The 142,369-nt window shown below is 41.2% G+C and overlaps 10 protein-coding genes, 1 long non-coding RNA gene and 1 other non-coding gene across 14 annotated transcripts; 3 read left to right on the plus strand and 9 right to left on the minus strand.

Moving 5' to 3' along the window:
- Positions 1-18,157: 18,157 nt before the first annotated feature.
- On the minus strand, positions 18,158-22,854 carry LOC121199719. Its single transcript, XR_005896460.1, has 3 exons — positions 22,750-22,854; positions 21,253-21,359; positions 18,158-20,674 (listed from the first exon to the last, which is right to left on the minus strand). It is a non-coding gene; the product is annotated as an uncharacterized LOC121199719 (long non-coding RNA).
- A 2,408-nt stretch (positions 22,855-25,262) lies between these two features.
- LOC121200057 (alpha-1-antitrypsin homolog) lies at positions 25,263-28,032 on the minus strand. The gene is made up of 5 exons (XM_041065110.1): positions 27,871-28,032; positions 26,999-27,623; positions 26,459-26,729; positions 26,041-26,188; positions 25,263-25,881 (listed from the first exon to the last, which is right to left on the minus strand). The coding sequence occupies exons 2-5, from the start codon at positions 27,612-27,614 to the stop codon at positions 25,690-25,692; spliced, it is 1,227 nt and encodes a 408-aa protein (XP_040921044.1). The 5' UTR covers positions 27,615-27,623; positions 27,871-28,032; the 3' UTR covers positions 25,263-25,689.
- Positions 28,033-31,998: 3,966 nt separating this feature from the next.
- LOC121199332 (alpha-1-antiproteinase F-like) lies at positions 31,999-35,100 on the minus strand. The gene is made up of 4 exons (XM_041063905.1): positions 34,129-35,100; positions 33,477-33,744; positions 32,655-32,802; positions 31,999-32,441 (listed from the first exon to the last, which is right to left on the minus strand). Exons 1-4 carry the CDS (start codon positions 34,883-34,885, stop codon positions 32,253-32,255), a joined length of 1,362 nt encoding a protein of 453 aa, XP_040919839.1. The 5' UTR covers positions 34,886-35,100; the 3' UTR covers positions 31,999-32,252.
- Positions 35,101-35,141: 41 nt separating this feature from the next.
- On the minus strand, positions 35,142-43,203 carry clmnb (calmin b). Of its 3 annotated transcripts, none has more exons than XM_041063903.1 (11): positions 41,580-41,587; positions 41,378-41,457; positions 40,827-40,888; positions 40,640-40,735; positions 40,375-40,458; positions 40,170-40,262; positions 39,820-40,046; positions 39,465-39,658; positions 39,005-39,087; positions 36,988-38,558; positions 35,142-36,250 (listed from the first exon to the last, which is right to left on the minus strand). In XM_041063903.1, the coding sequence occupies exons 2-11, from the start codon at positions 41,454-41,456 to the stop codon at positions 36,124-36,126; spliced, it is 2,616 nt and encodes an 871-aa protein (XP_040919837.1). In that variant the 5' UTR covers position 41,457; positions 41,580-41,587; the 3' UTR covers positions 35,142-36,123. The 3 variants fall into 3 exon arrangements, with proteins under 3 accessions (XP_040919837.1, XP_040919836.1, XP_040919838.1); XM_041063904.1 differs by having other exon boundaries at positions 35,143-36,250; positions 41,378-41,450; positions 41,580-43,203; XM_041063902.1 differs by having other exon boundaries at positions 41,378-43,203.
- On the minus strand, positions 42,921-43,196 carry LOC121200134. The gene has a single exon (XR_005896502.1).
- A 120-nt stretch (positions 43,204-43,323) lies between the features above and the next one.
- Positions 43,324-44,325, minus strand: prkrip1 (PRKR interacting protein 1). The gene has a single exon (XM_041063906.1). It carries the CDS (start codon positions 44,262-44,264, stop codon positions 43,695-43,697), a length of 570 nt encoding a protein of 189 aa, XP_040919840.1. The 5' UTR covers positions 44,265-44,325; the 3' UTR covers positions 43,324-43,694.
- A 243-nt stretch (positions 44,326-44,568) lies between these two features.
- Positions 44,569-48,399, plus strand: glrx5 (glutaredoxin 5 homolog (S. cerevisiae)). Its single transcript, XM_041063907.1, has 2 exons — positions 44,569-44,988; positions 46,218-48,399. The coding sequence occupies exons 1-2, from the start codon at positions 44,691-44,693 to the stop codon at positions 46,388-46,390; spliced, it is 471 nt and encodes a 156-aa protein (XP_040919841.1). The 5' UTR covers positions 44,569-44,690; the 3' UTR covers positions 46,391-48,399.
- An 801-nt stretch (positions 48,400-49,200) lies between these two features.
- Positions 49,201-57,262, minus strand: ints9 (integrator complex subunit 9). The gene is made up of 17 exons (XM_041064316.1): positions 57,239-57,262; positions 56,673-56,800; positions 56,511-56,571; positions 56,282-56,344; positions 55,726-55,865; positions 55,461-55,547; positions 55,168-55,288; positions 54,253-54,387; positions 53,458-53,569; positions 53,044-53,224; positions 52,571-52,631; positions 52,039-52,210; positions 51,825-51,949; positions 50,723-50,890; positions 50,327-50,425; positions 50,078-50,215; positions 49,201-49,612 (listed from the first exon to the last, which is right to left on the minus strand). Exons 1-17 carry the CDS (start codon positions 57,245-57,247, stop codon positions 49,436-49,438), a joined length of 1,977 nt encoding a protein of 658 aa, XP_040920250.1. The 5' UTR covers positions 57,248-57,262; the 3' UTR covers positions 49,201-49,435.
- A 327-nt stretch (positions 57,263-57,589) lies between these two features.
- On the plus strand, positions 57,590-63,422 carry pla2g7 (phospholipase A2, group VII (platelet-activating factor acetylhydrolase, plasma)). Its single transcript, XM_041064317.1, has 11 exons — positions 57,590-58,135; positions 58,663-58,790; positions 59,383-59,533; positions 59,698-59,791; positions 59,874-59,942; positions 60,994-61,165; positions 61,529-61,642; positions 61,998-62,089; positions 62,291-62,461; positions 62,574-62,722; positions 62,833-63,422. The coding sequence occupies exons 1-11, from the start codon at positions 58,072-58,074 to the stop codon at positions 62,931-62,933; spliced, it is 1,305 nt and encodes a 434-aa protein (XP_040920251.1). The 5' UTR covers positions 57,590-58,071; the 3' UTR covers positions 62,934-63,422.
- A 548-nt stretch (positions 63,423-63,970) lies between these two features.
- On the minus strand, positions 63,971-74,567 carry tdrd6 (tudor domain containing 6). Its single transcript, XM_041065013.1, has 15 exons — positions 68,861-74,567; positions 68,595-68,665; positions 68,385-68,465; positions 68,185-68,224; positions 67,700-67,773; positions 67,481-67,535; positions 67,070-67,137; positions 66,924-66,969; positions 66,730-66,806; positions 66,252-66,306; positions 66,013-66,056; positions 65,861-65,924; positions 65,557-65,624; positions 64,948-65,005; positions 63,971-64,428 (listed from the first exon to the last, which is right to left on the minus strand). Exons 1-15 carry the CDS (start codon positions 74,565-74,567, stop codon positions 64,337-64,339), a joined length of 6,600 nt encoding a protein of 2,199 aa, XP_040920947.1. The 3' UTR covers positions 63,971-64,336.
- A 4,085-nt stretch (positions 74,568-78,652) lies between these two features.
- sf3b6 (splicing factor 3b, subunit 6) lies at positions 78,653-80,995 on the plus strand. Its single transcript, XM_041063756.1, has 4 exons — positions 78,653-78,789; positions 79,447-79,565; positions 80,147-80,285; positions 80,479-80,995. The coding sequence occupies exons 1-4, from the start codon at positions 78,760-78,762 to the stop codon at positions 80,566-80,568; spliced, it is 378 nt and encodes a 125-aa protein (XP_040919690.1). The 5' UTR covers positions 78,653-78,759; the 3' UTR covers positions 80,569-80,995.
- Positions 80,996-83,113: 2,118 nt separating this feature from the next.
- Positions 83,114-111,214, minus strand: vsnl1a (visinin-like 1a). The gene is made up of 5 exons (XM_041064957.1): positions 111,083-111,214; positions 110,954-111,015; positions 102,897-103,063; positions 85,225-85,440; positions 83,114-84,398 (listed from the first exon to the last, which is right to left on the minus strand). Exons 3-5 carry the CDS (start codon positions 103,056-103,058, stop codon positions 84,201-84,203), a joined length of 576 nt encoding a protein of 191 aa, XP_040920891.1. The 5' UTR covers positions 103,059-103,063; positions 110,954-111,015; positions 111,083-111,214; the 3' UTR covers positions 83,114-84,200.
- Positions 111,215-142,369: the final 31,155 nt, after the last annotated feature.

The raw sequence follows: 142,369 nt of genomic DNA on the forward strand, positions 1-142,369 counted from the left end.
TGATACAAAGAAAGCAAAACACAGGAATGGACAACGGCTTATTTTCCAATGGGGATGCGGGATCACTTTTCAAAATCCAATTTTACTCACTAAAATCTCTCCAAACAGTATCCTCTGACTGTCCAGCAGCCAAAATCCAGAGAAGCTCTGAGCTGATATAAATGCAGATAAACTCATCTACGTCGCCTTCAGTTATTATCTGTAATAATTCTTAGAACAGACGTTTTTCCAGCCTGAGGAGACGACCTGCAGACACTGAACAGGGCTGAATAAAGTGCCTCCACCGCATGTTTGAATAAAAAAAGAAAGCAAAATCATCATCATCTGTGTTTTTGTTTCCAGCTAATACTTTCTGAGAATTGAATTGAATTAATCAAAGACAATGTATTGAAATACAACAACATACATCATAAAGAATCAGGTCACTATCAAGGAAACTAAACTCTTAAAACAGTCTCAGCAGTGCAGAGATATTTCTTTCCAAAGTCTGTGAGCGAGCCTCGCTCTTCTAACCGATCAGAGAAGGCCAAAGTCAATTCATACATAAACGCACTTAGCTACTGCTCCTCTTCACGCTAGTATTAACTGCTGGAAGACATCACAATGTCTGGCTCACTGGCTATCAAGCTCCTGATTCCTGCATTAGCTGAGACAGCGTACACGATGTGGATGTAGGTGAAGGCCTGGATGGAACTTAACAGTGCAAGGAGAAGGAAGCGTGGGAAGAGTGGAGTGGTTTGTTTTCGGTTCTCGTGCTGGTGCGATCTTGATTTCCAGAACTTGCATAATGTTGCTTTAAACCCAACACATACAATTTTCACACTCCTGGTTCAGTATTTTCAAAGGTGCTTCCTCGTGAAAAGACGTGTACTGCTCATGTCTGTTCCTGGAAGGTTCAGAGGGGCTGCCTGTTCTACCAACTTGGTTTAATTACATGAAATGAGAAGCCAGTGAGAGCTTGTTAAGCCTCTCTGATTGTTCTCCTCCAGAGCCCTTCGCCTATCGCTCCCCTGACAATGACACTGCCCAGCATCACACCAGCTCAATTACCCATGAAATATTCTCCCACACACGTCCTCTGATGACGCATTATGTTGAGAATGACTCTCTGGTTGTGCTTTTGAGCTACGCACGAAGATCCCGGGATGTGGAAAGGCTGTGTACAAAAGGTCCCATCTCATTTTCGCCTTGTTTTTGTCCTTAATTAGGCGGCTGATGGTGAGTTGTTTGTTGGCTCTTTTTTGGTCTGTTTCACTCTCCTTCCTCGGAGCAGATTGGTGTGCCTCTGGTCACGGTTGCCATGACAACAGCAGGGACACCGGCAACTGTTGGGAAGTTTTCTTGTCATGGTATAGATTGGCCCTATTGTTCTATTTTTAGCGGGAGAGGGATTTTAAGGGTTTTGGTTGCTCAACAACATAAACACGAGCCAAAAATAAGTTGTGCCTCTGTAAAATGTAGTGGGATGTGATGTGAATGGCATCTGTAGAAATTTGAAGTGATCCAGCTTTTTGTTATTCAGCGCCAGCACCACACTGCAATTGCAGAACTCCAGCCTCATCTTTAATTCATGATTTACCACTTCACAAATGAAACTCTGCTTTTCCAAAATAATCCGGTTCTACAAAAGCCATACATGTATGTGTGCCAACTAAATCTGCTTCCCTGTTTGAATCAAGATATTCCTTAAAAAAAAAAAAAAAAAAAAAAAACGTAGTGAAGTAGCAAACTGTTGTCAGGTGACAAAGGTTTTGCATCATAGGGATACACAGTAACGCCGGTGGCCATCACATAAGGAGCTCCTCTGGAGACTGTGGGTGGTTGTCTGCACTGACATGAGGACTTCACATCCCATTCATCTCCTGGTTGTTCAGTTGCTCGCTCAACTCTGCACAACAGGACCACCAGGCGGGGCCGCTTTGTCGCTGGAACACATGAAAACATCCACGCAGACGGCCACGGGGTCGAAACAACAGCCACATGCAGGGCCGCTTGTTCCGAGGAATAAACAGAAACACTCTGCCGAGGCTCATTATACAAGAACAAATACAGACAAAGCAAACACACACACTGTACTCTCGTTGCTCAACGCGGTCGATCACATCACCGTGGAACAGCATCTGGATTTTACTGTTTTAACGCTGCATGGCCTTAATTGATTCTTAATGAAAATCAGATGAGAACAATGTGCAAAAGCAAACAGGCTGAGGGACTTTTCTGGTCACTTTCTGTCTTTCTCAAACATTCTCTCTCACATACACACGCAATCAAACAGACACCACATGTGAAAATATACTTTATGGCAGACTTTAGTGATTACCTATATTTTTGGAAGAATTTCAAAGAGGCATCACTATATGTGTTTTTGTTCGTCTCTGTCTAAACTTGATAAGCAGTTGGAAAGCTCAGCGTGTAGAGGAACGTATATGTGGGGATGCAGTCACAGTGGGTGATTTCTGGATCTCAACGCCCGAGCGAGAGGAGAAAATCACTCTAAAATAACTCTGAGTGAAAGACTGGGCAGGGTCATCCAAGTGGCAAGCACCACAGCTGAGTGTCTGAGCCAAATATGAAAGTAACTTGAAGCTGTACTCACCAACATTTTCGTATTAACAATGGATGAAATGACGTGTGTAATGTGAAAGGGGGTCGGCGGTGGAGGTGAATCCACAGAACACTGTCATCTAACTCGGCAGATGCCCTCAGAGCTTTTTAGCCTTCTCTTTTTTCCTCATTGTTTTCATTTTCAGGGCTGTGAACTCGGCTCCCATCAGCCCTGTTTTTGAGCAGCAGCTGTTTTAGCAGAAAAACTGTCCACTACCCAAACAAACACCAAACAACACAGGGAAATACAGCAAGTAGCTGGTGAATATAGTGAAGCCTTTAGCAGCTAAAGAATTGGATATTTCCCTTAAGGAGTTGGTGAAGACTGCAAAAGTAAGAGTATGTCGCTCTGTGTGTGTAGGTGAACAGTTATTTGCCAAAACGTTCGATATGACAGTTTATACAGTGATAATAGATACATAATATGTCAATCTTGTTCATATGCGGAGTTCCTCTGTCCCCAAATGTCCAGAAAATGAATTAACACTGCTTTAAAATGCAGTTCCATTAAACGCTACTTTAACTGGCTGCAAAACAACAAGACTGTTGTAGAGACTGGGAAAATCCCGTCTTTCTCTCCAGGAAACCTTTTTTCTGAGGTTTGACCTGCAGTAGTTTGCTTTCATTCTTTTAATGTGTGTCATGGAGGCTGTTGTGCAAATGACTGTTCAGACAAAGAGGCATCAAGGCTTAGACCTGCATTAGTTGGTTTTTGTGACCACTTGGGTGCAAAAAGCTGTAAATACAGCACTGACATGCAGACGTGACCAAAATTATGAGTACTCTGCCACATCACCTCCATGGAAACTGATTTTCTCTGAAATAAGCTGACACTGACTAAAGGAATTGGCATCTACTATTCCATATCTAACAGAACAGACACGCTGCTTTTGATGTAACATATTATTTTAAATAATACAACAGATGAAAATGGCGTGAACAAAAATATTGGGACCCTTAACCTAATATTTTGTAGCACACCCTATTGAGGCAATCGCTGCAATCAAGCGCTTTTGTAGCTCTTAATGAGACGTCTACACTTCCCAGCTGGTAGTCTGTCCCACTCTACTTGAGCAAACTGCTCCAGTTCTCTCTGTTTGACTGGTACCCATTCCCCAACACCTCTTTACATAGATTTTCAGTAGTATGAAGATCAGGACTCATAGCAGGCCACTTCAGACCGTTCTGATGTTTTCTTCTTATCCATGCAAACTCCAGTCAGTTTTTTATGTTTATCATTCAAAAGTGGGATCTTCCTGCGTCTTCGTCCATGCGTCTTCTTCTTTCACTCAGAAAGGAACGTATGGTACAACCAGACACTGTTGTGCCTTGATCCTAGAGGTCAGCTTGTATCTGTTTTGAATTTTTACTTGGTTCTTTTCCCACCTTTTGAACTAACTCTCTAACAACATCAGCTGTGGTCACAGGAACATCAAACTGCTCGGAGACGCTCTCGTAGCCTTTACCTTGACCAAATTTTCTTCCTTATCTCCTCGGACATCTTTCTTCTTTTCTTCCTCTTGTCCATGTTCAGTGCGGCGCACATGATACCAGACAGCACAATGAGTACTGTTCTCCATTGAAATAAGCTGATTATAACATTGAAAACACCTGTGATACTCCTGATAATAGTGTGCTTGAAGTATCACTATAATTCACTTATTTAACATCATTTCCAAGGGTTACCAATGATTTTGTCCAGGCCATTTTAGAAGACTCAAACAGCTGTAGGTTTATCAAACCTTTTTGCTGCCAGCTGCCTAGAGGCGGGGTTGAGAGCAATGAGAGACAACCAAAACAGTAAAGCTGTAGGTTCTAAAACCAAAACAATGAGCTGAAAGCTGCTAAAACTTTGTATAGAGCTAAGAGGAACTCTAATTCTCTGTAGGTTTGTCATTTGATCCATTGTTAATATAAAAATCCTGATTAGTGCAGCTTTAAAAGGAAAAAAAGTTTTAGGTTGTGTTTGCTTCAGTTAACAGGAGTCTCTGCTTTGATTGTTGCTGTTTTTGAATTCTGGCTTTAAGTTCCAAACAGAAAGCAGTGGCAGAGTGGGAGCGAAGGACAAAAAAATCAGAACTGTGTGATTCAAAGCCAAAATCTAGAATGCAACTCAAGTCGGCAAAGCCAAATTTGGAGGATGTGAAAAGCAGGCAACCCAGAAGGTCAAATCTTTGCTCAAACTGCTAAAATGACATCTATTACCAGGGATCTGGAACATATTACCTGTTCTGCTCCAGGAAATCAACTTGTTTTAGCCATAGATTGGTTTCCGCTGTGTTTCCGGGCTATCAGGTCCATCAGATCCAAACTTTCAGTAACCTCTGCTTTGTCATGGAAACTATCAAAGACCTCATCATTAAAACCAGGTTTTTGTTCATGTGGAGTGATGCAAGAACATTAGATTTAGTCCGTGTAAGTGGATAAGAATTGTATTTATATCTGCAGTGATGAAATTCAATCGTTTGGCTCAAATCAGGAGCTCTAACTCTCGTCTAAGGGAGAGGAGGGTGAGCGTGTGGTGCTTTGTTTGCTTTGATGATCACATTTCTCCCAGATATAAATATGAATCTATCTCGAAAAGTGTAATTGAAAGTGAGCACAAGCATTTGAACCGTACCACCGGTCTCACTCTGCCACACTAATAAGCTACAATTCAGCTTTGATGTGGAAGTGTGTCACCTCCTGAGGAGAGGAGCAGAGGGAGGGACTCTCCACTCTCTCGGTTTTTTATCTCTCCACAGACAGACATCATCAGCGTATCTGTGAGATCTGAAGTGGGATACACACACACACACACACACACACACACACACACACACACACACACACACACACACACACACACACACACACACAGAGTTCTGTACATGAAATTATTAATCACCATAATAAGGAATTATCAACAGTGCCCACAAACTGGCACAAAAGTGTCAGCTCTGACTGTGGCTAAAGGAGAGGTAACCTTTCCGTAATTAATTGATTGCAGATATGCCACACGAGACACACACCTTTCATGACAAATTGCCAAGCATTAGGTGAAGAACAGTAATGTGAAGATATTAAAGTCATCAAGGCAAATTCAGTTTTCATCCCCCCCGACAATGTTCCTCTCATCTGACATCTCCGTCTGCCTGTCAGTCAGTCTTTCCACCCCCCTCCCTCCTCAGCACTCCCCCTCATTAACACACCTTTCAACTGCAACATATAGATGACATTTAAATATAAATCACGAGCATTAACATTTATAAACATGAGGGTTTTATGATGGCTCGGTAATGACGTGTTATAAAATCCCAGGGCCATGGTTCAGAGTGCCAGCGAACACATAAACCGCCAAGAGCACTTTAACAAGGACACAACACGGCGTTGCTGCACTCTGCCGTCCCACAGAGACCACGTCCGAGACCCAGTGAAGTCCCTGGATAACTGATTTATGGAGCGAGCGCTGCCAGTAACAGACACACACAGAATGGATTGATATGGTGTACGACATCAACATATAAATCTATAATTCACAAAAATATACTGGATAAATAGACCGACATATGTATCCAAAAGTATATGGACACTCCCTTCATGGAGCTGAGAAATTACTTTGAAATGTACTTGACAAAACAATTACTGACTGAAATAGATAAGGACACAAAAGGGCCATCCACATACTTTTGTCTACCTTGGATAGATAGATAGATAGATAGATAGATAGATAGATAGATAGATAGATAGATAGATAGATAGATAGATAGATAGATAGATAGATAGATAGATAGATAACAATTTAGTACTTTAATGGATAAGTGGTGTAAGAAAGGATCGAAGAGTAGAAAAACAACACCAATGAAGTGCAGTTTGAATGATGCTTGTGCAAGGAAAGCCATTAAGCAGTGGGTCAATAGTGGAGGACAAGCAGGCTGAGTATTAAACTGATCATGACATCAAGCTAAAGGCAGACAAGGCCTCTGAAGACTTCCTTTTGGCAGCACTTTATTCATCTGCAGCAGAGCCTTTTCATTAAGCACTGGACATAATAGATGATCCATTGATTGTCTCTCTCTCTCTCTCTGTCTCCATGTCACTCTGTCTCTACCCGAGTTTCTCCGCTGTCAAGAAGTCTGCAACAATTCAGAGTTTTTGACAGTAGCGAGCAATCAAAAACAAACATTCATCTTGATTATAGTCCTCTCTAAGCCACGGGAACAAGATCGGTTTTGTCCATTCATCATGTCACTGCCTCGCTTAGGAGGAGCTGGGCTCAACGGCAGCGCTGCACAAGGCAGCAGCTCTTTTTAAAAACAAACACGATTCAGATTATTTCATTCACAGTGAATCGGGAAAGACTAAAATTCGGTTCAGGTAAGAGGAGAGAGGCGATGAAATTGTGCTCAGAGGCAGTTTGTCAGTGATGATGCTAACCTGACACTGACTTTTCCTACATTTCTACTGAATCTCAAGACAAGACGGAGCTGTTTTTTTTTCATTGTGTTGTGTCTGCAGGGTCAAAGCTGCATTCACTGACGAGTGCTGAGGGTCAAATCAGCAGAAGCAGTATGTTACAGCTCTGCATCTCGATCTGCTGTGCCTCAGGACACAATAATACACTTGTAATACAACAGTTTACTGCAGGTGCAGAGTGAAGCAGGTCTTTATGATTATTTTACCTGTTGACACTGTATAACAGTCACTGGAGGGCAGAGTGTTGACAGAATGTTGAAGACGCAACCTAACCTCATCTTACAGGTTTCTATGGGGACGTGTTGATGCCTGGATTTGGGTTTAGCCTGACAACACAGAGTGGAGCTGAGGCGAGGCAAGGAAGCTGCATCCACCACGGCTTAACGTGGTAGGCTATCAGTAAAGCACACGTAAATTATTGACACAAATAATGTCAACTACCTTTGTATGTTGACAGAAGATGGAGGTTTTTGACTGGTATCTCCACGGAGGCAAACATTTCTGGAGCCAGGATCTAGCAGCTCTTAGTGTTACAGCACCATGATCCACTTCCACACTGAATTCAGTGTTTCGCTACACAGTGTTTTTAATGCAGACTAATGCTGAAGTGCTGAAAGGAATGGTTTGACATTTTGGGAAATTTGCTGTTTTGCTGAGAGTTAGATCCATCTGTGACTGGTCCTCCAGTGTTTCCATTTTATCTGTGTGTCGAGTAATTAGCATTATGTTCATTATCAATACATCAGATAATATTCTTTTAACAACTGATTGATGGTTCAGTCTATAAAATGTCAGAAATGGTCCAAAGCAACACACATTACTTCTTTCATGTGAGTTTACCATCATAGAAAACAGGGGAAACTGGCAAATAACATCTGAGTAGCTGGTGCCAGTGAATATTTGCCACTTTTGTTGAAAAAATATTTATCAGTCATTATCAGATATATCAAAGTCGCTGCCAATTAATTTTTTGTTATTCGTCTATTCAATTAACCAGCTGAACACATCTCTACAGTGGCTGTTTAGTTTCTCGGTGCCTGGGGAAATAATTAAACTGCCATGTACTGTGGGGGCCTAGCAGAGGCCAAACAACAAATTTTTGCCCCGGGGCCTCCTAGAATGTTATTCCAGCCATGCCTCCAACCCGATAGAAGGGAGATTTAATTTCATTTCTGTTGCACATAGCATGGAAAATCTGCACAAAAAAAAAAAAAAATTATCAACAGAAATCTCTCACCGGGAACACACTGTCAACAGTATGTTCAAGAAAGCGTATCAACTCATTTCCCAAAATGTCAAATGATTTCTATAAACAAATAACTTTGTGACTAAGTACTTCTATCAAAAGTTTTACCAGCAATCGTCATTGTAATACACTGAGTAACAAAATAAAGTAAACCCAATTAATAATTAGTCCATAACAAGACACGTTCATCCTAAGCAACAGAATAGTATTTCAGATCAGTAAATAATTAGCAATCGTGATATATGTAAGTCCTGATTCATAAGTCATGATGTATGAATCAAGATCATTAGGCTATAATAATAAGCATACCGTGTATGCAATAACTTGCAAACCTACTGCTAGGAACTGGTTCTTTAACACAGCATTTCTCATTAACCAACATCTGTCTACACATTAACACCTTTCTTATATTTAACTGCAAATCAGGTGTGAAATGGCATATAACTAATAATTAATCATAACTTGTTATATACATGGTAGCTACTTCTTTTGTGTCTCGTCGCGTAAAGTGGTGCATCATACTGAGCTGTTAGTGGAAATGTTTCACGACTTTAAGACCGTTTTACTATTTTATGTTCCATCATCCTGCCAAGCTTTTCGTTCAAAGTAGCAGCATTAGCTCATGAATAACACAACCCAGAGACAACAGTGGTTTTAAGAAACATATGATGCAATAGCGCACAGACTAGAAAAATAGCAGCATGGAAATATTACCACAGTATATAGGCATATGTTAATACAAAGGAAGTAAAATTAATTATTAATTAGGTGCCATTATCCCCAATTCAAAAATCTCAGACATGTGGGGGACTAATCTTTTGAAATTGGTTCATTAACATACTTTCTTCCAGTTTTTTCTGAAGTAAATTGTAATTATCTGCTACATAGTTCTTGACTCAGAGCAAATACTTGTTAACTGTTAATTAGAAGTTTCCTGAAAACTGTGAACTTTTTCCCACAGTGCATCCTGCTGTTTTGTGTGTTATTAACAGGATCTTAATTGGACGACAGCCATTTTCTCACTGTTTTCCATCGGTGCTCGATGCTTCTAATGCGCTTGTTTCTGCTCCTGTTTCAACTCCATCTTATTCTCTTTAGTGTACTCTCACTAAACAATTTAACAGGAACGTCTCAGCTCTTCAGTCACATCGATGCACATGACAGCACTCCTGGGAGGGTGAGTTTATTTGGGCTGCTTATGTCAACACCTGCTGTGTATCTTTTATGATTCTGTAAATCTGTACTGATTGCCTCTATCAGACAGGTCGTAGGTGGCGAAGTGGTTTATATATGTGTGTGTGCGCGCGAATGTCCCCTTACAGGTCCACAGCAATTTCACCACACATTAGAAGTGATGGATACACCGCACACTGCCACACACCTCAGAGCTGCAGGTGTAAAGAAAGAAAAAAAAACAGTCAACACATGCATCAAGAACCCAGCGAGAGCAGCATGTTTCTGTCGTGTTGATGTGATATGACAGGGGAACAATAATGAAACGAAACTGCTGTCTTACCACTGACCTGGATTGATACATTACAACTGTGATACAGAGGCAGTCAATGCTCCAGCACAGCAGGTTCTCGGTTGAAACGCGTTACGTCTAATCCCATTTGTCAACAGCAAAGACGCACTTAGATTTTAGGGTGATGGTGTCGAACAGCACGTTCAAACATCAAGATGACGGGATGGCTTCACACACATCGACGGTTTGCGTGTGTGGGCACAGACCCATAGGTCAGCTCAGTTAGTGAGTGATGTGCTTTGGACTGTCAGCGTGAGTTACTGTAATAAGAGATCACAACCAAATGCCCTGTGAATACAAACATTTTTAGTTTCTTGTGAAGTTTATCCCCTTTCTGCCACAGAGGCCTCAACATAAAAAAGTGATCTCACTGTACATCTCTACTTTCTGTGGCAAGGCAGAAATAAATAATAAACATGATCGCTTTTCTTATTGTTTGTCTTTGACGCAGGAGCAGCCTCCTTCTGTCGACCCAGCTCTTTGCCTCGTTCTCTTGGTTGGCTTTGATGCACATTTAACGAGGTTATAACCAGACAGTCTGCTGTATATTCAGTGGTTTTTATTATTGATGCATGTATAATGAAGAACCTCTGGGTTCTGTCATCTTGACTGATTACAATGCCAAAACGTGTGTGAAGAAACATTTTAGTCCCCACTCTTAATACACTTAATCCACTTAATCACTCACTATTACAGAATTTTAATCTTGGATCTTTGGTCAAGATTTTTGTAAATAAGCAAATTTAACTCACTGTTGTTACAAAAATAAATTACGAGCTCATCAGTAGTAGTAGGCCATAGTTTTTCCTCCAAAAACAGATTAAAGCTTTGGGTTTTTGCTTTTTTTGGCACCTGTTTCCACTGTCTAAGTCCATGGATAAAAATAAAAAGTAATTGGCTTTCTCTTTTTTTGGTAGATTCCTCCTTTAATGTGTTTTCTATGGCTGAGACTGTGGTGCGACCCGCACACAGATGATAACAGGTGATGGGAGAGAGAGCCTTTCCATGACCTTCCGAGGTTCAACTCGTTTGACTTTGATGTGTAAAGTAGACCAATGAATGGAGGAGCGGCTGGGCTTTAATTCTGGTCTAAATTACAAACTCAAATGAGTAGAGCATTGAGAGAACAATGACAAGCAGCAAGGACCCCTTGCTCTGTTCCTGTGACACAACAGTGCCACCTGCTGGTGTCTGTGTGATTATGTATGTTATCCTGCTGAGTAAAGTTAAGTTATACTTCTCCTTTTCCACAGTGTTTCTTATGTGTGTGCTTAGTGCTTAATTTGTGTCTCTACACTAAAATACACCCTACAGATATATTTAGAAACATATAAAATTCCCTTACTGTAATTAGTAGTGTTTCTGGTGTTTTTTTCCACAAAAAAATTAAATCAATTCTTTTTTTTTAAATCTCATTTTATCTTTCTCCTTCATTGAAAAATCCATAATCTAATATTATGAGATTATTTTATATTTTCCTGAAATCTCTGGAGGTTTCAAGCTTCCACATCACACTCAGGTAAACTGGACAAGTCTCTTCCAAAACAGTGCTGTCACAAAATCCTGATCCTACCTACACATCTTAAACTGAACGCGAGCAGAGACACTTCCCACCTTCAGCAGATGGATGTGAAAACAGCCTTCTAGTGTCAAACTCTGCACTGTGACGCACAAACATCCAAGTGAAGTGACAATAAGCACTTTAAGATTTTTACATAATCAAACCTTATTTTTGATACAATTTATCATCTGCAATAGCCATTCAATGTATTTCCATTCAGTAAAGCCAGCGAAAAACAATCCACATGTAAATAAAACAACTTTGAAGTTACCAGGAGTCACATTTCTCCATGTTTTTGATAGAGGCTAGCTGCTTCCCCACACCTTCAGCTCCTATGCCAAGCTATCATGTACTATCCCAATTTCTCTACTAAACTTTTATCAACCCATTTAACTCCCATTCCATTTAATATAGTAAGTAGTCATAATAATCTATAACAATCTAGGTTTTTTAATGTAACTGATCTATTACTATTTGCTCCTGTGCTTCATTTCGTTGAACCAACAACAAAAGTTTAGCTTATTCAAACTGATTTATGCCTCATGGTCTAGACTTTGCTGGGGTCCAAATGAGAGCCCTCCTGTTTTTGAGTGTATTTCCCACAATGCTACGATATTTATATACTGTATATAAATTGGCACATTTAGAACATAGTGTTGAGGACTACACTGACCATTTGATCTCATATTTAAAGGAACAGTCTACAATTCCTCTGATTTGTTTCAAAATAAAAGTCTCTGCATTCACACTGAAAAGTCTGATGTGAATGAAATCATAGACTTATACAAAGAATCAAATATAAAACCTTCATTTTCAACCACTGCTGTCTCTGTCTGGTTCTGTCTCTTTATCCCTGTTAGTCTCCTGAAATAAACTTAACATGTAGTGTTGGAATCACTGCATCTTTTCACCAGTGAATTAATGATAGCAGTTACATGGACACACTACCACATAAAACATAAACTGAAAACAAGCACAATTTTGACCTATAGTTACCTATAGTCCATTACATTAAGATACTTACACTGTCACATTTCACTTTCTTACCTGATCATCTGTATCTCCAGAGCACGTCCTTGTCTGTCCACTGCTTTCAGCACGTCTCTCTCTCTTCCTGTCTCTCTGAGATGCCTGTATTGTGACCAGATACCATTATTTTACCAGAGGAACAGTGACTGACCTTGATGATCATTTTAATTTGAATGTTCTGCTTGTATCACTAGTTTCATTTACTGAAATATCATCACATTGTTTAGCTAGCTATACAGTAAGTGTATAAAGAACAGTGTAGAATGTACAGTAGTCAGGGGTGGAAGAAGTATTCAGAGCCTTTACTGACAAAAGTATCAATACAGAAAAGTAAAAATATTCCATCACAAGAAAAATTAATTCAAGAAAAATCACATAAGTATTAGCAGCAACATGTAGTTAAAGTATTAAAGTAAAGGTAGTGTTTTGGTCTCTGACTGATATATTATTATACATGACATGATTAGATGATTAATACTGAAGCATCAGTGTGTCAGCAGCATGTTACTGTTGTAGCTGCTGCAGGTGGAGCTGGTTTGAACTACTTCATTTACAGTTTCATAAATAGGGACATCAGATAAACCTGATTAATGGGAAAGGAAAGAAGAAAAATAAAGTTTTGATTCACTGATGTGGTTTCAGTTTTTGGACTGTTTCTCTAATCTCAGATTTTTGGTGAGATGTTGGATCATTAGAACACTTATTTAAATGAAACCATAGAGGGACAAATCACTGTTTGGTGGAGCTGTAACAACTCACAGACATCTGTAATGTGACCCTGACAACACACTGTTAGAAGACAAAAAGGTTGGAAACCTCTGGTTCAATCTTTAACAGTGTGCTGTATTTTTAGACCTTGTTATATATTGTGTAAAATCTTGTCATCAAAGTAACAATTACTAAAGCTGTCAAATGAATGTAGCGGAGTAGAAAGTACAATATTTCCCTCTGAAATGTGGTGGAGTAGAAGTATAAATTAGCATAAAATGGAAATACTCAGTTATTTTCCACCACTGACAGTAGTCAGTTACCTGACACCTTAACAATTCCCTTTATTTACTCAGCTAATGTTACCTGTTCAGGTGTATAGTAACGTGCTGCCTGTCGGTCCTTCTTTCTCCGTTTCTCAGTCGTTACTTTCTCCATTTGTTCACCTCCACTGACTGACCGGATTAAAAACCCGTTAAATTAACAACACAGAACAAAAGGACGCGCTAGAGTAGATAACGAGTTGCGTGTGCTGGCTAGCCATGTTAGCTAACCATGGGCGCAACCACGTGTGGAATTAAAAGGGGGAGTCACACGCCTGTGTTTACCTCGGCAAACGGAAATTCATTGAAAATAACAAGGAGATGACAAGAGAGGGGTCCGTTGCCTGGGTTCATAAAAGGAGGACATATTGTTATTTCCGCCCCCATGTTGTCTGGGGGCACAGGACCCCACCCCACTCCAAAAAAAAACAACAACAAAAAAAACGCAGTTACGCCCCCCATAGTCCTCTAAATCATGACAGACAAGAAACGAAAACCTTCACATGAACCTGGTCTCATATTCATAAGTTCATCTATAACTGTGAGCCCAGGAAGTAATAAAGAGAAGAATACTGTGTAAGCTGCCAGAGACAGCAACAGCCAACTGCATCTGTATAACTTTATTAGTGCTGTTGCTGGCTTGCCCAAATTGGACTGTTTCTTCATCCATCACTGTTAGGCTACAGTAACAAGGGGGATGCATGAAAAAAAAAACATTATGCAAGCAGAATAAAGTTTCTCCTTTCATTCCCATTCATTAGTCCCCGGATTCTAGATTTTCTCGATTTTTACATATCTTCTTAAATTTATCTTTGAAAGGTACTTGCATATAACATGAGACCCACGTGTTTCACATCAAAATTAGCAGAAAAAATCTCAGTGCTATCTATAATGATTCACCCATTTGTCCTAGAACTCTGTATAAAGAGATGATTTGGCCCTAAAGCTCGATTTTTGAGGTTCTGCAAATTTCTTGTGAAAACATACCTTTACTCATGTGGATGAATTGTTTTGGTACTTGAAAGGGGTTTACCAAGGTCTTAGGTAGTGGAGTAGTTGGGGGGAAAATATTATATATATAGTCTAATGGAATATATGAATAAAATAGTAGATAAAATGCATAACAAATGTCTAAAATGAAAGTTTGTAACATTTTTTGAGCATGGCTGTCACTCTGCTTTCATCAAATGTAATAATGAATAATGACTTCATACGTGCAAATGAAAAAGGGGCAGAAAAAAAGGAGAGAGAAAAAGGAGAAGAAGAAAAAATTGGACATTCATTACAGCGAAGTTCATTGAACGTTCCCATTCCCTCTCTCCTTTCTTCCTCCAGATCACCCACACACAACAATTCACACCTAAGAGGAAAGTCGGGGGTGGAGATACTCTCTCCCATTTCACAGCTCTACACTCTACACTTGCACAGAGATTTCCAGTAATTTGACATTCAGTATAAAATCACACACAAAAAAAAATTCTTTGAAAGATAAAGTCTCCTCTGCACAGAACAGTATGATAAAATAGTCAATGGCCAAAACATATCCATTCATCAATACTATTTGTATGTGGATGTACAAATGCACTAATTACAGCAACAATTGAACCTCGATAATACAGCGCCATAACACATCTGGGCTGTTTTAATCTCAAGAGATATTAATAGAAACATCGAGTGAACGCGTCACCACATTCATCGACCCGCAGGTTCATCGCAAATCAAGCGTCTTCACTGAATCTGGTCCTGTTATGGCTTAAACTGGGACCTGAGTACTAATTTCGTACCATAACATGTAAATGTCCTGGTATGACAATAAAGTTCCTTGATCCTTGATCCTTGATCCTGTTATGTCTGAAAACAAATGGAATGGTGCTGTGGATGCCATTAAGGAAGGCATCTGACTTCTCTGATTGTTATAACTCTTTGTGTTTTAAGTGTGTGTCATCTTCGTCGCTCTCAATCTGATTTCCATCAGGAGTTAATTACTCTGGAGAGTTAGTCTGATTAATTGAGTTCATTTGTGCAGGTGAGAAGAATTTTTGCACCAGACAGTTGCACTGAATGTAAATTCATTCTGCTCTGTAGGGAGCTTACAGTTGGTTTATTAGAATTCCTTTTCTAAAACCAACTGCCTGGTGTGGCCTTTAAATGGTGAACCAAGATACTAAGGTAGCTAGCCAAACACAAAACAAAACTGAGCTGAGAGAGGCTAAAACGCTCCATGGAGCTGAGGGAGCTGCAGAGTGGGTGAGAATTATCTGCAGGTTCATCACCTCGAGTAAAATCTTTCACATAGTAATTTGAATCATTATCAAAATGAAAATGTTGATTATAGCATCGTGTTATCAGATTTGTTTAGAGCCTCAAAATGGCTGCAATGACTTTGTGAATGTCCATATAACCTTACTTTATAACCAAATGACAGAAGTAAAGTACATCTTTCCAGTAGAATTCAGAAAAGCCATAGGTGTGATCACACCATACGACAGCTGACGTGTGAACAAACTGAATTTTTAAGCAGTTCCTCTTTCAGACTGCAGCAGTATGTGCTCTGACTGTCACGCATGTGTCGAATGCTGGAATATACAATGTGTGATGTCAAAAAAAACACCCAGTTATCTCATCAGTTCATTTCTTATGTCTTTTCCCTGCCCCTGTCTGTCAGTCAGTCTCACGGCTGTGAGATGCTGTTTCTCCTCCCGTCACATCCGACAGAGTGAGCCGTGCGAGAGCATCAGACTAAAATAACTGGTGTCGGGACTCGCGCACCCTCAACCTGGCGGTGTATGCATTATAGATGCCCGCTTCACAATGTATCACATCATGTCTTGATTTGTATGCGCACCACACATTTGATCATCTTCAAGCAGGAATAATAACCAAAGCGAAGAGATCTGAGAGATTTTCACTAGTAGAAGAGGGAGCTCAACACTAATGAACACATCTTTGTGCCGAGACTCAGAAACAACATACTACAGTGCAGAATTAACTTTGCCTTTATAAATGAAGTGCAAGAGATACTACTTGCAAGTTGCCTTTACAGTATTTAGCATGTAGAAAATTTTAACGTGCAAAGAGCAATATTTACCGCTGAGCTCTGATGACTCTGACCACCTACACCTTTGTAAATACACACAAGCCATCTGTTTACTCCATAGCACGACTATCAGCCAGGTTGTGTCGTAGCATCCTGAAAGGTAGGTGTGAAGGGAAGCCTCCCAGCATGCACCAGGGCTTCCACGTTATACAATGTGTTCTGCTAGTGTTTCCACACTATCTGCTTTTATACAACAATCTGTTCCATGTAAATAAGGGTCACACAGCGAATGATGTGTGAACAATTGGTGCAGATTATTTCATTAATGCGTTAGTGGCCTCAGTGTAATTGCATAGACTCAACCACTGCAGAGTTGACTTTGTGCCTGTTGTTACCAGTAAACTGCTGCTACTGCTTAAGGTAAAATCTTGTCTCCACTCAGGTTTTCTTACCTGTGAATCAAGTTTACGGTCATGTAATTCTTAACATGTTTTGATCAGTCCGTCTGTTAGTTGTTTATTGTTTACAGGATCCCCATCAGCGTCTGCTGATGCGGTCACTAGTCTTTGTGGGACCAGTGTGTCTGAATGCCCCTCCCCTTACCCCTCCCTTTCCAACTAGTGTTCAGGTTGTCCTTACTGGGCTACTGTAGAGGGTTCATTCTAAACTAATGAAAACACAAGAATTCCATGTTTCTGGTGATTATACACTAAGGGAAATCTAATTATGAATATTATATTCAGTTTCTGCTAACAGATCCCCCTAAAGCCTACAAACTGGTCCAAACCTGTCCCTTGTACAGGAAAAGGGTTTTTCAATGGCATTTGACATTTGCATTGGCCTATGCCTTATCAGCACATACACAGTATCTAGTCCATTTTTCCAGTATTTGGCATATTGAGGTCAATTTCTTCATGCAGTTTATTTCATTGACAATTAGAGTCCGGTTTTCCTTTGGAGGGTTTTGGCTGCAGTCATTATTGTGTACTGGCGTTCTCGCTATCAGCCAAGAGGATTTTAAAGTGGTATTCATCCTGAGCCATGAGTTTGTTTGGTATTTTGCCCAGGTATAATGTGACAAATAGGCAATAAACTGCGGGTACAAAGATGTTCATTATTTCTTTAGCAGTCTCCTGATACTATGACAAAAATAAAGGTCAAGCTCAGAAAATATATCCTGACCCTGTGGATCCCCTTTGAATAGATTTCAATTTTTTAGTCACAAAATAGTGTATTATGTTCTTTCAGCACAACTCTTGAGTTGGTAGTCTCAGTCTGGTTTTCCCAGGTATCATTCCAGTTGTCCTCCTTTTGTTTGATTTCTTTTATTGAAGGAGTCTCTGACCTGGAGCTATCGGAAGAAATAATTTTTTTCAAGGCTGTATGAATTTGAAAGTGTGTAAAGGACTCTACACCATTAACACTAGTTAGAAACTGTATGTCAACCCCTGAGGGCTTGAACTCTGCATTGTACATCACCTATTTCAGTTCCTGCATGCAGGTCTTAAACCATACCTTCAGGACTACCTTGGTCCAGTTATTTGGTTTATCCAGATAGTAATCCTGGTGTAACAAATTACCCAATAAAGACTGTGCTGGTAAATCAGATTGTGTTTATTGCAAATATTTTCCTTTTAGCCGAATAATCACAACATTGTTGCAGCAGTGTATAGAACATAATTTTCCAAATAAACAACAGGCTGAGTCTGGTTTTGACAAGCAGTCAGGATAGTTTGAAAGGTATTTTGTCCGTGATAGTGTGATATGGACGGTGCAAAGCTACGCTCGCAGCTCTGTTTTGAATTAACTGCAACCTTTGTATATCCTCCTTTTTAGCTGCAGACTAGAAATAAGAGCAGTGTTCAAGGTGGATTAGAACTGGTCACGATATAACTGTGTCCATCTTCAACATCTGGTGAGACGAAGAGAGAACTTTCCATGCTGATTCTTATCCTTCTTCCCATTTTTCTCATTGAACTCCAGATACTCAGCACAGCTAAGACAGTAATGCTAACTGAAAATAAGAAGTCTTGCCATAACTTGTTAGCCTGAAGCTTTAATGTTGTGCAAGCACAAGCTACACTAGTAAACAAACACAGAGCAGTGGGAGAAGCAACTTGCTTTGACATGGACACTTATTCCAATCTGATCTGTGTAACAGCAAAATATTCTTACTTAACACAAACCAGACTGAAGCTGGGAACTGGGAATTAGCTGGGAAACTGCCATCGGTGACACAGTAATTATTCCCCCATAATGAAACACCATACCAAGTTTGAGAAAGAATCTGATCCATGATTACAAATAAATATAAAGTTAATGAAGATCTAACATCTGTTAAAATGCAATGTACACTAATAAGAGCTTCCACAATATGTCATTCCCTGCTCAGGATACATGCAGGACACATTTAGTAAAATATAAAATCTCTGAGAGATGGTTTCATCATTCATGTGAGCTTTAATAACCTTGATAAGACATAAATTACAATGCAAAATGTAAAACTGTCTATGCATTTTATAGTAGCCTAAAAATAAATCCTTGTGATTTACTGTGAAAAACTGAAGGTTTAGGGGAGTGAAGGGAAGTGGTGTTCAGTCTGAGGCCACAGTGAGTCAAGAATCAGCACTTCAGAAAGAATGAGTAAAAATATATGAGCTCCTATCGATCAGTCGAGGACTGTACCAGCAGTTGTGCACATGCTAGCTCATATACTACAAATAACACATAGTTTTCATTACAGCTAATCAGTTTGCAAACCATGTTGTGTTTTCTGTTTGGATTTATGTTTATTCAAGGTTGCTGTTGTTTTCCTCTGATTTCTGCACAATATGATACTCTATTGTTATGAGGTAATCGAGCACATGCTTGTCAAATTATTCTGCGCTTTAACTGCATTACTGAACCAAGATAATGTCACTTGATGTTCACTGTGAGAGAAAGTCTCAAGAATCCACTAATTGATTTTCAAGTAGCACTGAAATTAACAGGGAGCAATATTTGACTGGAACAATATGAAAAATACACCCCAAAGATGTAAAGCTGAGCAGCGTGCTTTCAAAAAGAACTAAAAAATGACAAGTGAAAGATTTTTGTAATTATGAGGCTAAAACTGTTATACAGGTCAAATACACAGTGCCAATCAGATAAGAAATGTCAATACAAACCTGTGCAGCTTAGATATTTAATGCAATGCTGCTCAGTCCTCAACAGTACCTGTTTATATTCAGCAGACTGGACAGATTGGAAGTGTTGCAGCCCTCCAATAGGGCTGCCCACTCAGCTTTCTGATTCAGACACTTCTTACTCATGTCCTTCACAGAAGTCAGTATGTGTGTGTGGGCGCTGACAGGGGAGACAAAGTATATGTGCACTGATTGTGTAAACACTTTTGCAGCAACTCCTCTGTTGACAGGTCAAAGGACGAGGAGTTGTGCGAGGCTGATGGCCATCAGGTTACACATCCTCTCTCCGTTGTGTCATTGGCCAAATGAAACTTAACTCTTCACCTGCAGAGATTTAGAATCTAAATGATGCTGACGCGTGTTTTCCTCCAGCTGACTCACAAGATTTGATATATACAGAAAGATGAATATGTATCTCAGCAACGGTTAAAACAGACTGATGTCCAAATATGGGCATGGCATCAGTCAGGTAACTATTAAAGCTACTTCCCTGCTTCAGGCTTTGAGTCTGTGTTTGGGTCTTTCCTACCTGTGCTGTTCTCATTAAAAGTGACAGGAAATATGAGATTTGAGAAAATGATAACCCACCAATTCTTTAATCATACTTACATGTATTTTAATATATGTATTGTGTATTTGATGTTATGTCGTCGAGTTGCTTCCATTAAAAACTCACCTGCAAAGAAAAACACACACAAACAAGTACATGTACAGATACTACATTATCAGTATGATGGGGAACAAGTGAAGGATTTTGATAATGACAGGATCCTCATGATGAAGTCTATGATCATGATTCCCATTTTTCTAGCGTGTGCCTTTACATGGCTGTGAGGTTGTTGATCTTGCCCATGAAGAAGATGCTCCCAGTGGAGCTCTCCAAGAGGGGCCTGTCAATTTTGACAGATGGTGGCAAAACGAAGTATATTACCTCCACGACGGTGGTGGCTGCCGCATCTGTTCCCCATCTCAGTGACACGCAGCGCAGCCTTGTGGGATGCCTGGTGAGGAGCCAGAGTCTAGAGTGAAACACACTGTCTAGGAAAACTGTAGAAGCCAAAGGGTCTTTTTTTCAGCAGGGAGGCATCAGAGATGGAAAACATTGGCAAGAACACATCCACAGAAACAACACAGAACATTACCAGTGTCAATATAAATATATAAACTGAAATATACAGTTAAATTACAGCTTGTCTATTTGAGTTAAACTGTGAGAATCAACACAATATTTGTAGTTTCAAGTAAATCAAATACTACAGTCATTGTTTTCTCAGTCACTGGTTCATCCAGGTTATATTGATCTATTCACTGATTATTCTGTGTTACCTCTCCTGATCCCAACATACACCAAGGCATTCTGTTTGAATAAGTGAAGGGTTTTCCTCCACTGCCCTGCGTGAGACAGCAGAGATGAGGAGATGACAGTAACGTAGAGACTATAGGTCAGTGTTGCAGCATGCTCTTCAATCATCATACTTCATGTTACATTCAATATCTCTTTAACTGGTTTATTTGGTGAGTTTTGGTCCAACAAACTACAAACTACACAACTAGACCTTGACATGAACTTGTTTCTTACCTTTAGAGTAGGCATAGTTAATAAGCACGATGGCCTGGTCAGGGTCCAGGTCCTGTATCATATTCTTGAACCCAGCAGGAGATGCAAAGCCCGACCCAGCTTACAAGCTAGACAAAGAACAGACAGACATACATTAGGTCGCTTCCCTGTGCGATCATCAAGAGAGCCTGACATCTGGGCAAAGTTAGCTATGGGATAGAGGCTAAATCATTTTTATTTTAAGGTTTCCCCTGTCTCTCTGTATAAGAACAGGAAGTTTACAAACTCCATGAGAACAAACAGAAACCTGAACCTTTTCTCTGCTTGTGTTACACTTCAGCTCTGCTGCTTGTTTTGTGCTGCTGATCCTCTAAAAGTGGGGCAGCAGCTGTGAGACTGCCGCTCTTAGTTTATTTTCAGTGTCCAGCTTTGACCTGTGTTTTGTGTTGATTAAGGCAGCAGTAGAAAAACCTGTCTCACACAGGTAGGATGTGGCCAGAGGTAAGAGTGCAGCCAGGACTCCCTGGCCCAGCAGTGGGTAGTCCTTTTCCACTCCAATCCAAAACGCAGCCAAGGTCTTGAACTTAAATTGCAGCCTCACTTTTGAATAAGAGGTCAGATCAATGCTGTGCTGAAGTAGTCAGCTGATGCTGCACTGAAGGGGTCTCGCATCTAGTTATATTTTTCTGTATCCTGCACTGGGAAATATGGGTAGATGTATGAGTTTTCATACCCAGGATCACCGTGTTCTGCAGCTTGTACAATCTCAGGCTCTCAAACGAATCTGTATGTCATCCTTTCGCTTCTCCCACATCTTCACTTTTCTTGTTATTGATGGGATTTTATCTGGAAGCAGTGCAAGGTGTGTGATGGCGTCCTGCATCTGCAGAAAATTATAGTTTCTGAAACTGGTCACTGACTTATGAAAGTTTCATGAGGAAGTTGTTATCATTTAACTTGTGGGCAAGTTCATTCACCTCTTCCTCCAAGAAGATTCAGCTCTCATCCTGCAATTCAAACACCCTGGATAGTACCTTCCCACGCGACAGCCATCAGGACTCGCTGTGAAACGAAACAGCTGTGCGATCAGATCCCATTTCTTCACGCAGTGTGGAGAAAATCGGGGCTTTGACCAGTCTTTTTTTTATGTAGTTTACTGTGGCAATGATGCCTGCCATTACATTGTCAGTTTTCTGAATGCCAGCTCCTCTCTGCATATGCACCTCACAGTAGTGCTGTTTGACAGTTTGATGGCTGCTGCAGTCTACTTTGTAGGAAGGGAGTTGAATATTTAAATTCCAGGTTCCACTTCCACAAACTGCATTCAGACTTTCAGATGCCTCGCCAGGTTGAAATGACTGATGGAAATAAATGTGTGACTGCAAACAGACTAACATTTCTGTTCATGTCTCTACAGTTCGTGAATGAGGCAAAAATGAGCTAATGTACCAAAGCTACTAAAACCTACTAAAGTGTAAACATATGAAAACATCTGTTTCCCTAGTGTGTGCCTCCTACATAGCTGTGGGAGCAGTGATGTTGTCCATGAGAAGGACGCTCCTGGTGGAGACCAGTAAGGGTCTCTTGAGTTCCGTGGATTCAGGCGTTGTGTCTCAGCACAGCCTTTTGTAAGAGAGCGTCTCATTAGAAACACTGGCATTCAGACTTCTGTAGAGGGCAAAGGCAAAGTCAGCGTTAGGAGAGGACAGCTGGTGGCAGCCCAGCTCTCCCTCTTGGTGGTGGTGGTCTGCCCAGGCTACAGTGAGCAGCAGAGCTGCAAAAGCACAACCAGCAAAGATACCGTGTCTTTTTACAGCCTGTGCGCACGAAAAGAAAAACCCAGAGGAAGTCAGCAGTTAGTAGGAAGTTAGTAACCACTACTGAAAACAAAATTAATCACAAAGAGAAAGAAATTACAAGACTTATCTTAGGAAATGTTAAATAATGTAGTGAATGGAAGGAATAAAGCAGACAGCAGTGGCTCAGTGCCTTTTAAATAAGACGCAGAGATGATATCATCTTCCATCTGAACAGCATTACACTCCCATCCTATCACATATTTGGTCCCCACATATTCCAAGCTTCATTTCTAAATGTAATTCATTCCAAATGTCACATACTTGATGAAATCAAAGTTCTCAAAAATCATAGAAAACATTTAGGATATGTTAATACAGAGCCATGCTTACCATGAGTGTCTCTCTGTGCTACAGTTCAGCAGAAACTACATCATTATATTCAGCACATAGAAGAGGGTCAGCTGACAGCTCTATTCAAAATTAACAAGGATCAGACACTTTTTTTTTGTCCTATTCCAAGTGATTTCTGGCAAGACAATCTTTACCGATGTAACACAGCTCACTAAACACAACACGAGGTGGGGATTTTCAGTCTAAAACTGTGTTAGAAACACAAAAAAAATCTCTTAAGCAAGGAAACTCAGCTGCAGCTTTGGCAGAGGGACTACAACAGACTGCCCAGTGTGAAATGAAGAACTGATGCATCTTTGTTTTTGTTTTCATGGAAACATGGCCACACAGTAACATTCCTGACACGGCCATCGAGCCACCAAAACATCAGGGAATCATTGCTGTCCAATAAGACCTGAGGCGGTGGATCTGTGTGTCTAAATCCACAAGGAATAGTGTATGAATGCTGTGGTTGGTGTCCAAAGACTGCTCTCCACTGGTGGAGTTTATGCTCATAAAGAGCCAGTCATGCTGTCTGCTCAGGGAGTTCACCACTGTTGTCATGTAGCTGTCTACCTGCCCTCGAGCGCTGATGCAACAAGAACACTGCAAGAGCCGCACGGCGACATCAGAGATCAACAAACACAAGCACAGTGTGATGGATGTTTCATCTTTGCTGGTGACTGCAATCATGAAAATTTCAAGTCTGTTTTGAAGAAATTCCACCAACATATCAAGTTTGTTATAAAAGGAGAAAATACACTGGACCTTGTTCACGTCTTGGCTGTTGATGTGAGAGAGTGCTCTCCTTTAGACTGTGTGGTGTTTGTACATGTCAACCTAGTTTTAGTGAGATATTTAGAAATGTTGTGCTATGCTCTACAGTCATCACACATGATATTAAAATCATTACACACCACAGCTGTCTCTCTTGGACGAGTTCAGAGCCATGGTGGAGGTGGTGTGGTCAGGCCACAGACAGCAGCTGTGCTGCAAGTGCACAACTGGCAAAGATACCACTCATCTGTCAGCAGTTAATGCCTTTTAAACAGAATGCACTAACGAGATCATTTTACCCCTAAACAGCATTAAAATTCCCCTCTATCACACATTTTATGTGTTTATTATTTGTGAAATTTAAATCTGAGTTCTCAAAAATGAGGCTATGAAACATTCAGCATATTTCAGTCAGCCATGTTTAGCGTTAGTGTCCAGCGAGACAAATGTATGTGTGTGTTTTCGAATGAGTTGCATCAAATGAGTATGAGTTTACTATAATCATCACACAAAAGCAGAAATCGGAAGATAGACCAGGAACAAGTGGCCTTTGAGGGAAGCAGGCTCAGAGTTTTCACTGTAACTAAGATATAGTTATATGCACGTGCAACTCAACTCATTTAATGATTATGTAGAAAGTCTGAGGTTGAAAATTGCAAGTCAGCACTGTCTGAGAAAAAGGACAACACTGGCTTTTGTGAAAGTCATCCACTACCTTGCTGTCAAGGGCTTATCACCTCAGGAGGACCTTGGTCTGACTGGCAACCTCAGACTACTGTCTCTTCCCCAAGATGAAGATGGAGCTCAGTGGTCGCTGTTTTGACAGTGATGATGACATCATCGCTCCTGTGGACAACTTCCTGTACGTTCAAGACTCCGACTGTTCTGAAAAATAAATGTGCCAAGTTTTCAAAAATTGCCTCCTTCTGCCTTACACCACTAACTTATCAATCACCCCTCATAAAAAATAAAGCGTGAGATAATTAAATTCGTGACTGCAGTATTAGAATGAATGATTAAAATAAAATACAAAAAAAAATAGAAATAAATATAAAAAGCCAGTTGTTCATGACAAGTCTTTATTTCACTTCATGTTGAACCATGTTGAAACAGCAACAGCACAATAACACACTGGCTCAGTGTGTTAACAGATGCTTCATGTTATTTAGCTTCTAATGTTTCCTGTTAACTGTATCATATTGTCGATCAGATACACAGAAACGTGTGATGATGTATTTAGTCATTTTTCATCCGGCCAGGTTCAGATGATGGTAATGAATGTGTCATGCTCACAGACAACAAACATGCGTACAGAATAACATTTCAGATCCGTTCTTATTCATCAAACTATCCTCAGTTCTCTTAATATCACCGTTACATCTTTACAGGGTTTTTCAAGTGCTGAGGTAAAACCAAGCTTATGTTCAGAAGCTGCTGAAACTTACTGCAGTGTGAAAATGAAACTAATGTAACACTCATTTCCTTAGCATCTTTATACGGCTGTGGGGTTGTTGATCTTGCCCATGAAGAGGATACTCCTCGTTGAATGCTCCAGGATGAAGACCAAGAAGGGTCTGTTGAGTGTCATGGTTTCAGGCAAACTCATGGGCATGACTTCAATGGTGGTGGTGGCTGCTGCCTCTGTTCCTGTTTCATCCACGCTTAGCACAGCCTGGTGGGACACCTGTACATGAACCAGGAAGAGGCAGTCAGTGTCGAGTTTTTATTTAGGGCATGTCTCGGAAAACTTTAGATGCGACAAGCTAGGAAAGGGTCCTTTCAGCGTCTGTCGGACCTCTCTGTTCCCATAAAAAACACGTGAAAGCATGCTGGCTGGTCCTACCTTTGAGACTTTGAGCTTGACCTCGTCAGACATGCCAGAGAAATCAGCGTTGTCTGAAAAAGCATCCGTCATTCCCAATTCTTTAAGTGTGTCAGCCAGAGAGGCGTCAACGGAGATGGAAAATTTAGGCAAGAACAGACTCACAGAGCTGTGAAACACAGAACATGACCCGGGTCAGAATCACAGAAACAGTTGAGCTTAACTGATCATGAACACACTGAACAAATCAAATACATTTGATCTATTTCACATTTTCTCCATCACTAATTTGCCCAGGTTTATTTTTCACGCAGACACAGGTTGTGCTGTCACACATTGTATTCCCCGTAGTTCAGGTAACCACACTGTAAATGTATCTATGACATACATGATAATCACAGGGGTAACTCTTCAAAACATATTAAAATTCCTCTCTTACTTCCTGAAGAGCTTGTCGTGCCAGTGCCTGACGTAGTCCTTGTTGATGTAGCCCTCCACCTCATTCATTTTGCCTTCATCAGGCAGGACGATCATCATGGAGGTGTTTCCCTTGTACGGCAGCATGATGACAGTGGTGTGGTTGTCAGTGTCCTGATAGAAGTCGTAGCGTCCCATCCTCCTCATCATGTCCACCTGAACTGTGGTGGCTTCGTCCACATGGAAGTCAGCCTTGTGCGTCAGGTTACCATCGAAGGGTCTCTCCCACTGTCCTGTACGAGACAGCGTGCATATACTCACATGATAAGGGTTACATGTTTTCAAATGTTGTGATATGATCTATAATGGTCTTGCTTTTCTCATATCTTTCAGACCGACTTGTTTCACATATAGTTATCATGCTCTGTCCTTAAACTCCTTAAACAACACAAGGAAATCCGCATCTAAACTAGTACAGTTGTCTTTATAAGTTCATCTAGCAGTTGGCTATCTGCATGTATGGTCTGTTGTCTTAAAGAGTTTTTCTATGCAAACGTCCTACCTCTGAAGAAGACGTAGTTGATCAGCACCATGGCCAGGTCAGGATCCAAGTCCTTCACCATATCTTTTATCTTGTCCTGTGTTTTACCGGCGATGAATCTGTTAATCTCAGCTGCAGCCTCCTCAGGTTTTGTAAAGTCGACATTCAAGCTCTCACCAGAGTAGTAGTGCTTGATATCCTTCAGGAACGCCTCCAGAGGATTGAAGCCAGAGCGCACTGCAACAGCACTGCCGACATCCAACTGCTGATTCTCCTGGCTGTGGCCAAGCAAGTGGAAAAGATGGTGGTAAGCTTCGTTGACCTGTGCCTGGTTGAGAGCGCCGTAACCCAAGCCGGAGAACAGCTGCCTGTGTGTTTCACCACGGGCCCCGGTCGACAGCATGGACAGGGCGGTGGAGATGCCCAGTGGTGAGTAGAAGATGTTCTTTCCAGCAGCAGCCTTGGCATTCAGACTTTTGTAGAGGGCAAAGCCGAAGTCGGCATTGGGAGGGGACAGCTTGTGGCAGGTGTGCTCGCCCTCATGGCTGTGTCCAGAACCGTGGTGATGGCCGTGGTGTGTGCAGGCTACAGCCAGCAGCAGTGCTGCGAAAGAACAACTAGCAAGGAAACCACGCATCTTAACAGCCTGTGCAGGGAAAATCAAAGGAGGTGAGTTGGGTACAACTACAGTAGACAACCCTATTCAACATGATATTTGTAATACCATGACATGCAGACAGGTCAATACTTTTAAATTTAACAGGACACATCAATAATATGCTTTTGGCTGTAAACAGCTTTACACTTCCAAAGAAGCTTCACTTTTGTACCAAACTTTTACCAGTAAATGTAAGCTGATCAAAGACTGAAGCAATGTGAAGAGCTATGCTTACCTTTAATGTCCTCTTTGCTGCAGACAGTTTGCCAGAAACTTCCCCATTATATACAGGAACCCTGAGAGTCAGCTGACAGTTGGGTTAAAAATTAACCAAGCCCAGTCCCCTCAGCTCTGTCCTGTCCTGTACTGAGCGATATCTTCACTGATGCAACACAAACTCACTCAGCACAACATGTGTCAAGAATCACCGGTGAGATAATGGGCTGCTCGCAAAATGTGTCTAAAATGTATCTGTAGTATTGCATCATATACCTTCATGCTTACAGTGATCATCACATGCTTAGAGAAATGATCTGATACATCAGAAATCACTGAGCTGACAGTTTTGAGGGAAACATGAATGAACCCCATTTCAGTCTGTACAGTCTTACTAATTTTCACAGAAACGGTGCAGTTACATTAAATAACTTGGCTAAATCATACAGCAGTTCATTAGTATAGCTGGTCAGTGAGCTCAAGGTCCATTCTCTGTTGACACTGTTGTCTATTCCCTTGAAAAGTTGGCTTCAGATTTTAAATATTTCTCTCTGACATTAAATGTGACTAATGACTAAATGTGCAGTATCAAAGTTAGAAATCATCCTACTTTGGGGCACTATTTATTAAACAGTTAAAACCTTAGTGAATCTGCTTCATCAGGACTGTGTGGGTGATGTTTGATCAGACATGTCTGATAGAAACCAAACAACCTGGATTAAAATGTTGCTACAGTCCGATTGGAGCACGGGAGCATGTGACGCCACCTATTTCCATCTGAGCCCTGCCCACTTGATTTCGCCTCAATCAATATCAAACCAGCTGACTGCAAAAATCTGAATCTGAAAGGCTGCGAGCAGATTAATACAACATGATCCAGCTGTACAACTCAGCCCTCTGCACAGGAGTAAAGTGCAACACAGGCTCTGTGGACTGCACTCATTTTGTCTTTGTGGAGTTTAGAACAAGCTTTAAGTTAAACAGTGAGGTGTGCAGGTCACTGAAGGCAGCCTGTAGTCTGGAGAAGGCCTGGAGAAGGATGGTATTGTCAGCATAAAAACAGGCTGGGGAGTTGATTTAAAACGAATTTAAGAAAGTCTGTACGATGTAAAACCTCAGCATATTTCAGCCTCTTTTCTAAACATACTGTAATTACACTGTGAAGCTTCACTGTGAGTTTTAAGATTATTACAAAACATTATTTCAGTCAGTTTTATAGAGCTGCATTAACCGCTGAGTGTTAGACAAAGGTGGAAGGTCATCTTACTGTGGCTTCAACACTCAGAAAGATTTACTCTTTTACTTTATTTAATAATAAAAAACATTTACAAAGATCTCAGTGGAATCGTGTTTTATTTGCAGAATTAAGGTGAATATGTTTCCTTCTAGTGCAGCCCAGTCTACTGGAACACTGAAGTAACATCATAAAACTTTTAGTATTAAAAGTGTTTATTAAAACTGAACTGAGTGACTGATACTGATACAGCCGACACTGGATGAGAATAGTAAACTAATTGTTTCAGATTTCATTACTTTAGAAATACTGTGTATTACAACTATTCGTATATTGTAATGTACAAAACTCACAATGTACACAAAAACAGCCTTCTTTATGAAAGTGCTGTGAATCTCCTCTTATTTGAAATGACTTCATGCTCTCACTGTGTCTCACATCCTCAGCAGCATGAGGAGACATTGATGATGGACCTGCAGCTGATGCCGGCTGACACTCTGCTACCAAGCTGTGTTCACAAGAACTATGCCTCAGCTGCTTTACCCCATGATAGTTTTCTGTCTTTTCTCTTTCATAGCCTACTTTTGCCTTTTTTTAATGATGTGATTGCTTCAAAGTTCATCTGATGTCCTCTTCAGGAACTTGGCTACTTCTGTCCTCCCAGGTGCTGGAGTGGACTAAACCATTAACACCTTTCTGTGGGCAGATCTCTCTCAGAATCTCTGATATTGTTTTGGATACAGGAGATAGTCCTTCAAACTGTTAATAGCTTGCTTGTTGTGCAAAGGAGGTCAGATTTTAATATTACAGATTTAAACAATGATTTAAACTTTTCAAAAACTTTCTATCAAGTGAGTTAACAATGTCATCAACAACAGCAGTTGCAGTGGTTACTGTGCTATGAGCAGGTCTAAAACCTGAGTGCTGTGGCTGAAGGACGTTATTTTCCTCCAGGAAGCGACTTTAGGATTGTGGACAGACAGGACGGCTCGGATACAGGTCGACAGTTGTTCAGGTCACAAGTGTCACCACCTTTACATTATAGATGCACCTGGGTGGTGAGTAAAGGTTGAACTGAAAACTTGTACTCGTGATGCAGTAATAAAAGGAGCACTGAGGAATATTATGCATCAAAGTGGTCCTCACCAGGAGACTTTATTTATATGTGTCAATGCCATATATATATATATATATATATATATATATGAATATCATATATCTGAGTGAAAATTTGATGTTAAGTGAGGACCAGGAGGGCAGCAATTATATGATGTTAGAGTGCTACACTCCCAAACATATCATAGGATGCAATAAAATGATTATTGAAAGCTTCAACCATGCTACTTTTCTCAACACTGGGCCCATTTTTGCCTTTAATTACTGGTAGGAGACGTGCGGAGGACTTTATAGAAATCACTGAGTGCTGTTCCATTAACAGTGCACTTTGAGAGGGCAGACAGGTAATAATCAAATCATGTTTTTCTTTGAAAGGCGAGGTCAGAGTTCCTCTGCTGTCTGGATTCAAGACAAAGATCTTTTGGATTTTCTGCTTTGCTGGATAACCAGTCAAGGTTAAGGGGGGATAGATGCCAATGACAGTGATTTGAGCACCTCCCCAACACAAATATCCAGAGAAGCATAATTGCTTTGGCAATGATGATGAATTGGTTAGATGTACAGAGAAACAGAGGTTAACATAAATTAATAAACCACCTCCATTACTTTTCCTATCACATATTAATAAGTTATATCCAGTAATGGATATGTCTTCATCAGAAATGTTGGCACTGAGCCAAGTTTCTGTAGGAATAAAAACGACTGGAGCAGTTTCACTCAGTAAAACATTCACAAAGTCGAACTGTGGAAGCAAATTTCTTCCAAAAAGTCGAAGGCAAAGCCCGTGACAGTTCTTAAAATCAAGGGATGAATTAATTTCATTACTAACAAGCAGCATTATCAGGAGGTGGAGAACTGATACGTTTAAAACGCTCTGGTGTAATCCTGTGTGGTCTGTAGTTCTGTGAATAGTTGGGACTGTGTTAGTTGCCTTGCAGGTCAGTGCAGCCCAGAACAGTTTCAAAGTTGTGTACTGCTGTGCAGGTCCAGTGCACAGCACTAATGTTTCAGCCACAGGTGAAACTGATGGATTCTGCTGAACTCTGCATCTCCATTAACACAGAGCAGCTTTTGCGGTTAGGTGTTATCATCATTATGTTGCTGATCCTACTCACAGTAAGTTCATACGTCATCCAACCATATCAGAAAGCAAAAGCAGGCGTGAGCAGCTGTCATAGAGGAGCGAGATACAATAATCATTTAAATATGGGGTTATCTGTCCTCGAAGCCATTTAAAGTGTTGCCTGTGGTTGTTAAGACAAAAAGTGCCAGAAATAGTTGTGTACAGATTGAAAAAACAGAGCGTGACAGAGAGGTTGATGTGTCACCCCTGCACACCTGGTCGATCGCTATGTGCTGTTCAGATTGTTCGTGTCAGAGTTACGAGTTCTTGGAGGAACCTCAGCTCTGGGGACCCTACACTCTTCCTACAGGCTCTTCCCAAGAGTCAGTTCAACCTTTCTTGATTAACTCGTGACAGATCTGTTGTCCTATTCGTCAAACTATCCTGTATTCATCATCTTTCGTAGCCTCCTTCTCCACAAGGCTTTCTGACGCTGAGGTTAAAAAATGAGCTAATATTCTGAAGCTGCTAAACCCTACTGCAGTCTGAAAATATATCACTATTTCATGAGTTTTCTTTTTGTGTTGGCGAATAAGCCGAGATGTTCTTACAAAGCAATTTCCAATAATTGCATAAGACGATAAAGAGATGTTACAGCAGGAAAATGAGTTGCCAAGTGAAAAGAAAAATGACAAAAGAGAAAATGCTTTTCTAATGGAAGCAAAGTTGTTTTATGTTATTTTGCAAGAATAGCAGAGATTCAGTCACATGGATAAATCACTGCCATTTAAATGTCTTTTCATCATTTTGTGAAAATAGGGAAATAAACTCTGAATCATCCTGCAATGTTTCCAAAGTTGGAGGTAAAACAAAACACATTCTGCAAATAACAACAAAGCTGTTGTGTAAGTTAACTGAATGAGGTTTAATATCAATAACAAAAGCAAAAATAAAAGGACATAAAAGAGAGTGGGATGTTGACTCAAGTCTAGACATCTGTAGGATCAATAATCCTCCCTATGATCAGGACAAGCCCTGTGAGTTCGTCATAGATTATGAGCATGAACGGTCTGTCGAAGGTGATTCTCTGGGGGACTGAGAAGTCCAGCATGATGTCAGGTCTCCCTGCATCTTCTGATGTTGTCTCTTCCACCTCCAGCATAACCACATGAGGAGCCTGAGGAGTGGTGAGAGACAGAGAGAATATAGAGAGCGAATCTGCACATTGAAAGAGAGCGAGATGAGGAGAAGGTGTAGTTTAGCACGTCCGTTGCACACGGTCGATAAGGGTGAATTTCTAATGTGTGTGTGTGTGTGTGTGTGTGTGTGTGTGTGTGTGTGTGTGTGTGCTCTGACATGGAAGAATAAGATATTTTGGCTCTTTCTCAACCTTGATGAGTTGCAGCGTCTTCTTTGACGATATTCCAGAGAAATCAGCTGACTCTGAGAAAACGGATGAGACCCCAGAGTTCCTCAGGAGGCTTTCCAAACTGTAGGACTGCTTTAGTCGGAACTTGGGGAAACGTATTTCTGCCCGCCTGTGAAAACAGCAATCAATGTGTTAATGGATTTGCTCTAAGCTGTCTTGTTACAACCTGTGGGTCCCGTACTGCAGGCTTTCACTCACTGATGTATAGAGGACAGTAATTATTGCTGACTCAGAGTCTACTCAGCCTTATTCATCATGCCACCACACAACAGAATGCAAGCGACTGCAGGGAAGCAGAGAGAGAGGGTGTTGCTACGTGACATGGATCAATATAGTGTACACTCAGAGATAAGCAAACACACTTTATAGAGGGCGTATACTGTATACTGCATGGACACACTCAGACCCATATGGTCCACTGTGCCCGCCAAACATAATCAACATGCCCATGCACGTATTTGCAGATTCAAACCACCCTGCATACCTCACTGCTAAACCCTGAGCACACACGAAACAAATAAAACTAACAACAAACACAAACTCTTTTCATGTGCATCGTGGTTTATACACCAGTTCTGTTTCCATTGCACATTATTAGCTTACAAGCTTTTCTTCTGTACTCACTTCAGAGACCTTAATGAAATTCAAACCGGGATGCAAAATGGCACAAGCGAATCAATTTCATTTTTTTTCTCATCCTTGAAGCTGCTGACACGAAAGTCCAAGCTGTCATCAGGAAAAGATGACAGCATTCCTGTTCAGCTATTTGGATTCCCCACCTACCCTGGCTTCAGGTTGCTGAGCCAAAAGCTCATGCGGCTGTCAGAGAGGCAGTCCTCAAGGGGCTGCAGCTCGGCTTTAGGAAGCAGGAGCAGCGAGGCCAGATGTTTTGAAAGGGCCAGCCGCACCACTGTGGCCGAGCAGTTGGTGTCATACAGCATCATCACCTCAGACGAGTCGTCCCTGAACATCATGGCAACTTCCACGCTGGTCGTGGCGTTCAGCTGGAAGCTTCGTGGCACTGTGTGGCGCTGCTCAAATGGTTGACGACCTGATTTATGTGCCATTTATAAAGGGAACAAGTTAAGGATTAAATTTGAAACTAAACTGGCAAAGACAGAAGACCTAGAAAAACCACCTGTTGTGTCAATATATAACTATTAAAAGGCAATAACTGAAGAAAAAGCAGGTGCTCAATATGCGGTGCAGTGGGTGGTATTGCACTGAGACAATAAGCACATATTGGAAGTGTGCTAAATAAACCTTTCCTTACCCAGCTTTAACTTAAACATGTTTTTTAAAGGTGCTTGTTTCTCTTTTGAAAGGAAAAGAGGTGATACATCTGTCTGATTGTTCATACCCTTAATGCACAGGCTGTGTTGAGAACATGAAAATGCATAAACAAAACCATAACTTTCACACAACAAGAAGCTACCTTTGAAATATACATAATTGTCGAGTACAAGTTTGTCGGAGGCCTGCAAGTCCTTCATCAGCGTCTCCAAGCTGATGTTGAGGGCGGGAGGTCCAGTGTGCTGAGCCCTGGACAAAAAACTATCATAGTCTAGCGAAGGTTTTCCATCAACGTGTAGGCTGCTCCACACTCTTAACTGACTCCCAGCATGAACACCATCCTCAGTTTCAGCCCCACCCTCTGCTCCATCATCTGCTTTGGCTCTGTTTCCAGCATTTGCTCTTTCAGTTTCCACCCCTGCTGTGGCCCCAGTCCCATCTCCGCTCCTTTCCTCTTGCAGAGCGAGGCTACGTTGCAGATCTGTGAGAGCAGATATGGTGGCCTCCACGCTCTTCTCTGTGGAGTTGGCTGCCAGCCCCAAGGCCTCCAGGGCCTGGCTCCGACTCTCGGACCCAGAGACTTGGGACAGCAGGGCCAGGGCTGACGCCAGGCCCAGGGGCGAGAATAAGATGTTATGCTGTTGCTGCTGTTGGACGTCGGGCTCAGCAGTGGTTCGGGCGGCCAGGTCACGGTAAAGTTCAAAGGCCAAAGCTGTGTTTAGGGCTGATGTGTGGAACTGCTGCTGCTGCTTCTGCTTGACCTCTCGTTCCTTTCTCAGAAGCCCACTGAAGAGTTTCTCAGGCTTTGGTACAACCGATCCATCTGCTATGAAACCTGTCAGCAGTGCCAGCACTGTAAAGCTATACATAACAGACATCCTTGCTTCTTGTCTCGCCATCCTTTTTCAGCCTGATTAAGAGACGCTGAAGGCTGATCGCACATAAGACCGGCCAAATTCCAGCTTTCGTGAAGTGTTGTTCTCATGGCTCAGTGCGGGGGTGGTGGTAGTGTTGAAAGTATATTGATCTATGGGGCTGAGCTTTTGACCTATGGGCTGAGCTTCAAGCAAACAATGGCGGCATGTTTTTTAGTTTCTTAGAATTTCACAAGCAATGAGTGTGTGTGTGTGTGTGTGTGTGTGTGTGTGTGTGTGTGTGTGTGTGTGTGTGCGCGCGCGTGTGTGTGCGTGTGTGTGTGTGCGTGTGTGTGTGTGTGTGTATTTGGTGAACAGTTAAGGACAGAGCATACTCAGTCCCCCCTTTAATACACATTCTGGTAAACATGGATTTTGAACACTTATGCAACTGATGCATACTTCAATTTTGCTCTAGTTTAAATGTGTACACAGTGATATTCCAACCAAGGCATTATATATGTACTTAATGTGTCTGTGGTGCCCATAAATACAGTAGTTACTGCCTGATTCCATCATGTGAAAAGGACCAGGAGATGATACAGAACAAGTATGTTCATTACTATTCATATGGTCATAAAAATGCCCTGAGAAAAGTCTGAACTGTTGCTAAACGTTAACTATCACACAGCATCTGAGAGGAGAACAATGCAACAGCATACATTCTAATCCACAAGTGGCTCCGTGAGCGAGTGCACAAAATGTCAAAGTGCTCATTAAGTATTATCAGCTTAATCTCACCATGTCAATACAGCTTCTAATTAAACAGCAGGCTCTATGGAGTCCTCAGCAGTCAACAGAAAGCTGTATGTATGGACAGTCTGTCATGTGAGACGGTTGCAGCTGTGATGCTGCGATGCCACCATGTGGAGCATTTCTGCTATTATAAAAATAAATCAAATAAACAGAGTATTGTGGTGAGTTCAGCACGAAAAAAAAAAACACCTCACAAATCATGTCTAATAATGTGTGCAAGACCAAGGAGCTGAAAATCTGCGTAACAATAGAGAACAGTATTTATGTGTTTATCTGAAACTATGGCCCAAGTGACAAATTATATCTGCTGGCAGCAAGAAGCAAACATAATCATTAAATGTTGCCTTGAGGGAAATTTAGTGCAACAGATAAAGAGTCAACCCAGCCCTAAGTGTCCCCATTTGGCTCATTAGTGCAAACTGGGCTAATAAGCATATCTTAATGGGAAGAGTTCACTGCAGGGGGGCTTAGAGGTTCATTTGAGGTAGGATGAGGCAGCAGTAGAGTAGGATCCACAGGACAAAGAGCATTTCCAGCTCTAATGGGTTTATGTCACAAGAGGCTGCTAAGGACTGAAGACTGAATCCTCCCTCACTGTTGGAAAATAGATAAAACACAGGAGAGTTAGAATCAAACTAAAATAAGCTGTTTCATTTATATTTGTTATGAAGGAACTAAAGTTACATTAAAACAATAAAAACAAAGCACAGACAAACAGGCAATTATCTTAATAGTCTGTGTGAATGAACCAACCATTTGCCAAAAGCCTTCCCCCAAAACAGCGATTGTCCCATTATAATTGAAGTTAAAGTGGTGTGCATGAGGCTTTAGTGAGAGTAATATTCAGCGTACACAGTGAGTGTGGAGGGAAATGTCTTTTATTACATTTAACAAAGACAAAAAGACACCAGCAAATGTGCGAGAATGTTTTGCTGTAAACACCAAGGGCATCAAGGGCTGTGTTCACTCCTGGCATTAACATCACGGGCACGACCGACAATGACCGGAATTTGCACACAATTTACGCAAATTGTATTTTTGTACAATAAGTTCGTACATCCTCTCACGCAGAGGACGTCGGTTAAGTTAAGTAGGCCTGTCCTTCAATGTGGCCTTACTTAAAGCTGTCCACTTGTGATCAGATCACCTGTTAGTACCAGGTCTGAACAGGGCCAAAGACACACTGGTTCAAACTTTCTTTCTACTTTCATAAACTGCATCATGTGCCGTGTTAGAAGGGAAAGCTTGACAGGCCTGGTAACTGTGGGGGTTGATTCTTAGTGGACGCCCAATTGTAGTAGTACTCATAAATCACAGATGTCATAGCTTACCTGAATGAGTGAGAGGCTGCTCTGCAGGCACACGTCCAATTGTTATCACCAGCATGAATGTTAACACCTCCATCAGTGTCATTTTCTGTGGTAGTTTGTTCCAGATGCCCCGTTGTGGTCTTCTTGGCTGTTGCTTTCCGTTTCTGAATCTTCACTCCCCTGTCTTTCTCCTCTGCTGCTGTAACTGCCTCAAAATCTGCGACTTCATCAGTGTATTTCTCTGTGTCTTCAACTTTGCGATTCTTGGTTACATCTTCCATTTTGGGGGCAGTGTCTCTCCTCTCATTTTCTTTTTTGGTGTGAACTCCAGCCGCACCGCTGCCTCTGACTTCATATACAGCCTCGTCAAGTAATGATTTCTCATTTACTCCGATCTCGAAATCTTCTAAAGTCACAGCACTTTGTTGATTTCCTCTCTCTCCTCTCTTTATATTCCTGTCCTGCCATTCCACAAATGTTGTCAAATGTCCTTCTTCCTCTTCGGCTATTGCTCTCTTCTCACTCACGTTCACACATTTTACAGAAAGCCCTCTGTCAGTGTCTTCCTCTGCCTCCTTTTGCCAACTAGCCATTTCAACAGTCTTTGCTGTCTCTGCTTCATCTACCGGAACCTCTGTTTTATCATATCCATGTGTTACCAATCTAACATTTTCTGTCTTCTCCTTCTCCCTCATTTCCTCACCATAATCGTTTATTCGTCCTCTAATATCTCTCTTCTCCTTAGGCTCCTCTTTTCCACCTGTTTCATCCCTTGCCTCCATGTCAAACACAGGTCTATTGTTTGTCATCTCTCTGAAACTACTTTCAGTTTTCTCCCAATTAAACTTCCTGTGATCCACTGACTGAGCCCTGACTTCAGATTCTGGATCAAAATCTGCAGTTTTTACAAGGGAGCCTTCCTGGAGCTTCCATCCTCTACCATTTATCTCTCGTACATCTGGATGTTTTGATTCTTCTTTCATTTCTTCCGCTGCCTCCTCTTCCACTCTCGGTACTTGTCTTTTCAGCTGATTATATGGTTGAAAAACCTCTTTGTTCAGATCCAGGATGTAGCTGTAGGCATCCTCCTCATCTGAGTCGAGCGCTGGCAAGTTGTATATTCCTTCTTCTGAACTCAAAGAAAAGTGACTCTCACCCACTCTTGGCTTGCTGTCGACCTGATCTGAGCCTCTCTCCATCCACGATCGGATCTCCTGGCTGACTATACCTGCATCCAGTGGACTAGGTGGCTGAAAAATGATTCTGCATCTCCCTTTGTTCTTGTTGAATGAGGTGGCAGCGCTGCCCACAGTTTGCTCTGTGATTCTTTGGCTACGACAGGAGGAAAAGATGTCACCGTCACTGGAGGAGAGGTCAGATGTGACTGCTCCGTTCGTGTGAGGCGAAGTGACGCGGGGGCTCCCTGATGATCTTCTGGACCACCTTTTCCACAGTAGCTGCTCGCTGCTCTTCCCCAAACTTCTGAGCAATGCCTGAGCTTCTGCTTTGTCAGTGAGGGTCCCTCCAAAGCTGACTGACTCAAGGGATCCAAAACATTTGATCCCAGGAACTTCAATATCTGCTGTGTGATCCTGTAATATATGGTGTATTTAGTGACACAAACATCATCACTATTAACATACTACATTAAATAACATTACATCACAGGAAAAAAGGCAACACTCACTAGGAAATAGACCAAAATACCCAAAATCTTTGAAAACATGTCATTTAAAGGACTTGTCTGGGATGTTTGGATTAAACATATATGGAGTAACAGAGGTTCTCATGGATGGCACGGTGTGGATTTAGTACTTTTAGAATAGAGCAGAGCAGAGCCAGCTGTTTGCCCCGTTTCCAGTTGTAATGCTAAGATAAGCTAACCAGCAGCTGGATGTCGCTTCATATTTAATGGACACAGATATGTCAGTGGTATCAATCTTCTCATCCAACCATTTGGCGAGAAAGAGAATAAGTGTAAAACCAATTCAAAGCCAAAGGTTCTTTTCTTTTAAAGTGTAAAACAAGACACACTAACCTCATCTATGCCTGAACACCGCCCCAGGAACATAGACACATAGGTAATAATGGACTGCTCATCTGGTGAAGCACAGGTCACATCTGTGAGAAGAAGAATTGACTGTTAATTAAAATTTTTAAAAAAATTAAATTAAAATTAGCAGAGTAGACCGTGACAAGAGAGACCCTCCTGCAGCTGGAGAACCAGCTGATCTGCTATGTGATGAATAAAATACAATATGATTTAGCACTACACACAGAAATGATCTTTGCTCTTCATGTCTACTGAGGTCAGCTTGGTCTGCACAGGACTAGTGTTTCTGATTTACTCCTACCTTTGATAGGTGGTATTGTTTCTAGCCTCTAGTTAGTGTAGGTCAAGTTGCAGTAGTGTTTAGGTGACAGTGAATCAGATATTTTTCTTTGCAGATGAAAACAGATCATTGTGAGCCACTGACTGCTGATCACTACACTTTTACCTTCAGGCTCCAGTAGAGGTAGTATATCCAAACTGTGATGGGCTATCATAAAGGCCTGTTCAATGTTTTCTCTTGGCTCTCTGGACAAGCTCTCCCTCAGGTCAACCAAGTCTGGGTTTATGGACTTAATCATAACTAGGAATGCCAGCCCACTTCTCCAGCTCTTCCCAAAGTCATGCACCTCCACCCCAAATCTGCAAATTTAAAATGACAATAACAGAAAAATGTAATCACAGCACAGCCATCTCACACATTTTTGCTTCACTCATCGAGGCTGTGAATGTATACACTCGGATTTGAGATGTTTCATTGACCAAAATTACTTTGTAAGCGTTTGGATCCTTTTCAGACTCACTTTGATGTGCATCTTTGGACCCACTGCAGGAGAGTCTTGATTGCTTTCCCATGGTACTTTGGCTCCCTGGCAGCCTCTCTGCCTTTGCTTGGCAGAGTGCTGCAGGAGTAGCTGCCAATGTCATTTGGCTCGGGTGAGAGATCACCGGAGGAGGGGTAACTGCTCATTGATAAGGAAGAGAGGCTAGAAGACAAATGCCTCTGGAGTCCTCTCGTCACCTCCTTTACCTGTTTTAGAGTAAACAAGCGGAGTGTATGTAAGGTCAGTGACAAAGACGAACAGCTGGTCAAGAAGTGAGATAATACATTTAGACATTAGAGTGATGGATGATGAGGGGGGAAAAGACCTGCCTGAAAGTGCAGGATGATGTTCCAGACAAGGTTAAGAACAACAGAAGGGATGCCATCAGCAATACCAGAGGCATCAATGCCAACCAGCTTCACCTGAGCGACCACAGGGAGGAGACATCATTTGAAATCCTGTCTTTCCAGATTTGAAAGTATAATACATGTCAAAACAATATCACTGTGTTGTCTCTAAAGCAAACACACTCACGTGTCTATCATCTAAGAACGCCAAGGCCTTGGAAATGTTGTTCAGTCGGAAAATGCGGTGAGAAGACGACCTGAACCTGTAAAGCTAACGTAAGCAATGACAGGAGATTGATACCACTCTCTGTGTGGTAAACATGCACATTCAAACAGCAGGCAGTTAGTTTAGTCTAGTATAAAGACTTGGATGATCTGAAATGTCCCATTAAATAAAATGTTAGCAGGGTAAAATATTTTCTTTTTCTTCCACCGTGTAGCTTGATTCTCACTAGTTTGCACCCAGATAGCTCCTCCAGCAGGGCCATGAGTATTCTGCCATCCTGTATGTCTATGAACAGGTCGTGCACTTCAACTGGGGGATCACACTGGAAAGAGCAAAACATAACCCTTACTGGTGATTACATGAAAGAAAATATGTATAATGTTGGTGTAAAACTGTACTGATCTGTGCCTCACTCTCTGCAGAAACGCATTCATCCACCTGGTGAAGGTTCTCTTCTGCACTGCTTTCCTCTCACCTGGGGAAAAGAAAACAGGGACTTGGCACAGCAAACACTGCAGTTTTCCAAGTTAACAGTGTTGCACCAATGCTTTCGCAAGCCTGATTAAACGTAGTACACATGAGGGTTTTGGTTTAATATAATAAGCAGGAAGAGTCTGACAGAGCACTGGGAAATGGCACTTATGTGAGCAAATTTGTCATTTATGTCCCTTTTATTACATATTTTACACTAGAGAGTATTTTAGAAGCAAATCCTCAACAAGCATAAAAGACTTGTGTGTGATTGGGTAATCAGATGCCACAACGCCAAAAACACCAACCTGGAAAAAGACTATGAAGAAGACAGTTAAGGGAGGACAAGAGGAACATATCTCACCCTGCAAAGTGTGCCCTTTTCAAAAATACAGTAAAGTTTTTTCCTGTATACACAGTGATTTAACTAACTTAATCACACCGTGGGTCCATATTAAACTCCAGCATAAGACAGTATTTCTTGTGACTGTACCTTGAGGTTTCTGCACATGTTGATAGCTGATCTCTCCGAGTGATTTCTTTTGTGAATCCCAGTTTGCCTTGTCCTGCATTCTCATTGAAAAATTGTCAGTCACTTGTAGCGAATATAGCTGCTCAGAAGTGTCCTTACAGAACAAGGATGAAGAAAATGCAAAGTGAGGCAGTGTGTCTTGCCTGAACACGCTAAAACCTACCTCTCAGGTGTTGATGAACTCCAGCTCCACTCCCTTGAGACAACTCAGCCTGAATCCCATTGGCAGGCTGCGGTTCATAAATTTCTGTCTGTGGAGGCGGCGGCACAGTGTGCTGGGATCCTTAACCATTAAAATGAAGGAATCCGCTGGGATCCCTGTGTTAGGTTACAGGTTGTGAGGCCTGTGATAAATCTTTCTGGCAGCTCATACAGTATAGTGAAAGACTGACATAAACTTGGAATGAGCACAGGTAGAGCAGGGTTTGACTGAAGTTCAAGTACAATGTTTGCTCATCAAAAACAGTTTTAGCAAAGTGTTTTTGCAGATTATAGATTTTTAATTCTGCTTTTTAAATGAATCCCAACACTTAAACACTCTTCTTAGACTGATTGTCCATCAAAGCCTTATCATCAACAGCTTGCATCAGTATCTAATGCAGCACAGGCAAATGTTAACCTCTGATTTGGTACACCAGGTAAAAATATATAACATTATTATATAAATGTTCACTTATGGCAGTTTATTAAATGGTGCACTACAATAACAAGTAACGCACATACAAACGCCTCTTTGTGATTTATACTGGCTGATATTTTGACTGATGCATGTATTCCTCTGTTAAACTGGACAAACAAATGAGCTTCCATTAGCTTCTGTATCTCTTAAATCACCTTGCATCACCTGTAACCAACATCACAAGTCATTTGTTATTTTGGAAATATATGACATTTAATGGACTGACTTTATAACATAATAAAACACAAAATAAAAGTTTTTAATCATTTAAGAAAACTAAACTTTAAATCCTCATAGGAAACTAAACCCTCATTTTGAACCTTAATGAGTCACTGAAACTTGTGTAAAACATGCTGTGAAATGCACTGTGTGCTTTTTACCCTGACCTACATTTTATTTCTGTGCTTTTCCTGATTCAGCCTTTCCAATGCATCTTTAATGCACTGGAAAGGTCGAATCATATTTAAGCAAACTGCACTATATATTAGACCATCTCATCATACAGCACAATACTTTTATTGGACAGATCCGAAATGTGAATTTGCACATTCAAGAGAATGTTTACATGAAGTCAGCACTTTAATCTGCAGTACCAGCACATTAATAAGGCTGAAAGACAATAAATGTAGCCTCAGCTTCAATAGGAGTTTTGAGAAGACGTATAGCTGAGACAGATAATTGACTCGGAAATTACAGATGCCTTATTTTCTAACTTGGTATTATCAGCAATTGATCGCCTTAATTTATCATCTTTATCATATCTCTAGTTGTGTTTCAACCATAATAAAAGCAGCGCTGAGTGGGGACAAACAAAATCAGAAATATTACTGTGACAGCTGACAGTGTCTGACAGGAAGAGCTTCCCCTGCTTCAAACAATATCTGGCTGCCAGGTTTTACTCTTCCTGCCTCAAGAAAGGTGATAGCTACGGAACGAGACCATCACCACCGTGGAAAAGCAGGAGCCTGTCCAAGGAACATCGCACGTGAAGCTCCTGAGCCTCCAGAAGTCACGCCTTTTCATTCTTTGAGTTGCTTTCTGCAGCCTTGTTGCACCCACAGGCAATAGTGCTTGCAAGGGGCAGTTTCACAAAGCTGCAAAGACTCATAACATCAAAATATAGAAAGTTGTGATGCACACACACTGTATACTCACATGCATTTCTATTATTATTGCATTTGTCTGCCATAGTACCAAAGCCCTCAAAATAAACAACACCTAGATATCATACAGTCTCATTTTTATTAAAACACAATGTTGCATAAAAAAACAAAGATTACAAACTTTCCAACAATCCAATTTTTGAGGGCTAGCTGAAAGATGAGATTTGCACACACTTCATCAAAAGCATAATGAATCTGAAGCGTCTCGACATGTTCTCTTTCCCACTGCGACACTGATCACCACCGGCTGTTTAAAATCACACACTCAGAGGGGGTCTCCTGCCTATTAAACTAGGCACTATCCGCCAAGTCCGATGGTCCACCAATACAGTTTTTCGTCTATGCAGTGGGTCATTTTGCTTCCTTTTGTACAGAATCCAAATGTTAAGTGAGTCTAGAGGCCATATCCTCGATGATTTCCTGATGTATCGCCCCCTCATCTCTTCCCCATGATGAAACTTGGAGCCTCGGCATCATCCTCAGCCTCTCTTTCCTCCTCCTCCTCCTCCTCTTCTTCACTGCTGTCCGAGCTCTTGTCGTTGTCGTCTTTCTTATTTTTAGCTTCTAGCTTCGCCTTCTTCGCCATCAGCTTCTTCTGCTTCAGCTTTTCCCGCTTCTTCCTGCGCTTAGCCGTTTTCTCCTCGGCAGCCTGTTTATTTTGTTCCAGCTTTTCCAGATATGCCTCGTCGTTATCTTGCTTCTCTGCTATCTTGTCCAGAAAGTCCTGCCTCTGGTACTCTCTGCGGCGGAGGTGTCGATAAACATGGAACTCCCCGCTGCCTGCGCCGGCGCTGGAGCCCATCACATCCCGCACGAACTCCGGCGGAGCCCGCGGGTTCCATTCTTTGGGTCGGTCCGGGATGGGAGCAGGCTTTTCAGGGTTTCGCATTAACCTCTCCAACTTAAGACGCTGTTCCTCCGCCGGAGTTTTGGCGATTATCAGAGGCTGAGCCTCTTTTCCTCCAGGTTTCCCCGGTTTGTTGTTCTTCTGCGTGTGCGCCGCCATCTTTCAAGCCGTCTCAGTGTTCTTCCTGCTTGCTCAAGTCGCCAACGGAAGTACTTAAAGGCCTCTGTAACCTGGAAAGAATTATTTTACTTTTTTTTTTTTTAATATTTCTTTTGTCCAAAGAAAATACAAAGGTTATTAAGTATATGATACTGGTTATGTGTGATATTAATTTATCTTTATTAAATCGTCCCTTTGAATAGCATTCCTTGTGTAACTGATGTAATTGGCGTGTGGCTCCACCAACGGCAAATCAGATTAGAATTTGTTTGGGCCCATCTATCCAATCAACGTCCAGGTCCCGCCCCTCCTCCCGTGCGTGTAGTGTGTTGACTGACTGGTTTTACTCCGGGTTGTGGACAAGCAAGTTAGACAGTTTCGTCGACATTTATTCTGTTTCCATTAAGACACAACTAACCAAAGATCATGAACAGCCTAATTAGATCTACTGCGCGGTGTCTGCGGTCTGGGGCAGCGGTCTATCTGCCAAGACAAGCCGACGGACGCGTGTGGTCGGCCTCGGCCCGGCTCCTGTGCGCGGCGGCGGACCTCCAAAAAGACCTTGGTGAGATGGTGAAGAAGGACAAAGTGGTGGTCTTTATGAAGGGGACACCGGCACAGCCCATGTGCGGCTTCAGTAACGCCGTGGTGCAGATCCTCCGGATGCATGGGGTGGACGACTATGCTGCGTACAACGTGCTGGAGGACCAGGACCTGAGACAAGGTCAGTAAACTTCAGTAACCTGTTCATGATACGACAGCAACAAGTCGGCATCGCTGAGCTTAACTTGGTACTTTTAACTAAACTTCGTAAGAATAAACAGTGTAAGTGGAGGCAGTTTGTGCTTGTTTTAACCGGTGTTTATGGTTTATGCTCACTTAGCTGTCTTTTTTTGTTTAGTGTAATTTGGCTCATACAGATCAACCACACATATCAGCGTTTTGTCAACAGCCCTTTCTCACCAGTATTCGAGAAATCTAAGTGTTGAGTGTTTTATCAGTGGTCTGCAGCAGGGTCAAAGGGTGTGGTGCTGCAAGACAAACGTTACACCATCAATATGGACACATGATGCCTTTTGGCCCCTCCAGAAAAACACAGTATACTGTGTCATAACTGGGATCTTTTCTGTTTTAAATAAAGATTGTAGACATGTTGAGGAACAAGGAAACTGTTTTTTTTGCTATAGTTACATCAGCACTGACCTCTAATAGGATTTTGTCAATTGGGGCTAATGTAGCAACAGCAGTGTAATACCAAGTGTTGACATACAGCAAGGTGAGAGGGACAAACTGGCTCATAATATTCAAAGAGCAGAACAGAAGCCTCAATACAAGCGCTTTACTTACTCGTAGAAAAGTTGAAACTGAGAATGAGATGAGTCTGTCAAGCCATAAACATAATTTAAGTGTCCCATGATGCATTGCTCTAGTGCTTCTGAAAGTGTTGCATAGACTGGAGTGAGAAGCGTTCACTGTAGATATTACCAAGTGATTCAAATTCAGGGGAACTCCAGTGATTAAACATTGCACTTTCATAACTTTGGGGGACTCACTACCGTACAGCTGTTTACAGGCTAAATAGTGCTTGTTACAAGTAAACTGATCTCCATGTACAAAATCCACAGAGCACTCCTTTAACATCATCCTATTATAAACATTTAGTCCTAATACTTTTCAAGTTTTCAACCAGCTTTGTACACTTTTAAATGGGTAATCCTACTGTACAAGTTCTTAAAAGGCAACATACTCCGTTAGCACCATCCATTACACATAGTCCTCTAATTCTATATCAATCAAAAGACAGCAACTTAATATGCGATCACACAAGCTACTGAATAGTATGTATCCAGTGTAATGCTCAGCTTTTTAAACACGTGCATTTTGTTGTAGCTATATCTTTGTTATCTCTGCTTCTTTGGATTTGCCATTACTGACGGCATCTGCCTTCCACAGGAGTCAAGGTCTTCTCCAACTGGCCCACGATCCCTCAGGTGTACTTCAATGGTGAGTTTGTGGGAGGCTGCGACATCCTGCTCCAGATGCACCAGAACGGAGATCTGGTGGAGGAGTTAAATAAGCTGGGCATCCGTTCTGCGCTGCTGGACGCTGAAAAAGAATCCAAGTAGAGGACGAGTGTAAACTTCAAACAGCTGACGAGACAGAGGACACATTTATCAGGTCGAATCCCCCACTCAGATGATCGCATATGAATCAACTCTCTAGGCAGCCATTGGCAAAACTGACTCAGAGTGCAGATGAATGTGACAAGTGTAAGCAGTTTTGGTGGCAGCATTGTATCTTGAGTCATGAACATTTTTACGCTTTACCGTGCTCCGTAAACAGTTTAGAGTGTGATGCAGAGCTCCTGCTGCACTGCTTGTTCTCTGCTCAGGTCCTTTTAGTGTGCACAGAGTATGTACCTGCCAGGGGAGGACTTTAAATCTTGGAAGAAAAAAAAAATAGTGGACAGTGTCTTCACAGGGATTCAGAATCATTTTTACCTACAGTACAATTGTACCAAATTTCTCACCTTGTTTTTTAAGCTGCAGTAACAACCACCTGGGGGCTAGAGAAACAATCACCTTTTCAGATGACATGGCAAACTCTTTAGCCACATTAGGCTTTGTTTTGAGTTCTGTCTCTGGCCACATTATGAATTTTTTCTAGTTCTGTGATGTCTCCATTAGATCCTGAGTAAAACATGTGGTCCTTTAGCTGCCAAATACTCCACTGTGCTCACTAGCTGGTGGCTACCTTTGTTGGTCTGGTGTTTGGTGCTGGGCTAGTAGTGCACAGTGGGTATTAACAGCTGGTTGGTCAAAAATGTTGCCACGTGAGCTGAGAGAATGAACCAAAACAGTAAAGTGCTGGGCCAGAAAACCAAAATAATAGAGACACTATAAAGCTCCATAGAGCTGAGGGGAACTGCACAGGCAATTCTCTGTGGCTTCATCATTAATGAGCAGCCCCGTTCACATTACAGATAGTCTTCATCCATTGTAATTATAAAAATGTTGATTATTGCAGCTTTAATATTTCCTTATCACCTAACAGAGTGAGGGAAAGCTAATCTTTGCCCTCGAGTTGCTTTCATATCTCCACTCACACAATTCTAAATTTTAAAGATGTTGTAAAAAAATATATTAAAAATCCATATCTACATAGTTGTTGGAATCACAGGCTTTTTGGGATAACTACAGCAACGAGCGTCCAACTATAACTGCACTGCTGGAGTTTCACATTGAGGTTGGACTTCTACTGCCAAAGGGAGAGTCAGGTTCCCTACCCATGCTTTAATCGGTTTACACAAGAATGCTGTTAACCTCTCTCATCCTGCCCTTTAAAATCCCTGCCACCTCTACTGTCCACCTATTTTCTCAAGTCACAGTCAGTTCAAGACCAAATGACCCTCACGGTGCTCCAAGAACACACCAGGAAACGATGGCATCACACCAGACACCTTCCAAATGCACTGCCTGTACTTACATTACCCCAGAAGGAAGAACAAAGAGGGACAACGCTGTCATTTCAACAGGTTCACGTGTTAGGGATTAAGAAAACTGATGGAGGTTCATAGTTATATAAACAACTGCACCACAAGTGAGTTTGCTTTTTTTTTTAAGTGAAGGTAACTAAAGACATGGACCACAGCTCACTGACCTCATTACACACACGTACTGTCAAAATAGCTTTGGTGGAACCAACAACACTGTCCCCTATTTGTTCTTCCTGCCAGGAACCACATACAAAACATGTCCCCTCTGTTTTGATGTCTACACCCGCTGAAACGCAACAAACGTACCATGATACCTTTTCTCTTTTTCCTGAGGATGACTGATTTACAGTACACCTGGACAAACCGAAACAGTGCTGTTTGAGGTTTGTTCAATATGCTTGAGTCTGGGATCGGTCACTGAAGGAAAAGGAGTGTTTTTGTTTTGAGTTTCGTCACTGAGCCTAAGAAGTCCTGATCTTCATCAGTCCTACAGTAAATGTCCCTCCTGCTGCACACAGTTGTATTATCAAAGCAATGGTCATGTAGTACACTGTAAGATATTGTACATTGAAAGCATATTATTAAATGTATTTTAGCTGCATGTAAACCCTGTACCGATTAAATATTTTGTGACACAAATAAAAAGCAACCTGTATTTTTTTTTTTTTTATAATAATAACCTCTAATGTGCAGGAATATTAAATCTCTATCTGCTCTCAGTGAATAGAGGCCAAGCTCCTCAGGCAACCAGGCATTTAGGTTTGAACAGCTCTCCAGAGCAAATCTCCAAACAGCTTCCATACATGAAGCCACCAAGCCTAGAACCTCCATCCACAAGCAGCTGGATAGCCTCTTTCACAGGAGACATTTTGAGTTGTCATAGCAGGATAAGATTAACAATGCAGTCAAGCCTCTCAGTACGTTAGGTCAGTGTGACAGTGACCCAGCACGCACAGTACATGGACCCTGAAACTGGAGCATCTTAACTGAACTCATCATTCATTTAATTATTTGCACCTGTACTTTTTCCTGCCATAACCTGTCTCCTGTGAAAAAACATCTATTATGGCTTTTTCAGTAGAGATGAACAGGATAGAGCAGTTTCCTTCAGAAAAGTATAAACTATGAAAATTTCAGGAACATTTTGAAACCAATTAAAAGCCTTACCATTACATCTGGAAGTCTGCAGGATCTCCAGCAGATGAGCTGATCTCAAACTGACAACATTAGACCTGGTTTTAACTTGTAATGCAGAGAGTGTAAATATCCTTTTAGATACTTTGATAAAGCTGAATTATGGGAAACACAAATATCATTTAGTCGAGCTAACCCAGAGGAACTTACAGTACTTGGTTCTGTTATATTTCTTCTTTCTTCCTCCTCTGGAAAACCTAACTCATGACTGATGATCTCTGCATTTTCTTGGTATGCTTTGTGATGAGGCTGCAGAAAGAACAGATTCACTGAGAAGGTGTTTATCATTTCTTGAAAAAAAAAAAATCTTTTGATACAAAATAGTATTTTACAAAACATAACTGGACTTGACAATAAAACTATTGTAAATGTTCCAGTGTTAAATGTGACTGAGGTGGAGGCAGTGGAGGCCACAGCTCTTCTCTCATGTTGTTTCTGCTGCTGTCACACACACAAAAGGAAGGTGTGAAGAGGATTCAGCTCAGAGTTTCTGCAGGAAGCGCAGCACCAGGTCCCTCAGTGTGGTACGCAGCGGCTCGTTGTTGTCACAGACGATGTGCGTCCCGTCCTCCTCCAGCTGAATCAGGGTGTCCTCTGCCTGTAGGTGCAGGATGTGTCCGTCTGCTGTCTCCTCCACTTTCACCTCTGTGATTCCATGCTGCAAACGAGGAGATAAGCACACAGTTACCTCTCTATGCACGATGTGTTTTATTCCTGTAATTAAGCAAGATGGAGGCCCACACAGGTGTTTGAACATGATTTGAGATGGAACTAAACTTTAAAATGCCTGTCTAAATTTTATAGTAGTAGGCAATAGTAAAATCTGATGTCACAGTTATTTCAGGAAAATGCTTATAAACCTCTTTTAGTTTTACTGCTTTAAATCTTTTGTAGTGAAATCCCTGGCCTCTGCTGTAAAGTAAGTACTAATCCCAACAATGTTATGCCATTAGGAGATTGTAATGTCCGACGGATAAGATTCAAGGCTCCGTCTGGAATACTTAAGTTACAGGAAATGTCAGCCAATGACAAGAGGGCAAATAACACAAATTAACTCTGACTGCTGGCTGTTATAAAAAAAAAACAACACTCAGCTTCCCACTGATGTCAGCAGATTTCACACCTTTTGTAACGTGGCCAGGAAAGCTTCCAGTGGCACAGCTCCACTCAGAAGGGGCTTGGGGGCCAGCACCACTGGTGGCTCCTCCATAACTCGCTTCCTCTTCTTGCTGGGGGGCACCGGTGGGGGTTTGGGCACCGACTGGCAACGCAACATTAAAGAAAAATGTCAGCTGACTGCACAGAGATTACACAACTTGAATCATTCAAAGAGATATTTTGTGATGCAAATTCAAAAGACTGCCAGACTCACCTGCAGTGTGTGCTTGTTGTCCTTGGAGTGTAGCACGGCAGACACAGTTGCCACGGAGACGCCAGGTTTAATCTCAGAGGGCACCAGGGAGTTGGCCAGCTAGGAAAAGGAGAATTAGACTTTTTAGACATGAAAATTGGCCACCTGCTTTCTGACAGCAGTTTGAATATTTCCATAATGCATTTCAATCTTTAATTCTGACAGCTTTTTATCCACCATATGTCACTGTTTCCTGCAAACACGCGAGAGAATTTTAAATATGCACACACCATCTCTGTCTGAAGGGGCTGATTTGATCTTTTATTCAACACTGTCACCAGACCCCATCAGGCCCTTTTAACTAGACAAGTTGAAGAAGAATGAATTCATGTGAGTTACTGCCGTGATGTGACTCACCTCAGGCAGTATGTAGACACGTTCATAGCGGCGTCTGAAGGGCAGGTTGAGTACAGAGCAGCGTCTGTAGGGCATAGGAGGGGGCTGCAGCTCCAGCATCAGATCAGAGCGGTGGGACTGGGTGAGTGGAGGCTGGGTGTACTGCTCTGGACACACCACATGGAGAGGCTGCAGGGGGGGACAGACAGTGGACAGTGATCAACTCCCGTTAGCTACATTGAAAGGTCTGCTAAAGGCTGACTAACTAAAGTAGTGCGTCGCACATGTAACAAAACCTAAACAGATCCACTGAGCCTGTTTTGACTGAGGACAGACCAGGGCCCAGGGCCCTAATGTGGTTTAGCTAATCCAGACTAGGCTAAAAAGATTTGTAAATCTTAGATTAAGGTGTCTGGAAAAGACAGTAGACTGTTGTTTTAAAATGAAAACATGAGAGCTGATTGAATATGACTGAAGTTATATGAGTTAGGTGTGGAGGAAGGCCTCCCAGCATGCACCTGGAATTGTTTTTGCATTTCCACACTTCATGATTCTTGTACAATCACCAGAATAGTTCATGAGTTTTATGGTCAATACGATAATGAAACTGTAAGGTGATCTTGTATTCACATGGACTCCCACATTAAGTGGATCCATCCATTTGCTACTGCAGCCCGTCAGTACTGTTGTGTATTCTCTCCTGCTCTGGCCTGAATGCCGATCCAATACTGTTGTTGTTGTTTTGTCTCAGACTCGCCTGTTAGCTTGCAAATTGTTTCCATTCTCCTGTTTCACCCACAGGACTGCTTCTGACTCAGTCATTATTTTCTTGTTGCACAATTGTCCTCTTACCAGCGTTGCGTGTAAAAACAGCCCATGAGGGCAGCCATTTTCTGAGCGAGACAATCATGATGTTTTTCCAGTTATTATGATCAATTTGCCAATTCTCAAATTGAATCCCTCTATAAACTCTACTATAAAATCACTTCATGTTGGTGTAATCCCCTTACTACTGCTTATTTCTCCTTTAACTCCCTGTAATGGGGGGAGAAAAGTGCTAACAGTACATTTACCATATTTGTGAATGGGATGGTAACATGACAGTTAGGAGTTAACATCATACCTGGACTTCCTTGAGCAGCTTTGATACTTGGTGGAAGTTGAGCCGTGTGTCAATGGGACAGTAAACACACTTCATAGCCAGAGGCTGGTAGGGAGCCAGGGCATCAAGGTAGGAGAAGTCTGGCTCTGAGGACAAGAAAGAAAAGTCACACTTTTAGAAGCAATGCGTTTGTGTGTTTAAGACACAGCAGTGTTTGTAAGACAGCTTCACTTACCAGTAAAGATGATGGTGTTGAGGCTGGATTTGCCCCACAGCTCCATGAAGTGAACCACGTCCCCAAATCGCAGAGAGGGGTGACCGGTGAAAACCACACACGGCTGACGGAACTCACTGCTGAAGTCTCCGTGAATACTGGGATAGTGCTTCAGCTTGTTGGTTTGGATCAGCTGAAACATTGCACAGGAGACGTGAGACAGAAGTCTACATCACTGTTTCTTCTACATTCACCCAACAAGCTCGTTACAGACACATTTTTAAAATCAAATGACTACTCTGATAACGATGAAAACAAACTTTCCAAATTTTGTTGTTAAAGAAAATGTAGCATCTCTTTGAGTTTGCAGTGAACACTGTAATGCTGTTCTGATGTCAGATAACTGACTGATTGGAGAAAGGGTCTCTGAGCTTTGATTGTGGCTTGCTGGGACATGTCAGTGCTCAGTTACTATCAGAAAATCAGGATTTCCAAAAACCCATTATCTCTCAAATGCAACTCTGTTGATAGGAGAGGCAGCAGCAGGACTCACCTCTGCATGAGGAAACGGAGGCTCTGGGAGATACACCTTTGTTTGCTTGTTATGACAAAGCCTGAAATGATAAAAAAAAAGAATCCATAACCCTGATCAAAACATCAAGCCCTCCACAGCAACAGTCTTAACAAAGGAACTAGAAATTCTTGTAACAAAAGACTTACAGCCACTGATGGTTTGTTTCCCTCCAAAGCACAGTTCAATTAAGACATTTACATGACAGTTTTGTGCATAATGGAGAAAGCAAATGATGTGAAATATTATAAACGGAGCACACAGCCTGTAGACAACTGTAGACAAAACTCATTTACTAAATGATGTCTGAGTGAATGTTTTTACCCAAGTTTTGCTAAAGAAGGAAACACCAGCACAGACACTGTTTATCTGTAACTGACATCTGATTTTGTCTCCACCATCACAATATTTGGCAGATTTCTAGAGTAAGTACATTTTGATAAACAGCTGCTCACCACTCAGCAAAGATCTGAGAGAACTCCAGCGAGCTGTTGGCGACGGGTGAGATGAAGTAGAAGGGTGTGGTCCCCAGACTGGCACTCTCAATGAACTGGTACAGACACTCCAGCAGGTCGTATATCACTCCTGACGAGTAACACGGCACCAGCACATTGCCTCCTGCACGAATGGTCATGGCTACAGGTAAAGACAGATAAATAATTACTAACATTAGACAACAACAACACACGTTACCATTCTTCAAACAATTAAACAGTGTTTAAGGGATCTATGAATTCTTTAATCAGAAAGAACTTATCACGCATTTACACTTACCTACATTTCAAACTTCTCCTACAACAGACATTTACCAAGATAAAATGTATCTTCTTAGTGAACTGACTGAATCTGTCCAGTACATTTGGACCTACCCAGATTACTGCAGAATTCTCCCAGCATGCCGTCTGGGTTGGCGGTGGGCATCTGGGTGAGGCCTGTCAGAATCAGAACATCACTGTTCTTCAGGGAACTCTGGTCCATCGGCTGAGAGAAGAGAAGAAGAGATACTTTAAATTATGACCAGACCTGTGAAAGAGAAGCTTTGTAAGCTAAACTATCCTGAAAGATTACCGTGACAAAAACACATCTCATTTCTCCCTCCAAACCCGACTGGAACAGAGGACCTCTCTTTTTCTCAACCTTCTTTTGGAAATTTGTAATTTCTTCTGTTTGAAATTTATTCTCAGGATAGCAAAGTAGCATCCAGATCATATTCACTTCCTTCTGCTAACAATCCTACAATGCATCTTATAGATATAAAAAAATACTGCTGAAGTAGTGAATGAGTGAATGATTTCAGACAAATACTGAAACTATTGCATCGAAATTACTGAAACAAGAATCCAGTAAACATGTTGTTCATTTGTTCACAGTGCTGCATCGTGAAATAAACAGAAGAACGTGTCTGCCCTGCTTTCTCAAAAATTATTTCAAAATAGTGAACATGAGCACAGGGTGAGGTCACAAAGTAACTACTGACAAAAACTGATGATTAAAAACTGAAATACAAGAGGAGCCTTTGATCATCTTTCCACTTTGGAGATCATTTAAAGATCTGGTAGGATTGTTTAAATGCAGTTTAAATGTTAGAATCACATTCTTTATCACTGCAGGTTTTCCATCAACCCCATGTGTAATTTTATCCAACACTAGGCCCGTTGACCTACCTGTGGATGTGTGGTGAGCAGGGATGAACCTGACACATACGACACTTTCTCATGATGAGACTGAATAATCCAGTTCGAGCTTCCCAACGAGTAGCCAGAACTTAAGGGGGAAATCTGTACAGCTCCAAACAACTCCTGGAGTAAAAGAAGTTATAACTATGAGAACACAAAAATATAGAAAAACACTGAGAGGACAGATACAGCTACTCTGGGTGTATAAACAAGCAGAATCTTGTGTTCACAGCATGAGAAACGTCTCGCACCAGAAAAACATAAACAGTCTTTCTAATATGCAAATAAAATGAAAACCAGACTCTTTGCCCTTTGATTTTTAAGTTTCACAGAGTTTTGAGTGTTACTTATAAATAAGAGGTACACTAAGTACTAGTTGCATTTTAACTGAGACTCTCTTGACTTGACTCATGTTTGGTAATGTGAATTTTCTGTAAACACACGGCAAAATACATCCATATAAATGTGCCATACATATTGTAACATTGCTAGATATTAACATTGACTGTGGATATCACACACACACACACACACACACACACACACACACACACACACACACAATTAGAAAAAAAACAGAGATTAAGACAAAAGAGACCCAGACAAAGAAACAGACAGAGTTTATATTAAATGGATGCCAGTAGCACCAATATTAAAAAGTTATTCTGCAATAAACATCATATTAAACACAAAGGTGATCAGCAATGGAACAGCCTTAAGAAAAACTATCTGGTGCATAACCCCTACCCTCAAAGACCTGACACCATAATATGCAGATAATAGTAGATACTATCTGACCTGATTGCATTAACTGAAGCCTTGTCTTATTTGTCTCAGTGTCAGTATCAGTGTCAGTATCAGCGTGTACCTGTATAGAGTGTGTGGGACAAAAGAAGTTCTTACCACTTTCTGTGAATAACCCACAAGTTGCACTTTGCTGAGGGCAGAGTTCACCTCCTGCATACTGTAGCATCGCTTCCACGTCCACACATCCACCGCATCCTTCAGTGGGCCTGGAAGACTCCTAACACAATACCATATTTATGTATTATGTATGTAATATATAATATTAACTTAAAAAAAGAAGTGAATGAAAGTAAAAGGAAATGGTAAGATAAAAAAATATATTTCAAACCACCCATAGAACATTTGTACTTGATTCTTCTTTTATATTTTGTATGTAACAGTATACCTACCTTTGTATTTCCTTATTTTTCCAGCGGGTGGCAGACTGGGCTTTGGGAACTCTCTCCATGAAGTTCACTAACTCTTCCATCAGTAGCCTGAACAAAGAACAGCAAGAAGCAGCATTTCATAACCATCTGAAACCACAGCCGCTGTCTTTTGTTCAAGGCATGACATTAAAAAAAGTTCCAGAGCTTACATACATTATTCTTTACACTCAAAACCAAACACAGAACCTAAACACAGTAGCTTAGACCTCTGGATGTGTGTCCTCACCTGCCAATCTGCAGGGTGGGTTCTGTGGCATAAACTGTCCCTGTGAAACCTGTGTGTTCAGTGATGTACGGCAGGGCCATCATACAGTGGTAGTTGGAGATCAGGATGACATCAATGGTAGACAGATCCAGCAGTTCTCTCTGTGGTTGGTATAAATGGGAAAGTTAATTGATTTAGACTAAATATCCATTATTATACCAAGTATAGCATTTGGTATAATTCACATTTTAATTGAAACTTGTGAACATTAAAAATATCTATAGCAATAACACTTTCTTTGTCACAGTAATTATTATCATAGTGAAAATTAACACAAGCCACTAGCCAAATACTGAAATTTTGTCCAGTCTTTATTTCAGAATCAGACCGTCTGATAAATACAACTAAAAAATGCCAGGCTAGTCCCTTGGTTCCCTCCCCTTGTCATGTTAGCATTACTCTACAACTTTCTACAGTAAAATAAAAAAATTTGTAGCATTTGATTTATGGTTTAAGCTACACAACAGAAACACATTTCAGTTAAATGTGCGGTAAGTGAAGTGGCTGGGTTTCCTACCTCAGGGAGACAGAACTCAGGCTGTGAGTCCACAAACACCCTTCCTGCACACTCCTTCAGCTCCTGAACAGATGGAAAGATATAGTCTGTTTACTTTTAAAGGTCGTCATCATAGACAAATCTTAATACATTTACACTTTACAGACATACGAAGAAACAGAGACTTCTTCAGGTGATCTCACATACAGATACAGGTTCAATTCTCAGTGAAAAGAACAGCGCCCCATACCTTCTCCAAGCTTACAGTTCCATCCTTAGAGACCCAGCCAGGCAGCTTGGATAGTCTTGGGCTGAAAAGGTCAAAAACATAAATATATATATAATAATAAGTAATAAGTTTAGCATCCACAAATTACCGAATAACTGACTTTCACTTATATCAGTCACTCACCTGTGCACTAGAGGAAGGGGCAAGAAGTTGAGGACAGAGGTGGTGTCCAGTCCACAGTCCAACATGATGGTGGTGGATTTGAACTTGAGGACATTGCAGGGCAATGTAGGATGACCAGACAGACAGTACTGCAAGAGGGGAAAAAACCCACCAGAAACATATATGAAAGAAAAATCTATGACTGTGCCAAGAGCATAATACAAAGTAGAAGCAGGATAAACACGACATAGAAAGTAAGTACAGGGAAGAGATGCTGCCAGTCTGTGTGACTACCTGTTGTCTCATTATAAAAAGGAAATTGCTCACTTAAGTTACATAAGACTAACCACCTGACTTTTTTTTTTCTTTCACTGGGGACTGCATATATAACTCAAATCGTTTAAAACAGCCTCGTTGTTAGCTGTCAATGAATGAGACTAGGGGTTTTAGCTGACAAGCTAACGGTTAGCTAGAACTTGATGCCTTGAACGATTTGCAAACAGGCATTTTTTTTTTTACTGTCAGCTAGTGTTGGTTTGGCTACTTAAACATGTATAACTCTCTTAACTGTTGCGTTGTTTACTCACCAATTTCATTTTTCACACAAATAACGGCTGACACACGAGTTTAAGATAGTCAGCTTTGCTAACACCGCATCCTTGCACACTGTTATTTCTTTTTTGTCTCCACTCGCTTTGTTTTCCCTGACGTTTGTCCTCTACTGCCACCTCCAGAGCTGGAGTATAACAGTCACATCAAATATACTGACAGGTCAAATGCGCTGAATATGTATCAAAACAGCACGTATTTGGTTGTTTGTGACTGCCTGGAGAAGAGCAGTCTGTCCCACAGCACAGGAAACTAAATGTCGACAACTGTTGCCAACAAATGCATGTGTCCATAAACTGCAGGGCTGAGTACCAGATTCCCTGTCTAACCATAGTCGTGCAGAGACCTGTTCACACTGTTTCAAAGGAGATTTTAAAGTCCTGGCGTAGAGATGCCTGTCTTGCCATTATGACCATGATTGGCGGTCTTGGTGGTCAGGTTGTATGATCTTGTGTTGAGTTTCAGCTGGGACATGTTTTAGGCAGTCAGAGGCAAGAGCGGCGCAATAAACGAACGACTTCTATCCGTTACTCTGGCTTAGCCCTCTGCTATGCTAGTAGTGGCTAGCTAGCGCCAACGTTAACGACCTCTCAAACCACTCCCAAGTGACTCATACCGGTACATTTATCAGGAGAAAGTTGAAATTAGTTGCGTGGTTATGTTGCGAAACTGATGTAGTAACACTGGTATCCAGTGTACTTCTGTGTCTGCCTCTGACCTTGTTTTTGTTACATGGTAATGACAGTGTTTTTATAGCTAACAGCTAACCAGAAAATGCCTAGTTAGCTCGCTTTTGACATTACTGAGGTCGATGTTTTCTCATGGAGGATTTGTACAGTTATTAGTCAAGAGGATTTACGAGTGGGCAAGGACAGGTAGGGGTTGAAACGCCGCATTTTCACTGATGGCTCCAATACAATACATTTAATCAACAGCTGAAGTTAGTGGAAAATAACTGTGAGGTTACGTGTTAAATTAAATGAAGATCTCGCTCAGTTACATCTGGTGAAGTTAGTCAAACGCTAAGACAGTTTTATTTCAGCGGAGTCATTTTCATTTCCCGTCCATAAAACCGATGGTGTTTTGTTGTTTTTACTTAGACATGGAGCTAACAATTAAAGCAGCAAACAGTCACAAAACTTGAAAAGAACTGAAGATAGCATCACACACGTCTTATTTGTCACCAATGAACTGAGTATTCTGTCAAACATTAGCAGAGACAGCTGTGTTCATAATCCGCTGACATTTACATTTCAAATCCGGAAATCAGTGATCAGTGTTTTTTTTTTGTTTTGTTTTGTTTTTGTCAAGTCACGGTATAGTTATCGTGACTGTCATCCTTGTCATCGTAACAGCTTCCTGTTCTTGTCTTTTGTCAAAAACACGTCTCTTTATCGGACAGACCAGAGGAGGTACACGCTAAGTTTCTTCACCATGGGGAACACCTGCAGTAATCACCTTGGGATCCCTCCAGCCAAAGGCCCCAATGCTGTGGGATGCACGGACTTCATGATGGACCACACTGCTCAGGTAGGGTCAGAGCCAGTTACCTGCCTACGCTTCATTAATAATATGACAATAAAGAAAAAGAATTGATAAATCAGACAGGAGATGTGATTACATGGAAGTTATGACCTGTAAAAGCTGGAAACACTTATTTGATGGACTGAGCAATGTTATGTCATGTTGTACTTAAATGTGCATTTAGTTATTGTAAAGAATAGCATAAGAAATATACTTTAATCTAGAATACCTGTGAATTTCAGCATTGTTTAAAGCCATGGTACCACCGAGACAGTACGTATATCCTTGTAAGGTCAATGATCACAGTTAAGGTGGCTGCTGTAAATGCTCTTTCATCTGCAGCAAAGAGACACTGATAATCAATTCCATTACAACATTCGTCAGTCTTTCAGCAGTTCAACAACGACAAGAGTTTCACGGTTCAGCATGACAAAGAAGCAGTGTCCGTGCACAAAAAAAAAAAAAATAAAATGCAGTCACGTTTTGTGTACAAGAAGAGACATACTGTCAATCATATCGCAATATGCAATTTCCCCATTGTGGAACTAATAAAGGTGTATCTTATCTTATAAACCTTCAACCTCCGTGTCGCCAACAGGGCAGCTTCTTCCGGCTCTACTATCCTTGCCAAGAGACTGAAAAAGCAGAAAAACCAGACTGGGTCCCCTGCAGGGAGTATTTTAATGGTCTGGCAGATTTCATGAAAATCAACAGGACTCTCAGTGAAAGGATTTTCAACTACTTCTTTGGTAATTTAACTTCAGTTAGTAAAACATTGAACATTTCAGATGTGTTTCTGTGTTTTTGTTGCTAAACAATGTCACTTTGACATAAATAACCTATTTTTGACCTGATTTATTTCACTGTTGTTGTGCTTTAGAAAGCTGATGTATTTATGATTGGTTTATTCCAGGGTCCTTTAAGATCCCAGCTTACTTGGATGCTCCGTTCAAATCAAATGGAAAATGTCCTGTAGTTATCTTCTCCCATGGCTTAGGAGCCTTTAGGTACACACAACATTTTTCATACTGCTGTAATATTTACTCAGTCTGAATTGGAAGTAAATAACATGTCCTTGGTGTTTCTTAGGACTTTGTATTCAGCTATATGTGCAGAACTGGCCTCTCAGGGTTTCATTGTGGCGTCTGTGGAGCACAGGTAATTGTACAAGGTTTAATTAAATACACTTTTAGCTGCTGTGTTATCTCTTCATGGAGGAAATTCTAGTTGAACGTTAGCCAAGCAAACAATAACAGAGGGCAGTCTCTTCTGCAAGCGGCTGTCTGTTTATCTGTGGAGTAGGAGTGGAAAGGGTGTTCAGACAATAGTACAAACCAGGTCATCACATTTCTTTTCAGTATAGAGACAAGGGGACCATATGGAGATGAACATAATGGCCACAGTTAGTCTGTCACTCACGTCGACTGAGGCGGTGTTTCACTGAATTTTAGCAGCTGGTTAGAGGCTAAAGCCACAGAAAAGGCATGTGCCAGTGCTGTGACCTTTTAGTTTATAGTTGTGACATGAGACATACTTTGTTTCACATGTCTACAGTGATGGTCAGAGGTCAGTCCAGTTGCTCAGCTCAGTGGTGCTTTTGTCACACGGCCAAATCAGGTTGTTTAGTTTCTGACCAAGAACAAACCAAAACAGACATAAGGAAAAAAATCCACCCTTTAGCAGCCATGTTTGTTCAGAGCTTCAGCAAAAGCTCATTTGCTTTAGCAGCAGCTTCTGAACAAAGATTAAACAAAGTTGACAACTAACCACAAACCACACTCTGTGTTTGTGTGAGAGATCGATAAACTAGAAGCAGCAATAATCAATAACAGATCACACATAAACATAACTATCAGATCATTGACATGCAGCCTCTTGAAACTGGATGTAGCATAAGTCTGTTTTATCTGCAGATTATTTTCTCTGTTGTCACAGCCTGATGTGATCTTTTCAGTATGCTTGTTTTGATCAACCAAAAGTCCCAAACCTTAACATATTCTGTTTATTATCATATATGACAGAGACAAAGGGCAAATTCTCACATTCAAATAATAATTTTAAAAAGCCAGCACATCCTGTGTCATATTAAGATCATCCAAACAATATTATTTTTTTCTTTTGTTTTTTTGCCTTGGAGTGATCAGCTTCATCTCTTATTTTTATTTTATTTTTATAATTTTGCTGCACTGTCTTTTCCTTTTTAATGCAGAGACCAGTCAGCCTCAGCCACGTTTTATTTCCGAGAGAAGACGGAGTCAGAGAAGGCAAATGAGAAAGTGCCTAAACCATCTGACTCAGTCCAAGACAACTTGGTAAAAGAGTGGATGTACTACAGAACCCTGCAGCACGGAGAGAGTGAATTCCCCCTCAGAAATAAACAGGTAAGAGGTTTTTCTTCACTGGAAAGTAAAACTTGTCACGGTGGCAGTGGAGAAATGATTCCTCTTTTATGCGGTGTGGGTTTAGAATTGACAGCAACTGCATTGCACAACATCTGAACTCAGTGAGACACATGTCCAACTCAAACCGCATCCTTGTTTGTTCAGTCTGTTTTCTAATCTTGTATCTGATCTGTTTCATATTTCATGTTTTGCCTTCAGCTTTTATCACAGCGTGTATGCAGCTGGTTTCTCTGTTGTGAAGCACTTTGCTGTGTTGGATTTCAAAGGCTGGATTTTCACAGTATTCAGTTTGTGCCTTTTCCTAAACTCCAAACCTGTGTGTATCCTTCTCATCTGTCCCAGGTGAAGCAGAGAGCAGACGAATGCATTCTGGCTCTGGATAAACTCACCGAAATCAACTCAGGGATACAAGTGCAAAATGTTTTGCAAACAAAGTTTGACTGGGGGACGCTGGAGGTAACCGAGTCATCTGCTTTTTAAGGTTTAGTTTCAGAGAGGTCAACAGGGCAGCAGGATACAGTTTTTAGTAACAGACAAAACCATGGGAGAGGGGTTTGTTGATGTGGCATTTACATGTCGAAACAGTCAAGGTCAGGATGCCACATTGGTTCTTTCATAGGAGCCTTATGTAGCTGAATATTTTTGGATAACAATAAAACTGTCTGGCACACAAGAAGAAGATACATCAGTCTTTGGATACACACAATACTTGAATGAATTCCTGGTTTTTCATCTCTCTGACATGGTAATAGTTCAGGTTGAACATTTACACAGTGCTAATCAGCGGCTCCTTTCCTCTCTCGACTTAAAGAACTCCATGGATCTGTGTAGGATAGCAGCGATGGGGCATTCCTTTGGAGGAGCGACAGTGATTGAAGCTCTGTGCAAAGAGGTTAAATTCAAGTATGTGGATTTACAAAGTTCATCCAGGTCTTCTTATTTTGCCTGTGTTTAAACTACACGTAATATTTCAGGATGTTGGCTTCTTTGTGGGAAAAGTGGGAAAATTGTGTTTTGTAGACGTAAGGTATGAATCAATACCTATATGGATTTAAAAAAAAGTGTAATAACCTTCTCTGGAAACTCTTCACTCTGTGAAATCAGGTGTGGCATAGCGCTGGACGCGTGGATGTTTCCTTTAGATGACCAGTCCTTTCATCGCGTGAAGCAGCCGATCTTCTTCATCAACTCAGAGAAGTTTCAGTGGGCGGGGAACATCAGCCGCATGAGGAAGCTGGACTCAGCCATCATACAGAGGAAAATGATCACAATCAGGTATAATGGACAGAGCCGACGTTGTTGGCAGACAGATCTGTGAGTCTTGCTGATCTGGTTGAACTGGTCGTCTCCCACTTCATGTTGTTTTCCTTTAACTGCTTTTCTTCAGAGGCACAGTCCACCAGAGTTTCCCAGACTTCACCTTCCTGACAGGCAACTGGATTGGTAAACTGATGAAGCTGAAGGGAGAGATCGACCCAGAGATCGCCATAGACCTCTCCAACAAAGCAACACTTGCCTTTCTGCAGCGCCATCTTGGTAAGAAAAACAACGAGCTCACAATCCGTACCAGTTATTTCTGATACCAGTTTAAGTCTGAGGCATTTGTTAAAGGAGAAATTCACACTCTGAATTATGCCACTTTGTAGGTCTGGAGAAGAACTTTAATCAGTGGGACCCTCTGATCGACGGGGAGGACGATAACCTCATCCAAGGAACTAATGTTACTTTGCTTCAGTCTGCCATCTGAACTGCCACTGTGCCTCACATACCACAGAGAAACCTGGACTACCTGACCGTCAGCTGAGCCATCTCGCCTCGTGTGTCAGTGGAACGGTCTCAAAATGTCAAGCCGGGCCTACTTGGCATTTCACACATTTTATTTCAAAATGGACGAAGGATAACATTTTGGAATAGTAATGGAGAGGAAAGCCAATCTCTACCTCATCAGCAGGAAGGATTTGTTTTTCTTGGCAGGTGAAACTCAGTATAGCAGTGTTCGTTTCATGAGGCCTGAATGTTGCGTACGAGCAGCTCAGCACTTCCTTTCACTGTTGGTGAAATCTTTACTATTACCAGCTATTTCTTAAGAGAAATGCTTTTAATCACTTTCATCTTTGAGTGTATATAAACCCAACTGAGAAATGTTATTTTCTGAAAATATCGTACGGCTCTTTGAATATAGGACCTTCCAGCAGAGATGAGCTACTCTATGATTGCAGTGTGATTCAGTAAAAACTAAAATGAGAATCATAGGGATAAAAAAAAAAAAAAAAGAAAGATTGAAGACTGATGATCTGAGATAATTCATCTAGTAAAGATACTGTAGAAAACCTAATCTATCCACCCTGATTCAACAAAAGCTACATGTAAGGTCATCACCACCAGAAGGATACAAACACTAAAAGGCTACATTCAGGTGCCACGTGCCTTAACTCACAGTACTGTTCAGCCTGGGTCAAAGAAATGTAACAGCCTTCTACTTTTATACACTTACTGTCTGATATATCCACATTTGTACACAACAGAAATCCAATAAATCCGGTTTGTATACAAAAAAAGTTTTGTGTCATCTTATCTAAGACGCTTCATCTTCCAGGTTTGCTTGGTAATGGGGGAGTGACATCACAATGTTAACTTTACACACGATCTAAGCTAATTCAAATAAGGGGTGAAGGACAGACAATGACTCAGCTCCACACACTATTATATTTATTGCACCAACATAAACATGTCTTCAACGCATGCATGTGTCCACACTGCAGAAAACTTTGCTGCATCCTTTAAAACTGTAGCATTTCACCTCCTTTCAAATCAGTCTGATCTTCAAGAAAAGATTCAATACTCAAAATATGTCTCCAAAGAATTTAGTGGCAGTTTATCAGAACAGATCATCTGTAACACAACAGTGCTCCAAGTAACACTAGGTAAGCACATGGACACTAACAGCACACTGCTTTTAACAACTGCTGCTGAAAAGAGGCACTTTCCCCCAGATGGTTGCGAGAAAGAGAACCTGCTGGGTCAACTCAAATCAACACTGCTGTTCAGCACCCAGCACAAACACAACAAAGAAAACTGAACCTGTTTACTGTAACTAAAGCAATTGCAACTGATAAACTGATTTGAGGTGAGTGAGGAATGAGAAGGTGGCTACTCCTCCGGCTGCTGCTCAACAGGCAGAACATCGGCAGAACCATTACTGATTATCAGAGAGAGGTGGGTTATCTTTGACAGCTGGAACTCTGAAAAGAAAGGGAAAAAATAAGGAGTTATTTCGTTTTGCAGACAACACACAGCACAGATTAATAAAAATAGTGACTGGTCAAATAATCTTATGGGACGATAAAAAAAGCTGCTTTCTGTACCTGCACTCTTTAACAGACACAATAGTTTGTATTTTGAGCATTTGTATTGATTTTATTTGCTCCCTCATAGTTGTTCTGTTCTCACTGTGTTGAACTGTAATTGTCAATTGTTTTTATTGCCATCAGTCACATTACATGCCACTACTGCTGACACTGATCTAGAATCAGTATTGGAACTGCAGTCATTATTTATTTCTATACATAAAAGGACAAATGAGACACTGTGCTTCATGAGTACTCACCGTCTCCTAAATATGACAGTGACTGAGGATGTTCTGTTTGGCAAATAAAATTCCTGTCCTCACATCTCTTCCTCACATCCCCGCTGGGAGGAGGTAACATAACAAAGAGATGCAAGCCAACATTGCCATGTTGGAAAAGCACAACATGACTTACCAAAACTGTTGTCAGCAGAAGATGACGTTTCCTCTGAACATGTGCTGTCATCAGAATCCTGGTAAATCATTCAATTTAAAACACTGATGTGAAATTCTTCAAAATATTTTATATTTCAACATCCCAACTTCTAATTCTTGACTAAAATAATATGTGTGCTCAGTGTGATGAACAGCAGTTACTGATACCAATGTAGATACCAATGTAGTGCATGTTTGATTTTCACGGTTTTAACACCATCTGTTGCACTGGTGGTGAAGTTAGGGTGAGCTGTGGAGTTTGTGCAACACTAGAGTGAAAACCTTGTGCTGATTGATGCTTGTTTGACATCTACCATACTGCTGACTATATAAATGGACAGTGTATTTCTATTGTGCAGGACATTTGACACACAGCCTATACAGTACATATGCCTAAGAAATGTGCGCTGCAAACACACCTGCATATAATGTCAGTGGATCTACAGCTACATGACAAATACACTTTACCTTGAGACACCTTCTGTTCATAAGGAAAAGAATTAAACTTGAATTTTCACATTCAGACATCAACCCTGTGGACTAGGATGAACTCAGCCATCAAAAGGCATCATTTTCCCCGAATGGTTACCTCTTTTTGTTTGGGTGGTTTATGCACCAGCTGCTCACTGTCCTCTGTTTCAGCCTGAAGTTGTTGGTCTGAAAGAACAAGGAGACGTCAGTGGAATGATACAGTCTGTGTCTACATTTAAATAAAGGAATTATTTTTCTGTCAAACATGTAAATCCTTAAAAAAAAAAAAAAAAAAAAAAAAAAAAAAAAGACAAATGATCCCAAAAACAAAACAACAGAGAGTGGACTTGTTTGGTCATTATTAAAATATGTAAATGAAATTTATCATTTACAAACATTTTGTAAATGATTAAGGCTGATACCTCTGCACACGTCCGTCAAACAGATATTTCCAACAAGACAGGTCACCTCCTCCACCAGGTCACTCTGAACAGTCATAAAAACAGCATTCACTGGTCAGATATGTGATGTTTTTAAATTTAAACTCAGAACTTTATTGACTGATCTCTGTTACCATATCTGGACAGTAGGTTTGTGGCTCAGTGTCAGATGGCAGAGCTGTAAACACAGAGGCAGGCGAGTAGGCTCACACATATAGCTTGTAACTGCTTTTAATTAATTTTTAACCCCAAAAAATATACTGCGAGAAATGAAAATAGATGCAAGAGGAAGAGGAATGTGGGCAATGGTCAAAATGTTTTCAATTCAAAGGTCCAGTCTCAAAAGGAAAGAAAAAAGATGATAACTACACACCATAGAGTTCATCTTTGATGAGAGCTGAGGTCTCGTCTTCAGTCACTGAGTTATCCTAAAACAGAACACAACAGAGCTTTCTCTAATACAGACCAGGGCCCTTTTTGTAAATTGTGGTTCAACTAATCCAGACTAGTAAACTGTTATCAGTCTAAAATAATCCTGAATAAAGTTATCTTGAATAACAGCACACTGTTAATTTGGAACACTACGTGGTACTTATTGCAGTTATGTGAGACAGACATGTTGGAACCATTCCCAGCATGGGAAAAAAGGAGTAAATTTAATAAATATAATTTGTTCATTAATTTAAAAAAAGGTTATTCTCTTATGAACAGCCACATAACATTTAAATTAAGTCAGAAATGAAACATAGTGTTTTACCTACCATGAGGTGCAACTAACCCTGAAACCCTGTGTAAACACACTGCAGATACATGTACTCTCACATCTGGAAACACACTGTGATGCAAATTACCATTTCCTCTGCTGCCATACTGAGACAATCCTCTCTTGCACTGATGACTTTGCCATCACCACTTGGCTCATCTGGATCTGCAGTGCAAAGGGAAAAAATATCAAATCACTGATAAGCCAATACATTCTGATCAGAAATCACACATATTTCCTGGTACTTTATGTTGTTTTTCATTCTATTGTGAAGTCTGATACCTGTGTAGACATCTGTTAAACAAGCCACCTCGTCAATCTCATTACCCTGAATAGCAATACAGACAAAATTCACATTTTAGACAAGAAAGAAATGTGACAACTTTAGCATTTTGAACATTATAGAACGGTGCATTTAAACCCATTACCACATCCAGAGATGGAACTGTGCAGATTGGTAGCTCACTGGTTGCTGTGTCAGTGTCAGCTATCAGGGCTGCAGATACAAAGACGGATACACCATCAGTGTGTTTCCTAAGGACTTCCAAGTGCAACCCAGCAGAATAACACAGAGGCCTCTTTTCCCATATTCAAATAATGTTAAATAGGCTCAAGAACATCAATTTAACTATTTACATGGTCTCACAATGCCAAAATTATTCCACTTACTTTTGAGCTTTAATATACGTTAAGGCACAGGTTCCAAATGCAATTCAAGTTTGCACTTCTTCATGTTAATTTAAACATACAATATGTACACATAGATATAAGAGAACATTTCAGAAAGCCAGTAGGGTCTGTAAACAAGTGATTAAGAGACTGAGATGATGGCAACAAACCGGAATATGTATTCTCACAATGAGCCATGGTCTCCTCTTCAGTTACAGAGTCATTCTAAAACAGATAAGATTATCACTGTGTGGTGAACACTATGTTGGTGATGTCTTACACAGGCAGTCAAATTTTTCATTTGTACAGTAACAGGTCAAGCTAATATTTAGCCAAGAAAAGTAGTGCAGGTAAACCTCCATACGAGTACTATATTTCTATAACCTTACCTTAACATGTGAGGTAATGCATGGCCCCTCCAGGACACCATCTCCAGCTTCAGTTTCCTGCTCTGCAGAAGCATCTGTGAAGACAATCATAATCACACCGCATCACCAAAATACAGTCACTTCAGAACACACATACACTATTACACCGTTCTTTATTGGGACTGTATGTGACTTTTACGTATTGTGTATAAACCAAAGATGCAGTGCAGTTTTCTGAGGGTTTACTGGAGATACCTGCAGCTACATACGTTGCAGGGCAACACAAATTATACACTTTTTCAGATAATCTCACAGCCTAAGCATAATCTGTTCAATACAGTGTATGGCAGGGCTTTTCAAAGTCTGACAATTCAGTTCCACAATCAGTCAAAACTGGCATGCATGTATCCCTTTCACCTCATGCAGTATGATGGCCTCATGTTTCTCCCTGTTAACACTCCTAAAACCTCTAAAGCGCTGCATGATTTCAAATAAGAACCACTTACCACACAAGTGCTGCACAGAAGGCACTATTTCAGTCTCAATCTGTGAGAGGACAAACGCACAAAAAGTAAAAACTTTGTCTTTCTCTGCACGGTTATATACTTTTCCAGTTAAGAGCAAAACAATTTGTTTCTTGGTTAAACTGTTTTCAGTTTAAAAGGTTTTCACATTTATGTGGATTGATAAAATGAACTCTACGTACCTGCTTTAAGTCTTCGGAAATCACATAAGTTGTCTCATGCAGATTATTGCTCTCCCTCGGACGAACAGTTTCACGTGGAACCTTAAGAAAAGACATCTTAGACTCCATCAAATCTATCTACCAACACATGCACATAACAGAGCACGATGAAATCACAGAAAATGTAAATCTAAATGTACACCCACTGTATATGCAAATAACACAACTTACCATTTTCACTGCTGTCACACTGGTAAGAGAACTGGCTCTTGCAATGGTAACCTTGCTGAGCTTAGTTGTATCTGGGTATGCAAAGAAAAAAGTAACAAAGCTTAATTATTATTTTCACACAATCATTAACCACAACTTAACAGTTTGCAAACTGCTGTGAATTCAATTACAATGTCATGTTCCATATTAATAGGATTTCCATAAACCAAATATAGATGATTACTTGATTGGCAAGAATTACGTCATATTGAGTACCAGTTTCTTACCAGAATAAATGACTGTGTCAAAGCTGCTCCCCATGTTGTCAGTATTCACCTCTTCAGCTGAAGACTGAATCTCTGACTTAGCCACAGCTTCCTTAAGGTTCTCGTCCAATAGATAATTTAAGTCATCTGGCCCAACAGTGTCCATCACTGAATTATCCTCCTCTTCAATGCCTTTGTCAGTTTCGCCCACATCTGTGTCACAGCTCAAGGTGAAAATACCTTGGTCACCTTTGTTACCAAGAGGAGGTAACATGGCTTCTTCTATGCCACTGTCACATGGCAAAATGTCTTTGGGTTCAGTCTGATATATCATCATAGTGGGGACTTTGTTCAATCCTTCAATGGAAGCACTTTTTTGAGGTCCCACAGCCAAATTACATTCTGACGATTTCTGATCCCTCTCTTCTTTTGGAGATTCAGCAGATTCCAAAGTAACAGAATTTTTAGGGGTTTCACTGGTCTTTGGTCCGCTTGCTAGTTTGATCTCATCTGCTCTGTGAGGGTCAGCAAGCTCATCAGGGAACTGATCTTCACTACAGTAACGCTGAGAGTGAATGCAAGCAACAGCAGTATCTATTTCTTGGTATTCAGGACACTCTAGTTGATCCTCAGGTACTGCAGCCTCTTTCACAGTTGAGTCACACTGCAGTGGTGGTTCATGTGAAGTGGTCAGTCCACCTGCATCAGTTCTGTTTTCTGTTGTAGACTTCGTCCACCAGGTTTTGATCTCTTCATTTATCACCTGGCCATCACATTCCATCTGCACAGAACATTTCATGTTTTCTTCATCTCTTGTTACTCTAGTGACAGTCAGCTGTAACAACCTGTCTGTTGTAAGTGCAGACAGCTCATCCACTGCACCACTGTTCCAAGATCCACATGAAGAATCAAAGCCTTCAAGCTCACATAAAAACGCCTGTGGAGGAATTGCCAGCAAGTCAGGAGGCATTGCCCTCACATCTGTAATGTTGACTTGGGACTTATTTCCATAGTCCACAAAGAGAACAGAAAGTTTATCTCCATTTTTGTCAACAATCTCTGCACGGTACCAAAGGTGATCATCCGAAAAGAGAACAATGCATGGGCTGCCAGGGGAGAGATGTCCTGGGTCAATATGATCAACTACATTCCCAACTACTGAGACACCTGATGTTATCTTGTCAAGTTCTTCGGAGTCAGCACACTGACACCAGAAGGAATGATCGTCATTTATAGTTGTGATGTAGACCTGCAACTGCTGTTCCTCTAAAATCTTTGGTTGACAGTAACGTACAGAACAGGAATTAAGTGGCAGTTTCTCTGAGTTCTGGGCAGGTCTTCCCTCAACTTGTTCAAGTTTCTCTGAGGCGATTTCAGAACCATCAGTTGAACATCTAGTAGGCATTTTACATCTGACGGCCACACCACTGTCTTTCAGACTGACTTCCCACACAGATCCTGACTGCCTGATGAACCGGCACTTGAGCTTCTTGTCTCCATTACCACCAATGTCTTCTTTGAAAGCTGACAACACTTTTGAATCAAGCATTTCCTCTTTTTCAAAAGCTGCAGCTTCGCTCAGCATGCAGTGTGTGCTGTACATGGGTAGCTGCAAGAAAGACTTATGGAGCCTGCGAATCTTGGAAACTGGTATCATTGCTGTATTTCCAAAATCAACAAACTCAACAAGAGCCATTGTGTTGTCATGGATTTCTCTGACAACTGCTCGGTACCATGACAAATCTCCTGCAAACTCTGCTTGAACAAGGTCACCTGGATGTACATCTTCGATGCCATTCGTTTTCAGGATTGTTTTGGGACCATTGAGCCTTTCAGCAATGGAGAATATTTCATCCTCCTCTCTGACAAGTTGAACGTAAAAACTCAATGGGCTGTTGCAGTGTGAGACATATACATCTGCTTCCATACCTGATGCGATCGATTTTGATGGCAGGTCTGCAAGCTTGGGTAGTTTTTCAACATTGCTTCCCTTCTTAGATTCTGAATCAGGTGATCTGGACTTGAACAGCTGTTTAGAGTCTGTGGCAAGGTTTTTTTTAATTGGTTTGACATGGGCACCTGCAGGCTCAGGATCATTTCCCACATTACTTGGTGTCCTTCCACATGACCGTCTTTGGTGAGGAGGTCTGTACAGCTGTATCAGACCAGCTTTGACCTTCTGACCGTTTTCACAAACGTGGTGCAAAGGCTTTGGTGTAGACTCCAGATTCATGCTGGCAGGTTTTGTCTCATCTCTTATCTGACGTGCTGGTTTTGGGGTAGTTTTCTTGATAGTTTGTGTGTGATCTCCCATTTCTGTAGGTTCTTTTGGGAAAGCTTTTGTAGGCTTTTGTGCATGTTTTGCTGAGGCTTCAAGTGTCTTCTGACATCGGTAGACAACCCGCTCTTCTGTGTGCATCTCAATCTGAAACATCTTTTTGATCTTTGAATTGATCTGAGTGTTTCCATGATACAGCTCAACCAGCAGTTTTCCATCAGGTTCTCTGGCCACTACAAGTGCTCGGAATTGAGATTCTGTTGCACTTGTCTCAAACCAGCTGTTCACCTCACTGGGAACATTGGCGGGGACATCAGAGAGGCTACACACAACTGCTTGCACAGGCACAGACATAATGTCATTAGCCTCTCTGGGCACTGGAAGCAAGTCAGATTTGTCCACCTCGATAGTGTCACCATAATCCACAAAGTGAACCAGGATTGCTGGCTTTGTGGCTTTGATCTGTCCCCTGTACCAGTGCCCATCAGTGTACCTGGCAAAGCACAAAGTTCCAAATGCTGCTGGGAGTTTTACATTCTCTAGCTGATGGCAGAGACTGTTCACTTTGACCTTGAGCTCTTTCATCACATCAGCATTCCTCTCGAGCTGGCAGTAGAACTGACTGACACTGTTTACACATGTCACCGTGATCTGTTCCTCTGTCCCAGTTTTGACATTGTGTGTTGAGTAGTAGTATGTGTCAAGACGGAAGGATGGTCCAGAGGCTTTCTTGTGAGGTACACTTTTGACAAGATTGACCATGCTGGTGCAGACACTCTCAAAGGGAGTTTCTAGGTCCACAATGTTGAAAACAATCTTCTGCTCACTGTACATGACAGCGTATATGGTGCACTTTAAAATCACAAAGTTGGATGCAGCCGTTTCCACAAAATTGTGGAATCTTGCTATTGCTTCGTCATTCCACTCATTTATGGCAGACGTGGGGTCAACAGGGTTTAACAGACTGCATCGAAAAGCTTGACCATGCAGAGTGAGGAATTCTGGGCATATCCTCCTCAGGTCATACATGGAGATGGTTTCTGTCTGGCCGTAATCAACAAACAACACGTCCACATTAGGTGTTTCATGTTTGTGAATTACAAGGGCCCTGTACCACATTCCATTATCAGGGTGGCGAGCAACACAAGCTGTTTCTACAAGAGGCTGAAATTCACTGTCTGCATAATGAGTCTGCATGTCATGCATTAGCAATTTCAAGTGCCCTGTATTTTGTACTAGTTGGCACCAGAAGTCATTCGGGCTTTCAATGTAGGACACAGAGACATCAAGAACACTCCCAATGGGGAACATGTGCTCCCTGAATGTAGGAATTCTTCTTTCATTGCTGACAGGGCCAACAGTGTTTTGGGTCAGGAAAGACTTTGAGAGTCTGGCATCTGGATGCTGTGTGGGAAGCAGAATGGCAGGTTGTATGGTCATTCTGGCTTTGGGTTGTCTCTGTGTCTCAACCCTTTCAGCAAGGTTAGAACTACACATCAGTGTACTGAGGTCTCTTTCTCCCTGAGCTTTGGGATCTGATAGTTGGACGACATAGCCATCCTCATGTTTTCCTATCACGTGCCCATTTAGTACTTTATCTTTGACTGCTCTGATGAAAAACTCAGTGGAACTTTGACTCCATCTCCCATCTTTCGGTCTGACACCTGCCAGGGTGCATTTCAGTGCAACTCTTGGCAGCTTTTTGAACTCGTCAGGGAGGGTCCTGATGTTAGTCTTGTCAACCACTTCAGTGTTTCCATAATCAACAAAGAACACTGTGATTTGTGTCTCACTAACTTCAGTCACAGTCGCTCTGTAGAAGTCACCATCCTCTGCCTTGACAGCACAGTAGAGCCCGACAGTTGGATTTTCCTCCACATCTTTATTCTCTGAATCTTTGTACAAATGATAAATACTATCCATCAGTTCATCCAACTCATTTGCACAGTTCTGTGTTTGGATCCAAAACTCTGAGGGGCTGGATACATGCTGAACAACTACAACATGTGAGGAGTTCAGGGTGAGGTCGTCTGCTGGTAACTTCTTTGCTCCTCCTTTCCCTTCTTTCTCCTCTCCAGTCTTTCCAGGAGTTAACATCTTTCTCTGATTTCTTTCTGGCTGGGCTGGATGCTTGCGGCTGTAAGCGGTGCTGCATACGGCATAATCTCCATGTGCTTTCTCACACTCCAGCAAACAGCTCTCCTTGGAACCAAACAAATTGTTTATGTTTGTGTTTTCATCCCCATAGAGTGTGACATAGTGAACACCCTCAGAGATGCTCTGGTACTCAAATTTGGCAATCACTGTCTTGCACAAAAGAAGGTTCCTGAGAAAGTCAATCTGGCTGGTTGTCCATCCAACCCCTTTGTCAATGATTCCATGGAGGGAGCAGATGTAAGTCACAACAGGCATCCTGAAGAATTCTGCGGCCAGTGGTCTTACATTCTCCACTTGAATTAACTGTTTTGTTCCATAGTCAACGTTCAACACTTCCACCACTCTGTTGGCTGGGAATACCTGCTGTAGGATTGAGCGGTACCATCTGCCATCACTTCCTCTTGCAGCACACGGAAAACCAATCATTTCTGGACCTACAATGCAACTGGTCATTCTGCCCTCACAGCACTGTGTGATTTGTTCTGAGAGTTTCTTCAGCTCTTGTGAGAAGACCTTCAACTGGCAAAAAATTCGCTGTGGATTTGTCACTTCAGTGACTATTACGGTCTCCACAGTTCCTGTTGGTAGCTCTGGGTACAAGAAGAGCTCTTGCTTGTGCAGTCGCTCACGTGCTCCCATGTAAATTTGCTGAGTCTCTGGTGACACTTGAGCTGCACTACTGGACTGCAGTGACATGAGTACAAAGTCCTGGAACACGTCTGGAGGCACCTTCTTGGCAAATCCCATCTCATACATTTGTTTGGATATGCAGGGGATGTGCAACAGAAATGTTCTGTGGGGCACCAGTACATCTTGCACATGTGCCTTCACAGACTTCCCAGAGAGAGACTTCAGAAATTCAAGAGCCACTGAAGACCATCTGTTCTCAGGCAAGAGTGGTAACACATTAGTTAGAACACAAAATTCCACTTCAGGTGGCAGGTGGAAGTGCTCCTTCTTACCCCAAGCCAGCTTACTTGTGGTGGTGCTAGCCGTCATCCCTTTGTCAATGAGAAAAACACTGTATTTCGATCCATTTCTTGAGACTATGCGGGACCTGTACCAAGTACCATCTATCTGAACCAAGCACTGGTCACCAGGACTTCCTTCAAACTCTTGAAATGTGTCTCCTGGAGACTGAATGTCTTTAGCCAGGCACTCATAATCTGCTGTCCTCTCCTGGCTAAATTTTCCCCAGAATTCCACAAGCACACAAAGGGGATGCAAGTGGACCCTGGTTATGAGAACTGTTACATCTGATCCTTGTGTTGGGAGTCCCAGGATTGAAGACATTTTGGCAGTTTCATGAATTCCAGCTACCCATGATTCGTCACCTCTCATCAACCCTTTCGTTAAAGCACTGGATGTTCTCTGAAAAACATGCAAGCACACAACATATACAAAAACCTATATTAAAACACTCCATCCCAATTTACCTCTGCTCTTTAAAGAGACATCACAGTGACAATGAATCTAGTTATTTATTTATTTATTTATTCACCCATTAGTTAAAACAAGACAACACAAAAAACACACCTCCTATCTCACCAGTGTTGCCCACCTTGTCCCACTGGTGGATGGTGGAAGCCCCCAGGATTTATCCTTTAAATTTAAATTTTGTCTACGTTCAACAAGTAACCAACACTGTTGTTTAATTGCATCTAAAATTGTATAAAATGCACATTATAGGCTAAAATGTAAATACACCATTATGCATATTTTGAAAAAATTAATGCTTTTGCATATAGCCACACATGGACTGTAAAGAGCAGATGCTTCAACTAAGAACAGACATCCACTTAAAATAATTCCTTCGAGCACAGACAAAGCAAAAATTGAAAGTCTGCTCACTGATTTATCTGCACTGTGCTTAAAAGACATCAGCCTGATATCTGCACACAGTTTAAGAATTGATGCTGAATCGTTCAAATAAAACCAGAAAAGAGATTTTTTTCCCAGCCTCAAAAATCATTGAAAAAAAAAAAAAAATCACAGACACAGGCAGTAATCCAGAGGTTTGAATCAGGCTACATTCCAACAACACATTGAATAAAATACCAGCACACACAGGTGTATTCTAATTTTGAAGTTCTCCCCTGGAAACTGGCTGGTGAAGGTGGGAAATGCTATCATATGCCACAATACTCACTGCGTCTTTTATGTTTTGCGACGTTCACAGGAGATGATGGAGTTTGCAGAAGTCTTGAAGATATGAGATGCAGTGGGAAATCTGAGAACATGAGGCCCAAGCACATGTTAAAAAAAAAAACAAATTCACATGAGACTGTTAACCAACTGCATGCAACTGAATACTGAGAGGCGGTGATGATGAAGTTATGTGATAGGAGCCAGCAGGCACTACAGCTATCTAAGTCAAAAACAGGGATTTCTTATTTCAGTTGAAATAAAATGACAACAACAAAAAACATGGTGTCTAAGCAAAAGTACTACATTCAATTTTGTTTGGAGTATACTGCTTTGGAGTAACTGAGTCATTACTGATCTTATTTTGCATCTTGATTACAATGATCATTTCATATAATATAACTGAATAAATAATTTAGCATGACTACTTTGCCTTCAAAATATACTGTCTAGCTATAGTAATAATAACTATAAATGAATGCTATGGTAGGACAATACATAGACAATACTCTGAGCTACTAATGTCAAAGTCAGGATTTAATTCTCCATCTAAATTATCTGAATGACCACAACTCAAAAAATGTCATCGTCCTCATCAGCTGAAAACAAACAGTATGAAGAACAGGGGCTTAGACTACAAGCCTTACCTCAATAAAAATTAATTAGGCCAAGTGTAATATGGTCCCGCGTATGTGTGACCAGAGGTAATGTTATGTGTTAATGAGTTTAATAGATGAAACCCATTGGCTGTAGCTGAACTTAAAACATTGCTAGCAAGCCGCATATGCTGCTTTTAGCACCAGCTGTTAATCATTTAAATCGATGGTAACCTGAGGTTTATGAGTCAGCTTAATTTACTTTCTCATCATAAATAACAGTATTTTGTCTCACTGCTTTTCCAGTAAAATAAACATCAAACTCCACCGACTATTTAAACTTAATTCAATACTAGAGCATGGGTTCTGTCTGTAAAGTAAGACATTACATTCAGAGGTTAAGTTAGCAACTGCCGTCAAAGTTAGCTTCTTTTGTTACCGCACCCATTTAGATATAATAAATTGGCCGGCTACAGGTGCTTACGTACTTGTGGGGAAATTAGCATAACGACTGTCCTGCAGTTTAGACGTAAACATTTAACATTTACGCAAGAGAAGACAACACACAATAACTTACCTTTTTTTTATAATTCCTGGCGGTCCTGTCCACTCCTCTTAAATTCACGATGCCGTGGTATGGCTGAAATCAGGATGGCCAAATTAACGTCAGTCCAGCAAACCCTCACTCAGCTGCGGCGCCGCTAACTTTGTTCCACCCGCCTCAGCTTTTCAGATTTAGCTGGCTAATTTCAGTCCAGTTCCAGAGTTTTTCTGCTGGTGCACACTGATATGTCAGATTAACTACTTCCGAAAATATGTTAGTGTAACAAAAAAGAAAAAAAAATCAACCGACTCCACAGCAAACCGACGTTAGTAACGGTTAGTTAGTGGCTAACGTTAACTAGCACAGAGACACGCGCGTGCTGTAACCTCTGACCGTTTATTCCGCTTCTTTTCCATCCTCGAACCGGAACTGGCGTCGTTTCACCCTGTCACAAGCCAATGTACAAATTAAACTAAGTTTAACTATTTCATTTTTCTACTCGGTTCAAACTGTGCTGCTTTGCGAAAATGACACAAAAATAATAATATTTTTCATAGAAAGATAATAAAGATGAAAAGAAACAACCGATGTATCTATAAGCAGCCACGGACTGTATTTAGTATGTGAAAGTTCATAATGATAGAAATGTAATTCCCAAATTTCAGAACCCAAGCTGACTAATAAAATATTTTATATCACCACGCCTTAAAAGCCTGACTGATCCTGTTGGTGCAGATCAGCCCTTTGACCTTGCAGTTAGTTATCACTGTAGGATTAAAGCTGCTTAACACCACATCTTATAGATGTTTCTTTTAACTTGTCATCACCCTCTTTCTCTCTGCAGCTAATTGACCATGTCCATCAAGACTGTGCTGCTGTGACATACAGAATAGCAAATACATGGTGTTGTCAGGTTCATTTCTGAATGATTTTTTTTCTTTTAACACGCAGACTGGGAAACTTTTTCAAGACATCCTGTCAAACAGGAGGGTGCAGATGATGCAATATGACAGTCATACACCAAAATACAACCTGTGAGTCACAAATGGCTCATGTATACAATGTTTTTCTCTGTGTCTCATACACATACACATGCACAGAGATTTTTTGTATTTCACCAGTGTACAGACAAACGAGTCCTGTAACTCGGACAAATATGTGAGCGCTAGTGAAAGCCAAGCCCTAAAATGTCTTCCTCTGATCGATGTAACCCTTTCATGCCTTGAAATGAATGTATGTTTAATGAATTGCCCAAGTATGTTTTGGTTCAAATACACACTTTTGAAGGGGTGATGAGGAAAGTGTTGCTTCAGGACTTATTTCACCAGCACCTTCCCCTACACAGACAGGATGAAAACTAGATATACTAGAAAGATTACTCAGAATGTGTATAATCATTTGCCAAGTCACGCATGATTTGTAGATTTGTAACCAGAGAAGTTTTTGTTGAGGTTAAATTTGAATTTGAACACAGACTGATTCTTGCTTAAAACAATGCACAACTTGTCTTCTTTCTTGCATAATCACTACACCAACAGAAGAATAGCCAACACTGATTGTTTCATCATATGAGAACTGCCACTCAGACCCTTCTGCAATTTTGTACCCAACCACAAGAATCAGCTTTTCTTTTTTTAGATTGTCAGTTTTGATTGTTGCCCGAACCACTGAAGGAGTACTGTAATAATATGAAAAATTATTCTGCGTTCATATCTCATGTTTCTGAAACTGCAATCTTCAAAGGATTGGATGGGCTTATGACACTTGTAGGATTAGAGAGCCCTTGCCTTTTTTTTTTTTCATTAAAGTTTGACAGAACGAAGACAGATATGGCATAAGTTTTCTCCACAGACACTAACAAAGGATAGAGAGCTTAGCAGTGGACAAAGCTCATCATAATCAGTGATTGTGTCTATATAAAAGTCAGAGAGCGTGTAGGATATGATGATTCAAACTTTTAACTGACAGACTATACAACTTCTCATCAGCTGTGGCTTTAGTACGTTTTGGCCTCCTCTGTAAATCTTCAGTTATCCTGCAGGCGGCAGCACAGTACTTTAACTTGCGTCCGGTCCCTCAACCGGAAACTGGAAGTTCGTCACCAGTTGGCGACCGCTGCCATTTTGACGTTAACAGGGAAGAGCTGGGAAACTGCGTGTTCGTTGTTCATCGGCCTTTTTAACATATACATCATTTCACCATGGCTATGCAAGCAGCGAAACGAGCTAATGTAAGTTTGTGCAAGTCGGCTGGTGTAATCTGTGATGAATATAACTGAGAGTATCTCCATTGTTCGGCTAGGAGCTAGCGTTAGCCAACATTAGCATACAGTTAGCCAGTTAGCACGCTAACATAAACACTGCCAGTATAAAGTTTGCTTTTAACTAAGACGGATTTCAATAGATAATACAGCTAAGACACAGTACTACTTATTAAGGTGGCCGATTTGTGATCATAAGCGGTCTGAACATTGACTGCAGTAACATGGCAACATGTACACTCATGTAAACATTTTAACAACAGTTGACAATGCGTTTTCTTTTTGTCGTTTCATTAGCCAGGAGTGGTGATACGGCTTCTGGAAAATTGAAGTCATTAGTAACATAATACTATAAGAAGATAACTTGGGGGACTTAATGGTCATTTCGGGAAGAATTGGGTCAAATGATTATAGAAAGTTGCCACAGCGCAGGCAAGATGGTCTCTGAAGTTAGTGTTTCTATCAGACTATCAATCACTGAAAGTATGCTTCATGTGTAACTTGAAGTTGGTGGTAGTGGTTTTGACGTCTGATGGGCTGTTCTAGGTATATATTTAGTCCTCCTTGACCCCTTCTGGTTTTATGTAATACTTAAATAATAAGTTTAACTTCTCTGTTTTCTTGCAGATACGATTACCTCCTGAGGTGAACAGAATCCTGTATGTTAGGAACCTTCCTTACAAGATCACAGCTGAGGAAATGTATGATATCTTTGGGAAATATGGACCAATACGTCAAATCAGAACGTAAGTGTTTATGCTCTGTAGATTTCTGGAGGGTTTTCAAAGCCCAAAATGGGCCACATGACACACAAATATGCACTTATTTGGTGTGTATGGAGATGTAAAGATGGAAGGCAGCAACCCTTGCAATTGAACAAAGGGACACGAAAGCATGAAGAAAGAAAAAAGAAATCCCTTTCTATCAGGTTTTGGAGGTGCATGTTACCAGATCTCTGTAAATGTCATCAAATTGCTGAACTTAGAGAGACTGTTCATCGCAAAAAAAGAAGAAAATCCGAGATAGAAAATATGTGGATAGAAGGGAGACAACATGGAGAAATACATATATGTGTCAATAGTGTGTGAGTATGAAAGGTGTAGTTGATGCTGTACATCTTTGTATAAGGAAGAATCAAATACTGTATCAGCATTACCCATTTTTACATTTACCTTATATATTTAAATTAAAATAGCTTGTAAATTGCTTTAGTTCCATAGAAATGTCTTTACTGTTGTATACATGCTTAAGTTTCTCCCCGTTAAAACTCTGATCATTATGAACTTTTAATCGATTCATGGGTGTTTTTTTTTGCCTCTCTTCTCAGAGGGAACACACCTGAAACAAGAGGAACAGCCTACGTAGTGTATGAAGACATCTTTGATGCCAAGAACGCCTGTGACCACTTGTCAGGCTTCAACGTCTGCAACCGTTACCTGGTGGTTCTCTACTACAATGCAAACAGAGTATGTATCAGTGTTACAGTCTGTGTGGATATGGTCAGGTCAGACATTAATATGGTTTAATAAATGTCACACAAAAAATTAATTTGGAAATGAGAGGATGGTCTGTTTAAAATATTTAGAAAATATGAACACAATACTCTGATGCAATCAGTCCCAATTTAATTTAGTTTTCTGTTATACCTGTTCTTTGCAGGCTTTCCAGAAGATGGACACAAAGAAGAAAGAGGAGCAGCTGAAGCTTCTAAAAGAGAAATACGGCATCAACACAGACCCTCCAAAGTAGCGTTCTGGGGAACTCCCTGTCCCGCTCCCTTTCCCCAAGTCCAGAATTTTTCTTTTTCAGTCTGTACAGACCAGACATGTTGTGTCAGGGCATTGAGTTGTTGTGCACCAGTCACAATGATTGCTGTTTCTCAAAATTCACTTGTCAGTTTGATTTTTAGGGCTATGATAACATTTTTTTGTTATTTTTCTGTCAAATTGATTGATGGAAGAAGCTCTTAAGCAACAAACAAATTTTACCAGGATTTAGACAGTGACTGGTCAAAGTATTCTCCCTGGGTAACACGTTTTATTGTCTTTTTTTCCAATCTCATATTTCTACATAGTTAATTTAAATCCAACCATGGCCTGCAGTGTGTGTTCAGTTGATCAGTTATGACTTTGTAATGTTTAAGGTCTCTGTAAAATAAATGTTTCTTTTCTAAAAACTCTCATCTCCTCCCTTTCACATACTGTAGATGCAATGTAGTGGAAGTGCTGTCCTCTGTGTGAACCCTAATGGATCAATAGATGCGTTTCCCACATTTGCACAGGGGTTAGGGGGTCGCCCAGTTCTTCAGTTTGCCTGAAGCTTTAAATGGTATGTAATGATGCAGTCCCTGGGGTTTTAGTGCGGAGTTTTCTGTGCATGTGTGGGAGGACACAAGCCTCTACACAAATCCAATGCAACCAGTGCTAATGTGCCAGAGTCAGGGGTAAACATGACAGGCCTTCTCTGTCATTTCCCCCCTTTTTATATATACTGTAAAATCAAGTTACTGCATTCCTACTTGAAAGACACACACCCAATTGTGTTCCCATAGAGAAAATATGTTCAAGAAAATTGGAACAAAATCATCTCAACAGTGACCTCTAGTGGTTGGACAGGGGAATTACCTCAGAAATGTGTCCCTCAGTAAGCTGTATATCAGTATAGCCTTGTATTGATACACAGGACGGTTTTTACCTTGTAAGTGTCAGAGCAGAGAGCTGATTAAACCACATGGCAACTAACAGCCAGTCTTCACAGACTGCGGTCAGTGGTGGAAGAAGTACTCAGATCCTTGTATAAAAGTAGTGATACCACAAAGTAAAAATACAACTACAAGTGAAAGCCCTGCATTGTAATACTGAAGTAAAAGTATTATCAGCCAAATTGTCCAAGTGTGCCGACATTATCAACCTGCAGTCTAGGTCAGTGATTCCCAACCAGGGGCTACTTCTGCAGCTGCTGGTATAAGCCTGTCAGCTACTAGCTAGTCTGACTAGGTAAAGTCCTATGTTAAAAAAAACATAACTACCTTAGTCGTACATACACGCTTGAAACAGCTAAAAGTAGTATCCACCTTTTTGTTGTGTTAGTTTATATTTCAATGCATTTAAAATGCATTGAAATGAACACAGCATGATGTCGGGCTACGGCAGGTTAAAGAGGTCAGGAACCACTGGGCCAGGCGAGGATCTACATCTGACGATGGTTGAGAAGACAATTTGTTGAGTTATCAGACCAGACGAGAGCCCATAGAGTTCCTTTTATTAGATTAAATCACAACACAGGGAGTAGTGCAGCCATGTCGTCAGGGACACAATACATGCTACAAAAGAATCCTTGTACACGGTTGCCTTTGCTTACATTTGGTATCTTGATAGCAATAATAGTAATTACAGGGTTGTTATAAGAAACATTGTCTGGCCAAAGATGTTCATGTAAAGAAGTTCAGATTACAAACTTGACAGGGACAAGCCACACTGCTGTGAGATGACGATGGACTGCTATGCTAGTTCTTTATTGCAACTGTCTCTTGTGACATATCACATCTCCTTCAGCCCCCTTTAGCTCTTAAAACACTGGTTGTACTAATGTGGGTTTGGAAAGAGCGGGTGCTGCTTTCAGACAGGGCCAGGTAAACTTTAGTTAAAGATACGAGTGAGGTTATTTCCAAATCATGTCCAGGAGGTACCCCGCTTCACTGAACTCCTCTACATTTAGTATACAGCAGTACGTGTACAATGTGTGAGAGAAGGGAGTAAAAAAGTACAAAAAGATTTGACTGATTGAGAGAAATACCCGACTACTACTGAAGGGTTGGGGAGGGCGAGGTGTTCAACCTACTAAACACATGGCTTTACGTTAAGGGCTGTCCTCTAGTAGTTACAGTGTATAATGAAACGCCATTCACTGCTCCTCTCACTACTTTAACACTCATTTACTTCCACTGAAAAAGACAAACGAGAAAGTTTAAATGCTGCACGGGCCTTATATCTGCTCTTCTTTAACACTCAGAGTCCTAAAATAAAAAACCTCTGCTGGATTCATCATATTGATATGCAACCTGCAGGCTAATCAGAAAGAAAAGTGGATGTGATGGTGACACATAGGTTATAACCAAGTTTGATAACAATGCTCTCCAACTATAGATGAGTACGTTTTCTTCTTTCTAATGGAAATTTAACTCCAGCTTCATTCATTCGCCAGGGAATCCTGATTTAAATGTTTGATCTCACTTGCCTCCAGTCCATTTTCTTCAAAGATGCATCAGTTTAGCTCTTTTTAAATTTTTTTTAAAAATCTCTGATAGTGTTCCAAAATAACTGATTCCTCCACATTCAGCATCTCCTAATTTATAATGAGATGGGGTGTTTAAATGCAGGGGCAGGGGTTTAGTTCTTAGCAACATATACTACGGCTAATCTACAAGGAAACATGCTCCCACAGTTAAAGCAGTCAAAAGAAAAGGTCTCAACAGATCACAAAAATTACATCCCATACGACGATACTTGTAGAAGGACCTACTGCAATAGGATCTTTTTTTTCCTCCCTATTCGGTAAGAATCTTTTCTCACGGTTTCCCCTAAGTGTCACCGCGCTGCTTTGATAAGGCTTTCCGTCTTCGATTACAGGATACAAAATGAGGAGCTTTTTAAGGCAGAACCTAAAGGCATGCAAATCAACTACATTTACGTTTTGCTTTTTTTTTGTTTTTTAACCGACAGTACAAGCATGTCTTGGAAGGAAAAGTTGGACAAACGCTAATCCATCTCTTCTAGAGCTAATATTTGAGATGATGGAAAGAGTGTCTTGTTGGAGGCAGGTACATTATCATAGGAATTTGGTTCGGTCGACATTACTCAGTATTATGAAACACATACAGCTAGCGTCAGTAAACTCGGAACATTAAATAGAGTAGCGGCAAATTCAACGCAGCACATCGCTGATGCGCAAGCTCCAGTAGAATGAAACTGTATGGAAAATACTTTGCACACTTCACATTTTGGCAGTTGATCTTTAAATAATTTAAATATATATTCATATTTATATATCTATATATATATTATCTGTGCGAGGTGTTAATGTGTAGTGAGAGATTGTGTGTGCATGTGTGAGTGTGTGTGTGTGTACTGTTTGTGTATCTGGTCTGTGGTGTAAGTGTGCACCCGCACACTCTGGTATGTTGTTGTGTAGATCTTTTTATAGCAAATAACATTCTCATGCACACGAGTGTTTCAAACACAAGAAGCAGATCCATTGAAAGGTAGTCCAAGCATATATATATATTTTTTTTTTCAGTGGAAATAGCTGCAAACTGAATGGAACATGAAATTCTTTCTGTGCAGTCCGTGGCGGCTGGTGGAGCGCTCTGCTCGCCCTCCGGCCTATTTCTGAAGGTCACACTGCAGCAGTAATACGATGGACGGGTCGCTCTTGGCCGCCTCTTTGAACTCCTCCAGCGTGATCTGGTCATCGTTGTTCTTATCCATCTTGGAGAAGATCTTGTCCACCCTCTGCTCGGGCGTCAGGCCGTCCTCGTTCATTTTCATCATGATCACAGTGCCCACCATCTTGTAGATCGCCTGCAGGGGGAGGAAGAGGACAGAGGATTTTTTTTTAAAAGAGACAGGCTACGTCTGGAGTCTCTTAATGCATCCACGTTACCTTCACTTGTGTCTTTTCCTGAGAAATGTGAGGAAGAGACGTGAGGAAAGACGAATGAAGGAAACACATTTTTAGTGAAATGAAATGTCCTTTTCTCTCAACTACTGTCTGAAGATGGCACAGCTGAATCACCTGTCAGTGTGCAGGTGTTAACTGCTCTGTAGCACCTTGGAGTTCATATTAGCACAGAATATATGATGTCTGTCAGCAACTACAGTCTACGTCCTCCCACGTGTACCAAACTTAATCTCTACAAAAACTGACTATATAATACTCTACCATGAGACTGACCTGGATCCATCGAGGTGTAAGGAATGACTAAATAAGGGAACTGGGATGAACCCACGGAGTGAGGGACTGACCTCACTGAGCAAAATAAAAGGAGCCCAAATTCTGGATGAGTCTGCTCTAATCATGAACTTTTGCCTCTTGTTGCATGTTTCGTATTATTTGTGCTTATGAATAATTAGTGTCTTGTCAGTCTCTGCAGGCTCAGCCCTCTGCTGTTTAACCTTTAACTAAGTACAAAAAAAAAAGATCAAAAGTGCTGCATCTTTATGACTCAGCAGGTTGTAAACAAGGAATGTGGCAATGTCTTACATGCTTCCCCACTGCAGGCACCATACTTGAAATATTAAGATAATGAATAATTAATACTGAAATATATGGATTTTATTTTTTACTGAGAAAATATTAAAAAATATGAATTTCTCCCTCAGAAAGACGTATTTTTTGCTGTGTTACCTCGATGATCTCCAGCATCTCCACCCGTGTGATCTTGCCGTCTCCGTCCAGGTCGTACATGTTGAAGGCCCAATTGAGTTTCTGCTCGAAGCTGCCTCGTGATGTGATGGACAACGCACAGATGAACTCTCTGAAGTCGATGGTGCCGTCGCCGTTCTTGTCGAAGGTCCTGAAGGCGTGCTGGGCGAACTTGGACGCGTCACCGTAAGGGAAGAACTGGAATGAAAAAAGAAAAGGTGGAAACATGAGTATCGTTTTTAAGATTTTTTTTATTACCATATCTGTCCATGTTGACACTGAAGGGAACATCAGTGTTCACAAAAAATGAAGTGCCAGTTGTTGCAGAATCTGCCCTTTGCTGCATTTATCCTCCCCCTCTCTCCCCCTCCTTTCCTGTGTCTCTCACTCTCTCTCAAATGAAGCAGAAATGCTGAAAGAAAAAAAAGAAATTCTAAAATAGGTAACAACAATCACATTGTGCTCTATATTGTTCCCTGAGGAGAAGCTGTCTTTTCCCTTAGGCCCTTTCACAGGAGGGTCAGGGTCACCGACACAGCAGCCAGGAGCTGGCAGAGCCATTTATTTTCTCTGAGAAATGAACAGCTCTCTCAGCTGGAGAATTAAGAAAACAATCAAGTCTAAATCAAAAAATGAATCAAGTCTAAAGCATGTAACAACTGTCAGAGATGTCACAGTGAAAATGTTTTTGTCCTTTACAAGTGTAGAAGGATGCTGTAAAACCTGATCACACTTGACCTTTATCTGCTTCTGTCCAAAGTTGGAAAAATCTATGGCCCAAGTCCACTGTATGTAACTTAGTAAATGCTATGAATCATCTTTGTTTTCAGTACTGGCAGAAACTTAAAGCTCCTCTTCGTGCATCCCAGTGCTCCATGTACAGGAGATCAGAGGTTAATGCAGTAACTCTGTGGATGACCGCTGAGCCGCGGCTCCGCTCACCATCTACTGTAGACGATGAACCCCGTGGGTGGCCGCGAGAAGCCGAGCGATTCATTAGATATAACCTTCCACTTGACCTCTCTGGTGAAAACTCTTAGAGCCGGTGGGTAATCTAAGCTGAGCAAGGCTGCTCTCTGAGGACTCGTGTAAACAAAAGAGAGCTGGTGTTGCAGTTAACGGCCTTCATCAAGGAAATGGAGCGAACAGGAAGAAATATTCTATTCTGTGTTATTATTTGAGGGAACATCTTATAGTTAATTTTCCACCGTTTTGTTGCAGATCTAACAAAATAACTTATACGTATATAAACTATAAACTCAACATATTTATGTACGACAGAAGCAAAGGAGTCACTGAAAAAGAGAGCCAGATGCTGCTGAAATTCGTGTTACCTGTTTAGCTTTGTTTGCTCATGTACAGCAGCGGCTTCCAGCAGGAATTTAAGTCAATAAGAATCAACTCAAAGGAAATGAAGCACCGTCTTCATTTTAATATTTCATCTGCCGGAAAATGTCAACAGATCCTGCTTGTACTGGCATTTACAGGACTAAAACAAAGAGAAGTAGCTGGGGAACCACAAATGTTCACAAGGAAGTCAGGTTATATAAGAAACACAAGAAGAGAAAGTGTCTCTAATGATAACTGATAACCAAACTACAGGTCTCACACTGTGCTTGGGTAAACCAGCAGCTAGCTTAATATTCATGTGGAGTAGTGTATCAGACCACCTTAAGAGTCAAATTCCCATAATCACTCTGGTTTTTGCTCTGTTTTGGTTTCCTCCAACTCCAGAGGGACACATTTGTTTCTACGTTCACCAGCTGGCTGCTAACTGTCTGCAGTTTTAGTGCTGGATGGGAAACGCACAGCGTGTTTTTAGAGCTTTTCCACTGCCTGCTGTGTCTAGAAATGAGCGGTGAGAGTAAAACTAATATTACATTACATCATTTGATCCATTATTAATTTATAAATATTGATTATTACAGCTTTAATCTCAAAAGCAGAAGTCAGAATTTTCAAAGCAGTTGGAAAAAAAAATCTGCTGCAGTCTCACACAGTAAGCAATCAGAGGCACGTGTACTTTTGTTTTAGGCAGTACAAGGCTGTTCAACACTGTGTCCTTGCCCATGTGCATAGCAGACAGGCTCGTCATACACAGAAAAAGGCGAGGACGCTGCCCTGGCCTCTCCTAAGAGTAACAACACCTGCACGCAAAAACTGTCTGGAGTCACGGTGGGGTGGGGGGGGGGGGGGGGGGGGGGGGGGCAGTTGAGGCTGTGAATCCTAATGGAAAAGGAGGGAGTGCGGTGGATGGGAGAAACAGAGAGAAAGAGGATCAAGGAAGACAAGGGTAAGACGGTGAGTATGAGTTCAGGTTGCAAAACTGCCCATCTGCAATAAGGTCCCACCCATGTAAAGTGCTGGAGTGTGAGAGCAATGGAGCTCAGTTCACCCAGTCCGGGTCCTCATTTGCCCTTCTGCTCCACAGAAGCCAAACTAATTTGAGGAAGGAACCCCCCCCCCGGGACGGGGAGGGGGGAGCTGGCGTGAATCTCCCAGGATGAACGGGACACCGCCCTGCACAAATGCATAGTGGCTTCCTTCCAGTGAGCACCTCCTGCCCGCCCCTGTATGGCCCTGCCTCGGATCATCTGCTCGGGCCTGGAGGAACAGGAGGAGGCACGTGGACTAACGGGACAACGTAGGAAGGAAGAGTTGAGGGCTGGGGAGTAGGGGGTGGGGGGAAAGGTGTCAGGGAAGTGATGCGGGAAAGATGTTTAAGGGAAGGGAAAGCGGAGGGGAGGGGGAGATAAAGCCACTGCGGCTTTTTGACAATCTGGCAAGTTATGAAACACTTTTGTTATGTAAAAACGGAGAGAAGAAAGAAAGAAAGTGGGGCAGGGTGATGAGACTGTGAAATTCCTCCATCAGAGTTTCATTGCTTCATCTTTCCTTTTTCTGTCACATGTAACAGCATCGTCAGATGTCACGGAAAACACACGGAAACAGACGGCGAACTGTCGAGGATGAAAAACAAAACCTTCACTCGATGGCACACGATTACCTTTAAACAACCAAAATCACCCGGTCAGGACTTCAAGCTAGTGTTTCCTCGCTTTACAGCTACGGATATTAGGTTGTTAACATTTCCATTAAGTCTTATTCCGCTCCCGATTTGGCTCCCATTTGCTGTTACGGCTGTTTGATATGGATGTTGGGAGCCGGCCATCAAAGGCCAGGCTGAATGCCAGACTGTTCCTGTCCACTCAGGGTAGAGCCAGGTGGACGGGCACAGCTGGCTTAATAAAGGCTAATGTAGCTGTGTTTGTGTGTGTCAGTGAGTGTATGGCGAGGCCTATTCTGTCAAACAGATACCCTACACCAACACCAACACACACACACACGACCCAAAACATGCTTCTGTTAAATGGAACATTAAAGCCTTCATAATCAGCCTGCAAGCTGGCACTGGTGCTGATCCAAAAACAGAGAGGGGAAGCCAGAGAGGGGTGGGGGAGGAATGGGGAGAGAAGGAGAGGACAGACAGACAGGAAATGAAAGAGAGACAGAGAGAGGGAGAGAAATAGTGCGAAAGAGACAGACACACTTGACTAGTCACACTTAAATGAAGGCCATTTCACACTAACAGAACAGTGACTGACTGCGAGATCATAGGACGGATGAATTTTACAGCTCAAAACGCTGCGAAACAGCACAAAGTAGTGATTCAACAGAAATCTTCAAATGAGAAGCTCATCAGTAATAAGCAACGAACGACTTGTGTTTGGTCTGAAAATAACTTCTAGAGTTAGGTAACAGCGGCGTTTGATCCAGATTTGTGTTTAGTTGGCCGGCCTGTGCTGCCAGCTCTTCAGATAACAGTTAAGCTGGACACACATCTCGCAGCTTAAAAGCTTCCAGTGATGAGCTCGCAAGGGTCAGGACTTAAAACGCGATGAAGATTTATTTACTATATGCACATTCTGTTGCACTTTGGGAACCACATGTAACTGGATTACTATTATCTGAGTACCAAAAAAATAATTTAAAAGAAATAGTAAATGTAAGCCCTTATGAGTGAAACTGATCTGAAACAGCTAAGTCATTCTCAGGTCCTTCCGGCTCTGTGCAGCATTCTGATCCATGAAGTCTGAGGGCATATCCCCACACACCCTGCTGTCAGTCAGTTTATACACTCTTTGGAGCAATAACTAAGACGTACTTTCACTTTCAGTTGATCTGCTGATTCTTTTATCATTTACTTAGTTTATAAAAGGGTCATGTCACTACAGAGGGTTTATGAAGAGTTAATCATTTAATCGGTCAGAACCCCCAAATCAAGGTCCATTTATAAGCTTATTCCTGAGCTTTCAACCGCATCTTGCAGACTACAAAATGACAAATGTGTCCATGACAACTAGGCAAAAGTTATCCATTGAGGAGGACTGCAAGATATGGTCGAGGGCTCTGGAATAAAGCTGTTCCCTGTCCACACTATTTCTCAGAAGATGACCCCATGAGTGATCATTCATGCGCTCACTGTCCTGTAACACCTGCCCTGGACCACTGCCATGATGATGCTACACTCTGTCATGTACTCCTCCACTTTCCACTGATAAAGCCTGATTCCAAATCCAGCCATCTCTGTGACACACACACACACACACACACACAGCACATACTGTACACACTTCCGGGAGCCTCAGAGCTCATTTGTGTTCGGGGGTTCCCTCTCCCTAAGCAGTGTAGATAGTTCAATATCATTTTGCCCCATGGATAAATGTTATCATTACCTGCAGGACTAGTGCCACAGAAAAATGAATCCTTTGCTGCTAACTGCACAACTGCAACCAAAACTGGAACATCACAGAACAGAATAAAATAGAATACAGTAGAATAAATCTGAGTTGAACATCTTGTAAAAATATGCTGGGATATTTCCACTCAGCTTTCATGAACCAAACAAGGTCATATCTCTTCGCTTAAGGGTCCTACAGGATATTCTGCCCTGACTCTGTTGTTATCAACAATTCGTAGCAGATTAGCCATTGGCTATTCATCTCCCCAGCATACAAGCACACATTTAGAGGTTAGTCTGAGACTATAATTCGCCCTTCAATGCACTTGAGGTCTGTATTTTCCTGTTAGCGATACACACAAAAATTATGCTTTAGTGCTGACTTGTTTCTTCAATTTCCGTCACTCCACCGTGGCACCAGAGGGCTGTGTAAATAATGCCTTATGTTTCATGCATCCCTTTCCTAACATTGTCAGATGCAGTCAGGCCTATTTGGAGAAACACACTAACAGGACCTTGGCTTGACAGGACTGGCTCTTTCTGCATATGGCTGTTTACACTGCTTCATCAAAGCATCGCTTAGATGCTACTTCACTGAGCAGAATGCAGTAGCTTGAGAGGCAGAGAGAAAGAGAAAGACGAATACATGCATAATCCATCACTGGGGTATTTACAGTGTGTGTGTGTGTGTGTGTGTGTGTGTCTGTCTGCGTGAGAGAGACGGAGCCTGCGTGTGCTGTTACATAAAGCCTCAGTGACATGCCAGGCAGCTACAGAAACTCAGCCAGCGCACTGCTGTAGCTGCTACTGCTTCCAAGCCTCCAGGGTCTGCACAGATACAAAACACACACACACACACACACACACTCTGTTCTGTAAAATGCATTTTAATCATCCTCTTGCTACTCTCAGATAGGTGTCTGCTGTGACATCAGTGTCACCAAAGCTGAACAAGTTAGCAGTAATTCTTTTTTTTTTAACAATAACTTCTGAAAACATCCCCTTACTGTAATCTTATTAAACATTATGAATAACCACACTGCATATTCCCCAAATGGACCCAAATTTCCTCCCATGGAAAGGAGAACATTTTATCCAGTGGTACTGTATCAGCCTGTTTCCTGTCACATCAGAGTTCAATCTGACTGAAGTCTGACACAAAATCACAAGGTTCTCCAATGTCCAGCTGACTGACCTCTAATTCAGGAAGTATATTCTTTTTTTTTTTTATAACTGCAGGTGAAATAATACAAGAGGCACAGGAGAAAGGATGATGCCTGTCTGCAGTAAGCATTAAAGAGTGAAAACTAAATCCACTTTTTTAAGTGAATAAATCACGTGTCACACTATTTTATTTTCCTTTTTCCTGAAAAAAATAAAATTCAGTCATTCAAGATCTGTTAACAAAGCATTGACATACCCTCGCACACTCCACTCTAAAACTTTCAGGGTAAATTCACCTGTCACCCACACCCCCCCCACACACCTACCAGCCAAATGAGAGTTACACACGTGACTACAGTTATGTGAATTCTGGCTGACTGCCAGATGTAAAAAATCTAGGCATTAAAAACGTCTGAAACACATTTGTTTAGACAGTGAGAGAGATGGAGGAACACCAGAGCATCAATCCGAAAGAGCTGGGGGGTGTCTTACAAACATTCTGTCTGTAAGACCTCACATAAGAAAAACAACAGCTTAAGGCTCGTCTACGTCTGCCTGCTGACACAATCAAAGACGCTAAAATGAGACGGACGTGGCAGACATCTATCTCTGTGCTGTGCTGAACTCAGACAGCATTAATACACGTGACCTTTGTTTACGGTCAAGGTCTGTAAGATTGCTTCTGTCTTGAGGACGCAGTCTTACAGTGGGCATTCAAGAAGATAGGCCACTTGATGGAAACAAACGACAGATGAGTGTAAGGAGTACTAGTTATGTATGTGTTTCTGCTTTGAATGGCTGGATAGAGGTCCCTACTGTCCATTACGAATGACTGTGCACCTTCCAGGACTCAGCCTAGATTTCTGGACAGCGCACAGTCATTCAGTTTGTGACTTAAGAGGAATTTGGAGCAGAGCTGTCCCTGACCCTAGTTTATCTGTGGTTACAAAACACCCATCTGGCAACACTAACTCACAAGGAGTGTCGACGATAGCACAACAGCAGATGGCACTATTGAGTGTGGAAACATATTTTATGGATTGGGACGGTGAGGAGAATAGTTATTGGCATTAAAGGAAAGAATGAGCAGAGGAGGCTGCCATGGGAGGTTAATACATCGGACTAGCTTCACAGCAATATTTGCTATCAATAACCCAGATCAGTAACTATCCATTCTGCTACTAAAACATGCTAAAAAGAAAGGTATTTATCAACCTATCAGCACAAAAAAATGTCATGTCTGGTTCCACCGGTGCCATTTTTCTGCTTTTTCGATGCAGGCTCTAATCAGATACAGAAAAGCAGCCAAGCAGGGCAGGAAGCACAGTGTGACTCACTGCTGGCTGCCACGTTTGGCAGGTAGACCTGAGGGCTACCCTCCGCTCCTTGTGACACAATAAAACGTGAGGCAGAAAAACTGAGAAAAAGAGGGAGGCTTGCTTTATCTCCACTTACCAGTGGTGTGTCCAGAATGGCTAGTCTCTAAAGTGCTTGGCAAGATAAATCCACAGGAGCTGGTGCAGTTTGAAGCCACTTTTTAAAAAGCTCATAATCGGCCTGCGAGCTTCTCAGGCCAAAAAACAGCACCAGAGAGGAAGAAAGTGGCGAGGGAAGAAAAGGAAGAGTGAGATGTAGCAGTGTGTGTTTTGTGTGAGCGAAGGAGACAGTGAGAAAGCTGCCACATGACAAAACGCAACCGCCTCTCGATTTTCTCTGGATGTCTCCACTGTGGTTCATTATTTCCACTGCGCCTTCTTTCTACACAACTCATCAAATCTCCTTTGCTATTCCTCCTCAAGCATAAATTCAGCACATACGGCAGCTTGATCATATCTGAGTCTGTGTGCACGTGAATTAAAAAAAAAAAACAAAAACAAAAAAACCCTCACACTTCTGAATCCGCATGCAAACATTCACGTGTTTGTGCTCCCGGCTGCCTGAACATTATTTCCATCCAACTTAGAGAGAGCTACAACACCCACAAGACGTCTAAACGGCTGATATCATCTCCCTCAGATCTGCGTCCCTTTATAAGAGTCAAAGATCTGATCTTAATGGTTATTTATTCTAACCCTGAGGTGCAGACAAATATAGAGCTTGCTGTACTCTCATGACACAGGGACACACGGGTATCAGACAAGTCTGTGACCCATTTTAAGCACACCTGTACTACAAGCAGTTTGTAGATTTGCCAGCCGACTATTATAAGATAATTAGCAGTGCTCTGATTTTGTTGTGCAGCGTATTAATATGTTACATTAAGATGAACAGAACCAACCTTTCTCTTCCCCCTTTTCTCTATCCACTTCTCCCAGGTATGGGCACTTTGCCCACTCCCTGGTGTGGACTGTTTTGAGTTTGCCTGAAGGGTAACTGGGTCTGTTTGGCACAAAACGCTAATTTCTCTTTTCCTTAGCTGCCCTCACTGTCTTCATAACATTTCTGACATTAAAACTAGTCAAGTCTATGGATATCACTTTCACTGATTACTTAACAGTAAAACCTTCATGAAAAAGGACAACTCAGGACAATGTCTAGACCTGATTCTCCAGACTTTGTCCACAGTTCACATGTGAGAGCAGCTTAGCATAGATAGACTGATGCTAGAATCTACACAATCTTAGGGGGTCCCTAAGTGAAGGATGCTTTTGGCTTTAAATAAAGGAAATACAGTAACTAAACTAATAGTTTAACTGCAGAGTCTGTTGTAAGGACGGGACCTTAACCTAAACATCCATTCTTCTCTCTATTTGTACAACTAAAATGAGGTAAATGTTTTTTTTTTAATTGATAAATGCAAGGCATGTGTCCTGGTATTCACAAAGCTTTAGGTAATTGTTGAGTAATGTGTATCTATGGGTATTTATACGTGTTACTGAACCCATTATCAGAGCACTCACAATATACTGCCTTACTGTTCAATTAAAAAATGTCCTGCCAAGGTAAAAAATAATTTGTTTTTTTATTCAGTCACTGTGGTTGTGCTCAGATTAGCCTTCATAATTAAATGTTTTTGACCAAATGAATTTGAAAAAAAAAAAGAAGCTCCCAGTATGTAGAGGGAGTCAGCAAAAACAAATGAGAATGAAAGAAAATAAATAAATAAATAAGGAGAGCAGGACATAGGAAAAGGGAAAGCCGGGCTCCTAATCTAATAATGTCCTACTTCAACGCACTACAAGCTGGGAGGAGGACGGCCATGCCATTGATTAACAAGGCCCATTTTATTTACAGAGTACTTTGACAAATGCAAGCTGACCTGACTTGAACCTCCAGTGCATATTTAACCTGATCTCTGGGCAGTTTGTGTTTATGTCCTCAAACCATCAATGTAGTTTTTTTGCCAACACAATGAGACATTAACACAAACATTATTCTATTCTGAATGATTTTGTTGCCTGTGTAGCTACGAATACATCGTTTCTTTGTCACAGTCTTTCTATTCATTCATGATAGAAATATATATATTTCTAGGTTGTATATACAACCTCCTCTCCCTCCATGTGAAGGTCAAAGGTCAAACTTTCAGGGATTCAGGCTTTCTCATGGGTGGGTGTTTGTGCTGAGACTGTGCCTTGAACCTTTGTTAACCAGCTGAAGGTCACTCTCGTAACCACCCCACAGCACCATAGCATTTAAACCTGCACCGTGAGAGTAACAGCTTTGTGGCCTGTTGCCTTCACCATCAAACCACAATAACTGATTTATTTTTATGAAGGATGTGCTACCCAGCTCAATCGGAATATGATTTCTCCCCACAACTGTTATGCTAAGACTAGGGATCAGGCCAGGACCCAAAAGCAATAACCCCCAAGACAGGCTAGGAGTAACTTTAAGTATTTTAATGAACCAAAAATCACTGGAAGTGTCCAGGGCCAGGGAACAAAAGTCAAACAACCAAAAACCGTGCAGGAGAAAAACACTTAGAGACCAAACCAAACGAAAATACAAAACGTTTTTACTTGCAAACAGAGGAAACCAAGGTAAGACCATGAGGTGGGGAAAAAAAATGCAAGACACAGAACGATCACAGGGAAGACACACACTCAGGCAAGGAAACAGACTCGGTCATGGAACACAGACGAACCAACAAGAACACAGGGAAATAACGAGACTTAAATACACCAGGCAATGGGCAACAGGTGAAACCAATTAGGGCGGGGCAGACAATCACAAAAGGAGGGAAACAAGACAAAGACAGGAAGTAGAGCAAGACAAGATACACAAGGGCCATGATTTCAAAATAAAACAGGAACAGTGAACAAAACTTAAACTAAACAAGAATCTGAAAAGGTCCAAATGTCCACAAAAGAGATCCAAACAAAACAAAAGAGTTCAAAGAACAGCCCCCTTAGGGGCTAGTCATGGCAACACACACACTAACTCCTCTTCCCTTCTGTCACACCTCAGACCAGAGCGAGGCGCTGCAAAGAGGCCAGAGAGCAGCTGATAGGTCAAAATCAATTCATTTTTGTAAATCTAATCATGTGCCCATTAGTTTTTATGAGTCTCTTTTCTCCGTCACAGCTCATTTGAGATGCGTCTCGTCTGCAAACACTGACACAGACACTCTCAGCAATTAACACCAATTTTCTGTTCTGAAAGACTGGAGAAAATTCACGGTGGAAAAACCACTGTTTGTCTTTGTGAAAATTACAGTCTGCTAATTCAGTGTCAGATTCCCCTCCCTCTGTGCTCTCTAAACATTGTAAAGTCCTCACTATCATAATGAGTGAGTCATATTGTCCAGAGTTTTTCATTACCATTTGTGTGACTCAAATTTTCTGAGCTCATCCGCTATCTGGCCGCCTTCTAACATGAATAACGAGTCAGGGTTGTTTGTGCATTTGAGCTCAGTTCAACTCATAAATAGAAGCTTTTTTTTTTTTCAACTGAACACAAAGTGTTTCATGTTCTTAAACCACATAAACAGAATTTCTTGCCTATCAGGAGCCATCATGTGCAGCACTCAGTTCAGTGTGTGTGTGTGTGTGTGCCTGCGTTGTGACAACGATGGAGAATGGCATGAGAGCTTCTGAGATGACAAAGGCTATTTTTAGTGTATGGCAGACAGAAGCCCACTTGGACAAAGATGAAGGGAGGTGAGAGAGGAAGTGAGCTACAAGAGGGATGGAGGGAAGGGCTGACACATTAGAAAGGAAAAATGGAAAGAGGAAGAAAGTGAGACACAGTGAGAAAAGAGTGAGAGGACAATTGATATTATGCAATTATTAGGGCATTGGGGTGCACGTCCAAGCTTTGCAGTGTACCCCCACCCCCGCAGACACATGCATTCACAAGTGTGCACATATACCCACACCATCAGCTGGCCTATACTGGTGCGAATAAAGGGGCATAAATAAAATAAAAGAAGAAATAAATAAATAATAAAAGGGTATAAATACTGGGCCGCCATATTATCACACCACTGCCTGGTGTGAAGAGACATGAGAGAGAATGTTGAAAAAGTTCATTTTGTACATCTCTGAATTGCTGTTATGTAACTCCACTCTGTAATCCTTCCAGGACAGGAGCGAAAAATCTCAAGCCTGGTAGAAAAGATCAGCAAGGACACGGCTAAGTCCTAGTTAGCTGCTTTGTATGATTAAATGCTGCCCTTCGATTTGCACTCCACCTTACTCTGAGTATTCGCTTGTGTGTAATGCCAAAGATACATCTGACGTAGTTACAATCTGTCCATCGGAGAGAAACAAGCTCTTTTCAACTGTAAAATGTCCTGCTTGGTATATTTTCATTTCATTGGTCATATACAGCATTTCATTATTTAAAAAAAAAAATCATATTCTTGTCACCTTCATCATCTGGCTGTAAACTGTGGTTGTGAGTATGAGTCTGTCACACAGCATTACTGATGTGAGCTCACCAAACTTTCCTTGTGTAAATAAAAGCTATCATGTGTTTGCCGTACACTGACGCAGCCGCTGCAGAGGCACAGCTCCACTGTTTGACGCTTCTTTCCAAATTATTACAAAACCATTTTCCAAATAACTCGTCCTGGAAAGAGGCAGGCTTTTAAAGCTAATTTTGCATGTCAATCTAACACTGCATCTCTGTCTCTTCTGTCTGTCTTTTGTCTCCTGTGATCAGGCGACATATGTTTCCTCACAGAAACAGGCTGTTGGCCAGATGATGTCAGTGGCTGTCTGTCGCTCCATTTACCTTCCTATCATTCTGCCCGGCGATCTGTCTATCTGTCTGGGGAAGCAAAAGGGAATCTCACAGTCAGTGCTGCTGAATGGTCAGTGGTGCTCGCACGCACACACACACACACGCACACACTCCACACCCGTCAACAGTAAAAGCCTTGAGGCTTTGCAAGCGAGACGCAGCAGAGCGGAATCCATCCATACATCTATATTCAGGTCAGCATCTGTGTGTCTGTGTTTGTGTGTGTAAGTGTGTGCATGGGCCAGTGTCACAACAATGCTTCCAATCTACAGCAAGGCCTTCTTCTTCCCCCTTTATATCACAGCTCATCTAAAGCAACAAGCCAGGAGTTAAATGTTCACATTTTCCCTTTCAGGGTGTCTTTTTTTTCCCCCAACCTTATGTATGATGATACTAAACAATGACCTCTGACCTCCACAGCCAAATAAAATAGATTTTCTGAACAGTTTGTTCCTTTTCAGACCTGCTCAGAAACCACAGCAGCAACTGCAAGTCCAAATATAAAACTTTTCTCTTTCTCTTTTCCTGTGTTCTCCATAGAAACAGTAACAGAGTAATATGAGGAGAAGAGTTGCTGTATGTACCAGAAACCATAAGGACGTCCATTATACTGACGTTAAAATGTGACCTCATCACAATAACAACAACAGAACACCAGCTGGCAGGAGAACAACAATACCTAAGCTCATTTCATGTTACTGTCAACCAACCAACATACTAACATCCTGTACAGACTGACACACAATGTATACAACGGGTCTGACAGGATGCTAACAGTTTATTCTTTTTCACAAAACAATGAATATGCTGGGGATGCCCATGGATCACTCTTAAATGTGTGTGTGGTCATGGCTATGTGCGAGTGTGGCTGCTGTTTCTGCATCCATCAAGCTTGAGGAGAAAAAAAAAAAAAATCTAGTGACAAAATCTATCACCTTTACATTTCAGGGAGTGTCGTTATCCTGTTACAAATGGCTCCCAGAGCGGCTGGCGTGTCAGGGATGAGAAATTTCACACGCTGTGGCATGCAAGCGCTTGAGTGTGAATTGTCACGGAAGCCACTCTTCCATTTTTATGTGACTGTCTGGTATTGGCAATGCCACTAAAAGTAAAAATCCACTGGGAAACAAAAACCTGCGGCAGGTCAGTTTAACGATCCTGGATAGCTTGACAGGGATTTATGAATAGTGACACAAAGATAAAAACAAGACAAGACAAGACAAGACAAGGTGTCATCACACCAAGCCTCTCGGAGTATATTAAGAGTGTGGAGGAACATTTTCTCATTCTCAACCATGAAATTAGGCTTACATAAAAACTAAAATGATCTCAGTGAGTCCAAACAGTCAGTTACAGTACAGTTACAGCTCAGATGCAGTCTCTTCATTCCATCAAAGACTGATACTGAAACAGTCCGTTACTTGAATCCACAGAAAATTAACAAAATTGATATTTGAGATTAAAGTTTGTCAAGGAAAAAATATGTTACTACAGATTTTCTTTTTTTGTATCATTGTAAACTCTAGACTGAAACCAGAGATCTAGTAACCAATGTTCCATTGGGCTGTCACTACCTGTGTGGCAGTATTCACTGGTCTTTAACACTGATGTAAGCACAATTTCTAAATCGGAAAAATTATCAATCAATATCGGAAAATTGTGGTTTGAAGCCTTATTAAGACCCCAGTCACAACAGAAAACCCACATTTGACCAACAGCAGGTCATACTGACAATGATGAACTTTGAGGGGACAGATTCCAAAATGGAGGAAGCTGTCGTTCATTATTAGCTGTGTTAGCAACACAGCTAAAACACACATGAATGGGTGTGTAATTTAACATTCTGATTAAACTAAATGGATTAACTGAGCTATACTGTGCAGCAATGCAGCACTGTTCATTATCTATACTTATGAATCCATAAGATATGTAACAGCAACTTCAATAACCACAATTAACAAAAGATGTGTGGTTATTCTTTTTCACAAATCATGAAGCCTTAGTGGGTGAGGTTTTGTTTTGTTTTTTAACTCAGACTTCACCTCATCCATGCATCCATATTCATTTACATGAGCTATTCCCTTTAAATGTACCACTCTAATGGCCATTTAAATTGTGTTATTATCATCTGGAAACCATCTCAACTTCATCAAATTTTACAATGTAAAATCTTAATGCATCTGTCTGACTTCACTTCTGAATGCAGCACATCAGCAAGTAATTCTTCAGATATATATATTAGCAGTCAGACTGTTTGAAAGAACTGCGACCCATTAATTTTAATGAGTTCTTTTATAATGACATACCAAGGAATTCATGACCCTCCAGCCCTGATCAAATGAAACTGTATGGAGTGATAGTGCCGGTTACAGTATACAGAGAAATACTGTGGTTTGCGACAACACAGTATCATATATGAATATCACAGACTGCCCTCAGACACGAACACTCATTATTTCCAGCCGACATGCTACACCTGCTTCCTCTCCCTTCTGTTTCTTCCTCTTTTCCCGTTCTTTGATACCTCTCCCTCTCAATTCGCCCTCCCTCTCTCTCCCTTTTCACCGCCTAAAAGATGATTACCTCCACAAAGGCAGTGAGAATTAAAGGAGTGAGCACAGAAGGAAAAAAAAAAAGCAAAGAGAACATTGTGTCTATGTCCAGCCAAAACAATACATGAACTCCAGGCAGGAGGAGGTAACACTGCATTTAGCACCCTGACAGGGAGGGCTTCTGGACAAGTGTCACAGGTGCAGATCTGTGCATACGTGGGGAGATTTGAAGGCGGGGGCACGAGTGTGGGTGTGTAGAAAAATAAAGATCTCGGTACACAGGTGTAAACTGAACCTAGCCTATCTCATGCATGCATGCACAGCAAGGACGTAGACTCACGCACACACATACTCGCACACAACTCATCTCGTACGTTTCTCGTCACTTTGTTGCACGACTCTATTGGAGCTAATGACTAATAAATAATGTATACACACTTTGTTTCACTTGCTTACTTTTCCCATCTCTGCTCCTCACTGTTCCTCCATTTCAACCAGCACAAACACACTGTTCTGTCTCCCTTTCCCTCCTACTAAACATATGAACCCCCTACCACACACACAACACACACACACACACACACACACACACACACACACACACACACACAGAGTCACTCTTCACAGGAACAATCTGTCCCGTTAATGTGAGGTCATGGCAGACCGTTTTTCCACTTATCAGCCCTCTGGATTTAAATAATGCCTTATCACTCATACACTGTTGCCTAGGAACACAATAGGATACATCAATAATAGGATTTACCCAGAAGCCTACAAGACCCCTTTAGATGTGAGACGTTTTTGCCCCCCTTTGTGCAGCTGCAGATTTTCCTGCCACTGTTGCTTGCATGCCATCGTGTGCTGTAAAGAGATTTCAGAGGATATTCCATCTGATGACTTTTGTGTTTGTATCCCTCTATCAGACCTGCCAACTCTCTCTTATTTCGCAGGAGTCCAGGTTATTTTTGTAGTTCAATTTTAAAAGGATTTTGATGCTTTTCAGTAGATTTTAATGGGACAAATTGATCCAAATGGAAAATATCTTTCCCAGTGGTGACAGATGTGCTTTGTTCAGATTTTTTTTTCTTTTAATTTAATTCATGGCAGCCATACCTTCACTTATTTTTAATGTTTCAAAGATTTTTTTGTTTTGTTTTTTGTCCTCTGGTCACGGCTGACACATGAGATCCGATGGCATTTAGAGGAAGTACACCCATGACCCCAGTGCTCAAGCGTGCCTTATGTAACGGCAGCCCCCCCTGGTTATGAGGCATTTCCTGGCACCAGTGATAAAAGATTAATGCCTATTCTTACACTACTCAGAGCACTTTCTTCCATGAGAACTTGATGTAACTGGAAGATGGGGATGTACATTAGTACTATGTACACATTATGAATCAGATTTAACTGATTAAAGCAGCTTAACAGCACAGATAAGTGCACGGGTTTAACTTTGCTTTGCAAAGTTTGTTGATCACACTCTGTGATCAAATAATACATTTAATGTACTATAAATCATCTGTACCGTGCTTTTTGTAAAAGCTGTTCAAAATTTCATGTTTATGCCTCAGATTCCACACTGCCCTTTACCAAAATCTGACAGATCAGGTTTAATAGGCATTTAATAATGTAACAGTGAGGACTTCCTGTTGGTAGATGGGGCCTCATGCATCTGCTTAGGATCTAACACATATGAAAATTTATTTTTCAATCACAAATAAATAAATTAAGGTTTGGTGGGTCACAGCTGAGCTATCAGTTTGACCCAGGTAAAAACCCTCCTTATTCATTTTTATTGTTCAGAGCAAACAGTAGCATTAGTTATAGCTGCAGAAGCTCTCCTAATAGTAGAGAATATTTGTTTAAGTCTACATTTAAAGCCACTTATTGATATTTTATTCTCATTTCTCTTTCATTATGAGATCATCATTGTTTCAATGAATGTGTTCCTCCCTCTTTTATAAACTAAATGAATAAATCATGGCATAAATTAACACTGCGGCGTCAGAGGTAATGAGATACGGTAGGCTACATATTAGCATGAGAAGATAATCATCTGAGCGCCTCTGATATCTGTCTCTGTGTTGGTTTTCTGCCCAGATACAGGAGGGGTGAATGGGAACATGGCAGGATGCCTGCTAAAAATCTAGCATGGTTTATAATGGGAGTGCAATTTCCCTCAGTGGTTTTTGTGGTGATTCACATTGTATTCATGTGACCCCGACCAACCCTGCTAATACCAACAGTGGGAAAACCCAGTTAGAATGCATTTTGTTGGTCTTTTTAAAATTCTCAAATAGCTAAAAATTGACACTGATGCTTCTGCTGATGACAATACGATACTATTACTAATGCCACTGTTGCATATTCTACTATTATTTGTACTGTTACTACACTGACCATTATGTCTGTTACTGTGGTTAAAAATACACTACTACAGCCTGTGCTCATGGAAAATTTGCCCTTATTTGTACTACAACTGAAATATTCACATAGAAATATGAACTGTGGGATAAATTCAAAAAGTTCTCTTAAGACTAGAGACTCAACCCATTTTTTTTACATTAAATTAAGCTTCACTGCAAATGAAAACCAACCACTGATGTGACAAATGACACATTAAACCTGTATTTAATTTTTCGCCTTTGCATGTCTCAACCTTAACCCAAAAAGTCTGACCAAGAACATAACCAATTAGCTTTAAAGAAATTTCCAACTCTACTACAAGTTTATACAACTCTGTGTTCCATTTTTTGCTGTGTCTTTAAAACTAAGCTGTTCACTTGTTATTAATACAATCAAAAAATTGGATTTTCCAACGATACTGAATCAACCCTCTCTGCTCTGGTCTCCTGGCACTGGACTGGACCTTGTCGTTGTGGCTACGTCACATCTGTATGGTCACAGTGTGTCTCTTTGAATGTGTGTGGCGAGCACATGAAATGTTCAAGCACACGTGTGTAATCTGCCACACGTGAGTCAGAGAAAGTGAGTCAGTGGAGCGTCACCTTGACATAGAGCTGCTGGAACTCCTCCAGGTTGAGTCGACCGCTGGGACAGTCCTTCAGGAATCCCTTGTACCACTGCTTCAGCTCGTGTTCATTAAACTCTGTGTTCTTCACCAGATCCTCCATCACTTCAGGGGTCAGCTTGCTGTTCTGTTTCCCCATTTTGCCTGAAAAAAGGGGCGGCACAGGGCACACACACACACACACACACACAGAGGCACAGACACAAACACAAAATGAATAACTTTAGGCATCTTTGAATTAATACAAAACACAAAGAAGTGCCTCTACTTGATATGAACCTACAGTAAAAGTCTGGAGGGCTTTTGGAAGAGTGATTCATCAAGGCCGAAAACAGATTTCTAGAGAACAGTGAAAGTGCAAACCAAAGCTCCATCTAAAAATAAGCTTTAAAACAAATGGGCTGTAATATGAGGCACAGGAATAGTGTCACATGTTGGAAAATTGTCCTATTCTGCTTCTTCTTCTTGGGTAATAGGGTCAGTTTGTAGGATATAAAACGCAAAAATAGATACATATAAATATAAACCAAGAAAGTGCACTGCCTTTCTTTTTTCAGCATTACAAATGATTATTTTTAAGCCCCAGCAAATTAAAATATATTTTTTTCCAGTCAAACCTTTTGTGATTTCCTGTTGTAGCCTTTAGCAATTTACTTTCCAAATGGTGAGTATCTCCCCTTCAAATGAAACTCTCTGGATAATGAAAAAAAGTAATGATGATATCTTAAAGTAGTTAGCCCACTGTGACTTCTTAGAAAAACTCAAGCGTGTTTTGTTGTTTAATGTCCCTCAATTTCTCCACTGCAGCTGTTCACACCCAGCTGCCTCTGTGTCTAGCTGTTTGTATCTGCACAGTGCTGATGCTGCCACTTTGTGGCCTTGATTAGTTCATTAACCACCCCCTAATTATCATAATTTGCAAAAGATGGTTAGAGTTTTGAAACATTTCTACACTTACACTCTGCTGAGATGTTTTATTAGACCTCTTTAGCTTGAAAAGACCAAGGGAGATGTGAGGCAGCGACAGTATGTGTGGTACCAATCTGTCTCTGCATGCACAGGGGAGAGGAGACTCAGGCAAACATCCAAGAGGTGCTGCAGTCATATACTGAGGCCTGCTGTGCTGCATTGGTTTTTTACTAAGCTCCATTTCTTTAAAGTGACCACTTTCCAAAGCATGTCATATGTTTTGAGGCTGATTTTGTGCCTTACAACATCCAACTCTGAAGTTGGCTGCCAAACAGCAACCTTGTTACTGCAAGAAATGACTAAATGAACTAAGCAGAGCATCATCTTTTGGGTTTGATTATGTCACAACATTGACCAGGAATGAATTTCATCGGCCAGCTGTTTCCAAAATGACCCCATGCTCTCAGCTTACTACAGGTCAATAACATAACTACACCATAAAAACAAAGTAGAGTGTCCTCTGTGATACACTATCTGAAGCAAAACTCTGCAACGTTATGCTCATATTATATTCAGAAAGCAATAGTTCAATGGAAGGTAGGATTTCAAAATAAAATCTGGAGTAAATGCAAGTAATACAGCACATTTGTTTGTGATTTGTTGTTGACAGGATAAAACACCTCTTCACCTTCACTCTCCTCCTGACAGCTAGATGAGAAAATCGCTACCACCTTCATGTCAATACGTTAAACATGAAGCTGCAGTTAGCAACTGGTTAGCTTATCTTAGCATAAGGACTGGAAACTTAGAGAAAAAAGTAGCCTGGCTCTGTCCAAAGTCCAATTTGTGGTTTTACGGGAGTTATGACTAATGTGACGATTAGAGGTCAGACTATTTCTTGGCTGAGCAACGGGAACTTTCTGGAGTCTCCATACGATTTTGGATTTTGTCACCTGTGGACTGGGTCTGAAGCTGCTTTCACCTGTTTCTCATCAAACTCTTAGCAAGAAAGTGTATTTCTGGAGCTCCTGTCTGGGTGGAATTGAGCAGGGAATAGGGTTTTTATTATTTCACCATGACAGAGAGCTGTGCACATCTTTTTTCATACAGGTCCCAATCCACAGGGGCCAAATGATATAAGAAAGTTGTGAAATTGAGGTGTGGGGAAGGTCTGTGTATGTGTGAGTGTGTTGTGGGTATATGTAGTTGATCTAATTTGGTTGTCTTCATTGGTGACAGAGAGTGAGAGCAGTGGAGAGACTGACACACTGGATCAGAGAAGTTAGTAAATGTAGAAAAAAATGAAATTAAGCAATTTCTCATTTCATGCGGACTCCTGGAATCTCTGCAAGCAGCTCAGACCGTCCATGGGACACAGTCTGGAAACCATTTGTCTCAGGAAGAGAGATACACTTTGCCCTGAAATCCACTTTTGAAAAATGCATTCAGCCAGGTGCAGCATGACCCAAGTTCACAGAAGAACTCTGGGTTAATAATGTTATGTAATGGCTAATCATGCCGACTCACTGCCTGTGGACCGTATGGGCCATACAACAAATAAATTAACTTATTACAGATTCAATTTTCTCCATTAGATCCAAACAAGTGCAGGAAGTGATACCAATTTCAATAATTGGGAGGTTGAGAAGGACAATAATTGCATATAAGCCAATACATGTTTTAAACCTATACACAAAACATAAATTATAATCTTAATACAGATCCCTGAGACTTTTAATTTTAGTATTTTTTTAATTGTGGGACATTGGGATATTGGGACATTTTAAAGTGAAAAAAATGAATTTGTTAGTGCTCTCTAGTGGACAAACATTTTAAAGTAATGTAATATATGTAATGGTGACACCGTTTCCGAATTACCTCAAATATTTGTGCTGCAATGTCTTGAATGCTGGCTGGACACATACACTTATACTGACTACACACTGGCAATGAGCTAATCCTGCCAATAAATCAACCTGGCTGATTTATCGGCCTTGCTATGTTGTGCATCTCCTTTAGAAGAAGACTCTACCATGCTACTAAAAAGTCAGGACCAAAAAACATGCTGGATGAATGACCTTACTATCAGCTGAGCCCATGCAGGCCCCTGATAACGCTGATGCCCACTTCAAGCAGATCTTTGATGAATTAATAAGGGATAAGCTGCATTTTGGACCTGCGTGTGAGCATGGCTAAATGTCATCTCAAATACCCATCATTAGTTTCCCAGAGGCTTTTTGATTACCTGGATTTCACAAATCAAGACCCTATTCTTTCTGCTTTGTGAATACAAACACAAGTAAATAGCTCAGGAGGCCTTGATTACTAAAGCCAGCACTACATCAAATACTGTGAATATCATGGGAGCTGAGCTAAAAAATTATCCATACATTTCCTCTACATTTTGTAGTCCTGGACTGGCAGGCCATCTAGTACCATTGCCTGCATGCGAGGAGGCGGTATTCTTTCTGCTTGTTATTTTGCATTATGAGAACACAAAAGTGTCCAGATAAAATCTTGCATCGCTCAAACAGGAGCTTTTCAAGAGCACTGAAAAACACCCATATGTCAATGTGACCCACTGGGCATTCTCTGTGCATTCAGCCGCTTCTGAAAAGGAGAGGAAGTTGTACAATTTTCTCATACATAACTGACCCTGTGATCCTTCAACTGCAGCTTCATTGTGAAAATCAACAAAATTGGAGTTCTGAGATTTTTTATAATCACAGAGTAGCAGTGGATCAGCACAACAGCAAAACTGCAGCTTTATTCCTTCCAAAAACAAACCCAAGACTCGCCTCACATAGGACTCAGAATAAATCCTTGTGATATGTGAAATTTGTGCTACACGTTCGCTGAAGAGGCCAAAGCACTGACACACCGTGCACAAATTCCTCTTGTTCCAGTTTTATTTATCCAGCACTGATGGAGGACAATTCTCTTTTTGGTTCTATATGAGTTTCAGTTTTTGGTAGGATTGTGTACTGATATTTGGCTGCTCTTTGGGTTTGGATTCAAGGTAGTCAAAGAGCTGGATTCATTAAAGGGCTATTCCAGTGATTTAATATTGCCCATCCATAAAGCTGAGGGACTTGTGAGAGACAGTTTAAAAAAAAGAATTGAAAGAGCAGAGGCCAAGCTATCCCTTTTGTCCCTAGTATGGGTCAAGACCTCAAAACACTGGAACCTACATTTCCCATAATGAAACCCAAAAGCATCTTTGAATAGAATTATAGAGGTCAGCTATTTCTTAATGGACCTCATTGTGCCTTTCAGAGCTAGAAAAAAAAGTGGAGTGAAAAAGTGAAAATGAGTGGTGTGCCCCTTTAAGTATGGACTCTAACGAGTCTAATACAATGTCTCTCCTCTTTCTTTTTGTAAAAGGATTCAAAATGATGAAAACAGCAGACAATGTTTAGGGGGACATCTGAAAATAGTAGCTACAAGAAATAACCTGGGTTACACTCTCCCCCTCTAAACTGAAGGAGTCTCTGCATGCACATTGGGAACACGCCACCCACCACCACGAGAAAATTCTCAGCCTGTGGGACATGCTGTAATGTCTGTAAAATGGTAATTTCAAGTAAGGGTGGAAACACCTACAATATGTTGACACATCTTTCTACACAACATGGGCTTAAATTCCAGGAACGCCGTGTATTTGACACTATGTAAGCATGCCACTGCTTCCCAACCGCAGCACGTCTGTCACTGAGGGTAAATATCCTATGTTATAATAATATTAGCACTGTGCAGGCAGGGTTAGCAGATTCTTTTCTTAACCTAAATGAAAACCAATGCTGTACGAGTATTCTCTCATTTCATCCATTTTAGATGATAACAGGCAGACTGTTGGTACAGCTAGCTCTCAGACTACAGCCTGTGTTCAGACTCAGAGATAACAAAACATCTGCAATGACGCTGAAAACCTGTGTAGGCCTACTTTCTTTTTTCCACACAGAAAATTGATCAGGAATAGTTAAGGTAATCAATAAGGAATTGGACCAATAAGCAGAGGTGATAATGGCACTGGTGTCAATAAAATCTTATCAATTCCCATCCTTATATCTGATGCACAATTCAGATTTAGTTAGCTGCAACTGAAGGTTGTGCAGGCAGCGACTAAACAGCACTGTCCAAATATCTCAAATGAAAACTGCCCTGTTCTTCTTCCACATATGTAGCTACCTGTAATATCCTCTGTTGCAAAAGACAATATCTTAGCACTGCAGTGAAACTGAGGAAGCCGTGCACTCTGACACCAAGCTGCGAACACTTTTCTGTTACAATTTTGGCTGTCAGACAAGACGGGCTGAGCCTGAAGATGGCAGCTGCAGCAGGAGACAGATGTGTCCCAGGAGAGATGTGAGCAAGATGTGTGACAGCCCGGCCATTATGTCACTGTCTAGGTATGTGTGTGTGTGTGTGTGTGTGTGTGTGTGTGCGTGCGTGCGTGCGGGCGAGTGTGTGCGTGTGACTGCTTGTGTATTAGAAATACAAAGCAAATACATGTGTATTTATACAGAATGTATGTGCAGTCTCTGAATTAGTGCATGTTTACAGCACAGTACATACAATGTGTGCGCACCGTGTGTTTAAGACTGTATGTCTGTTACTTCTCTGCTCTGTTTGTGAATTTGTGTGCACTTTGCATCCCAGGACAACAGAAAACATTAAGAATTAAGCTTAAGTGCCGCATTTCAAGGCGTCACAAGCACATTATGAGCATATTGTCGGCCATATATGATGCCGCAGCGCACACAACACAGAAAACATCTGGGGAATGAATGCATTTTTGATGAAAGCTGCAACCTTCTGATGTGGTACTAAATGTTCATTCACTTCTAATACATTCACAATGTTCGTACAATAGCTCACACTGCATCATAATGCAGGTGTTACTCGTTACTCTGTCTACCTTCATTCATGCAACAAGCAGCAGAGCTTAATCTGCATCTGTATTGTGTCAGTGTGCTGCTGGTGGCCCCGGCTTTACGTCACAACCTGAAACGTTTTTCCATATCATACAGTAATATATCAGGGTCTTGCTGCCAAATGAACTGCTTATATAATAAGATGCAATTACTTTTACTCGGCGGGGGAAAGGATTTATCTTCAGTGATTAATTTATGGTGCACAAAAAGGCTACTTTACACTTAAATAAATCACACATTTTTTTAATACCACCCCCTCGGCTCACTTTTTATAAAGCCTGTGACTGCACAACCTTTAAAGTGACGCAAGTGGCAACATGGTATGTTGGAGCGATTTCAAAACATTATCTCCCTTCACATTTTTAAATATCCATTTTAAAGACCTTCGTTTTGTGCCCATTTGATTTTGATGGCTGCATCACACCCCGCCCCCCATGTACCTTACATGTCTCATCATATTTGTATTCCATACTTTTTATTCTCCTGTCAGCATCTCCACTGTGATTTTTCAAATCTGCCTATGAGCCCTGTCACTCCTCATCTGTCCTGTTACCGTTTACCACTAAACTTGTAGCACAGTAAACAAAGAATGGAATGAAAACTATCTTTAAATGAAAGATAAGTGAACAAAACCTCTCCGCTCAGCAATCACTCGACTGATCCTCAGCAGCTAACAAATGCGATAATTATGAAATTCCTTCTACATTCTCCAGCTAACACCAGATAAACACAGGGGGAAAGTGCACCAGCAGTAGACAGGGAAAAGAGGGATAACGCTCTTTAAAAAAAAGGATAAATGCAAGGAAAGTGATATGGAAGTAATCAGGGTGTGATTTGAGATGGATGCAGAGGCATGACACTCTTGTTCGCACAAAACACTGAACACACTCTGCCCCCACCCTCGTCAGCTCTTAATTTTATGCATAGCAATGTTTTGCACCAGTTACTCACATTTACAGAAGAAAAAAACAAGACAGCTGGTGCATAATCAACAAATGTCAGTGCTTTCTTTTAGCTGGAGATGTAAGAGGGAGCAGGTCTGGGTCAATCTGCAGTGCAATGCAGAGCAGAGCACCATGCTGACTCTAAACCTGAGTCATAGCCCTTTGTCTCCTAGTCCATTGGGACCATGTCACAGCCAAAGAGACAAAAAAAACCAAAAAAATTAGAAAACAGGTACAGAGGAATGCAAAGATATATTGTCAGATGAGTAATTTTACAGTCCTGTAACAATCAGAAGACCTGCCCCTGAGCCAGGCGGTAGGCTATTACATAACACTGCCCCTTTACCATCATTTGCCAACAGGGAGTGACCTTGAGAGGCAGGCGGCAGAGCCCCGGCCGGGAAAGGCACCCTCAGATGGGAACATGACAGTTTAAGGGTTTGATTGTGGCAAATCTGGTAGATTTCTGTGTAATCCTGCTGTCCTTATATTGTCTGGAAATGTGTGTGTGAGTGTGCCTGCATGCAGGAGGGGAGGCACGGTGGGGCTGGTGGATGAGACGTGGTCATGCCTGCGTAGATTTACAAAAAGCAGCTTCCCAATGAGGATGATGTGGGTTAAGGAGACACACCACACCCCCAACCTTCCTCCCGCACGCACACACACATACACACGCTTGCAACATCAGCACCAGTACCAAACTACAACAGGGCGCATCACACCATGTTGTGCCAAGCCATCCCATGCAAAGACGCAATTCAAACAGCCTGCATTGATCAGGAAGACTGCACGAATCAGCCGTCACTGATGCTGATTTGTCTCCGTGTCTTCACTTTGTTGATGAATAGGAGCCTGATGAGAGAGAGTGTGTGTGTGTGTGTGTGTGTGTGTGTGTGTGTGTGCGTGTGTGTGTAGGCAGTGAGAGTAAGCCCAAACAGGACAAACCACGATCATCTAATGTTGATAAGTCGCGTGTTTGCGTGCATAACGTGCAAATGGCACCAGCAATGTATAAAACAGCTGCGGAGCCTTTATAAACACATGCTGCAGTATGTGTCTTTCTTGTAATTTGCCTCTCGTTAATATGCACTTTATAAATACATAAATTAGTCTTATGAAACCAAAAGGATGACGCACCGGGTTGCACCATGCTAATATACACTAAAAAAAAACTGAGAGGTCAGTGAAGGATAAATTAGATTATTTTCCCCAGGCATCATTCAACATATCCAGAGCATCCTTCCTACCTTGCGAGAGTGCGGAGTCAACGGGAGAAGTCCGGTCTGATGCCTGGAGTGGTCAGAAAAACCTGCGAAGACGGAAAAAATAAGCGATTCGGACGTCTAAAAAATGCTCCTCTGTCGAGCCACTAGTACCTTAAGATGTCTCCTGTGTGTTCTACTTGGTTCTGGGGTGATTTTATTTTTGCTTAATTTTTGTGCGGGAGAAAAAGTCAGCCTCGACTGAAAGTAAGCGGTGCAGGTCCGTAGGATGATGCTGCTAAACACACACTGCTGCAAGCGAACTGAGAGGAGGAGACAGATACTGAGAGAGGGAGAGTGGGGGAGAGAGGGAGCAGTGTCTCTCTGTCTCTCTCTCTATCGCTCACCGTACGGTTGTGCATTATGGGATGATGCCGCCATGAATAAAGAGAAATAAAAGAGATGATAAACACAAACATATTTTACATTAAAGTTAACCTATTCTTTTCGGTGCCTTCTTGCGCTATAAACAGGACACATTATAGCTTTAATCTGCTAAAGATGAGAAGCTTTATTTAAGTTAGCTAAACGGCTAACACTTAGGAAAACCAAAGACTGTATAAGACAAACACATCTGCTCCGTTTAACAGCCGCAATAATTTCGCGCCACATAAAACAGGAAAACTACAGTAACATTAGCTAACCAACTAAGTTAACCCAAGTTACCTGGCTCAGTGTGTCAGGTTTAATGGTTCATTTATTTATAAGGTGAGTAACTTGGGGATAACTAACAATAGCTGGATAAAGAAGTAAAAGATGCCTCGAGTTTAAAATGTCAGATAATGTCGGTCATTAGCCAGAAGGAGGATTTAGCTAATGGACAGTTTCCTTACCTCAATATTTCAGTAAGCTAGCTGATGTTGTAAGATTTGTAAGCATATAATGATAAAGTAATTATATTTAACATACGGTAAATGGCGTCAGACTTGTTTGAGTTATAAATAATGGGTTGTTAAAGAAAAATAAAACAGCAGTTGAAGTTGTTCCTGTCTGAAAACGGAGGTCATTCATTTATGTTTATCCACTTGTACTCTTGCTCTAGCTAGCTAACAAGCTAGAGCTTAGCTTAGCTTAGCTGTCAAAGACTGTCAAGTATCAGTAAAAGCTAAAGAGTTAGCTGCCAGCTAACTTCAAAATATTTATCTTACAAACCGTATAGCTAAAGGGGGCAAAGTCATAGTAACATGGGTGACACAAATCAGTCGACACAGGAATTGAAATTCTACTAAAAGACGCCAAGGTGAATTGGTAATAGAAATCCTGGTATTTCAAATTTAAAGTCAGTCTCCTGCCAAGCATAGACATGGCAGTGGCACCATCATTTTATTAGGCATATTCATTTTGTTATGATGCACTGTAGAGTACTTCACATTTCAAAAACAGTCCTCCAAAGTACATGCAGTAAATAAAAATAGTCTTTTGTGTTTGAACACTTATGAACATGCCTGCATGTGACAGGGTGGTCTGCCAGGTAAATTAACTTTTGGTTAATTTGCATGAGTATGAGAAGCATGAGGGTAAGTCAGGCCTTTTCCACAGATGTTATTTTGACATAGGAAAAGCACAGGGGGAAATCATCAAATTAATGATGGCTGAATTCCTTTGGTTTCAGATACTGTGCATGCTGGCTCAGTGTCACACTGTCCTGGCTTACAGTTACATTTAATATAAAACAGAACCATTGTTAATGTTATTTATAACACTGATGCTTTTCCCACTATGTCAAGTCAAAATGTTTGCTGTGAATAAGTCCTATTGTTTACATGGTAACAAAGCTAGCATTGTCAGAAACTGATGCACAACAGTTCCTGATGGGGAGTGCTAAAACAGGGAAGCAGCAGGACAGTGCTTTAGAGCAGTTTCTGTATTCTGTAGAGTGAATCAGCATCATGCTGTGTAACAAGCTGTTCTGCTATAGGAAATCCTCACTGAATATTATGCTGTTATTACCTTTACTTCAAAGGTTCGCTGTCAGACTACTTCCATGTGTGTTTGAGCTGCAGATTTGGTATGAGGTGTGTTGACCGTAACTTTTATACGACAAAAGATATGAGCTACTATGGTAATGCAGGATTCAGTCAGTCAATCATCCAGTCTGAAAAATCTTCTAATGTGGAGTAGGGTTTCTAGAAATACTGTATTTATATTTTTGACATGTATATTTTTGACATGATTGCTGTCATTTGCCAGAGTAACATTTATTGATCTGAACAGTGTGGCTTTCTGATGCTGTGTTCACACTCAAGCTGTTTCTATTTTCGGTTTAGTAGATAGAAGAAAATGGATGAAATCACACACGAAGACATCCGTCTACAAACAGAGAGAGAGCTTACTTCACCACTCTCCCCAAAACGGCCGAGGGCGGATTGTACAGTGACAAACAGCCACAGTGAGAAAAGGAGGTTTGACTTTCCTGAGCTTTTGACATTTCAGAAAACCACTAGCTCCCCATCATCAAAAAACACCCCGCAGAAGAACGTGGTACCACTACGCACAGCAGAATGTGGGGATATGCAAGATGAAAAACCTCATGAACAACCACAGGACACTAAATTAATTGTCACTCTTATTACTAAGGTGACTGCTTCACACACTGACAGTGCACACACAGGATTGTCTAAAGTCTGTTTTATCACTCCTGGGGGACACCTGCTACATCTGGGGAAAGATGAGCAGCCTCCACTTACTGAAACTGACAAGCTCAGCTCATACCCGCTAGATGATGCAGGTGGGGCATTAGCAGAGTCTCGCGCTTTAAAAGACGCCAGCGCTGACACGTCCAGTCATCCTGATTGCAAGCGGCTGGGGAAATCACTTGAAGACGAGCCCCCTGGTGGATGCTGCCCTCCTGCTGGAAATGGCGAAGATGGGAGACAGGTGCAAAGTAATGTCAGTCAAATCCAAGCATTCAAGCACCTGAGTTCAAGTGATACTGAGGTCAGATGTCAGCCTGATTGCGCTTATGAAGATGCCCAGCATGACGCAGGTCTCTGTAATATGTGGAGCCAATCTGCTGCAGTTAAAGCGAGTAATCAGAAGAAGAACAAGCTTGGATTTAGTGAGAATATCCTTTTCAGCAAGGAAGGGAGTAACAGTCACATATCTCCCAATGATTATGCAGACTCTAAATCATTTTACTCAAACCCTGATGCGGACCCATCTGGGAACATGGCAGAAGGTGTAAAAACTGAGGAAAAAATATCAGAATTGCAGATTTGTGAGAGTGAAAGTGTTGCAGTCTTTGATGGAGTATCAAAAGGCCATGTTAATGAGAAGTGCATGAGCAAAAACTCGATCCTCTCTGTTGCTGAATGTGCTGAGGGATCATCTGAGGGATCTTATGATGTAGTATTAGCCAGAAATATTGCAGCCGTGAGTGTGAGCATGGAAGTCGATGGCTTCTGTGGGTCAAAAGGAGAGCATGCTGCTGGCAAGATGATAGCCAAAGCTTGGAGTGAGACGGCTGATCACACAACAGAGACTCCAATGCCTGCGAGAATCAGTCAAGAGCCAGCTGAAGGAGATAATGATCCAGGCCCTTTCAGTGTAATTGACCCTGCAATCTGGAGTGAAACTGACAGGGAGAGTGAGGAGAAACACTGTAACTCAGAGAGTACTGCAGGTGTAGAATTATCTGCATCAGTAAAAGTTCTCGAGACGAAAACGTCTCTTCCACTGTCTTCTGACGTCAGTCCACCGCATGAGGTTTCAGCTCCCGGCCAGATCAGGCAGTTTGATCACCAAAGCACAACACGGCAGAGCAAAGATGAAAAAGAGGATTTATGTCAGTCATACACAGAACCACAGGCATGTTCATCAGCCCCCATCAACGAAACATGCAACATGACTGATAACGAAAGCAGCTGTCATTGGAAATCCAGTCCCAGCAGCAGGCCGCACAGGTCCACAGAGCTCCCTCCTACTGGGGATGGAAGACAGGGAAGTCAGAGCCCAGTGAGACATCAGCTGAAAGAGCAGGATCAGTCCAGCTGTTTTCCTGTCAGTCTTGACCACCTGGAGACACAAGAGGCTCAAAATTCACAGGCTGAGGCATCAAGTTTTGATGAACATTGGAACTTGGAGAAAGAAATGGAGTCAGAGGAGGAGACACTGCAACAAAATGAAAAACACAAACAAAACACAAACAAAATTTCAGCTGGGGGTTGCATCAGTGACTGGAGAGGGGAAGAAATTAGTGAATGTGACAGGTTAACGCTCCTCGAAGTGGACGAGACAACTGAAGGAAAGCAAAGAAAAGAAGTGACATATACTGGAGAAGATATTAAAACTGATGGGCAAGAAAATCCAGAGGTGTTGGTGAAAACAGAGCAACAACATGAACACAAAACAGACGTGCCTGAAGTGCCACATGTTGACTGTATGAGTGAATGGACTGAGGGCGACATGAGTAAAAGTGACAACATATTAAGCCAAGTCAGTCAACACGAACAAGGGAATAAGTTCAGTTGTTTCCCTGATTACCGAAACGGAGCCGAGACATTTATGGTTGACAGTAAAGATGAGTTTTTAGTCTTCGCTTTTCCTCCAACAAGTGATGCAGTTGTGCCATGCAAGCACGATTTAAACCATTCACAAAATGCTATCAACAACCCCACAGCCCTAAACTGTAATGACAGATTTTCCCCAGTGCCATCTGCCTTCACTTTCTGTGACCGAGTGCCGGGAGGTTTTGACACTTTCGAAAAGATCCAGCTCTCACCAGATGATGACGATGATGATGCTGCCGGCCTGGGCAACAGCCCTCTCCTCACCAGCTTGCCCGGGCAGCTGTTGAAAACATCAGAGGGACAACTTTCCCACTTCATGCCAGGAACAGAGAGTGACAAGCACCAGGAGATACCAGGAGAGGAGGAAGATTGGAAGGAGGAGGTGGGAAGATTTGAGTGTCACATTGAGAACGTGGCAAATGAAATCCTGAGCAGTGTTTCCACAAGTAATGAACTTCCAATCTTTGTATCAGAAGCAGATATGTTTGCTCTCAGGTGGCCAGATCAGCAGCCTAACAGTGAATCAGCCTGTGGTTCCTGTGAGCACATCCAGGCTGAATTAAACGCTCAGTCCTCCACTATTTCCACCGAGACTGACAGTCCATCTGATATGAACAGCTACCCTGAGTTTGAGATGAAAAAACAATTCAACATGGTCTTGAAGGAGCTGAACTTGTATTTTGACATCAGTATAAATGAGTTTGCAGGTGACAGCAGAGCATCGTCACCAGAGCAGTGTAGAGACACAGCTGAAGCCTTGGAGGGCGACGCCTCAAACTGCAAAGAGCATCTCAGCAGCCCAGAACTGGGACACCACAGAGACACATTGTCAGGTAATGACAGATGATACGCTTCAGACTGTTCTATCACCATCCATACAACAATCACAGTGAATAAAACAGTAATATAAATATATACAAAATATTCAAGTGCATTTGTAAAATATAAGTTGTCTTTGTGTGCTTGTATAATATGGAATATTAAACAGAAATATAATGGCAATAACCAAGAAAAAAAAACAACCAAGCTGTCAGTTGTTTTTTTTAGTAACTATCTTTACTGACACCATGATTATATTCAAATAATAATGCCAGAGAAATATCTTGTCTATATTTGTGTTATTTAAACGATGCTGATGAAGACCCCAGAATGGAAATATGTGGACATCCAGTGGTTTCATGTACCACTGGCAGCTGTGACGGCGAGCAAGAGGTGCCCCGTGGCAACCACGTGTGCCAGGAAACATCCGTGTACACCGCAGAGAAACACAGAGGTTCAGAGAGTTCACTCTTCTGAATAGTTGTTCCAACAATAAAAGGAAAAAAAAAACTTTTATATCTTCAGGAACAAAATATCAACAAACTCTCAGTAATCAGTGTTGGTAACAGGGGTGAAACTAAATTTAGAGTGAAATAATAGTTTGCTTGGCCAGAAAACTTCTTCACAGGCTAAAAGTTTGAACAATTAAATGACAAGTCTGAAAAACATGAAATCAAAATTGTTTAATCAGAGCTAACTGTTCTTTTATTCGACTGTTTTCAGCCTTTTATGGTTAACTCTGTTTTTCCAGAATGTTGAGCGATAGACTTTAAAAGGTCAGCAAGGTTAATTCAGTGAGGAAATACAATTACTTTTATTGATTTGTCTTTTTAAATTGACACAGCTTCGTCTCATGAATGTTCAAATATTCATTTCCTTTCTCAATAAACAGCAGTGGAATGATAACACGGCCATGAATGCAAAAACATTGTTTAAGGGTAAACAGAGCAACAAATAAGACAGAATTAGCCTGTCCTCTCCGGCCGTCTCTGACTGTCAATATGTTCGTTTCAGAGCCCTGGGAGATGGAGCAGAGAAGGAAAATGTGGTCTCCGTCCTTCGTGTGTCCACCATTCTTGGAACAACTGACCCTCAGTGAGTTTCATGTTGTAATGGTGGATGAAAGGCTGAAAAGCCCCTATGAATTTTGTTCATAAAATGGTGTTATTTGTGTCAAAATTAAAAAAGAAAGGACACTCCAGGACCATTTGAGAAGTTTTTAACACCTTTATATACTGGAATGACTTTTTGGCAGTGGTATAGGTCAGTCATTTAGACTGTATAGTGACATTAAAACTCTCTAAAAGAAAACAGAAACAATATGATCACGGAAATAGAAGTGTAGAACATAATCCTGCTTCATCCAGTCTCACTCTTTCCTTCCTCCTCCTTATTCTGCTGGTCTCCACTGCATCACGAGCCCAAGTGTGTCTGCTGGGAGTAAAGTGGGCTGAATATTTAAGAGGAGAGTCAGCCTAACAACCTACCTGGAGATGCAGTGTGTTCACTTGCTAGTTTGAGGGGGGGAAAAAAAAGTCTAATAGCCTGGCTGCTCTCCCTGCACAGTGAGAAGCATTATGGTAATCTTGAAAAAGTATCAGGAAGAGTAGTATGTCCATGAGTACAGAATGAAGTGTTTTTGTGTGCAGGACCACCAGAGCATCCCAGGAGACTGGAGCCTCTGAGAACATGCACACGGCCCATCCGGGTTGGACTTTCAAAGAGAGCCAAGCCCAAACACCTACACCGTCCCCACCCCTACAAATGACTGAACTTCAGAAATGGAATGGACGTGATGTGTGCACGAATGTGAATGAAGCTCTTAAAAGCCTCTTTTGTTGCCAAGTTCAACAGCTTACATGTTATTTTCTGATTTACAGTACACTGTTCATGGTTTTCATCTACCTCTACTCTGGTTCCTGTACATTTCAACTGCAGCTTTATTCAAGGAAGGTTGACTCCACAGAACATCCTGTATCACGCGTACACATTTACATTCTCCTTCCATTATAATCCAAGTTTGCTGCTGTTTTCCCACTGTCACTGTCACTGCCCACTGACTAGCAGATCAGCTGCAGTAGTTGGAGAGTAAGTACCTTGTCCACAGACACCTTGACAGTATTTGTTGATCCCCTCCATATTTCTCCAGATGTATAATATGCTGGTTTGAAATATTTTCCTCAATATTTATTTATTTATTAGCTTGTGTCCATGCCTGGAATATTCTCAATACAGTAATATTTTATTTACGTACTATTACATTTCTATGTTTATATGAACTTCTATCTGCATATTTCACACTGTATAAAATATTTTCAGGTTTGTTGCATATAATTGATCCTTGTGCGTTTTATTGTAGGTGTATTGATACAATATGCTACTTGTTCCTGTGATGTGTGGGCGTATTCAGTCATGGTAAATGAGCTGTGTATGTTTTATTACTGTACCATTAAATGTATTTGCATGTACTGGATGCAGCATATCCTTCAGCAGTTCTGTGGGAGGTTAGCTGGAGTTGAATTTCAAAATGGCCTGTTGGCCCTGACAATTAAATTAATTAATTAATTGCATAAAAAATGTGTTTTTCATCCATAAACTACACATGACTGTACCCTTTTACCTACCTACCTCTTTTCAATGAACTGGGCAGCTAAAGGCCCATTTAGTTATTACGACAGACAACATGTTACAATTTCAGTAGCGTCCTGCTACTACTGACGCACAACATCACTATAAGTACACATGAACATAGTCTAAATTCATTTCTCCATATCTTTAGACTCTCTGATAAGACTGAAGTGGTTCCTGAAAAGCTGACTGTCATAGAAACACAGTATTCCTCACTATAAAGCTAAGCTGGTTTCAAGATACATCAGGTAGAGGGATACTGAATAGATGGAGTCAGGAAGAGTTGAATCGACTGTAGACCCTGTTACTGATACACAGTGGCATCAAGAGTGCTATTTGAGGTTTTTTTTTTTACCTGCCATTCACAGCTCCTTCTTTTTATTCTTAAGTCAGGCTACATTTTCTTGAACATGGAGGGCAGGTTGAAGACAGATGCAGTAAGTAAGTAAGGAAAACAGTGACAACTTCACTGTTTTTCAGTGCTGATGCTAAATGGGTACTACTTAATGCAGCACTGTTCCAACTTGGTCAAACAGAATGAGGGACAATTTGCTTTAGTCTTCAGATGCCAGTGTCCTGCTTACTAAACCTGCCTACTGTACTGTTTTGTGATTTTAATTTTGTTCTTTGCCTCCTTTGTAAAGTAGAAATTACGTGTCACATCTTGATCTGACTTCGTTTTTGACTTTTCTCTTGAAACTAGTTTTAATAATTGTTTTGCTTTGTGTTAGCAGGAGTCCCCCATGAGTGTATTTCATCAAAGCAGTTTGACTAATGTTGTATTCACTGATGTTTTCGAGGATTTTGGAACACGATTCTGTTCATGTCCTAATCACACCTTTGAATCGTAGGATTTTTTTTTTTTTTTTAAATAAATATAAGGGTTTTTGGGAAGCTTTTTGTTTCAATGAGCAGGGTGCCTCAGCTGGCAGACAGGCAAGCCAAAAATAATTGGATTCAGGCGCTACACATTCAATCTGCCTTTTTAATCAGGCACAGTCTGTGAAGGCTGGGGGTGTTGAATTAGATTTTTTTTCGGTAGATAATGACTTTGTCAGTGCTAGTTGTGTCTGAAATGTATTTGCCCAGTTTGTTTGCTGATTTGTTGCAGGGCTTAATCTTCACATGGATATGGATATTTTTCCCCTTTTAGTTGAAAACTTATTCCACTCAGTCATTGGTAATAACAGTTTTTTATTCCCCACAAACTGCCAACCTCTTAATACATTATTCATATATCAATTTCCTTTATTCTAACAACTTTATATTCCATTTTTTTGTCTGTAATAAGGTCAAATTTCCATTTCCAGTCGCTAAAACAGTATTTCATCTGTTGTTATTTCTTACTGACTACACACAAGCCTGTAATCCTCTGCCTTTAGTGACACTTCACTTGAAGTGCAGTGGAGTGTGCTACCTATGCACTACTCTTACATAATTGTCACATTTCAAAATTAAAGCATGATTGCCACATGCACTGTCATCAGAGTGGGAAATTAATTCCAGACAGTTTTAGAGTTAATGAACCAGACTTTTATTATCAAGAAGTCTGCTCTGTTCCAAAAATGTACTTTGGCCTAAATACACCAGGTAAATCTGAAAGTAGACGTTTGTGGATTTGGACACGAACGTGCTGCTGCAGCTTTCAGATGAAAATCTTGTCTATTATAAATTTTGTTTTTTATATCATATGCTCATAACATTTTTATGCTGCTTTACACTGTCTAATGAGCAATGCTTCAGATGCTTTTACCTTCTACTTCACATTGTTGCCCTGAGGCAGCAGAAATGACCATCACATCCTCCCATTTATACATATTTTAAGTTTTACACATTGTAATCTCTCATGACAAAGTTATGTTAAAGTGATCTTATTTTTTTCCTTATTATACTCATACTTAGACCAAGTAGCTCTACTCTGCTTTCAAGAACAATGTTGTCTTGTGCTTGAATATAATCAACAGGCAGTCAGCATCAAGATGCTGACTGCCTGGGACATGGAGCTTTAGCCTCATGATATAAAAGTGCCCGCACTAAGTGTTTTGATGGTAAATTTGCCGCTGTTATCACTGTAAGTGATGGAAGGAATAACATGTCTTGCAGGAACAGAAAGCTTGACTGCCATGGCAACAGTAACTATGGGGGGGCGGGGTTTATCAAACTATCAGTTGATGGTTTTAAGACATCTTTGATTGTCCATCTGTTACCTCAACATTGCTCCATGTTCCACCCTGGTCAGTGTTTTTGCTTTTTACTAATACTCACTGGCAGCGATGGACAAAAGTTAATGTCCTGGTCTAAAGACTTGAAAGGACCCTCATTGAGAGGTTAGAGGTTGATCAATTTTTCTGATCGACACATTATCAGAAGACACCAATTTTCAAAAAGGAGGTATTTTTTAACCCAAGAAACACTCCCTTTTTATGTTAGATGTTATATTGGGTTTCTTTAAACTTTCGTCTCTCTGTAACATGAAAGAGACATTACCACTTTAGAAACAGACTTCAAAGACTCCAGCGGAGCCAGAAGTTATCTCCTTTTTCTTTTTAAGATCTTACAAAATTACTCCTCCCCCTTCTCACAAAAGCTTCACCGTATAATTCACTTACCACAAATTATGAGCTCGAAGCACAACCCAGGGATCCAAAATATAAAACAATACTACAAATGAAACCTGGCAGTGATTTACATTCCTGTGTTTTTCATTTCCTCCCCACCACCAAAATTAAAGGGATTAGGCATGCACACATTTGTTTATTTTCATTAGCGAATGAAAGACAGGCATTATCCCAGCATGAGAGTCCAAGTAACATTATTATGCTCATGGAGAGACCTTGAAGATGGAGAACACACACACACTTCCTCCTCCCTTTATGCCCATTGAATCATTTGCATGGCCCTTCTGTGTAGAAAGAACGACCAAGGCCTATACTTAGAAACCTTGGAAAGCTAGAGGATAATTAATGGCCATCAGCCGATATGTCTTCAATATTTCAAGGTCCAACAAGAGCAGTTATTACATGGCCTTGAATTTCTGATGTCTTTTAGATGGAGAATACAGAGAAAAGGTGAAACGATATGGTGATTAACAAGGAAAAAATGTCAATCAAACATGAAAATAACTGCTTGTTTTTTTCCTGTGGAAGGAGAACGGTACGGCTTTATCTTCACCGTCATGTTGTGAACACACTGGGGCCTTAAGAAATCTGTCTGTATCAAAAGGTTGTTTACATTGACAGTGTTTCAGTGCAGCAGCGGATGCATCTCTGCGTTATTATCAGAGGAGGAGCTGTGATATCAAACTGTCTGCAGCAGATTACGTCGTCTTTCCAAAGCAAACAAGCAGGGCTTAAGCTAAGAGTTTGCTTTTCGCACACATTACAGCACTGTACATATAGTCACTCACACACTCACACAGACTAAGCCTGCATGTATTTGCTGCCTTTTTTCAGATCAATAGCAATCACTGGGCCACAGTAGCAGAATCAGATGATCGACTAGGAGACTAAAAATACACTGGAATATCCATTGCCTCTGCGCGCTACTGAGTTTGATGCTGGACTGTAATGCTACCAATGTGACCACAACCACACACTTTTGATTCAACAAATGTCATTTAATGGATACTTTTTGTCATAAGTGCATGATACACTTCATTTTTAATCTGATGGGATATCACTGAAAAGCATCTCTGACAGAGAGCCTGAAGTGGGCCAGGACAGAAATAGTGTTCTGTGGGGAGGGAGGGGTGTTCAGATTTTAAAGTTGTTGAATCACACTTGATTCATCTCACCCAAGCCTCAAAAGTGGACCATTTGTGAACACTTGAAATACACCCAACTACTGCTTCACTCCGGTGTGCCTGCACAGTAATCTGTAAGGGTAGCAGGCCAAGAGGAAGGACAATAAGAGGATTTCACAGTCGAGTGTTATGACACAACTTTGCGTTATTGTTTTGCCTGCTCCTGAAAAGCTCTAATTAAATTGGCGTTGACTGGACAGGAGACCTGTTAGAGCGCGACAAACAGCGGTGCTGGTTGAATAAACAGGAGCCTCGCTGACTCATGACAGAGTCTAGATCAATGAGAGAGAGTCTAAAGAGGTGGGGGAGGTGGTGACTAGAACAGCTGTCCTGAGGTTTTATTAAAGGTCTGCACACAGAACGGTGGAGAACACTGCTCTATGGATGGGTTTGATCAAATCAAACATGCCGTTGCAGACAAATTTGTTTACACATACACACTACACCAGGGGTGTCAAACCTGTCCACAAAGGGCCGGTGTGGCTGCAGGTTTTTGTTCCAACCAATGAAGAGCACACAGTTTGACCAATCAACTGTCTGAAGACTGAGATCAGTTGATTAAATGAGTCAAGTCTGGTGTGCTGCTGCTTGGTTGGAACAAAAACCTGCAGCCACACCGGCCCTTTGTGGACAGGTTTGACACCCCTGCACTACACTATATGCTGCCTGAAGAGTCCCAAAGAGTTTAGTGTGACCTTTGACCTCGTAGTGAGCTATGGCAGATTTTTGATCAACGCTGTGTCTGTAATCACTCCTGTGTTTGCTCACTCTTTACTTCCTGTATAAAAACACTGAGTAGTTTAGCCCACAGTCAGCAGTAAACTGATATTCTGGGCACTTGTTAATCATCATCAGTGTGCATCATCACTCACAGATGCTAATGGAAACTTTTGTACCCTGAAAATATGATGCAGTGCATTGTGGGATTGTCAGCAGAAAGTCCATGTCACAGTAAAAACAAAATGACAATACAAAAACAACAACTAGTTTTAGCCGAGAGGCTGCATCTGCAGGAAGTTCAAGAGTCCTGCAAAAGTTAATTTTCATCTTAACACACCTGCCAAACCTGCCTTTGTGCAGCTCCTACTGTGTGCTGCTTCTTTTAGCAACTAACTGCCTGAGAGGTTTAAATGTCAAAGGTCATGAGTAGTGTTGAGATTTTCTTCCGTACAGCTATAAAGTAACAGCTATAACTTCTATTAAGTCATATACTATACTTCAGAGGTGGATGTGGATGGATGGAGTTAAATTATGACTATTTCTCCCAGTCACATTGGTTTGGCTTTGAACAGACAGAACAGTCTCCACCATGCAATAAATCATCATTAGGGTCCATAGCATTAAGTGCTGTTGTGGGCATCAGTAGAATCTGCTGGCAAACAATGAGGCGGATGGTTATTTTAGTGAGGCGAAGTCCAGATGAGTGTGTGTGGAGCCTGAATCAGGGCCAGGGCCTATCAGCTAAAAGAATGTAGGTGGGCCATTTAGTAATGGCCTGAATTAACTAGTGCCAAAATTTCTCATAATTCCATTATGGTACTTCATTATGTACATGCTCCAGTACCATTTTAATCCACCCACACTGCGAACACTGGCCTTTTGTATCCCAGCTGTCTACAGAGTTCAGGCTTGAAGCTAAATGATTTACATTCCCCTTCAGATATGCAGAATGTAAAAATAATCACGTTGTTTTACATCAGAATTTGTGAAGATTCGAGAAGGAATTCGTGACATTGATTGGCACATGAGGTCTGCAAACTCACTACAGATTTTATAACACATTCACATTGGTCTGATTAAACAAAAAGATATTCAAAGTGTGTTTTAGTGCTGAAGCGCAGTCACTGAGCTGACATGAAAATGAGGGGCTGTCATAAATTTGCTGAACCCAGTGACTAATCGCTGTCTGCCTCTCAGCTAACCCCACAGGCATGATGGGAGAGGGCATTAATCTGCAGAGGACTAGCTGGGGAGTTTGTTCCCTCCTCTTAGATGACTGCAGTTTGTGCCATTAATCTGTTTAAAAACAGCAACGACTTTAATGAGCTGCTAATATTAAATGATATTAAAAGAGAAGTCACTTAGAAGGATAACAGTCAGGGCACATGCTGGAGAGTCGGCCTGTTTTAGAACAGCTCCTGTGCCCTGACTGCTGTAAAAAGTTCATGTTTAAAATGGGATGAGCTGTGCTTCTTCTTAGGAAACTGATAAAACTGAAACGTTCAGGGCGACTCTGAATGGTTTGAACAGAAAATTGATGCTTTTTCGAAGCAGAAATGTCAGCTTTCTGACTCTCATCCATTGTAGCTATAAACATTTTCACAACAGCATTATCGAATATTTCATGGCTGCCATTTTACTGTACCAGTCAAATGACTGGTACAGTGACACATCTGTTTATCCTTGTTATGTGACTTGGTCCACCAGTGAGGAAATAACTACAGAGCAGAGGCTTAGGGGAGCAAGCAAAGACTGGAGATGTGGTATTATCTTTCAACATTGAATCACGATTTACGATTTTTCTCCTCAGACCCTGTGAACCATTGTTGTTCCAAATGGATAACTCTTTGAAATGGTTTGCCACTGTCAGCATAAGTATGCCAGGCACGCTCCTCATCTCTGCTGAATGATATCAGGACTTTTTGTTTGTGACCAAAACAGCACTTAACTCTGCTGTGGCCTCTACGACTGAGGACATTATCGTATTTAGCATGAATTCAAAGTCAAATGCACTTTTTGTGGACATTAGGTCATCGCAGCGATAAAACGGTAAAAGGTTTCAGCAGGAAACAAAGAAAATAACAGAAACAGTAGCCAGTTGTTATGTTAAGTCAGTCTGGTGCAGATGGATCTGCAGCACATGCAAGAGACAAGCAATTAACTCCAGGGAGCAGAGAAGGCAACTACAACACTGATAAACCTTTTACAGATAGTCAGCCAAATGTTCCCACCACTGTGGGTGAACTGAAGAACAGGCAGAGAACAGAGTGAAGAACCAGCACTTAAGTGCAGCAGTTTGGAGGCTGGTTGATGATGTGATGATTTACAGGTGTGCAGGTGAGTTGGTGGGAAGAGAATCAAGGTCACCACGCTCAGGCTGAAACACACACACACACGCACGCACGCACACAAAGCACACAAACCGTTTGAGAGGACAAAACAGGATGAGGGAGACTAATCCCAACACCAGCATTTATGGAACACTAACAAAATTTAAGATTGGGGGATTTTTAGCCATGTCCATGACTGGGCTCTAGCAGTGCTAATATCGATTCGTTTTTCTACAGTTTTTCACTGGATTGCAATAAAATTTGGTAAAATACTCATGGTTCAAGTAAATCTTAATGTTTTGATCTAGTGCCACGAGATTGACATTTTTGGATTTCATTGAATTAATGATATTAATTAATAATATTTGATAGATTTGTTTTGCGTTTCCCTTGGAATGAATTGTAATAAGTTTGATCCCTTCACTTTTCCTGTAGCACCATCATCGGGTTGAGCATTACTTTGGTTTATGACCAAATACCTGTGGGACTGATGATATTCCCATCAGCCTCAGCTGTACTTTGTGGCTAGAGCTAATGAGCACATGTTAAATGCTCTAAATCAGATGAGTCACATCAAAGAAGTAACCTCCTCTGGTTTTCAGCATCACTGCTGATCCAAAGGTGCTGAGGTGGCACAATTAAGAAACATGTGCAAAGCAGGGCAGCAGTATTGATCTTGATCAATGATGTTTGATTTGTTCAGAGCCATGCTATACAGTATCTGTTGCTCTGTTCTAATTTCTCTGGCTGGGGGTCTTGGAGTCAGCGTTCCCTGTGGTACTTAATTAGGTGTATTTATTTCAGCTGTGGGAGAGAGGGGGGAGAGCAGGGGGAAGGAATGGGGAGAGGGTGTTGTCAGTGAAATTGTTTATAGCGCATTGACCCTACCGACTAATTCTCATTCCACACAAGCCCCCCTAATTCACCGCGTGACGTCTATTATCTCATTGATCTCCAGGGTGCTGTTCCACAACAGCCATGACGAAACGGCTCTGGACACTGCTGCAGTTGTTGCTGCTGCTGCCTGCTTTTTTTTTTTATCCACGTGATAACACATAGAAATGATGGATATATACATTTTGCAGTGTGTCCCATACACTGTTAGGTGATTGGTGGTGGCAAGCACAGACTAGATAGATGAGATAGTGCAGAGAAATGAAAATGACTGATTGCTAGTAAGAATAGGAATGTGGCTGCTGTGTTGTTGCCATGAACCACTTTTTGGAGACGTTGACATCCACAAAGAACGTTTCCCTATGCTCCACCACAGCTGGACATGGAAGTGTGTAAATGTAGGAGGGGACTATGATGGAAAGATAAACGTGCAAGGTTTTAAACTTGGCTCCTTCTACCTTAGGTCAGGAACATATCGATCCCTCTTCATAGAGTGGGTTATTCAAAATTTGCACTTCACCATTTATGACGGAATCTTTATCTCTGGCTGCTGCACAAACTGATGTGGCCTTTTATTTTAGGGACAGACTCTTTAACCATTGGGCACTGAAACAGTTTTGTGCTGTATAACCAGGCTCTGTAAAATACCAAAGGATGACACTGTTCTGAATGGTGTGACCCATTAATCTAACTTAATGACAAAGCATTTTGGAGCAGTCGATGGCAATCCACTTTGATTTTCCTGAGCTACACGCAGATCAGAGGAGCTCGCTAACAACTGTCCACAAAAAAACCCCAAAACACTGATGTGTCACATTCATGGGCTACAAACGAGACACAACGTTTATCATCTTTACGGGTTCTTTCATTCACACCACTCTCTCACTCACACAGGTCATTCATTGATTTGACCGATTAGGGATCAGGTAAATGCCACAGCAGTGCCAGTGCTCCCTCAGTATGATCATGTTTTATAAGAGGAGGAACATCTTTTAATTGATGCTAATCGACGAAGAACAACCACTTAATTCTGTGCAATTTTACAAAACACAATCAAGTAAGAATAAATATCAGTCTTGAAAGCGTCTTGGATTAATTTATACTCAGCTTTGTTCTACTGAAACTAAAGATCTTTTCATTCATGCAGGGTGTGACTGTTATTTCCATTAACTGGCAAAATAGTTGGATGTGTATACAGGATGCAAAAAAAATAAACGGCATTCTCTTCTGTTTTTTTTCCCCCCTTTTCTTCTGTCCCCATTGTCCCCTGCAGGTTGTCCTGTCATGAGGACTGTACAACAGTGTAGTGTGAAAAGGTTTGACCTCTGCAGGAGGGACTGTCAATACTCTGACCCAGGATCACACCTCTTCAGTCAGCCGTCTCACACATCTCTGCAGGGATTAGCTGATTTATCACAGAAAAAAAAGAGGATTGGAAAATCTGTCTAAATCATCAAGAAGCAAGCAACACATTCCACACAATGATATTGATGTTTTTGGAATTGATGTCTGTTTTGGCACAGAGGGTAATAAATTGCTTTTGATCTGGACAGAGAAATGAAATGCCAGGTAAAACAGGGCTATTACTGCTGCTGATGAAATAATATGGTGGATTGTTAGATTACATAAGTGAAAGTTTTATTGCCATGGATTTGAGTCTCACTCATTTCATTCATTCAGACTAGCAGTTAATGCAAACCTGTTTTTAATTCTGCTGTCAAATCAGACCCTGCCACTCACACCTGCCTGACTTTCCCTCCAATGGAATCACCTGTCCTCCTTCTCCTCCCCACTCACCTGCTCACCTGTTCCCCATTCCCTCATTAGCTGCCCAGTATAGATACCAGTCTGTTTCTGCTCACCAACTCCATGCTCTTCTCTACATTTGTATTTATTCAAAAACCATGTGTTGGAGTGGTGTGTTTTAATGTGAGGAGTTGAACTGAGATTTAGGCTGCCATGTTTAGTTTTTTTTTTTTCTTTTTCCCTCAACTCTCCCTCCTTTCCAGAGACAGGGCCATGAGGGAACCACTGCTGCAATGCAGCAAAACAAATCGCGCAAATCTATTAAGTGTTTGTGATTGCAAGACATAGCCTCTCCCTTGTTTCTCTTTCTCATTTTCACTTTGCTCCCTCTCTGGTTGACTCTCTGTGGTCACACATTAAAATAAATAAACTCTCATGCTAAATAAGGAGATTGGAAGATGAGATGAAAACACATTTGTGTACTGTGCTGATAAGGGACTTGTAGATTGCAATTGGTTTAAAAATAAAATGATGTAAAATCCACTTACATGTAATCATGTAGCTTCCTTTTTTTTCTATTAATATAAGGAAAAAACACACTGACTGTACCATAGGAGTACATTCAGGAGGCCATTATTAACACATAGAACTGATCTGTTGTGCTGAGGTAAAGTGCAGCCTGAGCTGTGGTATACATCAAGGTCATTCTTAGCTCCCTTCAAGGTTCATGTATGATAAAGCACCTTTACATTTGCCACAGTATTCACCTCCTGAGGTATTGTACAGCCACACTCCTCCAAACGCTTCGTAGAAAAGCTCTGACAAACTGTACAGAGAAGAAAAAAACAAGCAGTACACACCGTCATTTTGTTGATCCACAAGACATCCTAGAATACCTCGTACTGTAGGTTACGATGAAAAGCACAAAGCAGAATTAGATATGTAAATGAGGCTATTTTAAAGATAATTATACAGAAAACAAATGTTTTTCTGAATAAATACCTGACCTTTACTTGTATTAGCAGCTGTTTGCCCAGTGATGATCACTGAGCACAAAGCACACCTCGGTTCTTTATTTTCCACTTCACCACTGCCTAAACCCTTCTGCTGTATGTTTGTTTAATAAAATACTATAATCTGCCATAAACATGTTACGGCAGATTATGGGATCATCAAACACCATTACCCAAACAAGTTCTCACATTCTGTTTCTCAAGCCTCAATCCACAACTACGCTGACACATCCAGCAGTTAGTTGGTGGGAGAATTGGGAGGGTTGGGAGTTACTCTTTCTTTGACCCCAGTCAGCTGAGACTGCTGTGGCTTCATGTGCCACACAGAGAAAGTCAATATTTCTTCTCCTCCTCCCATTCAGCGCTCACTGTAGCAGCAGTCCACACGGCGATGGAAAGCAGAGATGAGAAATGCTCAGAGTTGTAATGGTGCATATGTGCAGGTATACAGTGTATACCCGTCTCTGAGGAAAGGAATTTTACCGTATCCTTGACTAAATATGGCCACATTTATGTATCAGCGTACATCTTCCACAACGAGGCTGCAGCCTATCATTTCACAATCTTTCACGAATCTATGGTGATTATTGTGTGTTCGTTCCACGGCTTCAGCCTTCGGGAAAGCACCTACTCCAAGGCAAAACTCTGACCTGATAGATGCAATTTCAATAAGCTGTACACTCAGTGTTTTGTTCTCCACTTACAGCCAAGAAGAATATCTGGGTCTTTAGCTGCTGAATGCATTACTGTGTTCACTAGCTATGTGTTAATGTTGCTGTTAAGTGATGGGTAGGTACTGTACAATAGGTTTCAGTACAATCAGTGTTTTTGCTTAAAAGGAGAGTAAACCAAAAGAGTAGACTTAAGGCTGTAAAACCAAAACAATGAGCTGAAAGATGCTAAAATGCTTCAAGAGGAGGGAAGAGGAAGAAGAACATAATAACATTTCAGAATGTAACACTGGTGACTGAGGCCCTGCAGGGATTCAGCGCTGCAGCATCCATGTGGCCACGAAGTTCTGAATGACATAAATTTTGTGTGGACGTTTTTGTGCCACCCAAAGTTTGTGAGTGTGCAAAGTGTACATGTCCTAAACAAACACTACTTGCTACGTGCTTGCCGTCCTTGTTTCTATTGTTGTTAAGCAGTCACACAAGCTATTTTTAATTTTTGACTTTTTTGTTTTTGTTGCCACATAAAACAAAGGTCCAGAGTTCCTTTTCTTGCTGTCTCAGACTCTCGATTCTAATATGTATAGATGTCCATCTGTCTCCTCAGCTGTCCATGTCCCCGTCCATATTGAAATATGATCAAAACTAAACCTTGAGTGTATGGTGGGATGATTTTAGCAAAAACTAGTAATGTCATCAGGGAAATTATATGGAAATATGATTTTTTTTTTATTTATCCAAGATAATATAAATCAGAAGAAGCTAAAGCTCAGCCACACATGTCCTGTATACAGTAGACTTATCAACAGAAGTGGTGATATAAGCTGACAAGATGGAAGGATCGGGAATTGTCTGCCTGCGATTTAGTTTTATGGTTTGCCTTTCTGTCCCCGTTCTTCTCTCTCTTTTCTTCACTGCAACCTGCAGAGGTCTTTCATCTCCCAAGCATCAGGATCAATTTTTCACCACCATAAATCACAGCCACCAACCTGTCAGACACATCAAGGCACATTATGCAATGGAAATCGTGTCAGCACGTTTTTAACAGCGCTGAAACGAGTTTCTCCCAACAGCTCAGGATCCTACTTTGTGTCTATGAGCATAAGTTACAGCAGTATGAATATAAATGAGCGCTATGACTAAGCGTTATCTCACTGTCAGCATACAGTAAACAGCAGATCCCAAAGCATTGTTGTTCTTATTATTTGGCAGCTTAAATCCGCCTCACAAAGCAGGTGAAAGGTCAGGAATGACAAAGTTGAGCAACTGAGAGGAGCTGCAGAGAGAGGAGAGAGAAATTTTCACGTCAAACCTTAAGAAAAACTGGAATTAATTTATGTTCTGCAGGTCGACGTGGGACTCATTGCCATGGTAACAGGCCATGTGCCACACCACCTCCCATCTCCACCTCCTCCCTGCTTTCTTTCCTCCTCCCCCTGCCTCCCATAGCCATCACTCGTGTGAGGGAGATGACACCGGCTTCTTCTTTCAGCCACTGCTGCTGTCTGAGAATTAGCCCCATTGGATGTTGAATATTCACAAGGTGACAGACATGTTCAACCCTCCCACCACCCACCATGATATCCAGGGGACATGTCACACCCTCTAATTAACAGTCCCTCTCTCTCTCTATTTGTCTCACTTTCTATTCATTTCTCAATTGTTATCTGCCACGGTCTCTGTGTCTTCCTCACCCTCTCTCAGAAAAAACAAACAGTGTTGACACAAGGAGGAGAAAGGTTGGGAAATAAACCTCCAGCACTACGCTGCAGTTTATTTATTGTTTATTTCCCAACTGAGTACTTGAATGATCAGTGTGCTTTGTTGATTATTTGGCTTGTTTGTTTCTCTGAAAACCTGCAAGGGGAGCGCCATCTAATTTCGACAGGATTGATTTGATAGGATGTGCTTTATAGAAACCGTGCCAGTTAATGTGGGCTCAGAGTAATCACTGGTAATGATAATTATTTTCATATTTTCTCCCTGGTGACCAGTGTAAACAGAGTTTCAAGTGAACTACAGGACCTATGGTACAGCACCAGAAGCCGTTCCTTTGAAGAGGCTGATACTTTGATCTGCTCCTTTTTGGCTGCAACAAGCAAGTCAGCTCCACGGCTGACAGTACTGTTTCATTCAAAAATAAAGAAGACAGACTCTGATAAAGAGATAAATATAAAATCAGTCCACAGGTATGTATTGAAATATGTGTACAAAGTGATGTTACAGGTTAAACAGGTTATAATGTAGAAAAAGAAAAATATTTAATATGGAGACGTAGAGAAAGATGAGGTAAAGGTGTATTCCTGCAATTTAGAAATAATATGCTTCCATAAAATGTGACGACTTGTAAGAGATATGCTCAAAAAGATCAGTCGAAACTGACGCAGCAGAGCAGAGATGTCCTGACTTTAAAGGAGCACTTTGACATTACCCATGATACCTTCAGTACAGTTATTTTCTCAGGCTTTGGGAAGGTCCCCCAGAGCCACAGAAGGCACTGCACAACTGTTTTAACAGACTAAGCGGTGCTTCTAATGGCACAGGGACTCATCTTAATATGTGAAATCAGGGCAGTGCCCCTTTAAAGGGAAAGATAAAGAGTATGTGTTTTATATGAGCGGGGAAAGGTTCTCCTACAGTAACCATGCATTTGAAACCGTTTTTCTGTTATAACAGGTATTTTGGAAATGTCAGAGATGATAGTTGTGTCACATCACCATCACAGCCACGCTCACAGTGGGCTGTTGAGGAAAAAATGTTTGAACTGAACGGTTTCTGTAACCTCCACAGGACTTCACTGTAATTTTCCCTGAAGGACAACAGACGTCTGAGAGAAGTCCAATGTCAGACACCAAAATAAATAAATAAATAAATAAATAAAATAAAATGCCCTGTGTACCCACATACTGTGCCTCCAGTGTTAGAGATGTAACATCTCACTCAAGAATAAATAATGAATTAACTACTTTCAACAGCAAGTATAAAATAACAACACTGAAACCAGCAGTGGATGTAATAGCACGTTAAAAAATAGAGCAGTGAATCTCTTGATCCTTGACTTTCGGCAGCTTCAAAAGCTACAATACACTCAGCAAATAAAACAAAAAAACTTTCAGTAGGGAGGAAAATTTACACACAGAATTACTGCAGACAATAAATGGGATCTCATTAATAAAAAAAAAATGTTTGCTGAAATATGTCTACTGAGATTGCCCTTCTGCTTTGCCCAGAACTCTCCCAGTCGCTGCTGTTGACTCAGAGGATTCAGTGGCTGAAACAAAACCCCATTTGCAGCAAATGCACACAGAGAGTGAGCAGCTATATAAATCCTGTACTACAAATCCAGCCACAAGCAAGTCCAATTGATTCCAGATTGCGTTTACCAAAGGATCCTTTCAAGTCCATTGACAGATTGACTTGGTGCATGCTCACCCACTGCTGCAAAGCTCCAGAAAAAGCTGCAGTGATGCTAATGTGGTGCTCAGTGAAAGTCACACAGGATAAAAGCTGCCTCAAATCTAAAATGTGGCTTTTCCCTTATACATTTCCTCACAAGCAAGTGTCTAAAGTTCTTGCTCTGGTACATGCTCTGACTCAGTGTGCAGTATAAAGATAACTGCCTGCTTCATGTGTCCCTTACATTTCTCTCCTGAGCATTAATGGTAACTCACATACCAGAAGAGACAACTATAAGTGAGTAAGTGAGTCCTCTGGCTCATCCGCTCAACAACAGGCTTATAGGCAAATCTCAGAGGGCCTTCATGTTACTTAACAAGTGCTCGGCTTGACCAGAGAGGAAGGGGAAGAAAGAGAGATGAAGAGAGAGAAAGAGAGAGAGATAGACAGAGAGAGTCTGAGGAGGAGAAGAGTGAGTCAGAGAGAGGAACGTTTGTACTTTCAGTCAGAGGTGGCACACAGGCAGGCAGCTTAGAGCCCCCGTCAAGCTTGCTCCAAGACACAATGAAACTTTAATGAAGTTATACTGCTGCTGCATGGTAATGCACACTCTCAGGGGCCCTGGAGATGGGGATTGGCTGGAGCATGCCCAGAGGTGCATATTTCGACTGTCACTCAGCTAAGACAGAGAAGTGAGCCCTGGTCACACAGTGTGACGCATCGCCTTTAGCAGCCCATGTCCAGGCCAAGGTTTTGTTTCTGGGTGGGGGGCCGGAGATGAAGGTGTCATGTCCGATTTGTCCTCGTCCACATTTTGCTGATGAGCTTGTCAGCTGCCGGATAAATAATTTGGTAAGGGAAAGAGAGAGAGAGAGGAATGGCAGCGTACTGTTAACCTCTGTCCTCTGAGAAGCTCCTGGAGATGTGAGCCGAAGCTTTAACCGAGAGTAAGATGGGACGAGGGACAGGAGATAAGTGTCCTCCTGTGGGAGACTGTCCTCATGAGAACAACAACAAAGCAGTGGTTGTTTTCAAACTTGTTTTATATTAGCAACAGAAACAGAGCAGTTTCCCAGGTTTGGCTGTCACTGGTTAAAATAACAGATATCAGTGACGGCAGATTAGATCATCTGTATCTTGTAGATGTTAATTCTACAGGAACTAAAATGGAAACCTTGGGTTTCTCTGGTTCATCTGGTCTCTACAGCTGGTGACTGTATTCAGCCAAAGATTGTGTGCAAGTGAAACGACACATTGGGCTGTAACACACTTGTACGATGGCAAGTGGACTATGTGTTTTTATAGGGACCAAAGAGAGCTACAAGCAGGAGAGTCCGAACCAGAGGAAACTATCATCACTTATGAGGTGTGCTGCATCATCCAGTGTTATGTAAGCTTGCTCTGCTGGAGCATCATGAGGCAAGAGAACAAACTGTATTCACTTATTATTCAGTTAGACACTGACAGCGAGCAAGCCAGCTAGCATGGAGAGCTGCTGTGGCCAAACAGCACTACAATGTTACAGCATGCTGACTAGTGTGTTAAGTCATCAGATGCAGTAATGTACCAGCTAGCCCAGGAGTAGCCTCTACGTCACCAAGCTTCCAAGTAAACTGAGATTTCAGATTTTACCTCGTCACTTATGAATGTAGTGTCCCATTTTATGTGTAAAATGGTTTGATAAGGGATGCTGTTGTTTACAGATTATGTCTTTATGATGTTAGACTTTTTGCAGTGACATTAAAGGGGACATCTTTGAATAAAAGTCTCTATTTTATTGCTGCCATGAAATTCAATCAGTGAAAAAATCTTCCCCCATCTCTTAAATCAGGTACCTGGAAAGACGTGAAGAGTGATTGTGGCGTCTAAAGGTCTTGGTCCGCTCTTTTCTCCTCTACATTACTTCCCCTCTTTTGTGTTCACCTTTCTTCCACCCTCTTAGCTCTGTCTATATTTTGCTGCAGAGGTATTCTTGGCTTGTTCTCAGAGGTCACCTCTTGATCTGTTTGTAAGGGTCGACTAACCATTGATCTGTCCCCCTCCCGCTCCCGCTCTCTTCTTCACTCCGTTCCATCAATCCCTCTGGGCCTGCAACAGATTGTCAGTCAGCTCGTAGCCCCGTCCTAAAGAAATACAATCACCTCCAATCTCGAGGTTCTAATCTTTGGCCAGAAGTCTGGGCAAACAAGCTTCTCCACTCATCAGAAAATCTCAGAGCTGCACTTGTTGGAAAAATAACGGCGCTGATGATCAGAGATGAGGGTTTACAGATTTCTGTTGCTATTTTCCCGAGAGCTTTGTAAAATGCAAACCCTAATCCCTAGTTTTTGTCAGCTATTTGTGCAATAAGAATTAGATAAAGTATAGAATATTTCCCCCAGAACAGCCTGACTGACTCATCTGTCCATCGCATGGATAATTTTGAAGTCTGCATGCGATTCAGAAGTTCAAAAAAAAAAAAAGTCAAAATGTGCACACACTGATTAGAAACAGTAGAATTCGTTTGTCATTTTTATATCCCAATACAAATAGTAAACCAATCAGCTTCTGACTTGACTTATTTCAAGACCAATTTGCTTGGCATTGTGCTTTTCTATCAAACAGTAGTTTTAACCTTATTTCACAAGCCAGAGCCTGGAAACTTCTCACAGAGCGAAGCATGAAATTACATTCACTTTATTCACTTCAAAAGTACTTGAAACCCAGAATATAACATCAAAACACAGCAGTTAAGGTCTGTTTGGAGGGTCAATTTATCTGACATGATACACTGAGCACGTTCTACAGCAGAGGTTGCTGAACTGGAATCATCAGATAATGGGCTTTTTCTCCCCGGCACAACTTAGAGAAGATTTCAACTCACAGTTCATAGGCTTTACTCTCCAAAGTGCTGCTATCACCAGCATGTAGTGCTCAGGTAATATTAAGAATTTAACTTAGAAGAAAAGGAGCATCAAAATAAAAATAAATGAACTGGAGCTAAAATGCTTTTCATGTTTCTTCTTGTCATCAGCGATGTCTTCTGTACGAGAGCTGGTATCAGCAGCAGCCGGCCATGTATGAGTTTGTGATACTGAACCAGTGCATACATCTACGGAAAGGGGAAAAAAATGTGTTCTTTTCTATGGCGGATATTTAATTTGGTAACATATAAGATGAGTAGGTGGAGGAAGACGAAAGCTTTTGTCATCGTCAGAGTCCGTACGTGCAACTGTAACTCGATTTAGATCAAACTCACAAAAAAACTCTGTGTCCGTTAGAAGATAAAATAGTGCTATTTGATTTAAGCACCTCATTACACTGTGATGCAAAGAGTTTTAGTTCGGAATTAAGAGTAAATTAGCTCCTTCCATTCAAAACTTTTGTTGTCAGAAGTTGTTTCTTTAAGATCCTATAAAGAAACACAGTGGTTGTCTCTGTATTTCCAGTGGTTTATTTTGCAATTGCATTCAAATCCAACAATTTAAGTGCATCTTAATCCAAGGCAGAGCAGATGACAGGCCCATTGGCAGCAGTATAGCTGGATAGGACACATTTAGTTGGATTTTGTTGAAGCCTAATTGCAGTGTAATGGCAGAAAGACTGAGCCCAGATGAGTAAATCATACCCAAAAACACAACAGCATTTTAAAAGGTGGTAGAGCTGTTGCCATGGATCCTCCACCCCATCTGGGAAAAGAAGCCATTCATCTTGGACGGCTGACAGTTAATTTATTCCTGCAGCTGTTAGAGAAGCTCAGTAGACACAAACAATTTACAAATTTGCACAGTGGCTGTATTTGTGATCTGTGTGGGCTTTTGTACTTAGAGGTTGTTATCTCTGCCTTTTTGAGACAGTACACACTGAGGAGTGATAGTAAAGATGGATGGGGGCTAATTACACTGAAGTCATGGATTGGACATGGTTTCAGTGTAACAGTGTTGTGAGTACACACAGTATACACACCTCAGCACACTGAGATCTTCAGCTCTTGTATTTTGGTGCTCGAGGCAAAATGATGCAAATGAGCGCAAATCAAGTAGAAGCACGTTTCATTCAGGCTGATGGCAATATGTTGTTTTATTATTGTTTTTTTAATTTAACAAAGAACTTTAACACTTGAAAAGTATGATAAGGACACAGCACAAAGTTATATCACCTGGAGCATCTTTGCAGCATTGAATGACAGATACCCAGAGTAGCAAATGCTAATTAGATTGATAGAACATTAAAATAAAACAAAACAATTATTCATATGAAGAAGTTGAAGATTTATAATCCTGACAACATGAGACCTGGTTAAAGTGTGTGTCTGTGCGTTTTGATCATAACACATGGCGGTTAAGTGATGTGTTGTATGTGAAACAGTCCTTCAAACATCACATTGATGGCTCTGTTTTTGCTTTTCGTGATGACGCATGCTGGATGGCGCCAGCGATGTGGCATTTTCGTCTATCACACACTTTCTCCGCAGCCTGTGTCAGTTTGGTATTTTGATGACTCACCATGAACTGGACAACACCTAAGTAGGAGGAGAGGGGGAAGGATTTGGCCTGTGTAAATAACGATGCTTCTCCCAGTCTCCAGGTGTAATGTTTGCTCTTTCCGAGGCATCTTTTTCTTACTGCTCTCAAGAGGAAAACGTGAGTGAGACAGCACAATCCACTCCACTTCCTGACCTGCAGCCTGTCAGCGAAGCTCCCCGTGAGTCCGTGTTTTATTGTTTCATCTCCCAACCGCTGCGTCCAAACCTCATTACTTGTGCATGTGTGTAGAGCTAATTACTAACTTCTCCTCCTCTGGGCCATGCACAGTTTTCAGTTACACTACTTTATTCAGTTATAATTGACACAGCAATCATTGTGTTTTCTCCTCACAGTGTCACTTAGGGATCAATAACACTCTATAACAACACTGAAACTAAAATATATATTTAAATACCAACATGTAGGCAATAACCTACACATAATCAAATACTTCCCCAAGCTAGTCCGTGTTTCAAAACTTTCCTACTCCTATACCCTGTTTGTGGTACTCAATCCAGAACTGTACCCCTGGGAATTATGTTCTTATTGGATGACTCCACACCTCACAAAGAGTGTGCAATGCCAACATTCATTTTCATGCTTGGAAGCAGTATGGCTTTTATGTAGTGAGACAAAAGTTAATATGAGGAAGTCAAAGGGAATACTTGAGCTTAGATTTTATTTTTATGGTTTCAGTCATCCTTTCTTTCAGTAGTAATAATACTGTAATAGGGATGTCCCTAAAATTTGATGAGTTGGGGGGTGATGTATTTCTCCTATTTGTAGATAAGATGCAGTGAACAAAAGACTCTGAACTTTTCTTTTAACTTTGGTTTGTTTACAACGTTACATGAACATGCCTCCCAGTCAAACAGCCAGAGATGCTGTACCTCATTGTCTTGGGGACAGTGCTATAATTTAATAATCCCATATAAGCTTTGCAGTGGTCATTGGAGCAAGACACATCTGAAAACCCTGAAAGACTGAGACTAATAAGAAAAGCAACTTTTTCTGAAGTATTTTTCCAGCAAATAACCTCAAACACACAGAGATAAATACAAAAATGCACATAAACACAAACCTACAGACAGCTGTATACTATGAACACATAGATTTTGTTGCAGAGACAGGATGGCCCCAAAGCAAATTATGAGTCAGCCAGTGTTCACACTGCTAGTGAAGATTTATGACAGCCGAGTAGTCCAACTCCTTCCCTGCCTTCTGTTTTCTTCTCAAAGCACAAAATCCCTCAGGTCCATGTTCACAGGTTTTGGCAGCAGGTGCGTTTGCCCTGGCCAGCGTTTCATCAGATCTTACAGTGAATCTGAGGGTGCTGTGGGTGGCAGTCTGCTAGCCTGCTAGGTTTAGCAGCATCTTCCTCCATTTGCAGTGCAGGAGAAGTGTGCGTTCATGTTTCAGATTAGAGATCAGAGGAAGGAAGTCGACGAAATCTAAAACGTTAAGACTCCTCCTAACTGGACATAAATGAATTTCTCCCATCTCCAGCTCAGACGCCATCACAATGTGGGTTTATTCTGACAGAGATTTTCACAGTAAAAGACTCTAATACGCGGCAGAAGTCATTTCTGCTGACGCATGTACAGTGAACAAATTAGATCTGATGTTTCTGGGAATATTACTAATCTGGATAAAATATGAGCCGAGATTGTAAAGAGCTCTGACCCCATATTACTCATGTAAATGAAGGTAGGAATATCTCCTGGGAGCTCTAAATTAAAAGTGCACTAATGATAATCAATAGCAAAGCAGGAATTTGTGTGAAAAATCAATTAATCATTCAGGCCCTCCAGCAAGGCCCCCCTGTGCCATTTCCATCAGCGGCTGATGCATGCATACTTTATGACAAACTTCATTAGAACAGACTCATCTGCCACGCTCATACATTTCCTTTTAGTTACACGCTCACATCCTTGCTTGATGAGGTTTTAATGATCAGTAATGATGTTGTTGGAAATACCAGCTATGCCAGTGGATGTCAAACGTACAAACACCGTTGTTGGATGATGCTAACTAAAGCTTACATGAGTGTTTGATCTGAGCTGGGATCAGATCCTGAAAGGGTTCAAACAGTGTGGATTTCAAAGACTAATGCTGGGATATTTTTGGCCCGATGTTGCTGATTGCCTGAATTTTTCAGTATATTTTGAATTTGACAGTTTACAAGCCATTTAAAGTGTTTCTTACATAACTGTTTAGTGAAGCCATGTCATGTTTATTAACAAGGGGGGCTGGAGCTGCCTAATGCTCTCCTTAATCAGCAAGATTTATTAAACATAATCAGTCTTGCTGATGAGGCCTTTAATTGCACTAATTAGTGCATTAATTGCCAAATATTTCTATGTCAGTGTTCTGGTTACTGTGGATAATCCACAAACCTCACTGGGATCAGTTTTTATTGGAACTCATTTACCTGAGCAAATAGTCCTTATGAGAACTGTTGTTTGCTCTGTAGGCTCATCAGCCAGGTAAAGCAAAGCCAGGTGAACTGGCCGAGGTCCCAGACGGTCTAGAGGCCTAAAGGTCCTTTATTCAATGTGGGTCCCATAGTTGTGTGGTAATGTGATTAATGGTAGATTTCTGAAAATATGCATCATTAGAGCACAATGTCACAAATCATTGTCCTAAATGAACAGTGGATTAAATGTTTTTGTGTAACATAAAATTTCTCTTGTAGTGATAAACCCATAAAGAGTATTTTAGCATCTTTCAGTGCATTGTGTTGGTTCAGTCTCATCAGCCTCCTTACAGACTGCAGCAGGCAGCTGTTTTCAGTGATAAAAAGTCTAAAAGCCTGCTGTACACTACCTGCTCAGCCACAAACTGAAAACAGGCAAAATGAACAACTAAGAGGTGAACATAGTGCAGCATTTAGCTCCTAAAGAGCCGGATATTTTCAGCATCATTACACAGTGAAAAATAAATGCCTGGATGGTACCTGACTGGCAAACACGTATTAGCTGAACAACCATGGTTGGATTTTGGAAACAGAACATCAGACCTGATGGGTCATTTTGATGTGGTTGTGAAAAGAGGTGACATTTAAAATGAGAACTAACCCTGCTGAGCTTCCTTTGACCAAGACACTGAATTCCTCCTGTTCTGTTGCTGACCTCCGACCTTTCTGCAGAAGCATGGAAGGGAAAACCAAAATACGATCAACAGAGAATTATATTCTCTATATATGCTGTACACAGTGATACCATCTGTTACGTCAAGATTAACAGCTACTTATGAAACATTTGGAAAACATCACTAATACCTGTTCTGCCTCAGTCGGTCTACATGTTGTCTGGTTGAAGCCTCAGTCTTCTCCTTGCCCCAGCTGTCATGAGTTCACTATTGCAGCCCGTTCTCATGTCGTCTTCTCAAGGGGTATTGAACAGGCTTAGCATAATACCTTTACATGGATTCAGCAGTCATTTATATTCTGAGCTGCTTCACTGAATATTATTGCATAAAAGTCAGCTGGGGCCTTTTCTTCTTAAGGGAAATCACGTTAGAGTCCAATAACGACGCAGTTTGAAAAAGATTTGCGGCCCATTTTCACAATAAAAGGAGAAATTTTAGATTTGGCCCCCTGACAGCCAACACAGACCAGTGGGATAATACATAAATAGCATTAAATGGACGATAGATGAAAACAATTCATCTCAATAAAGGCACATTTTCTGGAATAGAGAATAGAGGTGTTGTGCCAAATATACTCATGCAAAATTTGAACTATCAACTTTGCACAATCAGCGGATGTACAAAATAAAATGAAATACAATGTCCTACAATGTAGGTCTGGTATCCACCGTCTGATGTGAAAGAAGGACTCTTTAGATCTTTGCAGAGAGGCAACCTGTGGTTTGGATATTGTATGATATGGGATCCCCAAACACACACACACACACACATACACACACATACACACACACACGCACGCACACACACACACACACACACAGTGGAGAAAGAAAGTCTCTCTTCCCTGATAAGGCAGAGAAGCTGTATACCAGGTGCTGGAGTGCTGAACTAAGCGGACAGGACTTTGAAGTGAACAATTTCTCAGGCTACTAGCAACCAGCTGCATTTTGAACTGAAGGGAGTAGAGAAGCTAAGCTGATACTGTGAGGCGAGGGAATAACAACAAGCACCGTGTCTCCAGCTCCACACACTGATTTTAAGTGGTTTTTGAGCATGCAGTGCAATCACAAAAAGTGACTAAATTAAGTATAGTCAAAGTCAAACTTGCCAGTGTGCTGGAGTTGCTTAATTTCTTAGCTCCCTCAGTGATAGACAAGTAAAAGGCTGAGTAGAACTGTTCATTTTTCAAAGGCATCACTTGTCAATAAATTTCAGGATT

The sequence above is a fragment of the Toxotes jaculatrix genome, chromosome 19 (assembly GCF_017976425.1).
Source record: "Toxotes jaculatrix isolate fToxJac2 chromosome 19, fToxJac2.pri, whole genome shotgun sequence".
In the NCBI taxonomy this organism is placed as follows: domain Eukaryota; kingdom Metazoa; phylum Chordata; class Actinopteri; family Toxotidae; genus Toxotes; species Toxotes jaculatrix.

What these genes read in the sequence shown, in the direction of transcription:
- LOC121200057 (XM_041065110.1), bottom strand. Translation starts at nt 27,614, where the DNA reads ATGCGTGGTTTCCTTGCTAGTTGTTCTTTCGCAGCACTGCTGCTGGCT. An exon ending in CACGACAAGCTCTTCAGGAA is followed by an intron (nt 26,189 to 26,458) that starts GTAAGAGAGGAA and finishes TGTGTTTCACAG; the next exon opens with CTCTGTGAGTCTGTTCTTGC. An exon ending in TCAAGCTCAAAGTCTCAAAG is followed by an intron (nt 25,882 to 26,040) that starts GTAGGACCAGCC and finishes GTTCATGTACAG; the next exon opens with GTGTCCCACCAGGCTGTGCT.
- LOC121199332 (XM_041063905.1), bottom strand. Translation starts at nt 34,885, where the DNA reads ATGGCGAGACAAGAAGCAAGGATGTCTGTTATGTATAGCTTTACAGTG. An exon ending in CAATTATGTATATTTCAAAG is followed by an intron (nt 33,745 to 34,128) that starts GTAGCTTCTTGT and finishes CACATAAATCAG; the next exon opens with GTCGTCAACCATTTGAGCAG. An exon ending in AGACGCTGCAACTCATCAAG is followed by an intron (nt 32,442 to 32,654) that starts GTTGAGAAAGAG and finishes ACCACTCCTCAG; the next exon opens with GCTCCTCATGTGGTTATGCT.
- clmnb (XM_041063902.1), bottom strand. Translation starts at nt 41,462, where the DNA reads ATGAGAATGCAGGACAAGGCAAACTGGGATTCACAAAAGAAATCACTC. An exon ending in TGAATGCGTTTCTGCAGAGA is followed by an intron (nt 40,736 to 40,826) that starts GTGAGGCACAGA and finishes TGCTCTTTCCAG; the next exon opens with TGTGATCCCCCAGTTGAAGT. An exon ending in AGCTATCTGGGTGCAAACTA is followed by an intron (nt 40,459 to 40,639) that starts GTGAGAATCAAG and finishes TGCTTACGTTAG; the next exon opens with CTTTACAGGTTCAGGTCGTC.
- prkrip1 (XM_041063906.1), bottom strand. Translation starts at nt 44,264, where the DNA reads ATGGCGGCGCACACGCAGAAGAACAACAAACCGGGGAAACCTGGAGGA.
- glrx5 (XM_041063907.1), top strand. Translation starts at nt 44,691, where the DNA reads ATGAACAGCCTAATTAGATCTACTGCGCGGTGTCTGCGGTCTGGGGCA. An exon ending in GGACCAGGACCTGAGACAAG is followed by an intron (nt 44,989 to 46,217) that starts GTCAGTAAACTT and finishes TGCCTTCCACAG; the next exon opens with GAGTCAAGGTCTTCTCCAAC.
- ints9 (XM_041064316.1), bottom strand. An exon ending in GAACTGTAAGCTTGGAGAAG is followed by an intron (nt 56,345 to 56,510) that starts GTATGGGGCGCT and finishes CCATCTGTTCAG; the next exon opens with GAGCTGAAGGAGTGTGCAGG. An exon ending in TCCTGGCCACGTTACAAAAG is followed by an intron (nt 49,613 to 50,077) that starts GTGTGAAATCTG and finishes CCTCGTTTGCAG; the next exon opens with CATGGAATCACAGAGGTGAA.
- pla2g7 (XM_041064317.1), top strand. Translation starts at nt 58,072, where the DNA reads ATGTTTTCTCATGGAGGATTTGTACAGTTATTAGTCAAGAGGATTTAC. An exon ending in TCCCCCTCAGAAATAAACAG is followed by an intron (nt 61,166 to 61,528) that starts GTAAGAGGTTTT and finishes CATCTGTCCCAG; the next exon opens with GTGAAGCAGAGAGCAGACGA. An exon ending in TGCAAAGAGGTTAAATTCAA is followed by an intron (nt 62,090 to 62,290) that starts GTATGTGGATTT and finishes CTGTGAAATCAG; the next exon opens with GTGTGGCATAGCGCTGGACG.
- tdrd6 (XM_041065013.1), bottom strand. Translation starts at nt 74,567, where the DNA reads ATGTCTTCAATCCTGGGACTCCCAACACAAGGATCAGATGTAACAGTT. An exon ending in GTGTGACAGCAGTGAAAATG is followed by an intron (nt 68,466 to 68,594) that starts GTAAGTTGTGTT and finishes TCTTTTCTTAAG; the next exon opens with GTTCCACGTGAAACTGTTCG. An exon ending in CAGTTCCATCTCTGGATGTG is followed by an intron (nt 66,970 to 67,069) that starts GTAATGGGTTTA and finishes ATTGCTATTCAG; the next exon opens with GGTAATGAGATTGACGAGGT.
- sf3b6 (XM_041063756.1), top strand. Translation starts at nt 78,760, where the DNA reads ATGGCTATGCAAGCAGCGAAACGAGCTAAT. An exon ending in CCAATACGTCAAATCAGAAC is followed by an intron (nt 79,566 to 80,146) that starts GTAAGTGTTTAT and finishes CTCTCTTCTCAG; the next exon opens with AGGGAACACACCTGAAACAA. An exon ending in TCTACTACAATGCAAACAGA is followed by an intron (nt 80,286 to 80,478) that starts GTATGTATCAGT and finishes TGTTCTTTGCAG; the next exon opens with GCTTTCCAGAAGATGGACAC.
- vsnl1a (XM_041064957.1), bottom strand. Translation starts at nt 103,058, where the DNA reads ATGGGGAAACAGAACAGCAAGCTGACCCCTGAAGTGATGGAGGATCTG. An exon ending in TCCAGCAGCTCTATGTCAAG is followed by an intron (nt 85,441 to 102,896) that starts GTGACGCTCCAC and finishes TTTTCATTCCAG; the next exon opens with TTCTTCCCTTACGGTGACGC. An exon ending in AGATGCTGGAGATCATCGAG is followed by an intron (nt 84,399 to 85,224) that starts GTAACACAGCAA and finishes CTCCCCCTGCAG; the next exon opens with GCGATCTACAAGATGGTGGG.